We start from the raw sequence: 133,642 nt of genomic DNA, 5'->3' as shown, positions 1-133,642 counted from the left end.
AATGTTTTAAAATTCCCTTCGATGATCAGGATACAGGTGTGGCGCTACCTCGGCTCCTCTCCTCCCAGTGATGTCAAGCGGATCCCTGCTTCCTGCTCTCATCCTGGTTGGGCCACATTTTTGTTGGGCGCTGTGACCAGGATGGGACACCTCGCCCATGCAGGCTGGCTGAATGACTAAGCGGGCGGGAAAGGACACCCCCACACATCCCTGCGGCTCTGACGGCCACATGGCAGAGGCCCTTTCCACACAAAAAAGTCAAATGCTTGGGGCTCACAGAGCAGCAGGACAGTCACCCTCAGGAGGACCCCTAAGGCCAGAGGATACTGCCTGGGAATAGAGGAGGGAAGGAGCCCAGGCATGGTTCTGTTAGTTCATTACTTTGACCCTGCGTGTCCCACTGGGGCCCAGTGGTGAGCCAGCTGCAGCTGGAGGTGGGAGAGCTTCAGAGAGACAGACAGAACCTAGTGTCTTTCTGCTAAAGAACCCAGGGACCCGGACAAGTTCACAACATCCACTTAGCTCTTCTGTCTCCCCCTAATCCTTGCCTCGATCCTGCTGGAGGCAGACCACTAAAGGAAGACAGGACCAGGTGCCTGGACAAAGCTCCCTTCTTCTTTTTTTTTTTGTAAATGAAATTTGCTTTTTTTTAAATTTTTTCCCAGTGTTTTAAAATTGGAGTATAATTGGTTTACAATGCTGTGTTAGTTTCTGCTGTACAACAAAGTGAATCAGCTCTGTGTTTACATATACTCCCTCCCTCTTGAACATCCCTCCAACTCCTTAAGAGCTCCCTTCTTGCTTCTTCACTTTCTTGCCTCTAGAAGCCTAGCCAAGGAATCCTACTAGGAAACGCTGACTTTGTGTGTGTGTGTGAAAGAGAAAATACACGTATCATAAAGTTTGCCATTTTAACCATTTTTAATTATGCAGCTTGATGGCATTAAGTACATTCAGCGTGTTGTACAACTATCACACCATCCATCTTCATTTTCCCCTCCTCCAGCCCCTGACAATCATCATTTTACTATGTGTCTCTATGAATCTGACTACTCTGGGAGCCTCATATAAGTGGACTTATAGAATATTTGTCCTTTTGTGACTGGCTTCTTCACTTAGCATAATGTGTTCATTCACGTTGTAGCATATTGAAGAATGTCTTTCCTTTTTTAAGGCTGAATAATTCCTTCATACATATATACCATATTTGGTTTATCCATTCATCTGTCGACAGACCTGTGGGTTGCTCCCATCTTTTGGCTATTATAATTAGTGCTGCTATGAACACGGGTGTGCAAATATCTATTCCAGTTTCACTTTCACTTTTCTTTGAGTATATACCTAGAAATGGGATTGCTGGGTCACATGGTAATTCTATGTTTAATTTTTTGAGGAATTCCCATATCATTTTCCATAGCAGGTACATCATTTTACATTCCTACTAGCAATAACAAAATGATCCCAGCTTCTCCACAGCCATCCAACATGTGTTATTTCTCTTTTTTCTTTTCTTTTTTCACTAATGGGCTTTTTTTTTGGCTACGCCACATGGCATGTGGGATCTTAGTTCCCCAACCAGGGATCATACTCACGGCTCCTGCATTGGAAGCTTAGAGTCAACCACTGGACCACCAGGGAAGTCCCATAATAGCCATTCTAACGGATGTGAGCACTGATTTTTGCCCCTCTTCTCTCCTAGTCTTTCTCCATATGTCAGAAGTTTACTTATAATGGAAGACTGTGTTGATTTAGACTGAGCTGTCTGGAGATGCCAAGGCTGCGGTGGGAGATGCTGAGCTAGCTTGAGACTGATAGGCAGGAATAGGGGAGATGAGGTTTACCATTGCAGCCTTGTCCTGAAACAGACTTGAGTGATGGTTAATGGCACTGACATCAGAACCAGAGTTTAGTTTGAGTCCTCACTCTGCTTCTTCCCAGCCGTGTGACCCTGAGCAAAACATTAGTTTCTCTAAATCACAGCTTCTTTCTCTAAACAAATGCAACTCCGTGATTTGCACCTGTATTTGCAGGAAGATACATAGTTCCATAAGCAGATGTAACATGCTGGGGGTCTTCTTAGAGGAAGAGATGCTTGGATTGAGTTAGCCAAGAAGAGAGTGGGATGGAAAAGATTTTCAAGCAAGGGGACAATCCCATGCAAAGCCCCCAACGTGGAAAGGAATTTGGTATGTTGAAAGGAAGAGAAGGAAGACACCCAAGATGCAGGTTTGATCCCTAGGTCAGGAAGATCCCCTGGAGAAGGAAACAGCAACCCACTCCAGTATTCTTGCCTGGGAAATCCCATGGACAGAGGAGCCTGGCAGGTTACAGTCTGTGGGGTGGGTGGGACAGAAAAAGCAAAATGGGAAGTGGCACAAAATGAGGTCAGAAAGATGACCATCACAGAGTCTCATAAACCAGTTAAGGCTTTTGGTATTTATCCCAAGAGTAATAGGGAGCCACTGAAGGAGTTTTGGTGAGAGATTATGGGATTAGATTTGCTCTCCCCCGGCTGGTAGTTCTATTCACCTGGAATATAGTTCCCATCCCCTCAACCCCAGAATGGTAACCCACTCCAGTATTCTTTCCTGGAGAATTCCACAGACAGAGAGGCCTGGTGGGTTGCAATCCATAAGGTCGCAAAGAGTTGGACACAACTGAAGTGACTTTTGCTTGTTGGCTATGACCAGTGTGTTCTCTTGGCAAAACTCTATTAGCCTTTGCCCTGCTTCATGATGTGATCACTCACCTAGAGCCAGACATCCTGGAATGTGAAGTCAAGTGGGCCTAAGGAAGCACCACTACGAACAAAGCTAGTGGACCTGATGGAATTCCAGTTGCGCTATTTCAAATCCTGAAAGATGATGCTGTGAAAGTGCTGCACTCAATATGCCAGTAAATTTGGAAAACTCAGCAATGGCCACAGGACTGGAAAAGGTCAGTTTTCATTCCAATCCCAAAGAAAAGCAATTCCAAAGAATGCTCATACTACCACACAATTGCACTCATCTCACACGCTAGTAAAGTAATGCTCAAAATTCCCCAAGCCAGGCTTCAGCAATACATGAACCGTGAACTTCCAGATGTTCAAGCCGGTTTTAGAAAAGGCAGAGGAACCAGAGATCAAATTGCCAACATCCACTGGATCATCGAAAAAGCAAGAGAGTTCCAGAAAAACATCTATTTCTGCTTTATTGACTATGCCAAAGCCTTTGACTGTGTGGATCACAATAAACTGTGGAAAATTCTGAAAGAGATGGGAATACCAGAGCACCTGACCTGCCTCTTGAGAAACCTATATGCAGGTCAGGAAGCAACAGTTAGAACTGGACATGGAACAACAGACTGGTTCCAAACAGGAAAAGGAGTACATCAAGGCTGTATATTGTCACCCTGCTTATTTAACTTCTATGCAGAGTACATCATGAGAAACGCTGGGCTAGAAGAAGCACAAGCTGGAATCAAGATTGCCGGGAGAAATATCAATAACCTCAGATATGCAGATGACACCACCCTTATGGCAAAAAGTGAAGAGGAACTAAAAAGCCTCTTGATGAAAGTGAAAGAGGATAGTGAAAAAGTTGGCTTAAAGCTCAACATTCAGAAAACTAAGATCATGGCATCTGGTCCCATCACTTCATGGGAAATAGATGGGGAAACAGTGGAAACAGTGGCTGACTTTATTTTTTTGGGCTCCAAAATCACTGCAGATGGTGATTGCAGCCATGAAATTAAAAGACGCTTACTCCTTGGAAGGAAAGTTATGACCAACCTAGATAGCATATTCAGAAGCAGAGACATTACTTTGCCAACAAAGGTCTGTCTAGTTAAGGCTATGGTTTTTCCAGTGGTCATGTATGGATGTGAGAGTTGGACTGTGAAGAAAGCTGAGCGCTGAAGAATTGATGCTTTTGAACTGTGGTGTTGGAGAAGATTCTTAAGAGTCCCTTGGACTACAAGGAAATCCAACCAGTCCATTCTGAAGGAGATCAGTCCTGGGTGTTCATTGAAAGGACTGATGTTGAAGCTGCAACTCCAATACTTTGGCCACCTCATGCAAAGAGTTGACTCATTGGAAAAGACCCTGATGCTGGGAGGGATTGGGGGCAGGAGGAAAAGGGGACAGTAGAGGATGAGATGGCTGGATAGCATCACATGGATGGATATGAGTTTGGGTAAACTCCGGGAGTTGGTGATGGACAGGGAGGCCTGGCGTGCTGCTATTCATGGGGTTGCAAAGAGTCAGACACGACTGAGCGACTGAACTGAACTGAAGTGACTTAGCACAACCCCAGAATTTCCTTGAGGCCAGAACCAAATACTGTTTACTTGTAGATAAATTTAGGTTTTGTTTTTTATTATTTTACTGTTTTAGGAAAATATATAACATAAAATTTGCCATTTTAGCTATTTTTGTTGTTGTTGTTGTTAGTTCTACCAGTTTTTTGCTACCAACCCATCTCCCTCCACCCTCATGCACGTGTGCTCAGTCATGTAACCCCATGGACTGCAGCCTGCCAGGCTCCTCTGTCCATGGGATTCTCCAGGCAAGAATACTGTAGTGGGTTGCCATTTCCTTCTCCCATTTTAACTATTTTTAAGTGTGCAATTTAGTAGCTTTAGTTACATTCACAGTGTTGTGCAACCATTACCAATATATAACTCTATTTTTTTTTTGAGGTTGAACTTTTGCACTTGTTAATCATTTAACAACTGATTGTTGGATTGCACTGTGTCATTGCAGCAGTCACTGTATGTGAATTCCTAGAAAGTGGGCTGTGGGCTGCGAGGAGGAGTTGACCAAGTCTGAGACAGCTAAGGCCAGCCTGAGGAATGCCTCACCCAAGCCAACAGGTTTGCCAATCGATCAGCTGTCACCAGATGGGTCATCTGGTGTGTGCTTTACTTATGAGGAAGAGTTTTTTCCTCCAAACTGGGTAGAGACCAGAGTTAACTGGTGCTTGATCCCTTCCAGGGTTTCCGTGGTAGCTCAGTGGTAAAGAATTCCCCTGCCAATGCAGGAAGAACTCCTAGAGAAGGAAATGGCAATCCACTCCAGTATTCTTGCCTGGGAAATCCCATGGACAGAGTAGCCTGATGACTACAGTCCATGGGGTTGCAGAGGAGTCAACACGACTTAGCGACTAAACAACAACAACAACAGGATCTTAGGAAAACATTCTGCCCTTGTTGATCTACCAGGGAGTGCCAGCGACACAGAGAACTGATTTTGTCTATGTCTATCAACCTGGGGCAAGTAATTCTCCCAATATATACAGTAGTGCGTCCAGGACACTTGAAGCCCCAGGACAGACAAAGAATGTCTGCCTGGAGCATTTACTTGACTTGATGGGAAATGATTTTCATGTTTTTATTTTTAAATAAATTTCATGTCTTAGGAGACAGAAAGTAACTTCTGATGCATTTTAAGGGTAAAATGGGAAGCTTTAAAGAAATTGTATTTACTTCTTTGGGGCTTACTCTCCAATTTCTAGGAATCTCTGTCCCATTCCCTAGATGAGAGTGGTATTTTCATACCAGTGTTTTTTAATAGACTCTTAAGCCGAATGGCACAGAGTCAGACTCTTCTCTGACACTTCTTAGCTATGATATCTTGGGGAAATCATGTCTCTATTTCCTAATCTATAAAACAAGAAGAATGACTGTATCTAACTCAGAGTTATTTAGATGCTTAATGCTTGTAAAATGCTTAGCACATACCAAGGATTCATTTAAAGCATTATTACTGGTATTAGTAGTAGTATCGATTGGAAATGTTTCAGACCTGTGACTTTTTAAAAAGTTTTTAAAATAGGTGGGACTTTCCAGGCAATCTAGTGAGTAGGACTCTGTGCTACCCCTGCTGGGGGCCCAGATTTGATCCCTGGTCGGGGAACTAGGATGCCACAAGCCATTCAAACCCCCCAAAATTGTTTTAACTTAAAGTACTAGCAGCACGCTCTACTGATTGTAAAACATTCAACTAACGAAGAAACAAATATAGGAAATCATGAATTTTCTGCTCCCCCTAGATTCTGGTGACGAGATGAGAGGTAAGCACAGATAACTTTTAGGTATATATTCCTCCTTCTGAATAGTTAAAAAAAATTCAACAATCATTTATCAAGCAGAAAGTATTTATGTACTCTGTACCACTGTTACATTTTCAACCCCACTCCTCTGTAGAACTGTAGGGCATCATGGCTGTGATGTTGGTAATGCCTTCTTGCAGAAACTTCACAAGTGGCATCAGTGAGAATGAGTGGCAAAGACTGTCTCCAGACCCAAAGCTGCAAGCAGCAGCCACTCAGCCTACAAGCTTGGTCTGGGAAAGCCACCTTGACAAAGGATCTTTTATGGAGAATGTAATCTGATGAGACTTTGACAGACTGGGGAACCCCAGGAAAAACGGTCTTGCGTTTTTCTTCGGTTCTGCTTGACTTCAGACTTTCATGGTGATTTCATGATTCCATACTTATGTGCAAAAGGAAGACGATTGGAGACTGAAGTCTGGCTAAAGCTACTAGTCCCTTTTCTTAAAATCCATTTTTTATAGAAGTTTGATTTTCAATGTTATGTTAATTTTTGCTATAAAGCAGAGTGACTCAGTTATACACACACATATGCATTCTTTTTTAGATTCTTTTCCATTATGGTTTATCCCAGGATATTGAATATAGTTCCCTGTGCTATAGCATAAGGCTGCTGGTTCTTCTTTTCTTTGGCCACACCCTGTAGCACACAGGATCCTTGTTCCCTGACCAGGGGTTGAACTTGCAACCAATGCATTGGAAGTGGAGAGAACCATTGAACTGCCAGGGAAGTCTCTTTTTTTCCTTTTCTTTTCTTTTTTAGGGAGAAGGCAATGGCACCCCACTGCAGTACTCTTGCCTGGAAAATCCCATGGATGGAGGAGCCTGGTAGGCTGCAGTCCATGGGGTCCCTAGGAGTCGGACACGACTGAGCAACTTCACTTTCACTTTCATGCGTTGGAGAAGGAAATGGCAACCCACTCCATTATTCTTGCCTGGAGAATCCCAGGGATGGGGGAGCCTGATGGGCTGCCGTCTATGGGGTCACACAGAGTCGGACACGACTGAAGCGACCTAGCAGCAGCAGCAGCAGTTCTTCTTTATCTTATTCCATTCCCTCCTTCTCTACTCATTGAGAAGGCAAAGTAGAGAGAGTCTCCAGACTCTTTACACCAGTCACTTTCTCCAGGCAGCCTTCCTGTGTCCTCCACCCAGTGGGAATCGTGTGGCCTCCCATCTACTTGCATAGTATCCTCTAAACTGTGTTGCGACTCCAGCTGCACTGGAGTATGATGTTGGTTTGTCTGTTTTCTTTGTGAAATCACTTTTTTTTTTTTTTTAATAATGATTTTATTTATTTTTGGCTGTGCTGGGTCTTGTTTGCTGTGTGGGCTTTTCTCTAGTTGAGGTGAGCGGGGGCAACTCTCTAGCTGTGGTACTTGGGCTTCTTATTGCGGTGGCTTCTGTTACTGCAGAGCACCAGCTCTAGGGCACGCAGGGTTTAGTCGTTGTGGCATGTGAGCTCTGGAGTTAGAGCTCCCAGGCTCTAGAGCACAAGCTTAATAGTTGTTCCATGGCATATGGGATCTTTCCAGATTAGGGATCGAACCTGAGTCTCTTGCATTGGCAGGTGGATTCTTTAACACTGAGCCACCAGGGAAGCCCCACATTTTCTTGAGGACAGAAAATATTCCAGTTTTCTTTTTATACATAGGTCCTAGCATATGGCACATGATATTTACTGAATGAAAATATATTGAATAGCTCATAGGAGTGGCCATTTGTTTACAAAGATGGCTGCAATAATTTTTCCCATCCCTATATGCAAGTCCCTTTGCAAAATGACTTTGCACCTCCCATCAAAGAATGGGAATTAGTCCTTTACTTCTTGAGTCTGGGCTTGATCAATGAGACATTAGCAAATATGAAGCAAGCAGAGACTTGAAAAGTGCTTGTGCAAAAGGGCTTACCCACTTTAGGCTGTGGCTATTACCCTGAGACCAAGATGTGAACAAGCCTGCCCTGGCTCAATGAAGAGGCCATAGGGAGAGAACTGAGGATGCCCAGCCAGCAGCCTGCCTACTGGCCAGCTGCCAGACATGTGAATAAGACCATCTTAGACCATTCAGTGCAGTTAAGACCCCAGATGACTACAGATAGATGAATGACTCCAGGAAAGGCCAGTAGAACAACCAAGCATCAGATGTTCATCATATAAGAGTCTCCTTGAAAACATCCCTGGATGAAGCATTCCAGCAACAACTACAGAATACCTCTAGCAGCTTTGAGATACACAGGAAGTAATGTAACTTAAAACAGGTTTGATGATGATAATGTTTAACAGATATATACATATGTCAAATCTTATAAATTTTCATACTTTAAATATGTGCATCTTATTGTATGTCAATTATCTCTCAATAAATCTATCAAAAATTTGATATATATTTTTGATATTTGAATATAAATATAAGCTTGAATTTTACTGATCTAGGGACAGTGGTGTGCTGGAACTGCCTCATCCAGCTTGTGAGAGCTGAAGGTTATATTTTGAGTAAGCCAGTTGTTAAATGCAAACATCATTCAAATAAATTTATATACCCTTATTATGATGTTATGAAGAAGGCAATGGCATCCCACTCCAATACTCTTGCCTGGAAAATCCTATGGGTGGAGGAGCCTGGTAGGCTGCAGTCCATGGGGTCGTTAAGTCGGACACAACTGAGTGACTTCACTTTCACTTTTCACTTTCGTGTATTGGAGAAGGAAATGGCAACCCACTCCAGTGTTCTTGCCTGGAGGATCCCAGGGATGGGCGAGCCTGGTGGGCTGCCATCTATGGGGTCACACAGAGTCGGACATGACTGAAGTGACTTAGCAATTATGATGTTATATTATATTAAAAACAAAAGTAAAAAATATTAAAAACTCATTTTACTACATTTTACTGTTATCTATGTTTGTGAGGTTATTTACATCTATTTTAATATGCATGGTAAAAATACATAACTGTGTCCTGTTGTTCCTCTCTTCCTTTCTCCACGTCCAGTGATGTCACGTAGGAAGCTTTGAATTGGGCATGATGCCAATATTTACATCATGGAAATGGAAAAACATTACAAATAAGGGCTTCCCCCGCCCCTCAGCTGTTAAATATTTATCAGCACTAGACTATTGAGGGGTAACCAGAGGAGAATGAAAATAGATGTATCTTTTAAATCAACAATGGAGAATTTACATATCAATATATATTGAATTTATATATCCGTAAATAAATAATTGGAGGAAAATATGTGGCTTTGTAATAAGATAATAAATTTGGTTGCTTCCAGCCACGAAAGTTTTGGCAATTTGTTATAGCAGTAATAGGATACCAATACACAATGGAAAAAACAAAATTATTATTATTTACAGATGGTATAATCATCTATATATAAACCCAACAGAATCAACAAGTTCTCAGAGGCAAATAGAATTTAGCAATAATACCAAATAGAAGATCAGTGTACAAGACTCAATAATAATAGATGACTAGATAAACGAAATGTGGTAATACATCCAATGGAATATTAATTAGCTTTTAAAAAGGGTGAAATTCTTTTTTCTTAAATTTTATTTACCTATAGTTGATTTAGAACATTGTGTTAATTTCTGCTGTACGTTACAGTGACTCAGTTACACACACATATATTCTTTTTCATATTCTTTCCCATTATGGTTTATCCCAGGATACTGAATGAAGTTCCCTGTGCTATACAGTAGGACCTTGCTGTTTATACATCCTGTATGTGAGAGCTTACATCTGCTAATCCCAAGCTTCCAGTCCTTTCCTCCCTCTTGGCAACCACAAGTCTGTTCTCTATGTCTGTGAGTCTGTTTCCTTGCTGCTGCTGCTGCTGCTAAGTCACTTCAGTCGTGTCCGACTCTGTGCAACCCCAGAGACGACAGCCCACCAGGCTCCCCCATCCCTGGGATTCTCCAGGCAAGAACACTGGAGTGGGTTGCCATTTCCTTCTCCTTACAGAGTTCCTAATGACCTTGTCTCTGCCTCACTCTTAGAAATAAAGGGATAGATAAGGATCAGACATTTGGTGGAGCTCCAGTGAAATAGAGATAATTCAGAGAAGATACTTTACAAAAAACCCAACTATGATTAACATTTCCAAAGTGCTTGGAGAGATATCACATTCATGAAATAAGAACAGGATGATTTTTTAAAGGAATATTTAGCAAGTAAGAAGCATTCCTTTAAATTAAAAATATGTAAACAGAATGCATTGGAAGGAAAAGCTAAAGAAATCTCCAAAAATGGAGGTGGCAGGGGGTGGGGGGGTAAAGAGAGGAAAGAAAAAATTGCTGGTTTCAAGGGTCCAACAACTAAATAATAGAAGTTTTAGGAAATACGAGAACAGAGAATAATAATTGGGAAGAAAGTATTAAAGCATGAGGTAATTTTCAAGAATTAAAGGATGTTTTCAAACAAAAAGTGCTGACCAATTGCCCTTCATGATTATTGAGGAAGGACCCACGCTCAAGCCAATCTTCATGAAATTTCAAAACACTGAAAACAATGGAAATCTTAAGAGAAATGAGACAGGATACACACAAAGTGTCAGGTATTGGAATGATACTAAATTTATCATTATAAATGTTGGCAGATAGAAGACAGTGGCGAAAAAAAAAAAAAGAAGACAGTGGCGAAACACCTTCAAAATTCTGATGAAAAATTGATTTCCAAACTAAAAGTCTAAACAAACCGTAATTCAAATGTGAAGGGATAATAAAAACATATTTGAACATGCATGATCTCCAAAAACAAATCTCCCACGGAAGTAAATTTCTCAGTAAGCTTCAGGAGGATGATCTCCACCCTCACGATGATACCATGGGTCTGTGTAACAGGGGCTCCAACAGAGACCAAGAATGGCCTGAAAGGACATCCAGTTTTTCAGTGGATCCTTAGAATCACTTATCTATTTTGGAGCAGGAGGATGGAAAGCTTCAGAGGCAACATCGCCAAGACAGCTGTGTTTGACTAAGCCGAGAACAGTTTTAGACTCTAAACTGTTCTCTGAGAGCAGTTTTAGAGCTGCTGCAGACTTTGAGCATGTGATAAGTACGCGGAAAACCAACCAACAGAGCAAGCAAGGTCGTTTTAATGTCAGGGAAAACAGAAAGTTGTTAAAGGACACTTCAGTGTGGCATATTACTGTATGACTCAGCTGTATTACATGGATATAACAAGTTAAGCCCTAAGTACCTATTTTTTTAAATTGTAAAACTATATTGGGAGGATGAGAAACGATGTGCTTATGTGTCTACATCTACTGTAAAATAGAGCAAAATCCTATTTCTATAGTAAGAAAGCAATAGATAGTATCTAAAATAGGAACATTTTAAAATGACAGAATAAACATCTTGTTTAGAGATATGGAGAGAAATACCAGAAGAAAAAGCTAAGAGGGTGTAAGTGGTGGCGTGTGGGGGCTGTGGCTTGAGATTCGAGGATAGAGCAAGGGATTGCTGAACCTTATTATAAGCCTTGTAGTTCTAATTTATTTTAAATGTATGCACTTATATTACTTTAAAAAATCAATTCTCCCCAAAGTCTATCTATAAATTAAATGCAATTCCATGCAAAATACCATCAGGATTTTTTTTTTTTTTTGAGAAATTGGACAAACTCACTCTTCTCAGAGTAACTAAATTTATTTTGGAAACAGAACAACAAGAGAGAACTAGCTCAATCAAGTTTTATGCTATAATATAAAGCCATAGTCATAAAGTCAGGATGGTGATGCTGCGAGATTAGATACATGAACCAGAGGAACAGAACAGAGCTCAGAAATAGACCCATAGATCTATGGGAATTTGATATCAGATGACGATGACACCACAAGTCAATATGGAAAGGACACATTATTCAGTAGATGATGTCAGAGGAACTATCTCACTATTTGGAGAAAAATAAAAATAGTAGGTGATTCCTATCACCTACTATACACTAATCTACACTCCAGAAGAATTAAATATCTATATGTGAAAGACAAGAGACCATGGAGAGAGAGAGGAAGAGAAGGAAATGAACTAGAAAAATGGGCAAATACTGTCAGTGGGTAATTCCCAGAGGGGAAATGGAGGTGACTCACAGAAGTAAGAAGCGATGCTCAAATTCACTGGTAATCAATGGAAGGCAAATTAAAGCAATGAGATATCGTTTTATATCCACCAGAGGGACAAAACGAGAGTTAGAAAATAGCAGATGATTAGGAGCATCAGAGAAATGAAAATCCTTTCGTCATGCTGGGAGTGCCAACTGGTACAGACGTTCTGGAAAGAAATCTGGCAGAACTGGGGATGTCGGGGATGCAAAAATTCAACAACCAGCATCCCAACCTGGGGGATGTGCTCCAGAGAGATTTCAGGTCCATAAAGAACCATGTTCAAAGATGTTCACTGAAGCTATGCTGTGAAAATGAGGCACTGGGGCCATCACTCTTGGAATATTTGGGTGCGTCCTTTGCGGTGCTGTTCAGCAGGAGGATCTATGAGTTAGATGTACATGCAGCAGAGTGTGTTGAGTACTGAAACAAAGGAAACACAAAAAGATCCTTAGACCAATACAACCATGTAAATTTAAGACACACGACAGAGCAGCAGTATGTGCTTTATAAGAATATATACATATCCAAGGGTGCATTTCAAACACGTAACACTGGGTGTTTCTGTGGGAGGGGATGGAGGTTGTATACCAAGAATAAGGGAGAGGTTAAAATGAGCAAGGGCCTTACTTACAGGACCGTGTTCGCTCTGAACTGAGGAATCTAATGAACTCAACTCAGCATGCAAGATATCCCCCAGCCCCCAACATTTTCAGCAGAAATCTCAGTGGAAAGTCTTGAGCATTTTGCAACATAATTCTAAAGCTTTACTGGAAGGTAAAATAATGAAGAGAAGTTAAGAAAATTTTGAAAAAGAAGACCATCTAAGAATGACTTGGCCTCCCAGATAATAGAATGTATAAATAATGCAACAGTCACTAGAACAGTATGTTACCGGCACAGAAATAGACAGAACAATCAATAGAAAAGAAAGGGCAGAAACTGACCCAAGAACTTCGCAACAACTACTAGATGGTAAGAGTGGCATTTCAATCAGTGAGGGAAATGCTGGATTTAACAACAAATGACTAATGATTCTACGAGGAAATGAGAAAATATACCTAGGGTTTGAATGCCATTTTTGCCACTGATTAGCTGTGTAATTGGAGAAGGCAATGGCACCCCACTCCAGTACTCTTGCCTGGAAAATCCCATGGACGGAGGAGCCTGGTAGGCTGCAGACTATGGGGTGTCGAAGAGCCGGACACGACTGAGTGACTTCACTTTCACTTTTCCCTTTCATGCATTGGAGAAGGAAATGGCAACGAGTGTTCTTGCCCTGAGAATCCCAGGGACGGGGAGCCTGGTGGGCCGCCGTCTATGGGGTCGCACAGAGTCAGACACAACTGAAGCGACTTAGCAGCAGCAGCAGCAGCTGTGTAATTGTAGGCAAGATATTTAACTTCCTTAAGTCTCATTTCTCCCATATTTAAAAATGAGGTAATAAAAGTGACAACCTCATATGATTACGGGGATTAAAAGAGATAATGGGCGTTAAAAAATGAAAACATGGTGCCTATCACACAAAACATGCCTCTTAAATATTAGCTATTATTATATCCACCCTATCCCACATGCAAAGTAATGTACAAAATGATACCATAAACGTTCCAGGAAGAAAATAAATGAGTATTACTATAATCTTGGGGAGCAGAGGGACTCTCTAAATATGACCCTAAGGGTGGGAAACATGAAGGAAAAGATAACAGTTCTGACTCCGAAAAAACACAACAAAAACTTTTTTACGCCAAATCCCACTGCCAAGTTAAAGTACAAATGGCAAACTGGGGGAAATAGTTGCAATGCATATAATAGACTAATGGTTAATAGTCTTACTAATCAACAAGGGAAAAGTGGGAAGAGCAACAGAGAAATACACTAAGAACATTAAAATTAAACAAGTGAAAAGAGATTACAAATACAGAAACAGAGGGGGAAATGTTTGGTCTTCCTAATAAAAAAGCAAATTAAAGTGGAATCTCATTTTTCATATATCAAATTAACAGGGTAGATTTTTATGATAATATTCACTTCTACTAACTAGAAAATGTAAGGCACTAAAGCTGATAAGCCAAAGAAGGAACACCTTATCTGAAGGGAGTAAACCCACCAGCAGGTCAGCTATTTGTGGTTTATGTGGCCAGGTTGGAAAAGATGAGCTTGACCTAACAGAGTCCTGTCTCAGGAAATAACTTAGAAGGAAATTGTTAATCCAAGACAGTCAATTTCATGGAAAGGCCAGGTAGAATCAAAGATGGTGTAGCGTGTTTGTGGGCACGGGCAATCCAGAGTTGGGAAGAAATTAGACCAGGGGAAGACAGTTCCAAGGGAGCTAGAAGGCTGAGCAGATACACCTACAGAAGCAGATAAACCATCACAGAGGGGTTCAGAGGATCACAGGCCTCAAAATGACTGGCTCCTGCCCTTCCTCAAGGCTCCAGGCTCATTTGTGCTTTTCTCCGAGTTATTTTTTACACTAAACTTTCATCTGCTGCTGCTGCTAAGTCACTTCAGTCATGTCCAACTCTGTGCGACCCCACAGACGGCAGCCCACCAGGTTGCCCCGTCCCTGGGATTCTCCAGGCAAGAACACTGGAGTGGGTTGCCATTTCCTTCTCCAATGCATGAAAGGGAAAAGTGAAGTTGCTCAGTCGTGTCCGACTCTTAGCGACCCCATGGACTGCAGCCTACCAGGCTCCTCCGTCCATGGGATCCCTGGGATTCTCCAGGCAAGAACACTGGAGTGGGTTGCCATTTCCTTCTCCAATGCACGAAAGGGAAAAGTGAAGTTGCTCAGTCGTGTCCGACTCTTAGCGACCCCATGGACTGCAGCCTACCAGGCTCCTCCGTCCATGGGATTTTCCAGGCAAGAGTACTGGAATGGGCTGCCATTGCCTTCTCCTAGCTTTAGCTATTTCTTCTCCTTACAACTGAAGGAGCTTTGACTAGAACACAACACTGGTGAGACAGAGGCAAAATGGTTGCTTTTATCTGTGTGGAGTTCAATATCAGACATCTTAAAAAAAACAGATCTAGGGGACTTCCCTGGTGGTCCAGTGGTTATTAAGACTTCACCTTCCAATGCAGGGGGTGCAGGTTCGATCCCTGGTCGGGGAGCTAAGATCTCACATGCCTCATGGCCCAAAAAACCAAACCATAAAAACAAAAACAATATCGTAACAAATTCAATAAAGACTTTAAAAATGGTCCACATCAAAAGAAAAAAATCTTCAAAAACAGATCTAGTAATTCCACATCTTACTCTTGACCCTCAGTATAAAATGCTAGAACTGGATGGACTGTAACAATTTTTTTTTTAATGAAGATATAATCAATATATAAGTGTAAGTTTAAGGTGTATGACAGATTGATTTCATACATTTACATTGAAATACAATTGCCATTGTTAGTTAACACCTCTGTTGTATCACATAATTATCCTTTCTTCTAGTAACTAGTGACAGGAACAGTTAAAATCTAGTGACAGGAACAGTTAAAATCTAGTCTCTTAGAAAGTTTAAACTTATAGTATAATTTTGTTGTTTATATTCCCTATACTCTAAGTCTCCAGGACTAATTTGTTTACTAGTTACAAGTATATACCTTTAAACAACATCTCTCCCATTCTCCCACCTCCCAGCCTTTGGTAACTATCATTACATTCTCTGGTTTTTCGAGTTTGTTTTTTTAAGATTCCGCATATGAGGGATATCATACAGTATTTACCTTTCCCCATCTGACTTACCTCACTTGGCATAATGTCCTCAAGGTCCATTCTTATTTCACAAATGACAGGATTTCCCTTTTTCTCGTGGCTGCAAAAACAAAATAACACACGCACACACACATATATCTTCTTTATCCATTCATTCGTTGATGGACACTCATTTCTCTATCTTGGTTATTGTGAATAACACAGCAATAAATGTGAGAGTGCAGATCTCTTTTCTATAACTTGTTTTAATTTCCTTTGGATAGATACCCCAAAATGGGATATCTGGATCATACGGTGGTTCTATTTTTCATTTTTTTGAAACATAACATTTTATTGAGGGTTCACGATATGTACTAAGTGCTTTGCTTATATCATTTTATTCTTCACTTCAACCTGAGATTAAAAAATTCCTATGCTTATTTTACAGATGAACATACTGAGTTATGCAACATCCACCTGCTCCCCCACGTTTCCCAGTCCCTTGCAGTTGGGTGGGACACAGAGGTGCTGGTAGAATAGAGCCCGTGCATGGTTCTCCAGCTTCCCTCTCCCCTTACGTAGTGCCCAAAAGGTCAGTGTCCAGATGGGGCGGTGGATTCAGCATCAGCTGGGTGCTTTGAGCAGAGTTCCTCACCTACCCAACCTCCCGACCAACATTACATGTCAGATAAACACTAAAAATAAGAAAGAAATCTTTGTCTGTTATGCTACCAAGATTTCAGTGTTTGTTTTGTTTAGTTTTAATTGCAAAATGACCTGACCACTTTCACATATACATGAGAGTCTGAGTAACTTACCTAACAGGACACAGCTGGTACATAGCAGAGTCAGGATTCATACCCAAGTCCACCTGTGTTCTTTTTAAATGTTGTGGCAAAATATGCTAACATAGCTTCCCAGGTGATGCTGGTTGTAAAGAACCTGCCTGCCAATGCAGGAGACGTAAGAGACACGAGTGTTGGCATGTGGGCTCTGGCACACAGGCTCAATAGTTGTATCGCATGGGCTTTGTTGCTCTGTGGCAAGTGGGATCCTCATGGATCAGGGATCAAACCCTCTGTCCCCTGCAATGGCAGGTAGATTCTTATCTACTGTACCACCAGAGAAATCCAGAAGCAATTTTTGTTTTACTGTATAATTTTAAGTGGCATTAAGTACATGTACAATATTGTGCAACCATCCCCACTTATTTCCAGAGCCTCCTTTATCATTTCTAAGAGAAACTCTGTACCCAATAAATAAGAATTCTCCATTCCTCTGTCCTTTGGCCCCTGGTGACTGTATTCCATCTCCTGTCTCTATGAATTTTCCTTTTCTAGGTGCCTCATACAAGTAGAATCATACAATACTTGTCTTCTGCACTCTCACATTTATTGCTGCATTATTCACAATAACCAAGAGAGAGAGACAAGTGTCCATCAATGAATGAATGGATAAAGAAGATATGTGTGTGTGTGTATTTTTTTTTTTTTGCCATATGATCTTAGATCCCTGACCAGGGATCGAATCTGGGCCCCATGCAGTGGAAGCATGGAGTCAACCACTGAACTGCCACAGAAGTCTCTCTGGTATGTTTTGTTTTTTTTTTTTCATATAGCATAATGTTTTCAAGGTTCATCCACATTGTAGCATGAATCAGAATTTCATTCCTTTTAATAGTTGAATAATATTCCATCGTTTGTATATGCAACATACTGTTTATCTGTTCATCTCTTGATGGACATCTGGGTTGTTTCCACTTTTTGCCAATTGTAAATCATGTGGCTGTGTTTGTTTTAGTCCCAGCTTTCATTTCTTTTGGGTGTATATTTAGGAATGAAATTGCTAGATCACATGCTAACTTTGCTTTTTGAGGAACTGACAAACTGTGTTCTTTTTTTTTTTAGTCAGGTTCCATAAGGAATACTGCAGACAAAGTAAAATTCACTTTTTAGGTGTACAGTTCTACGAGCTGTGTCCAACACACACAGTCATGTGACTACCTCCACAATCAAGATAGAGCAACATGTTTTATCACCTCAAAAGCCCACATGTGCCCCTCTGCAGTCTACCCCAAACCCTAACCCTAGACCACGGCAACTGATGGGCTATAGTTTTGAGTTTTTCAGACAGTCATACAAATGGAATCACTGGAGCCTGGCTTCTTCCAGTCAGCACAATTTATTCAAAATTCAGCCATCTATGTCAATGTATCAAGCACTTGCTCCTTTTTATTACTGAATAGTATTCCATCAACAGAGTATACATGCATTTATCCATTCACCAATTGGCGGACATTTGTTTTGTTTTCAGTTTTGGGCAATGATGAGTAGGCATTTGCATATAGGTCTTTGTGCAGAGTTGTGTTTTTATTTCTCCGGGTAAGTACATAGGAGTGCAACTTCTGGGTTGCACAGTAAATGTATGTTTAACTACTTTAAATTGTTTATCCGTTTTTCACAGAAGCTGTACCATTTATGCATGTCTATCAGCATGCATGAAAGTTTAAGCTGTTTTGTATCTTCTGTAACATTGGGTATTGTCAACTTATTTTATTCCAGCTGTTCTAGTGGGTGTGTGGTATGGTATCTTATTATGGTTTTAATTTTCATAACCTTAATGGCTGATGATGTTGAACTTTTCCCCATATGCTTACTTACCATCTTTTCCTCTTCTCTGGTAAAGTGTCTGTTCAAATTACTTGACCATTTAAAAAATGGGTTGTTTTCATCTTATTGAGTGTGAGAGTTCTTTCTATGACCTGAATAAAATCTTTTTTTTCTAATACAAATCTTTTATCAGATGTTTTGCAAATATTTTCTTCCAGTCTGAGTCTTGCATTTTCATTTTCTTAACAGTGACTCTTTAAGAGCAGAAGTTTTCATTTTAATGAGCCTAATTTATCAATTTTTTTCTTTCATGGTTTGTCCTTTTTATCTATGAAAATTTTACCCAACTTTAAGTCACAAATGGGCTTCCCTGGTAGCTCAGCAATAAAGAATCTGCGTGCCAATGCAGGAGACAAGAGTTTCATCCCTGATCTGAGAAGATCCCCTGGAGATGGAAATGGCAACCCACTCCAGTATCCTTGCTTGGGAAATCCCACAGACTGAGGCCCAGAGGAGCCTGTTGGGCTACACAGTCCATGGGGTCACAAAGAGTAAGACATGACTTAGCGACTGAACAATAATAACAAAGTTACAAATATTTTCTCCTCTATTTTTATTCTCGAAGGTTTATAGCTTTGTATTTATGTTTGGGTCTATGACTCATTTCATTTTTGTGTGTAGCTCAAGGTGCAGATCAAAGTTCTTCTTTCTTGCATTGTTGCTGTTCAGTCGCTCAGTCTTTTTTGCATACTGATGTCCAGTTTTTCCAGCACCATTTGTTGAATGGTGCTGGAAATTAAGAAGCACCCTGTTCTTAACTGCTATATTATATTGTATATAAGAGCTCTTTTCCTCATTTGTACCAACATCTAGCGATACTTGGAGTTATACATGACATAGTTGCACTTAGTTTTAATAGTTTACAAAGTACTTTTGTTTATATAATCTCTTTGACCCACAGTCAACCCTGAAAGTAGAAATAAAAATGTTATTACTCCTATTTTACAGATAAAGAGACTCAGAGAAGTTAAGCATTCAGCTAAGATGGCAAAGCTTTTGGTGCTATTTTCAATACATTATTGACCTTCGGTAGACACTGAGCTGCCCTTTCCAGGATCCAGATGAGTTTCATAAATCTGCCTGGTACTCAGGAGCACAGGAAGCAAAAGTCTATACCCACTACTTCATTTTGAGCTCACTGGTCCTTGAAAAATGGAAAGACTCAGCGATTTGGTGCGGCTGAGATCCAGGAGGACTGCCATTTGGACTACCCATGAGAAGTGGTCATGTGTCTCAACCCAGCCATGTGAACTGGCCATGGTCATGCAAACTTCATTGTATGAAAATGTAATTAGAGATATTTTTTAAAGTATATTGCTGAGCTTCAACAAGAAAAAAAAATCTGTCACTAAATAATTCAATAGCAGAGCAATAGAGTGATTTGGCTTATGTTTTCAGTCATTTCTTCTACCCACTAGCCACCCCTTTGCCCCTGGGAACCACATCCACATAGCACATCATCGGAGGGGGCCCTTAGGAGCCATTTTGCTGCCACCTGGCTCCGCCTCCCCGGCCAGGGCCGTTTGTACCAGAGGGGGACAGGCCACCCTTGTTGATGGTGAGATTGTTTCTTTGGGGAATTGAGGACTGTACTGAAACAGATCATCGTTCTGTAGTTGGCTGGAATTTTAATGTGTGGACTGGGAGCTATACAGCAGCCTTACTAACCCATGTATTAAGTGGGTTAAAGGACAAAGAAAAACAGATATGTAGAGAGAAAAGGAGTAAGGTCAGGGGAGGGGAGAGGCAGGAGCTCAAGATTGCTTTACTGTTCCTGGTTCCAGACCCTTTCAGTGGCCTCGCTTCCTACCTGTCTTTTGGTGCTGTGAAAACACCCCTCTGTCCTTTAAAAATTGCCCTTTTTATCTGAAACTCAACTGGGTTTCTGTTACTTACAACCCAAGAGTCCTAAGTATTACAATGGAGGTAGGTTTAATTACCAGAGAGTAGAAAGACCTGGCCATGGACTGACTTATGGGGATTTTAAAAGAGAGCTGGGGACTTCCTTGGCAGTCCAGTGGTTGCTGCTGCTACGGCTGCTAAGTTGCTTCAGTTGTGTCCGACTCTATGCGACCCCATAGACAGCAGCCCATGAGGCTTCCCCGTCCCTGGGATTCTCCAGGCAAGAACACTGGAGTGGGCTGCCATTTCCTTCTCCAGTGCATGAAAGTGAAAAGTGAAAGTGAAGTCGCTCAGTCATGTCTGACTCTTATCGACCCCATGGATTGCAGCCCACCAGGCTCCTCCATCCATAGGATTTTCCAGGCAAGAGTACTGGAGTGGGGTGCCATTGCCTTCTTCGAGTCCAGTGTTAGGACTCCATAATTTCAATGCAGGACTCTGGGTTCAATCCCTGGCCAGGAATATAAGATCCCTATTGCCACATAGTATGGCCAAAAAATAAAAAAAAATTTTTTAATTAAAAGAGAGCTGACTTTTTGGGCAATGGGTGCTATAACTGGGAGACAAAAAATCTCTCCCCCTTTGTTATTTATAAAATAAATTTCATGAAAGGATTAGGCCAGCTGAGTGAACAACAGCTTGTATAAGAAGAACAAGAGAGAGAATTACCCAGCTTAAACTAGCATTTGTTTCCAACTGGGAAGAAACAGGAAGGAGGAGTGAAGGAGGAAACTGGAGTAGAAGGGAAGCCAGTAAGGAAAAGTCTGACATGGTGTGGTGCCCAGAACATCTTTACACATTCACATCACATCTGGAAACACCTCCACCTTTGGATGAAAAATGCTGGTCCACTGCCAAGTTATATTCTGTAAATTAGATCCTCTCTGTGAAATTAGCCTTTTGACACATTTCCAGCCATTTCTCTGAAGCAGCCCTTGTGAAATCTTGATTCTCTCTTCACAAGCAGAATTAAACACTGGGGCCTCGTGTTTTTTTCTTTGCCGAGTCTGGGTTTCTTTGCTGTGTTCCTGCTTTGGCCATTAGCTGTGCTGAACAGAATGAACGATGCACAGAGGCGGGTGGGGACAATGGGGCTGATTCATGGCTTGGGAAAACAGGGAATTGTCACAGAGCAAACACTGGCCCTCCTTTTTGCTGGGGACGTTGCAATGTGGCGCTGAGAGCATCTTGTTTGGATTCTTCCAACCAGTGGATAAGCTTCTAAATGACAGGTGCAGTGTAGGGTCCCCAGGGTCCCCAGGGGCGCTTAGAACAATCCGGAGATATGCTGGCAGAGTTTGTGTTCTTTGTAAACAAACAGAGAGAGGTTATTCGAACAGCTGTTAATTTCATTAAGATGCCTCATCTTCAGGTCCCAGAACAGGCATTTCTTTTGATGTCAGGATTATCTCTGAGTTTTATATTTGCATCCACTCTTGTTAACTTAGCTAGGATGTCAGGTGCTCAGCTTACATTTGGGTTGGTGTTTTGGCTTGGGCTTCAAAATGAATTTACCTTTAGAGCAGATTAAATTTGACCAAAATTAATCTGATTGATAATACAGCACTATATATATGTTTATCGACACCATATTGTACGTGTTGTTTGGTGGTCTTTTTTAAGCATTATAACATGAAAATATTAATTTGTCAACACATTTTAATCTACAATATCACTTCTCACAGGTGTGTTGTGTGTGACTATATCAATGAACCATCATCTCTTGTTCTTTGTTGTTGGATATTCAGGTTGTTTTCAACTTTTCATAGCTATAAACCATGCGTCAGTAAAAATTATTACAGCTAAATCTTTATACACTTCCTTATTTCCCAAGGGGAAAAATCCTGGATTTTGATTACTGGGTCAGAAGACATGCATATATTTAATATTTTTCACTCATGCAGAGAAATTGCCCTCCAGAGTACAATTCATACTTCCTCCAGGTATGAAGTACTTTCTTTCACAAACAGGATCTCTAGTCTAAACTTTATCTAGCTTATTTTCTTGCCTTTTTCTAGGAAAATGATCAAATAATATACACATAATGACTTTAGGGGGGGATTTAATTTACCAGGTGGGTAAAAGTGCCAAGAATTATAATATGTCATTGTTGGTGAAAATATGGATAAGTGGGTATGCTCAGGACTGTAAGTATTTTTGAAGAATAATTTGAGAGTATCTGTAAAAATTTTCAAATTCCATATCCTTTGGCTTAGCAATTTCGATTCTAAAAGACTATCCTTCATAAGTGAATAAAGATAGCTGCATAAAGTTATTCATTGAAGCATTTTTAATAGCAAAAAAATTTAAACAACTTAAAATTTATCAGTAAGGCATGAATTAAATTATAGCACATTTATGCTATGAAATACTGTGAAGCCATTAAAGAGAAGAAGATAAATCTCTAGCACCAACCTGGAAGTCTATGCGCTTAGTCCCTCAGTCGTGTCTGACTCTGCAACCCCATGGACTGGGGGCCTGCCAGGCTTCTCTGTCCATGGGGATTCTCCAGGCAAGAATACTGGAGTGGGCTGTGATGCCCTTCTCCAGGGGATCTTCCCGACCAGGAAGATCTTCCCGTCCACGCTATTTTGCTAACTTTAAAAAATATTTTGCAAGATAATAATATATTACCCCAATTTTATTTTTCAAAATCCAAATATAAATCTCAGAAATATACATACAAAAAGGTTTATTGAAGGTGATTACCTCTGAGTAATAGAATTGACAGAATAACGAGAAATGTTTACTTTTAATCTTGTATGTTGTTTAAATATTTTAATGAGCATTTATTCTTCTATAAAGAGGGAAAATTAATTTGTCTCCTCTTTCTTGATTTTTATACATTTTTCTTTTTATATCTTGTTGAATTAGCTTAGAATTTTAAGAATAATTGTAACTAAGAGTAGTAACAAATGACATCATTGTCTTGTTCTTGGCTTTAATAGTAATATCTTAAATATTTTCAATTAATACTGGTTGCTGTTTTCTGGACATTCTTTATGATGTCAAAGAAATACCCTACTATTCTTATTTAATTGGAGATTTTTATTGTGCTTGTTGAATTTTATTAAAAGCTTTTTTGTCACCCATCAAGATGATCATACAGTTTTTATTTTTAGTTCAATTTGTGTGATGAATTGTTTTAATACATTTTCAAATGTCAAACAAATCTAACATCCCTAGAGTAAATCATTTCTTGTCATAGTGTTATTGTTTTAATGTGCTTTCTAGATTTGATATGCTAATATTTTTATTATGGTTAAAACCATAATAAAACAAAAACATAAAACAAAAAATACAGAAATGTAGGAAAAAAAAAAAAACAAGGGGCTTCCCAGGTGGCTCAGTGGTAAAGAATTCAGCTGTCAACACATGAGATTCAGGAGACATGGGTTCAATCCCTGGGTCGGGAAGATCCCCTGGACAAGGAAATGGCAACCCACTCCAGTATTCTGGCCTGGAAAATCCTATGGACAGAGGAAGCTGGTGGTCTACAATCCATGTGTTCACAAAGAGTCAGACAAGACTAAGTGACTAAGAACACCCCTGGAAGTTCTATTTTTAATTTTTTGAGGAATCACTAGCGTATTTTCTATAGTGGCTGCACCATACAATCCCACCAACAGGCACAGTTTCCGAGTTCCAATTTCTCCACGGCCTTGCCAACACTTATTATTTCTTTCTTTCCTTTTTTTTTTTTTGATAGCAGCCATCCAAATAGCTGTGAGATGATATCTCATTGTGGTTTTGATTTGTATTTCTCTGATGATTAGTGATGTTGCCCATTTTTTTCATATGCTTCTTGGCCATTTATACATAACCTTTGGAGAATGTCTATGCAAGTCCTTTGTCCATTATTTTTAAAAGATATGGACCATCTTCTTAAAGTTTTTTATTGAATTTATAGCATTGCTTCTGTTTTATGCTTTGTTTTTTTGGCCACAAGGCACATGGGATCTTACCTCCCTACCCACAGATCCAACCCACACCCCACAACCAGTGGGCAGCCAGGGGAGTCCTCCTTTGTTCAATTTTAACTCAAATAATTTGATTTTGCATTGCTGAGTTGTAGGAGTTCTTTATATATTTTAGATATTAACCCCTTTATCAAATATATGATTTGTAAATATTTCCTCCCATTTCACAGGTTAACTTTTCACTATATAATTACTATTCACTATATATATAACTATATCTCTATATAATATTGGCTATATTTTTTCAATGTTATTTCTGACAAGCTTATTTGCTACTGTGCTTATACTAACGTCATTGATATCTTTCCTTATTCTCATTTGCAATTCTTTTAATTGCAAGTCAAATTCAAACTAATTTAAGGGGAAAAATTATAGGAGGGGGCAGTGATTTACTGGCTCACACTTCTAAATCTTAAAAAGGGAAGGGATGGATGTGACCTCAGTTATGACTGGACCTAGAATGTAGAGTTCATCAGGTTCTTTCTTCTCTTTATTTCTTATCTATGTCAGTTTTCCTGTGTGGGACTTGTTTTCTCCTACTGGCATTTGTCATAGACAGGAGCCACAGGCAGCTCTGGCCCCAGTCAGCACAGAGAACACAAGGGTACGTTCTCCTTGTAATAAAATTCAGATAACCTAGAAGCTCAGAAGTAATCAGTGTAAATTTCCTTTCCATACCAGCTGAACTGCACAAATTCAGGGAGTGCCATTTCTTCATAGTTTATGTGAAAGGCTATGCACTCCCCAGAGAAATGTGTGTATTTATATTCCAAAGGGGTCATCCCATTTTTGCTTGTTCAAAGAGCCATCTATAATGAATATAGTCTCTTGGGTTGTCAGACAAAGGATGGGTATTTTCACGACCCCAAGCTCAGCCAATCAAAAATCTCTTTCCCTATAATTCGAACGTTGATTTGGAAAATTAAAACACCTATTGACATGCGTTCATTCCAAAAGCGGTAACATGAGGAACCTACCCCATTGGTTGTTTCTCAACAGTTCCCTTGGGCAGCACGATTTCTGTTTTTCTGAGACCCAATTCTTAACATTTTCTTTAAGTCTCTGGGGGAACACTGATTACTCGATAAACTCATTCTATTGTTGTTTTCTTAACTTAGCCAATCTGTGTTGTTAGCCAGCAAAGAAGCCTGACACATAAAACTGTATATTTATATACAATGTTTTTGTTTTGCCATAAATGGGATTATACTACATATATTGTTCTGCAATTTAATTTTTTTCACTTACTTATATGTCTTGGAGATTTCTCAGTGTCAATACTTCTATTGACCTACCTCATTCTTCTAGATCTCTTTCTTGGGGTATGTGTCTGTGTGTCTGTGTATGTATTTAAAAACTAGTATTACTCTACAATCCCACTGCTGGACATACACTCTGAGGAAACCAGAAGGGAAAGAGACACGTGTACCCCAATGTTCATCGCAGCACTGTTTATAATAGCCAGGACATGGAAGCAACCTAGATGCCCATCAGCAGATGAATGGATAAGAAAGCTATGGTACATATACACAATGGAGTATTACTCAGCCATTAAAAAGAATACATTTGAATCAGTTCTAATGAGATGGATAAAACTGGAACCTATTATACAGAGAGAAGTAAGCCAGAAAGAAAAACACCAATACAGTATACTAACACATATATATGGAATTTAGAAAGATGGTAACAATAATCCTGTGTACGAGACAGCAAAAGAGACACAGATGTATAGATCAGTCTTATGGACTCTGTGGGAGAGGGAGAGGGTGGGGAGATTTGGGAGAATAGCATTGAAACATGTATAATATCATGTATGAAACGAGTCGCCAGTCCAGGTTCGATGCACGGTACTGGATGCTTGGGGCTGGTGCACTGGGACGACCCAGAGGGATGGTACAGGGAGGGAGGAGGGAGGTGGGTTCAGGATGGGGAACGCGGGTATACCTGTGGCGGATTCATTTCGATATTTGGCAAAACTAATACAATATTGTAAAGTTTAAAAAAAAAAGAATAAAAAATGAAACAAACCTGAGGGACATTAAAGATTGTCAACAAATCTGAAATATAATTTCTTAGAAAGATAGAGATTACCAAATTATGTCAGGAAAAAGGAATTAAGCAATAAACATTAAATGAACTAAAAAAAAAAAAAGGAACAACAACAAAAAAATAAAAACTAGTATTACTCTACACATATGGTTTGTTATCTGCTTTTTAAATTTAAAAAACTATCCTAATCATATTTCTATGCTCATGTATGGATGTAAGTTATGAGTTTCAATGGATGACTACTATGTCATTGCCTGGATATAAATTAATCTATTTACCACTTCCTTAATGGTGGCTGGGTTGTTTATACTTTTTTTGTTATTATAAAAAAAGCAACATTGAATATCCTGGAATAGACACATAGTTTTGCATTTATCCTATTTTTCCTTTAGGATAAATGCCCAGAATTAGCCCAGCTCATTTACAGTTGTATACATTAAATTTTTAAAAATGATTAATTTTTAATATGTATATATATGCCCATGGTAAAAAGTTCAAACAAAACAAACTATTTAGAGTATCAAAGGAATTAATACTAGGAATGCAACATTGGTTTAACATTAAAAAAAATGTAATTCATCTTATTTAAAATAAAGGAGAAAATGATATGATTATCTCAATAGATGCCCCAAAAAAGTATTAACAAAATTCAAAACTATACATTAATGATTTTTAAAAACCTCAGCAAATTAGAAATGGAAGGGAGTTTTTTAATCTGATACAGAGCATCTGAACCAAATTTCAGCTGACATGGTACTTAATAGTGGACCATTTTCCCCTAATAGTGGAAACAAGCCATAATGACTAGACAGAAGAAGTAAAACTGTTATTATTTGCAGATGACATGATTGTGCACTATGGAATCTACCCAAAAAAAGCCCTACTAGAACTAATAAATGAATTAGCAAGATTACTAAACACAAGATCAATATACACAAATCAATTGCATTTCTGTATACTTACAGAAGAACTGTTCTACAATTAAGCAATTGTAAAACAAAACAATATTTACAATAGCATTATAAAACATCATATGGGGACTTCTGTGGTGGTCTAGTGGTTAAGACTGTGCTCTCAATGCTGGGGATGTAGGTTTGATTCCTGGTCAGGGAATTAGGATCCTGCATGCAGCCTCCCAAAACAACAACAAAAAAAACACGATATGGAGAAATAAATCTAATGATTCTGATGAAAGATATGTAATTTCCTCTAACTGAAAACTACTGAGAGAAGTTGAAGAAGATACAAATAAATAGAGATATACACCATTTTTTATAGGTTGGAAGACTAATATTAAGATATCAATTCTTCCAAATTTTGTATATATATTTGATGCAATTCCAACCAAAATCTCATCAAGATTTAGTTACTTTTTAAAATATTTATTTATTTACTTATTTATTTGCTGTACTAGGTGTTAGTAGTGGCATGTAAAACCTTTAGTTGGAGCATGGAGGACCTTTTTAGTTGTAGCATGTGGGACTGAATCCAGCACTGGACCCCCAGGGAAGTCCCCAGTTATATAACGTTCTTTAAACTGACACTTAAGGGAAGTAGCTGTGACTATAAAAGAGCAACATGGAGGGTCCTCTTATTGATGGAAAGGTATCAATGTCAATATCCTAGTTGTGATATTATACTATAGTTTTGCAAGATATTACCATTGGAGTAAGGGGTAATGGTGTAAGGGATCACTCTGTTATTTCTTATAACTACGTGTCAATGCACAATCATCTCAAAATAAAAAGTTTAATAAAATATTTAAAAATGATGAAGGATTGTTCTATCCAAAATGCCAAGAGTGAGAAACACTAAATGACAGGCAGTTTAGCAACCACTGAAAGATGGTGCTTTTGTAGCACAGGGAACCCTACTCAATACTTTGTAATGACCTATATGGGAAAAGAATCTAAGAAGGAGTGGCTATATGTGTATGTGTGACAGTCACTTTGCTCTATAGCAGAATCTAACACAACATTGTGAATCAACTATGTGTATGTGCTCAGTTGCTTAGTCGTGTCCCGCTCTTTATGACACTTGGGACTGTAGCCCACCAGGCTGCTCTGTCCGTGGGATTTTTCAGGCAAAAAAACTGGAGTGGGTTGCTAATTCCTCTTCCAGGGGATCTTCCCTACCCAGGGATCAAATCTGCATCTCTTATGTTTCCTGCACTGAAGGCAGATTCTTTACTGGCTGAGTCGTCAGGGAAATCAACCATACTCCAATAAAAATTAATTTTGAAAAGATTGTGTTTTAAAGACTGCTTAATGACATGGGAAAATGTTGATTTTTTAACCTTCAATTAAAAACGATTAAGATTCAAAACTTCACTTAAACCAATTTTGTAAAAAATATGACTTACATATCTGCAAAAAAAAAATGGAAAGGTGCATATGATTTTTTCACTGTGGTTATATCTGAATTGTGGGATTACTTGTGACTTTCTCTTTACATGCTTTCTGAACTTTCCGTTTTCTTTTTGTTATGGCATAAGTCATAAAGAAATGAAATAAAGAAATAAACATATATCTAGTGACACAGAAAAAGGTAGACTCACAAATAAACATGTGGAGGTTTGTGGGACAAATGGACCTTCTGTTCTATATGAATTACCATCTCACCTGTGAGAGTGCTCCTGTTAAACTGTTTGCAGTCTTAGAATACGCACAGGTGTTTAAAACAATCTCCAATTCATAAGGAAGAAATTTGGAACAAAATTTTGCATACTTTTAAATATACATGTGTCAAAAGTGATTATAGAGAAAAGAATATTATCTTTATCTAGGGACTGTGCACTGTGGTCCAGGAAAAAATAGAAAGTTCTGGATATGTAGCTGCAATCTGTTCACTTTAAAGAAAGATGGAGTTAATGTAATACATTTTTTTTGAATGAAGAAATACAGAATTCCCTGGCAGTCCAGTGGTTAAGATTCATTGTTCTCCCTGCCATGGGCTGGGGGTCAGGGGTTAAGTTCCCTAGTCAGGGAACTAAGATCCCACAAGCCGTGCAGCACAGCCTAAAAAAAATAAAATAAAATGAAGAATGTTGTATGAGTTCTGAATGCTGTCGCGGATGCACAGTGAGATGACAGACATTGCGTCCTGTTGGTATGGTATGTCAGAGGGGGTGTCAGTTTGTGCCCCCAAACTCCTATTTCAAACAGGGAAATTCTGTTTTAGTTTACATGTATATGTGCATTCTGTACCATACTTTGTTTGAGAAAAAAAAAGCTTTGGAAAAAAAGAAAGCATAAAGATCATGATGTAGGGTCTGTCTTGATGTAACTTAGCGTTAGTGGTTTTTCCTGGACCATCATTTAGAGACCTGGAACTCAGTTCTGCCTTTCTCTGCTCCGTCAATAGGGGAAGAAGGGACAGTAGGAAGAGCAGCTGGGAGGAGGAAAGAGGACACCATTGAAGAGAGAAAAGTTCTCTTTGGAAGTTGAAGGTTATTGGTTTATGGTCTGTGCGTGCTCGTTTGCTCAGTAGTGTCAGACTCTTTGCAACCCCATAGACTGTAGCCGGCCAGGCTCCTCTGTCCATGGGAGTCTTCACACAAGAATGCTGGGGTGGGTAGCCATTCCCTTCTCCAGGATATCTTCCCTACCCAGGGATCGAACCCCGTTCTGAGTTGCAGGAGGATTCTTTACCATCTGAGCCCCCTGGGAAGGCCATTATGGACTTCACAAAGACAACTATAAGCATCCCATTAGCAAACTGGTGATCAAAATACTTGAAATCTTCCAGTCCAGACATTTCTACCTTCTTCCCTCTTCAAGCCTTCACCCTCCTCCTATCCCTCTCTCATAGGCCCATACGCTCCTTTTCATCTACTCTGGAAACACTTGTTTCCAGAACTTGCTTGCCTTCCACACTTATAACTCCACGCCTTTGCTTAAACCACTTTTTACCCTAGGATTGTCTTTCCTTCAGACCTGTACTGTCCAGTATGATAGCCACAGGCCACATGGAATACTAGGCACTTGAAATGTGGCTAGTGTGGGTTGAGATATGTTGTAAGCATAAAGTACACACTGGAGGGACTTCCCTGGTGGTCCAGTGGTTAAGACTCCGTCTTCCAATGCAGGGCCTGTGGGTTTGATCCCTGCTTGGGGAACTATGATCCCACATGCTTCACGGGCCAAAAATCCAAAACATAAAACAGAAGCAATACTGTAATAAATTCAGTAATGACTTTAAAAATGGTCCACACACACACACACAAAAATCTTTTAAAAAATACACACTGGATATCAAAGAGTCCAAAGAAAATATAGAAATTAATTTCACCTCTTTAAACTTTTAAAATGTGGCCACCACAAAATTTAAAAAATACATATATATGGACATGTTACCTCAGTGTTTGTGAGCCCTAGTATTTTAATCAGAATTATACCAACTTCAGTGAATTTTTAGGGCAAATGTGTTTATTAGGACAGACGATTTAGTCAAATTCATTATCTGATCTATTCTCTACTTTGCAGAGTTAAACCACTTTCAATTTTTCTATTTTCACTTTTATTTTAATAAAATTATCTCCACTGGGGAAAAATTCTAGTACTTTTACAAAGGAAATTTGATTTACTTATCAGGGTTTTTCTTTCAGTCTCTTATCTTTTCCTATTACTATGAGTGTCCTTTTGTGGCCATGATTTTCACCACATGCAATTCTCTTGGGTTAAATTTTACTGTGTGCAGCTTTAGCCATCCTGGGTATCTGCTATACTGTGCTTAGTTGCTCAGTTGTGTCTAACTCTTTGCGACCCCATAGATTGGGACCTGCCAGGCTTCTCCGTCCATGGGGATTCTCCAGGCAAGAATACTGGAGTGGGTTGCCATGCCCTCCTCCAGGGAATCTTCCTAACCCAGGGACGGAACCCAGGTCTCCCACATTGCAGGTGGATTCTTTACCATCTGATCCACCAGGGAAGCCCATTCTGTGTATATGTCATGCAAATTATTTCTACTAGTAATATTCATTTTAATTGGATCAAGGACCATTCATGAGAAAATAGTGGGAGATCTCAAATAATCCAGGATAGTTGTATTGTCAAAGATTGCTTGACTGCATTGCTTGACCAATTTCTCCAGAACTTTTAATTACTCCATGCCTTTGGCGAGCAAAAATCATATGGCAGGGGGACTTCACTGGTGGTCCAGTGGCTAAGACTCCACGCTCCTAATTCACAGGGTCTGGGTTTGATATCTGGTCAGGGAACTAGATCCCAAAATGCCACAACTAAGAGATCCCGCATGCTGGATTGAAGATCCCATGCAGCCAAATAAATAAAATAAATATTGAAAGGGAAATAAATATTTAAAAAAACCAAAGGGTAGGGTCAAAGTATCCTAAGAAGAGTCTTTTTTCTTTTAAAGATACAAACTAAACTGTCTATTAGTAAAATAATGTGATAAATGAGTAAAATAATGTGGTATTTAGCATGTGCTTCAAAATATGAAGGGGAAATGAGTTAGTGTATAAATGAAATAAGAACAAGATTAGCCATAGTTTATAACTGTAGAGCCTGGTGATGAGTATATGAGGGTTAATATACCGTTATACCCCACTCCAGTACTTTCGCCTGGAAAATCCCATGGATGGAGGAGCCTGGTAGGCTGCAGTCCATGGGGTTGTTAAGAGTTGGACACGACTGAGCGACTTCACTTTGACTTTTCACTTTCATGCATTGGAGAAGGAAATGGCAACCCACTCCAGTGTTCTTGCCTGGAGAATTCCAGGGACGGGGGAGCCTGGTGGGCTGCTGTCTATGGGGTCACACAGAGTTGGACACAACTGAAGCGACTTAGCAGCAGCAGCAGCAGCAGCATACCATTATGTCTTTTATATATTTGAAAATTTACATATTAAAAAGGTAAGATAATATGTAAAAAGGTAAGGACTTTTTTAAGTCTTTAAGGTCAGAAGACATAATCAAAATGTGTTCTTTTTTTGGGTCCTTACCTTTATCAACAGCTTCTAAAATGAAATCCAAACTCCTTACTACGTTCTCAAGGCCCTGAACTATCTAATTCCTACCTGTTTCTGTGATCTTCTCTCCTGCTACTTTCTTCTCTGGGCTCTTCAGGGAATAAAACATGAAGGGTGTCAACCTAAAAAGATGCACAACATGAGAGTTGCAAATTAAGTTTTATTTGGGGCAAAATGAGGACTGCAGCCCAGGAGACAGCACCTCAGATAGTTCTTAGGAACTGCTCCAAAGAGGTAGCGGGGGAAGGTCAATATAAAATTTTGGCAAAGGGGGAGATCAGTTCAATCAAGTGCTTACTTTACAAGAGGTCTAGTCATGAGGAGCTGATATCATCATGAAGGGAGTTAGTGCTTTTCTAGATATGAGGACCGTAAAGAAAGCTGCACACCGAAGAACTAATGCTTTCGAACTGTGTTGCTGGAGAAGACTCTTTTTTTTTTAATTTTTAAAAAATTTAAAAAATTTTTTAACTTTACAATATTGTATCGGTTTTTGCCATATATCAACATGAATCTGCCACAGGTATACATGTGTTCCCCATCCTGAACCCTGCTCCCTCCTCCCTCCCCGTACCATCCCTCTGGGTCGTCCCAGTGCACCAGCCCCAAGCATCCAGTATCGTGCATCGAACCTGGACTGGCGACTCGTTTCATATATGACATTATACATGTTTCAATGCCATTCTCCCAAATCATCCCACCCTCTCCCTCTCCCACAGAGTCCAAAAGTCTGTTCTATACATCAGTGTCTCTTTTGCTGTCTCGTATACAGGGTTATTGTTACCATCTTTCTAAATTCCATATATATGCGTTAGTATACTGTATTGGTGTTTTTCTTTCTGGCTTACTTCTCTCTGTATAATAGGCTCCAGTTTCATCCACCTCATTAGAACTGATTCAAATGTATTCTTTTTAATGGCTGAGTAATACTCCATTGTGTATATGTACCACAGCTTTCTTATCCATTCATCTGCTGATGGACATCTAGGTTGCTTCCATGTCCTGGCTATTATAAACAGTGCTTCGATGAACACTGGGGTACATGTGTCTCTTTCAGTTCTGGTTTCCTCAGTGTGTATGCCTAGCAGTGGGATTGCTGGGTCATAAGGCAGTTCTATTTCCAGTTTTTTAAGGAATCTCCACACTGTTCTCCATAGTGGCTGTACTAGTTTGCATTCCCACCAACAGTGTAAGAGGGTTCCCTTTGGGAGAAGACTCTTGAGTCCCTTGGACAGCAAGGAGATCAAACCAGCCAATCCTAAAGGAAATCAACCCTAAATATTCATTGCAAGGACTGATATTGAAGCTGAAGCTCCAATACTTTGGCCATCTGATACAAAGAGCCAGCTCATTGGAAAAGACCTTGATGCTGGGAAAGACTGAGGGCAGGAGAAGGGTGTGACAGAGGATGAGCTGGTTGGATGGCATCATTGACTCAGTGGACATGAGTTTGAGCAAACTCCAGGAGATAGTGAAGGATAGGGAAGCCTGACATGCTGCAATCCATGGGGTCGAAAAGAGTCAGACATGACTGAGCAACAATGACAGATATGAGGAAATGCAAGGATTGGGATCATGAAAGCAGTTCCTGAAAATATCTCACTTTCTAAAGACCTGTTCTACTAGCTCCTTTGGAGCACAAAGTGCCTCCCCTTCCACCCTTCAGGGCATGTTGAAGGTCAACAGCTGTTGCAGCACAGGGTTCAGTCTCCACAGAGGCAGATGGCAAATGCCCCTGGCAAGCGCCAGTTTGTAATTGACAACGGCATCCCCTGGACCATTGCAGTCGAGGACTCTTTTCTCACTATCATTTCATTCCACCTGCCTGGACTTTCTTTAATTTCCCGGGACACAGCAATCATTTTCCTGTCTCAGGGTCTTTGTCTTTGTTCCTTAATCTAGAATGTTTTACCTACATAAGTTTCTCACTCATTCCTCTGACATGCCTTCTCTTACCACTCTCATTCCTGTGATCCTTTATATTTTTCTCCATCCCAAAGTTGTTTATTGCCTACATAGCTTTGTCATCCTTTTTTTTTTACTTTAGGGTTCACTTAAAATTTTTTTTAATTGGAGGATAATTGCCTTATAATGTCGTATTGGTTTCTGTCATACAACATGAATCAGTCATACATATATACCTATGTCCCCTCCCTCTTGAATGTCCCTCCCATCCCCCACCTCATCCTACCCCTCTAGGCTGTAAGAGGTCACCAGGTTGAGTTCCCTGTGTCGTACAGCAAATCTCCCCTGGCTACCTATTTTACATATGACAATGTATATATTTTAATGCTGCTCTCTCAATTCATCCCACCCTCTCCTTCCCACCGTGTCAAGTCTGTTCTCTACGTCTGCGTCTCTATCGCTGTCCTACAAATAGGTTCATCAGTACCATTTTTCTCCATATTGTCACCTTTTTCTGTCTTCTACCAGAATAGAAACTCTGTGAATTCAGGGATTCTGTTTGTTCTATCTATTGTGTATTTTCAGCATCCAGCACAGGGTCTGGTACATAGAAGATACTTAAATATTCGTTGCATGAATGAATAAAAATTGTAGTCATTTTTAAAAGTTTGCTTTACATCACCTCCTTCATAAAGCTTTGAGTCCTCTAGGTGAAAATTAATTTTTTACTTTACAAGGTATACAAACAAGCATAAAGGGTAAGAAAGTTTGCCTGGTCTACTGTGGTGACATCTAGATTGATGCATTTTTTGTATTATGTTAGCACTTTAACCGGAGAAGGCAATGGCACCCCACTCCAGTACTCTTGCCTGGAAAATCCCATGGATGGAGGGGCCTGGTGGGCTGCAGTCCATGAGGTCGCTAAGAGTCGGACACGACTGAGTGACTTCACTTTGACTTTTCACTTTCATGCATTGGAGAAGGAAATGGCAACCCACTCCAGTATTCTTGCCTGGAGAATCCCAGAGATGGGGGAGCCTGGTGGGCTGCCATCTATGGGGTCGCACAGAGTCGGACATGACTGAAGCAACTTGGCAGCAGCAGCAGCAGCAGCACTTTAACAATTATTATATATGTGTGTATGTATTATATGTATACATATTTCAGGTTATGAAGTACTGTTTCTAAATATTTCTTCCATGTCCAGGCTGTGAGTTTCACCTCCTTTAATAGTCTGTAATTTGTTTCTGTGGCCTCCCAATGTTCATGACACATGAGGGTGTCATGATGCCGAGATGAAGAATGATTGGTTTAGCTGGACTTGCCCTCACTGACATGTTCATGCTTTGGGGAAATGCAGGTATACCATTTTTTAGCCAAAATGAGCCTTGCCCAGTTGGGTCATGGTTTTCTTTCAAATGGGACACATATGCCTGCCAGATACTGATACACGTAACCTGTATGCCTGAAAGCTACCCTCTCACAAATTGCTAATTGCTTTCTATCAAGTACACACACACAACAATGTACACTTGCCCATAAACAGAGGACAGTTTGATTCTCAACATAATGTTTTAACATTTGTGCCCATTGTAGACAGATTCTTGCTCTGGAGCTACTTTTACAAGACATTTTGTCCTCTCTCCAACAGTAATATTTTTAGAGTGTTTCTTCCAGTCCGCTTATTTGCAGTATTGTTTAAACTAACACTAATTTTACTGCAGCAACCGAAACAAATGTTTCCATTTTGAAAATGTCTGCTGGAAAATTAAGATTTGCAATTCAAATGAATGGGGAGATAGTTAGATTGTGGTAGTAAAATGGATGTTTACACTTACTTTTTTTCAAGAAACATTATCCAAATTATTCATTATTAAATGTTTCCTGAATGGATGTAGTAGGTTCTGTAGAAGTCCTTCTTATGAATTATGATTAATAGCATAGATGGCCTAATTCTCCATTCTCAACAGACAAGTGTTTATAAAGATGAATCTATCACTTTAGAAACTGAGAAGAAAGTGCACAGAACCAGAACACATCGCTCCGTATTAAGTTAAGCACACAACACAATTTTCTTTTCAGAAAAATTATAATCCAGGGACAGTTTTTACGTGTTTCTCCCAAGTGAGTCTATTGTGTTTTGAAGGACTGCTATAGAACTAAAACCTGATGTTAATTTAATTCATAATTATATAATATACATTTTAAAGTATTCTGATTACTTGAGTCTATGAGCTCAAAGTATTGGGGTTAGTCCTACCTATTTGTATTAAATCAGTGTTTATAAATGTGATTCTGATTTCTGGGCAATTTTGTTGGCTTTTAGATCATTCATTTAAGAAATAAAGAACTGATATCCTCAGGTGATTAAATTTTAATACTGTGATGTCAGGCAATAATATACACTTTAAAAGGTAAAAGTGGACTTAAGATGGATTCTTAGAACAAGGGATGTTAATTTATTTCAACTTTATTGACTGTTACTGGATGTGGCACAGACCAAACTTTTGTGCCTCATTTTGTTGTCCTTGCCCAACCAGAGAATCCCAGAACCGTAAACCTGGAAAAGACATTCCAGAGACCATTTGATTTCCTTCCCTGATCTCAGGAAGGGGAGAACCCAAATCTTCCAGGCAATTCATTCATATTTTTCTTGAACATCTGCAGAGTTAGAGACTTAAAACCTTAAAAGGAAACTTACTTTGCTACCAAGTAAAAGTAATTGTTACATGAGTTGCCTGTGACTCCCTACTAAAGCCATATACTGTACACATGCAGAATTTCCTAATTCTCACAAAAGCCTTACAATTTATATGTCTATTTTACAGAGAAACGGGGCTAGAGACAGTAATTTAACCAAGGCCACACTTCCTTTATGTTGCTGATCCAGGATACACATTCAGGTTCTGTCATTAACCCAGTAATTTCTTAAAGGTAATGTATTTACCTCCAAAAGGAAAACAATAAAATCAATAAACACAAGCCTAAACCTATGTTCCAGGAAAAGAGTTTCCTTGGACAATATAAATTAGTGATGAGATGATCACACTAGGTAATTCTAAATAAAAGAATATTCCACATAGGATAATCTAGAACCTCAAATCTGGCCTCTTTTAAATCAAATGTTTGTGTGGAACACATTTGACTACAAATCTCCAAGATTTCATCTGCCATCTGTTTCAACCCCCCAAACAGCAAACACACACACGAGAGCGCGCGGGCTCAAGCCTTGTAGGGATAAAGTTCCAGGTCTTTCTTTGGGCATCAGTTTCGAGACTTCCAGAATCGCAGATGTGTGTATGCCTGCGTGTGACTAAGGAAAAGAATAGCTGAATCACATCTGAAAGCGAATTTTCTCAAATTAAAAAATCTCTAACAACCAGGCATCCCAGCAGGTCTTCTCCCCAGACTAACCCAATCTACTCCCCCTCCCTCTCCCCGGTCCGTGAGAAATAAACCCGAAGGCCGAAGGTAGAAGGGGCGACATCCTGGCCCGGGCTCCGCTTTCTGAAGCCCATCGGGGCCCGGAATCCACGGTGCCAGATGGTCCCTGCTGTTGGCCGGGGGAAACGGAGAGCTCTCCGTTCGCGAGCAAGAGCAGGGCGTGGAGGTGAAGACAGCCGGAGTTCACCAGGGGCCGCAGCAATCAGACGAGGGTCTAGGAAAATGTTACTGAGAGCCTTTGCACAGATTGCAGAGGCGTGCTGAGCGAAAATGAGCACCTCTCGCGCACACTTGTCCCCCACCCCACCTCTCTACACCGCCGAGCCGCATCAGCCCGCCAGCCTGCTAAGCGGAAGGCAGCGCGGCTCAGGGCCGGGCCCTGGCCCGCGCATGCGCCGCAGTCCCTCCTCCGCTCCCGGCCCCCCTCCCCTCCCTCTTCCCCGCGGGTCTGGGGCGGCGGCGGCAGCGGCGGCGGCGGCGGCGGCGCGGTGACGTCAGGGCGTTGGGGCAGCTCCTGTGACAGACGGAGCTGGAGCGGCGGGGCGGCGGCGGAGTCCAGCGGCCGAGATAGCGAGTGAGCGAGCGGACGAGCAGCGACCCCGGGGTCCAGGGAACGAGAAGAAGAAGGAGGGGAGCGCTCGGGCGCGAGCTTAGAGCCACCGCGAGCGCCGGGCTTGGGCTCGAGCCCCGGAACGGCTGAGGAGCCCGCCCGCTCCCCTCCCCTCCCCCTCCCCGGGACCGGGCCCAGCGCGCCATCCTCCCCCTCCCTCCTCCCCTCCCTCCCTCCTTCCTCCCTTCCCTCTCCCTCTCCCCCTCCCCCGCCGGTGGATGGGAGTGAAGGACGGAAGAGGCCCTGCGGAGGCGGCGGTGCAGCGCTCCGGTAAGACGGGCGAGGGTCTGCGCCCTCCCTTATGTCTCCTCCACCGCGCTCGGGCGGCTGCGGGCCGGGCCCGGCGGCCTGACGATGTGGCTGCGCCGGTCCCCTCCCTCCCATTCTCCCCTCCCCCTGCCGCCGCCTCCTCCTCCTTCTTCTTCTCTCCTCGCTCTCAAAATGGCGGCCGCGACGGCCGTTGAGTGAGAGACACGGGAGGAGGGGGGGACAGGCCGGGTAGGGCGCTGCCCTCGCTCCCCTCCTCCCTGGCCCGGGTTCTGGGGGTGCCAGGGCCGCCGCGGCTCCACCCGCGGCCTTCCCCGGGAAGGGATCGCCTTCCTCCCTTGGTGACTTAGCAAGAAAAGTATTCTTGGGTAGGAAGGGCGTGGGGAGCAGGTCGCTCTCAGATCTTGGGGAGAGGGTTCGGCTCTCCTCTCCCTGTCCGCGGGAGAGAAGCTCCGCAGTCCCCACCCCGCCCCGCGGCTGGCGCTCAGGGACCGGGCTCAAGCCTTCTCGGCACTGTCCACCGGCCTGCAGGCGTTCCGTCCCCCACCTGTCCTTAGGATGGAGTTGACCTGAGAAGGATGGTCCAGCCTTTCCCTGGCCCCCCTATGCGGTGGTTCAGCCCCTGCACCCACTGAGGAGGAGCGGCCTGACCCCACCGAACCATCCGCAGCATCCACCCACCAAATCCGGCAGGATTTTCTTTTCTGCCGTCGGCTCCTTCAACGGGAGCTGCCTTTTGACGTTGTAACACTGAGCTTCGAGGCCCTCAGCCATTCTCCTTCGAATCTCCCCACTCGTATAGGAAACGCAGTGCCTGCCTTAACCTCCCAGGTGAGAAAATGCCTTTGAGATGGTGGGCAAATTTTAACAGTACGTCTCTAAACAGAAGAGTGGAGAGGAGGAGGAGGTTTTTCAGTATCTGAGACAAGAGCGGAAGGTGGCTTGGCTTTATTTGTTGTTCTGCCTTTCTTCCGTGACTTAGCAAGAAACTCCTTGGAAGGAAGACGGGAGATTTTCTTTTTGGGTTGCCTTTTGGGTCCAATCTATATCAGTCTTTTGGTTAAGAAATTTTGCTTTGGAAGCGAAGAACCAGATTTGTGGTCTCCGTTCTCAATGGGCGATGTCATGCCAAGGTCCCCCCCTCCCCCTTTCCTTAAGAGGCAATCGGGAGAGAAGAAAGATGTTACTGTTATTCCGACCTCTACTTTAACACACAATCCTTGAGATTTATAAGGTTTTAAAGGCTAAACAAAACAATTGTGCCGTTTTTGGTAATTCTATTTTTGTTGGGGGGTGGGTTGTTTTGTGTGAATTTCATTCTGAGCCTAGGGCGGAGGAAACCGTGCTTGGGCCTTTCATACCAGTAATGTCATCTCTCCCCTTTTGCCACGGTAGTATTTGCTCGAATTTTTTTTTTTTTTAATTCCTTTTTTGCTGCAGCAGAGTTTGATTGCTGCGGGGTTCAGTCTTTTAATCAGGAAAAATGTCCTGGTTGGGTAGGTCGTTAGTGATATAATGTTGAATATATTAAAAGCTTTTACTTAAAGAATTCTGATTTGGGTCTGAGGCATTAGCTACCTTTTAATCTCTCGTGGGTATCTTTCAGGACACAGTTTTGCAAAATAATTGGCAGTTGCAAATTGCAGTTTTTATTAAAGCATAAGCGTGGTCTCTGTTTAGGGTGATTTATTCTTTCATGTTCTATTATAAATGATCATTGTTTGGATTGTTCACAAGGGGAGGATCTATCTCCTAAAACAAAGCTGTTATTTTTATAAATCAGAATGGAACCTAATTTTTCACAAAATATTTCTGTTTATCTTGATTTTGATGGAGCTAGCTCTATTTCAGTGCCTCTCCCACCTCTTTTTTTTAAAAAATGGGCTAATATTTGTGGATGCTGTGAACAGCCATTGAGCTGAGGAGACTGGGTGGAGTAAGAGAGCAGAAGCTGTGAAATGCTAGATTGCCCTTTCATAGCATTTTTCTCTTGCTTATGTTTTGTAAGGTTATTTGATGCTAATTGGTGCTACAACAAAGGCATTTCTATGTAGTAAATCTTAAAATCTCATGTTTTTAGTTTCTACCTTTTTTTTTGCAAGGTGGAGTAAAAAGCAGTGTCCCTGCTCTAAAGCAAATACTTATTGTCTGTATATTACCTGTATGTATATATACACATACATATACATATATACACACTTCTTAATATTTTTTATTGTTTTAGTTAAGTAAATGTAAATTAACAAATGCCAGAAATATTTGGCAAAAAATAGTAGAAATATTGCAAAAATCTAATGAAGACATTATAGATGTTTTCTTTAACTTTAGTTTGCATTAAAACAGTAAAATCTGTGATTTTTAAATAATGAACATCAAAGTGAGTAAGAGAGAATAAGGTAATTTGTGTTAAATGCTCTTTATATAGACCCTTTCTCTTGTGTTGTCCTTTGGAAGAGATCTTGTAGTAAGGTACTGCCTTAAGAGAGGGTAGGTCATTATAATGTCATGTATCAAGCATTCATGTGAATATATGTTCTCAGAAGGATGTCAAATTGATGTTGTAAATGTGGTTTTGATGGGCCTTAGGACTGTTTGTCAGTGTATGATACATTTTTATATTTTTGTTATTTTTAACGTGATTAAAAAGTAGAAGGGTTCATGTGGCAAGGAATGAGGTTAGTGTTATGTGTCTAACATATCCTAACCCTTAGTGTTTGTAGCTATAAGAGTGTACTAAGAGCCAAGATTTTTCAGTAGATTACTAGTTGATTAGGAGTTTAAAATAATTTGATTTAAGTATGAGAGCTTTTACTTCCAAATGTGTATCTGGATATGTTTCTAATACATGTGGCAGAATCTTTTGCTTAATTTGGAGATCAATTTTTAAAATTCTTAATAATCCTATACTTATGAAACTTTTAATGAGATTGGGATGGATTAATTTTTTAGTAGAATTACTTGGTATCTTTTTTTCCAAATACAGTTACTCTGGTATATAAAAAATTTAGAGATGTTTCTAGAAGGGAGAAATCAGTATAATAATTTTTGGTTTTCCAGCTAGAACATCCATGTTTCATTGTTTATATATATATTTTCAGTGTAAATGTTTCTCCCTCTTAGGCAATAAATGATACTGTATATGTGACTTTATCTTACAGCTCATATTTTCAGTGTCCAAGAAAAAAGAGGATCTTTTTGTTTACCTGTGATTCGTATTATTCACAATTTGTCCTCTTAATTAGTAAGCCATAGAAACTATGGGAGTTATCATCATTAGGATGCAGATACCTTAAAAGACAAACACAAAGTAAAACCTTAGGACAATCGAAATGAATTTTCCAATTCTTCCCATTGAGTTCTAAAGCAGTGAGTCATGCACTCTTCTGCCAAAGGGACTTGAGGCTCTGTTGGTTTAACCACGCCTGTCATGTCTGCTGTGGTCCTAAAAGAGATTTCTTTATTTGCCTGTAACTTTCTGTTGTGAAAATATTTCTTTATGACTGGTAATCAGTTTTCATACACTTTGGAAAAAGAGATAGTTTAAAGTAGAAATTCTTTGCCACTTTTACTGTACAACTTTTTTTTTATATAACTTAAAAAGTTGCTCTATTAAAAATAAAACTATACAAAAACAAGAAACTGATGATATATGACTTCTGAAAAGAAAAAGCAAACCTGTTCTCCTAGTGCTTAGCTGTAGAGTGACTCTTAGTTGCTGAAGGCCAATTGTTTTGAGAAATGTGTATTTCATGAAGAAAGATGCTGTATTATATAAGCCTATTACTAGGTTAGTGCAGTGAAGGCTTTTTGAGTTGTTTCAGCTTTGTTGCTGGTTTGACACGGCACTTTGGCTAGTCATTTAAGTGGAACCTTAGTTTAATTTCTGCTGTGTGTATAATTTTTAATCTTGTCATGGCAGTTAAACATTTTAATTGTTACTTGTGAAATGCTTTATAGTCTTTGGATGCAGATACTATAAGGACTTGCTATTTTGATCTGTTGTTTTCTCTTTAAAAGATGGTGGCTTTTAGTTGAAACTTACCTAGTTAGATTGATCTGTGCTTTTGTGTAAGCTGGAAAACTATCCTTTGAAGGTACTGTCATCTAACATTTTGAACATTTTCCTAGAAGTTTGTAAACGTATTGAACGTGGCATTTTGTCTACGGCCATACCACCCTGAACGCGCCCCATCTCGTCTGAACGTGGCATTTCATTTGTTCTGTCAGGTACTTTTTGTGAAAGACTGGTATTTTTATGGATAAGAGAACTAAAATGTAGAGAATTTCTTTTCTCAAGGTCACGTGTTGGGTTAGTAGCTAGAATGAGGTAAATACTGTAGTCAGTGGACTACTTGGGTATTGCCTTGCATAATCAACATTCTTTTTTCTTTTGACAAAGTGGACTCTTTTCATAACTTTTTATGTTTGCTAATTTCTTTTCTAAAATGGTGAGAACTGGTAGCATTTATTGCCTGTATCATTTAAATTGGCATTTATTCACATGATCGTATATTGCTGTTTTGCTTGTATAAGGCATTTGAATGGGAACTTCCAGAAAATGCCTAATACAGCTTTATCATAGTATATTTATAGTAATGCTGCATACATACAAGTAATATTAATAAGTTAATATTAAATCAATATTTAAGTACATTTAAATATTTAAGTATATTTATTTAAGGGGTTCAGTTCAGTTCAGTCGCTCAGTCGTGTCCGACTCTTTGCAACCCCATGAATCGCAGCACATCAGGCCTCCCTGTCCATCATCAACTCCCGGAGTTCACTCAATCTCACGTCCATCGAGTTGGTGATGCCATCCAGCCATCTCATCCTCTGTCATACCCTTTTCCTCCTGCCCCCAATCCCTCCCAGCATCAGGGTCTTTTCCAGTGAGTCAACTCTTCACATGAGGTGGCCAAAGTACTGGCGTTTCAGCTTTAGCATCATTCCTTCCAAAGAACACCCAGGGCTGATCTCCTTTAGAATGGACTAGTTGGATCTCCTTGCAGTCCAAGGGACTCTTAAGAGTCTTCTCCAACACCACAGTTCAAAAGCATCAATTCTTCGGCGCTCAGCTTTCTTCACAGTCCAACTCTGATATCCATACATGACCACTGGAAAAACCAAAGCCTTGACTAGACGGACCTTTGTTGGCAAAGTAATGTCTCTGCTTTTGAATATGCTATCTAGGTTGGTCATAACTTTCCTCCCAAGGAATAAGCGTCTTTTAGTTTCATGGCTGCAGTCACCATCTGCAGTGATTTTGGAGCCCCCCAAAAATGAAGTCTGACACTGTTTCCACTGTTTCCCCGTCTATTTGCCATGAAGTGATGGGACCAGATGCCATGATCTTACTTTTCTGAATGTTGAGCTTTAAGCCAACTTTTTCACTCTCCTCTTTCACTTTCATCAAGAGGCTTTTTAGTTCCTCTAGGGGTATTAATAAGTAAATAAACACTTTTTAAGTTTGATTGAGTATGGGGTTCTGTGTAAGGAAATGTGCTATCCTGTAGTTCTTTGTAGTGGCTAACTTCCAGGGATCTCTCTGGAATTAAGGTGAATAAAGGAAAAGTGTTCATATTTCCTGTACAGAGATTTTATGTTGTCCCAGGAACAAGGTAGCACTTCCGAAATAGTTGTTTCAGGGCCACAGAACACTCACCTGTAAGAAGTGAACTTACCCAACTAGACAAATTTCATTTGCATTTCTGCTCATTGCATTTCAATTATCTGTTCGTTGAGCTCTTATGTGCTCACCAGAATTACTGACAGTTAACTGAGGCAGATACGAATTTTCTGAGAGACTCTTTTGATAACTGTGAAATTAAGAATCTGGGAAATTTTTAAGGAATTTAGTTGAAAGCTTATGTTTTTAAGGATTTGCATGTTGTAGATTTAATTCATTTTTAATCTGTGACAAAGATACAAGGATATGTTTTATGATACTAGTATTTTGTGTGTGTAAGGCATCTATTTTATCTCTTCATCTTTCCTTCCATGTTTGTTTATTTTATGAAAAATATACTGACTGCAGAAGAAAGGAAGGTGAAGATTAAGAGTCAGTTGTATTGGGAACTTCCTGATGGTCCAGTGGTTAGGCTTCTGGGCTTTCACTACTGAGGGCCTGGGTTGGGGAGCCCACAAGCTGTGCGTTGTGGCCAAAGGAAAAAAAAGTTAATTATATTGATTATTATTTACTATTATTTTTGTTATTTTATTTTTAAAGGGTAAAAGCACTAGCAGAAAAAATGAGACAAAGCTGTTGACTAAAACCGAAATGAGTATTTTAGATTCTGATCCTGCTGCATCATTTTTGTCAGCTATGGAAGTGTGTTAGTCGCTTAGTCATGTCTGACTCTTTGTGACCCCCGTGGACTGTAGCCTGCCAGGCTCCTCTGTTCATTGGGATTTCCCAGGCAAGAATGCTGGAGTGGGTTGCCATTCCCTTTTCCAGGGGATCTTCCTGACCCAGGGATTGAACCCAGGTCTCCTGCAGTACAGGCTTTACTGTCTGAACCACTAGGGAAGTCTCTGTGAGCCTTGAGCAATAAGCCTATTTTTTACCAGTAAGTGGATAATGTTGACAGTATCTAATTCATAGGGTGGTTGCTATTATTGGATAAAAGGCCTCTAAATCCTTTAGTAGATATTTTTTATTGTTAGAGACTTTAAGAGAATTAGCATACTGTTTACTCATAAAAGTAAGCAATAATATAGCTCTTATAGTTTTAAGTATATTTCTTAAGAATTTTCAAAATTTCTTAATAGGCAAGAAGTGCTGTGTAAATCAATGCCAAATGGACTAACTCTGTTTTTTAATATAAAATTATATTGCTTGCAAGCATTTTATTTAAACTGCAGAGTGTATTTGTATCTTTATTTTAACAAAGCTTTTATTGGTACTTCTTTTTTTTTAAAGTAATGTGCTTATTGTATTTGGCCTGTACTGGGGCTTTGTTGGCTTAGTTGCCTGACGCATGTGCAATCGTAGCTCCCCAACCAGGGATTGAACTCGTGTCTCCTGCATTGGAAGGTGAATTTTTTAGCACTGGACCATCAGGGAAGTCCCTTATTTGTACTGTTAAATATTAAATAACTCCACATTTTTCCTTCTTTTTTAGAATACCTTTTTATTTTGGGATAATTTTAGATGTGTAGACAGGTTGTAAAGATAGTGCAGAGAGTTCTTATATATACCCTGCCCCTAATTTCCTCCACTGTTAACATCTTATATTTCTGTGGTACATTTGTCAGTCTTGGTATTTCCTATTAGCTAAACTCCAGACTTGATTTGAATTTCGCTGGTTTTCCTTTAATGGCCTCGTTCTGTTCTAGGTTTAATCCAGGGTACCACCTTGCAATTGGTTGTCTTGTATCCCCAGTCTCCTCTGGTCTGTGACAGTTTCTCAGTCTTCCCTTGTTTTCCATGACCTTTGCAGTCTTGAGGTCCTGGTCAGGTATTCTGTAAAATGTCTCCCAAACTGGGTTTGTCTGATGCTTTTTCATTATTACAAGGGTTGTGGATTTTCAGAAAAAAATACCGCAGAGGTGAAGTACACTTCTCATCACATCATGTCAGAGGCTGCGTGATGCCCACAAAACATCACTGGTGATGCTAACCTTCATCACTTGGTTAATGTAGTGTTTGTCAGTTGTCTTTTAAAGTTATTATTTTTCCTTTACCTTTTGGAAATGTGTCCAGTTACATGCCCTGGTGAGGGGAGTATCAGTTTACACGTGTCATTTGGAATTCTTCAGTAAGGCAGATTTACCTCCTCTTCCCCTTTTATTAAAACAATTTACATCCATCAAGAAAATTTTGTTTAGGATTTTAAATATTAATTTAAGTAATCCTCGTTTTATTCACGTATTGTTTAAAACATTTTAACAGTGGTTTGAAGAATAAAGATCAGAGAAAGTCTTTGAAGGAGCTACATTTAAGTGAATTATATATCCCTGTAGAAATTATTCTGAGAGTAAAGTTCAGTGTTGGGATTTTAGAGAAGAGCTCCACATTTTGGGACTTGTTTGGAGGGAGACTGCTGTGATCTGAGAAGCAAAGCAAATAAGGCATCTTATTCATCTGTGCTGTGCTACTATTTGAATCCACCTTGTTCTTCCCTTTCCCTCAGAAAACTTGTAAATACTGAAGCGGGAAACAAAATATTTTTGACTGACTGGACTCTTTAAAAACAGAACTAAGATCTATGTCCTGAAGGAGATTTACTTTATATTAAGGAGAATTTATAATTTGAGTGCAAGATAAGTCTTGAGCATCGCAGTTATTACAGTTCTTGGCAGTTTTTTTAAAATTTATTTTTACTTTATTTTTTAAATATTTATTTATTTGGCTGTGCCAGGTCCTTGTGGCATGCGAACTCTTGGTTGCAGCATGTGGGATCTAGTTCCCTGACCAGGGGTCGAACTCAGACCCCCTGCATTGGGAGCTCAGAATCTTAATCATTGGGCCACCAGGGAAGTCCCTAAAATTTATTTATTTATTTTTTAAAATGAATTAAAAAGTTTATTAGCCATAGAAAAAAAATCGATTCTTTAATTCTTATTAAGTTCCCTGTAAAACAGTAAACTTGCAGAAAATTTGTTCCTCATGAACAGAAAATCACTATGGTTTTGGTCCAAAATATGTTGGGATTTTTTCCTTTCTTCAGATGACAGACAGATGGATGTAGCCGAATCTATGAACGAGTGTACTTGCCCCAAATGTGCAACATAAATACAGAAGCGATGAACAGAAGACTCATAACCACTACTGGAACAGGGCCCACTTTGAGCCCTGGTGAATCCTCTGTGTTGAATCGTCACATCCCCCAAGTGCCCGCTGAGGTCGTAAGGCCTGCGCTCCTTGTTCCACAGCTGGCATTCTTCCTCTGCTGGATGGTGGATCCCGCTGACCGGGCCGCCACTGCTTTGCTGGGAGAGCGCCCTGAGGAGCCCATGTTAGTGCCACTGGGGGCCGGGCCAGGCATGTTGAAGACAGGAGGGTGGCAGGGAGCCGAAGTGAACTGCAGAGGAGCGATAGAGCCTCGAAGCCAGAGCTAAAATTTATTTTTAATTGAAGGATAATAACAATATTGTGTTGGTTTCTGTCACATGTCAACATGGGTCAGTCATAGGTACACATATGTCCCTTCCCTCTTCTGCCTCCCTCCCACCCCATCCCACTTGGCAGTTGTTTTTTTTGGCAGTTGTTTTTAAATCTTGCCCTTCTACTGTATTACTTGTACAAGGAATATCATTAGGTTTCAACTTTTAAAACCCTTGTCCAATACCATTACTTATTTTTGTTTCTCTTCTAAATTTTCATCAATTTTTCTGTCCAGCAAACATTTATTTAGATATATTCTAAGCATTGGTGATGCAAACATGATTGTCAGCACTTGCCCTCAATGATCTTAGAACTTATAAACACATATTTAACGTGCAAAGGTAGAACAATAATGCTAAAATCACAATATATACTTGGCAAGATGTTTTCAAGGAGATCTTCACAAAGATGTTGGTTAAACATTTTTGAAGAAATCGTGTCATGTTGTTTGGAGAATTAATTTGTACCTAGTCTCAGAAGTACCCCTTAGTTGGTGAGGAAGTTACATGTAGTTGTAGTTCAGTATGGCTGGAGTGATGATGAGTATAGAGAACACTGCCCTGATCTGACCTCTAAAGCTGGGTGGCACGTGGACCATTTTCATTTGTAGGCTCGTCTTAGACTCACGCAATGCAAATTCCATGGTTGAGGGGGCATCAGGGGCTATCTGCATTTTCAGTAAGCTTCCAAGTTGATTGTTTTTGAGAAGAACTCTTTTTGTCCTTGAGGTGGCAGAGGGTGATTTTAATTTGTGATAAGTGACATCATTAGATTTCCCTTTTAAAAAGACAGCTGTCAGCATTGTGGGAAATGCAGCTATGGAGTGGATGGAGGCAGATAGGCCTGTGATAACTATTTAAGAGACAGTGAAGGTTTAAAGAATGGATTCGAGAGAGATTGAGTATGTATAAATTATTAACCGATTTGATATGGGAAGTGAGACAAACAAGGAATGAAGAAGGTGAAGAATTGAGATTTGTTTGTTTTGGTTTGCGCTGTTGAGCAAATATGAGTGTTTGGAAGCAATGAGAAAGAGTTGAAGGAGAACCAAGGTTGGGGGAAGTTTTTTTGGTTGTTGTTGTTTGTGTATGTTTTAACAGGATAACCATTAGGTGTATTGGAGACTTAAATTCTAAAATATTTTTTTGTTGTTGTTTTATATCTATCAGTATAATTAATAGTAGATTTTTTTAAATTTTTGCTTACTAACCTTATGAGGTATTAATTCATTCTTTTATTTTATAATTAATTCATTTCATTTCATAAAATTCATTCTTTCATCAGAATGTATTCAGTGCACTCTTATGAGAACTGTGCTGAGGTGCTGGAAAGTACTCCAGACAGGGGACAAGCAGTAGTAAAATAATAAAGGTGTCAAAGTGAGGAGAGGGAAGGCGTGCATTACAAGGTACTCAGTGTTAACTAGAGTTTGAGCAATGTGGGGCTTGATTAGAAGTAAGACTTGAAATGTGGAAAGGGACCAGATACTAATCAAAGACCTTATACACTGTTAAGCATGTGGACTTTGGGAAATAGGTGCAGCATAATGCAGTGATTAGAGGCCCTGACTTTGGAGATCAGATGCATGTGTTCAGCTCTGCTACTTACATAGCTCTGTTGCACTACACACACACATACACACAGTATAAAATCTCCTTATTTAAATCTTCATAGGTAGTTATGAGGAGTAAATGAACACTTCTGAAACACTTAAATCAGTGACTAGCATACAGTAAGTGGTATTTAAATAAATGTTAATTAAAAACTAGTGTGCCAATGAACAATTGTTTTTAAGTTAAGTGATATGGTCAGATTGTATTTTAAATAGATAATTCTAGGGCTGAGTATAAGATAAATGTTAATAGGTCAAGACTAGATTTAGAAAGACCTGTTGGAATTAAATTAGGCCAGTCCAAGGACTTCCCTGGTGATCCAGTGGCTAAGACTCTGCACTCCCAGTGCAGGGGGTCTGGGTTTGATCCCTGATAAGGGAACTAGATCCCACATCCCACAAGTAAGAGTTGTGCAACTATTAATCAAAGATCCTGTATGCTGCAACTAAGACCCAGTGCAGCCAAACAAGCAAATATTCTAAAATAAATAAGTAAATTAGTCCAGTCCAGGTGAGAGCTGATGGTGTGAACTGTGGTGGTACTATTTAGGACAGACAGAAAAATTGAACAAACATTGAAGTGTTAAACTTGGCAGATACAGGTAATTGAATATAGAAAAAATCAAGGCTGACCCCCCCCCCATTATTCATTAAAGTACTTTGGGTCTTAGATATCCTCTACGCTAGTGATATTTGAAGCTTTGGTGTATATTATGATGCTTCCATAAAAACGAGAACTAATGACCTGGTACAGTTTTTAATTTCTCTAAAGGTATAGGCCTTTGCTGTTTTTCTCAGTAGATGGAGGGAAATTTCTCTTTAAAGATCCACTACTATGTGTAAAACTCTCATTTAACCCAAGTCCAAAGAGCCAGAAAGCTTAAATAATGATTTATTATGTTGTTTTTATGTTATAACTTTATATTAAAATTTGTGATTATAAAAAGATAGCACCATAGTAATGCTGTAAAAATTTAAAGTGGCTGCTGAATCATTAAAGAAGTTAAAATTTGTTAATTCTATTATAGCTATAATTTTTCATTGCTTATTCATATATGGTAAATAAACTTGGATCGATACAATATTTCATCACGTATTCATTCCTTTGATAAATTTTACTTCTCTCTTCCCTACTTTTAGATTTGTCAAATTCTAAGAATATTTTTTTGTGCCATTCAGTTTTACAAAAATAGGAAAACTTGATTGAAATTAGAGTGTTCTCCAGAGTCTTAATGAAATAATTAAATGGGTAGGAAATTCAGTATCCTTCTGTAGTCTTTTAAATCTGGGTCCTGGGTTAAAGTCATGAATATCATGATATGTGTCACGCTGTTTCAGGGCTCATTAAATCTCCCTACTAAAGATGGTTGAGAACGATATTTAAACCAGATCTTGAATGAGTAATTGGAGTGGACATGGAAGAAGGTCATTTTAGGTAAAGGAAAGAGCAACACATACAGGTACAGAAGCATGAAAAACTATTATGTGAATGCTGGTAAGTAATTTGCAGAGGGAATTGTAGAGTACATGTGAGTATGAGACTGAAAAGGTACATATGAGCCAGATAGATAGAATTTATAAATTCTGGGTTGTTCTGAATTCTAGGCAATTTGGAAGGCATCGTTTCAAGCAAGGTGAACATTATAATCAGATGTAGAGTTAGGTAGTTTAGGTGGCAGTGAACAATATAGATTGGAGTTGGAGGGGCTCTTAAGAGGTTTTTTCAGGAAAGAATGATTAGTGCTTGAAATAGTGACAATGAAGGTTGTTGACTGGAGAAAGGTTTAGGAGGTAGAATTGTGAATGGGGAGTGTGTAATGTGCCGCAGTGGGAAAGAAATCACCTGCCAGCGCAGGAGACGCCAGAGACGCGGGCTGGAGAAGGAAATGGCAGCCCACTCCAGTATTCTTGCCTGGAAAAGTCCATGGACAGAGGAGCCCGGCGGGCTGCAGTCCATGGGCTTATATGACTGAGCATGTAGCAATAAACTGGTAGAACTTTAAAAAAAAAGAGAGAGATGCGGGCTTAGTCCCTGGGTGGGGCAGGTCACCTGGAGGAGGAAATGGCAGCCCACTCTGGTTTCTTGCTCGGAGAATTCTGTGGACGGAGGAGCCTGGAGGGCTGCAGTCCATGGGGTTTAGAGTTGGACACAACTGAGCATCTGAGAACACACACAGTGTGCGATGAGGAGTGGCAGGTATCAGAAGACAGCTGAGATTTGTGGCTTGGGTGTTTGGGTGAAATTGAGAAGCTGAGTGTCATTAGCCATCCATAGCAGAGAAAAAAAGGAGGAATTATGTGAAATAGTACATAAAGCGCCAGATTAATTTTCCTGAACCATAGTTCTCAAATTGCTTTCTTGCGAAAAACCCATTGCCAGCTTTTTACTGTATTTATTTAGTCAGCTTTGTATATGAAAATGCAAAGGGTACCTTGCTAAAAATGTATTTTTTTAATCCTAAATGGACACTCAGGGACTTTTCTTTTGTGTTCTATCTCACATTTCAGCAGCTTCACTTGTTTCTTATTGCCTGCCTTGTATCTGGTGATTCAGCCTTAAGATACTTTGTTATCTTAAGGATAACAATATCTTAAGGATATGGCATTTTCACTCTTTACCACTCCACCATTCTCTTTTTTTCTGTGTATCTTCTGACATATATATCCTTCAAATCTGCATACCAGGTTCTTCTTTTCAGGTAACCTTCTCTAATTTTTTTTTTTCACCTGAAAGAAATTTTCTTTGAATTCATAATTCTAAGGTATCTACAAGTATTTTTTCTTGTTATTGTTGTGCAGTCACTAAGTTGTATCTCTTTGTGACCCCATGATCTGCAGCATGTCAGGCTTCCCTGTCCCTCACTAACTCCCACAGTTTGCTCACTCATGTCCATTGAGTCAGTGATGCTCTCCAACCATCTCATCCTTTGTCACCCCTTTCTGTTTTTACCTTCAGTTTTCCCCAGCATCAGGATCTTTTCCAAAGAGTTGGCTTTTTGTATCCAATGCCAAAGTATTGAAGCTTCAGCTTCAGCATCAGTCCTTCCAATGAATATTCAAGGTTGATTTCCTTGAGGATTGACTGGTTTGATCTCGGTGTCAAAGGGACTCTCAAGAGTCTTCTCCGACATCATAGTTTGAAAGCATGAATTCTTTGACACTCAGCCTTCTTTATGGTTCAACAGCAGTACATGACTACTGGAAAAACCATAGCTTTGACTATACAGACCTTTGTTGGCAAAGTGACGTCTCTGCTTTTTAATATGCTGTCTAGGTTGGTCATAGCTTTTCTTCCAAGGAGCAAGTGTCTTTTAATTTCATGGCTGCAAGTCACCGTCCACAGTGGTTCTGGAGCCCAAGAAAATAAAACTCTGTCACTGTTTCCACGTTTCCCCCATTTACCTTGAGGTGATGGGACTGGATGCCGTGATCCAAGTTTTTTGAATGCTGAGTTTTAAAGGCAACTTTTTCACTCTCCTCTTTCACTTTCACCGAGAAGCTCTTTAGTTCCTCTTCGCTTTCTGCCATTAAAGTGGTATCATCTGCATATCTGAGGTTGTTGATATTTCTCTGCAGTCTTGATTCCAGCTTGTGAGTCGTCCAGCCTGGCATCTCACATGGTGTAGTCTGTGTATGAGTTAAATAAGCAGGGTGACAATATACAGCCTTGACATACTCCTTTCCTAGTTTTGTTGTAGCTTATATAAATTTTTACCTGACATACCAAGTGAATACTTAACTAAAGAGCCTAGAACAGTACCTTGCACATAGTTCTCAGTAAGTGGTGCTTGATATTTGGTGATGTGAAGATGATTAAGACCAGTTGACATAATAGCAATAGGGCTGTCTACTTTCTGCCTTCTTGTGGTGGCAAAACTGATTTGTGTTCTGTCCTTGACACTAGAAAAGCAGTATCTCTTGTTACATTGATGATGTATGTAAGAATGTAAAAGGTACTACGCCATGTCATCTTCAAAGTGAAATTATAATTTCCTCTTTGTATGTCTTCACTATTCTAGAACTCTATGGAGAGAAGCCCTTAACACTGATTAACTCCTTAAGCTTCACCACAGTTGTTTGATTTATGTGGACAAACAGGCTTAGGAATTTTGAAAATTTGCCTAAGGTCAGTTTGTAGTTGATATTTGAACCTCTACTATTTGACTTCAAAATTGTACACAGTAGGACCTCAAAAGTGTAGGATTGATTCCTTCAGGGCTTTCATACCATTTATATATTCAGCTTGTTTTAAGAGGGCCCATCATGGGATCTAGACGTCATTTCTTTTGAGTTTTATTTTACATATTTACAGTTTATTTTTATTATGGAATATGTCAAATATGCAGGAGAAATACCTGTGATGATATAACAAAATTTCCGCATAACTACTACCTGAATTAACAGAGGTTAACATTTTGCTTTAAAGTTTATTTTTAAGAAATACGGCTTTATTACAGTTAAGAGTTGACACCCACTTTCCAGTCCTACTCACCCTCCCTCTTTCTAATGATAAAGTTCTTCCTAAAGTTTGTATATATTCTTTTATTCTGTTTTTATACTTTTTCTGTACATAAATGTATCCATGTGAAAGTGAAGTCGCTCAGTCGTGTCGACTCTTTGCGACCCGACTGTAGCCTATCAGGCTCCTCCGTCCCTGGGATTTTCTAGGCAGGAGTGCTGGAGTGGATTGCCATTTCCTTCTCCAGGGGATCTTCTTACCCAGGAATCAAACCTGGGTCCCCCACATTGCAGGCAGACGCTTTACCATCTGAGCCACCAGGGAAGCCACCAAGTGTATCCATAAACAATGTATAATCATCTTTAGAGTTTACATGAATGTTACACTGTATATTCTGCAACTTGGTTTTTTCACCTAAAAAAAAAAAGATGTATTGATATATGTAGATCTAGTTTATTGTGCTAAATAATTTCTTAATATATAATCATCTCTAGTTTGTTATACCTATAGTACAGAAATAGGCCTTTAAATTGTTTTCAGATTTTCACTGTTACATACGGTGTTGCAGTGAACATGAAAAAGGTGTCTGCAGATGATAAATTTTGTTTTTGTTCCACAAAGTTTTATCTTAAGGTTGATTAAGTATTTGTTCTTTAGTAAATTTTATGCTTTGAATTGAATAAATAGAATGAATAATATTGTTGACATTGATTTTAGACCATAAATTCCTAAATTTTGTTGCATTTTCCTCAGTCTGTTCAGAAAACCTATATTTAATTCAATATTGGGCCAGGGGTTGCACACTGGTGGCCTTTATGATGAACTAAGTGTAAATGCATTTCTCTTGTCTTTGGATAGTTAATGTTTATTTTTTTGAGTCATTATCTTAGAATTCGGTTTTTTGGATTATCCTGAAAAATTAGAAGCTTTGACAACAGCGGGGCCCACATTTTCCTGTGGCAGCAGTTGGCCTAAGCTGAGTCACAGCTGCTCTCCTTTAGATGGGCATAAACTTTCCATTGAAACAAGTTCCTACCACTCCATTATTGTTTATTATTGCCCTTGTACTGTTTATAGTGAAGAAATACTTTCCTATTGATGTCTTTATAAACAATGGGGGAAAGGTATAACTAGAGAACTGCAGTCGTCAAGAAAAAGTGCCTTACTCAGAGGCTGCAAATGGATAATCCAGGATTCAGATTAGAAATATGTTTTGTCTGCTCAGATTTTTGTTTTTAATTAGATTTACTTAAAAACAAACAAACAGTTCTACCACTGTTGCTTTATTTCTAGCTGATTCACACTTTTACCTGCCTAGTTAGTCTCTGTATTTGATTTGTAATCTATTTAAAGCAGTTTATAAAGATGAAACCACAAAATACCACAAATTAAAAACAAAGAGAAAAAAGAAACAAAGGGTAAGGATAAAACAGAATCAGAATCTAGGCCAAAAAGGTCTATCACAGTGGTCTTCCTGCAGGCAGAGAGCACAGATTTGACTGAACTTTCTATGTGGTGGCAGGAGGAAAAAAATACCAGTTAGGTTATTTTTCACAATGTCCTTAGGATAAAAGTGAACCAATTAGTTCAGAAAGGTCACTAACATTTGGTACTCTCAGACTGTAATTTCTCATAGGGGTCCTCATAAAGAAGATTATGTGTAATCATCATTTCCATCATCAACATCTCTAAGGTAGATACATGTCTAGTATTTAACAACACTCAATATGGGAATACCACGTCATATGAGAGTCAAGTCTGAATGAGTGGGTAGATTGTTTGACCCATGGATATAGTTTTCCTCAATCCAGTTTTGATACATATTGAGATTAAGCTTCTTGGCAAGTGCGGGTGTTCCATACATCAGGTGCAAACCATTTATATGTAGGATTTAAGTAGTTTTGTGAAAACTTAGTTTTACCCAAATAAACTTTGTGGGAGTGCTTGTAGATTCCTATCTGCTACATTCCTGCCTTGTTTGAAGGTGTAAGGAGCAGCATTCTTCCATAATATCCCAAACTGGTAAAGTCATTAAGAAATAGAGTTAAAGAAAAAGGGGGGTCAGTACACAGCTCTACTTTATGCTGCTGAAAACCATTTGCTTCAGCAGACCGTTCCTATAACAGTGGACTCCTGGTAAATACGAGGAGGAGGTGTTTTTATTTATGTCAGGTAATAGATATGGCCTCAGCTTTTTAACAGTACTGTATATTTCAATTGCTTAAAATAATTTTACACTTGGTTATTTTTTTCATATTATAGTCAACATATTATTTTCCTTTCTTCTAAAACCTGCCTCAGAAAACTGCCAGTCATTTCCATCTTTAGCCTTTCAGTTCACAAAGCTGACTTGGTCAGTCCTTGGCTCACGTTGTACTCTATCATCTCCTTCCCTGTCCCCAGTCTCCCATCTTACTCTAACTAGATTGTACATTCTCCTAGGGATGGATTACATTTTATTCACCTTTATTTATAGTAAAACTTCATATAACAGAGTTCAGCAGAATAGTTAATGAATGATTGAAAGGCTATGTATATGTAGCTCACATCTTCAACTATATTGTAAGTTTCTTAAGACAGGGACTATCTAAGTCACATGCAGCTTTTCATAGATGAGACATGGGTTACATGGGACATAGATATGTTGTTTGATTTGTATGCTTGGTACCTGGTAGATCCTCAGTAAAAAAAAAACCTGAATAATTGACACTGAATATAGTTACTTCTCAGTGTTGCAGTGGAGGAGAGCATTGAATGTGGATAGTAGTACACTAGAAATCAGTTCAGTTGAGATATAATGAAAGTTTTCCCGTTGGATTGTGGGCAGTTGTCTTTGGTGGTAAAGACCCTCTAAAGGGGATCCACCTTTAGGACCAAGACCATATCCTTGAGAAATCCATCTTTAAAACCAGGAGCAAGTAGTAGACCAGGTCAAAAAGAAAAATCGCACTTTTGCATAATTCCCTATTGACTATAAAGCTCTTTTTTCCCCCAAGTCATTGTTAACTGCTTCCATCCTAGTCCAGGCCTTTCTTAGCTTCTACTTATAGCCTGCCCTTTCTCTTTTATCTCCTGTACGTTATCTCCAAAACAGTCATCATGGAACATCAATTTTAGAACATTGCTCTGTTCTTAAGAATTGCAGTGATTCCTGTATTCTTATAATTTCTTTGGGCTGTCTGCATCAGTATTCACTGTAACTTGTACTTTTTTTAAAAAAAGCAACAGAACAATGTTTTCTGTTATTGTTTGTATGCTTAGAAGTATTAGTAAACTTTTTCCTCTGAGTTTTAAGGTGATGGATTTGTGTGTGTGACTTTGGTTTATCTAATTGTCACTTGTCCTTTGCATTTTTAAACAAAAACCAGAAGAGTAATTAATGTGCACATTAGAAGATTAAATGGTCTTTAATTTTTAAAGTTTTATTATAAAGTTGAGACAGGCCATTGATTTTCTACAGGATTTTTAAATTGGTTTACTTTTATGACATTAGTGTTAAATCTTTTAAAAGAAAAAAATTACATCAAATCCAGTCTAAGCAGCTGGATTTAAATGTATTTTATTGCCCATATTTCAGAATTTGAAAAAGAATGATGGGAATAAAGTGGTAGAGTACATCTTTTATTTCTGAGGACATGGTAAATTTTTAATCTCAATTTTACTGTGATTCCTGTAGCAGACACAGAAATGCTTACTCGATCCCTACTGTGTGTGGATTACCATAATATTTGGTGGAGACAAAATGAGAAATATGTCAGATTTGCAGCTTTGGAGGAGTGTTGTTGAGACAACATCAAGGCAGATAATTACTGTGTGCTGTGAGAAATGTTAAATATGTGTATGTACAAAGAACTATGAAATCTCAGAGGAGGGAGTTACTCTGGTTAATTTTTTTTTTTTGTCGAAACTAAGTCATTCAGCTAGTTGCTGAGAGCTTTGCTAGTGGTGTTTAAATACCATTGATAAGCGTTAGATTGAATTTGTGGAATTGCCGTTATCGACAGTTTTATATGGTTTAATTCTAATATGTATGGCAATTAAAAAAACATAGTTAATACCTTTTGCTAATACTACTTGACAGTGGCTATATAATTGATATTTTATTAAAATAAAGCTTTTGAATGTTGAAGAATACTGAAGAAATGTGCTATTTTTGGAAAACATTTTAAAGCTCACTTGGTTTCTTTTTTTAAAATCATATATGAAAGAATTTTATTGGCTAAATTGCTTTGGACTTATAAATTATTGTATAATTGCTTATAACTGTGGAAATGTACTTACTTGATTTGGAAAATTTTGCTTTCAAGGCTTGACTCGGTTCAAACACTAGAGAGGCAGATTCAGTTCAGTGTTTGCTCCTGAGGAGATCAGTCTGGTACTAGAGACTGCTTGTATATAGTTATAAAGAATGTGGGAGGCAGCCCAGGGTAAAATCAGTGATTTTTCAAATTTATCTTAACAGTGGAAACTTCTCCAAAAAAACTTGTGTGCAGAAATCCAATACGTGAAGAGATTAAAAAACAGAATCCTGCCCTCTAGGCCTCCGCTCTGTCCTCATTCGTACTGTTTGAAACCTTTTGTGTGGAAGTAAAAAAAGCAAACTGGATTTGAATTCTGGCCGGGCCACTGTTTAACATTTTGACCTTGAATACATGCGCTAACCTTAGTGAACTTGTTTCCTCGTCTGTTAAATAAAGTGTATAAGTTTGTTTTTTTTTTTTTTTTGCTGAGAGTTGTAAGAATTAAATATTTCAGGAAAAGAGCCTAGCCTATAAAGTCATTCTGTAAATGGTAGCTGTTAGGATTATATGTATATGGCACAGGGAGGTTAAAGACTAGTCAGTAGGCTGCTCCAATGAGAACAGTCTAGCCAAAGGAGTCACAGAGGTGGTGATAGGTTGCCTTTGGGGTGAATCTTAAAGGGAAATGGAAAATTGCAAGACATATGGGTGAAGGGGCAGATACCCAAAATGAAATATTTCTATAATGAAGACCTGGGCATGAGGAATGCTGCCTCTTTATACCTTTCTGGAGATAAATGGCCTCACCTGAATTCTGCCTGACTTTTCCTTACATTCTTTGATTCACACTTAGGCAGGCTTAAGCCAGGGTGAGAGTCGCTGACTTTCCTTGGTTAATTAAATTGGCTGCTTAAGTAAAGGAAAAAGTATGCTAAACCTGAATTTGAAAGCCATGTCTTGGTTATAATGTAATCATGCATTTATAGACAAGTTCTTCCTAACTGCAATTGCATTGTGTGCTGTGCTTAGGTCATCAGTCATGTCTGACTCTTTGTGACCCCATGGACTGTAGCCCACCAGGGTCCTCTGTCCACAGGGATTCTCCAGGCAAGAATACTGAAGTGGGTTGCCATGCCCTCCTCCAGGGGATTTTCCCAACCCAGAGATCGAATCCAGGTCTCCTGCATTACAGGCAGATTCTTTACTGTCTGGCCTACCAGGGAAACCCACCAGGGAAGCAATTGCATTAGTGTATTGAAAATTAGAATCCTGTGTCCTCCTTTGAGGTCTTAATGTAGATCTTTGTAAATATTTACTTCAGTAGGTAGGTGAGGGTTTTTGTTTTTGTTTTTTTGCTTGAGATTCATATTAATGAGATTACTGCTGTGAATAAATTCAGGTGGATGTATTTGGACTTTTGAGGGAAAAAAAAACTTAGAAAATTAGTTTCTAGGAAAAGCTGATAAACTCATAATTGGATACTTTTTCTGCCTCAACAGTGATTTTTCTTATTTTTATAACAGTCAAATTTTAGGTAAAACATTTCAGTGTGATAGCAAATGAAAGGGTATTAAAGTAGAGGAGATATGGAAATATTTATTTTAGTTTCTTTATCTCTTCCTGTGTATGTGTGTGTAAAATCATATAGCACTTACTGTGTACCAGGCACTGTTCTAAGCACTTTCTTTACATATGTCAAATCATTTAATCTACCTGACAACCCTATGAAAGAGATTCTACTGTTACTAACATTTAAAGTAGCTTGTACCAGGTAACTTCATTTGTCTAGATAAGGGGGCTTGCAAACTATGTCTGACAAGCTGGATCCTCCCTGCAGGTTGGAAAGACGCAAAGTAATCTTTTGTAAAAATTTGTTTTGTAAACATTTTTATACAATTCCGCTTCTAAAATAATTTCTGATTTTAATTTTATAAATTAATAATTTAAGTTACATGAAAGTGAAATTTCAGTGTCTATAAAGTTTTATTGATACGGAGACACAGATATTCCACATATTGTTTATTGTTGCTTTCTTGCTGCAGAAACCATAAGGTCAGCAAAACTTAAAATATTTATCAATACTGTCTATCCATTTATAAAAAGTTTGCCTACCCCTGGTCTAGATACAGAGGAGAAGAGATAGGATGAGACAAAAGCAACAAAGTAATATAATTACAAAAGAATGTATCTTTATTAGAACATTCCAGGAAGACTAGGACTAGATAGAGTTGTGTAATGAAAAAGCCAGCAGTATTTTCTTCTTGAAGGATTAATAACAGCTTAACTATAATGAAAAATGCTTAGTTACTTCAAAGTGTATTGACCCTTTTTTCCTGTTAGTATAAGATGTCTCCTCAAGATATATCTGAAGGGGTTTGTAAATATTTATTTGAATTTGGGTGACAGTTGTTGCAGTTACCTTTGAGACCTGAGTACCTTGGCCTCCTGATTTGATTTTCTCCCCTGGAACTCCTCTGAGTTCTGACACTGAAGATTCCTTGATTTCCCCTTCTTAATTTTGCCTTTGACCCTTTAGGACTGGTTACAGTCTGTAATGTTGCATATATGGTTCTCTACTGAGGATGTGTATCAGAATCATCTGGAGAAAATTTTAAGATCTCGATGGCACCTCAGAATTGCTAGGATAAGGCCTAGCATGATTATTTTCAGGAATTTTCTCAGGTGGTTCAAATGTAGACTCATGGTAAAAATCCATAGTTAACCCCACTTCTCCTTCAACTACTTTTAGTAAATCTAATTTGAAAAAAATACAAATGTGGCATTCATTGTTTTGTGTCCCAGAGGTGTTTCTCAGCCTAAAGAGTCATTGCCTAAATTTATGTAAACTCATCAGCATCAGTTTGGTGAATTCGTTTTTTATTTTGATGTCATTCAGTATAATAATAGAATGCAAGTTGAAATTTTTGTTAGAGAGCGGTAGTATAATTCAGTATTGTTTGTTTTTATGAGAGACATATTTGGCATCATAAAATCCCAGTGAACCTAGAAATAATGGATTCAGTGAAGTAGAACACAATTTATAGGAGACTTAATCTTTTTAGGAGGAATAGTTTATATTCCAGGACTGTTTTGTCAGTGGTTCTGTCAGGCTATATATCTGTAAAACAACCTTTTAAATAGATCTTTTCCTCATTTTCATTTAAGTATATTTTGACATTAGAGTGAATTTAAAAGGAAAAAAGTGACCTGCAATTTCTAAAAGCATATTAAAACAGCAGATAGTTGTCTTTTTTCATGTTTGTTTCACTGTTTATAGACACAAACAGTTGTGTCACACAGAAAACTACTTTGAGATAAAAAGCAGTAGGAAGGGATATACATACAGTCAAATCTAACCGGGTCAGAATTCCACTTGGAACCCTCAGGTGTTCAAAATAGCTTCATGCCTTAAGTCAAAGAAGAGAAAGATTTTAGTCAACAAAGAAGCAGTCTTTGAGCATTGGTCAACAGATGATCACTGTGGGGACAAAGATTATATCTTGCATGTATTTGGTGGGTGTGTTGTAAGAATGAGAAGGCATCCTGATTAATGTCCATAAAGGGAAAGCCAAGAATGATGAAGTAGACAGGTCAAGAAAAAAGAAACAAGGATAGGAAAGAGAAGAGCTGAAAAGTCAGCAGTAATGAGATGGTGCTTATAAGTTGCAGTGGCAGTGAATATCAGAGACTCCACTTGCAGTGGAGAGAGTGACAATGAAACAGAGGAGAGGAGAGTTCTCAGTTATCCGTTTTGCGCCTCAGTAGCCTTTTGTTTGATGCTGAAGCTGAAGCTCCAGTACTTTGGCCACCTGATGCGAAGAGCCAACTCATTGGAAAAGACCCTGATGCTGCGAAAGATTGAGGGCAGGAGGAGAAGGGGGCAACAGGATGAGATGGTTGGATGGATGGCATCATCGACTCAATGGACCTAAGTTTGAGCAAATTCTGGGAGATAGTGAGACAGGAAAGCCTGGTACGCTACAGTCCATGAGGTTGCAAAGATTCAGACATGCTGAGTGACTGAACAACAAGCCTTTTGTTCAGGACGTTTCTCTTGTCTGTTTTAAGTAGGACTTAGTTTTTTACATTTGATAATCCTTAAGGGCATTGATTTACCTGGTGAGTATCCAGGGAGTAGACTTTAAGCAGTATGAGGGGTGAAGAGTATTCATTCCAGTAGAGTTTAGTGATAGGCTAAGGCTATAATGTTAATGTCTGCTATATTATTATAACAGAACCGAGGGCTTGGGGGCATATTATTAGGGTTCTCCAGCCAGACACCCAGTAGGATTTATGTATATATCAAAAAGAAAAAGTGAGTACAGTCGATCTCTCGGAGAGGGAGAGAACGGAGGGAGAGAGTTTAAGGAATCGGCTTGTGTGGTTGTGAAGGTTGGCAGGTCCAAAATGTAACTGGCTGGTGACCTAGGGAAGGGTTGATGTTGCAGCTCCCAAGTCCAGAGGCAGTCTGCTGGCCTTGTACATCTTTCTTTTCAGGCCTTCAACAGACTGGATGAGGCCCAGCCACATTATGGAGGGTAATCTGCTCTACTCAGAGTCCAATGATTTAAATGTTGATTTCCCTGGTGGTCCACTGGCTAAGGGTCTGCGCTCCCAATGCAGGGGGCCCAGGTTTGATCCTTGGTCAGGGAACTGGATCCCATAGGCTACAGCTAGATTAGATCAGATCAGATCAGTCGCTCAGTCGTGTCCGACTCTTTGCGACCCCATGAATCGCAGCACACCAGGCCTCCCTGTCCATCACCAACTCCCGGAGTTCACTCAGACTCACGTCCATCGAGTCCGTGATGCCATCCAGCCATCTCATCCTCTGTCGTCCCCTTCTCCTCCTGCCCCCAATTCCTCCCAGCATCAGAGTCTTTTCCAATGAGTCAGCTCTTCCCATGAGGTGGCCAAAGTACTGGAGTTTCAGCTTTAGCATCATTCCTTCCAAAGAAATCCCAGGGCTGATCTCCTTCAGAATGGACTGGTTGGATCTCCTTGCAGTCCAAGGGACTCTCAAGAGTCTTCTCCAACACCACAGTTCAGAAGCATCAATTCTTTGGTGCTCAGCCTTCTTCACAGTCCAACTCTCACATCCATACATGAGAGTTTTTAAAAGAGAGAGAGAAAACAAAAGTACTATTTCTACTTTCTTCAGATTTATAATCTAAAGCAGTGGAGCATCTATTTACAACACTTGCCTTTAATACTAAGAGTTACTAGACTTGATATTGGTACGAGTAATTCTCAGTGGAAAAGGTGGTATCTTAATCATTGGCCCAAAGCTAATTGAAAAAATACAAAATATTTTGAATATAAATTTTGGATGAGTGACTTAAATCTTGCAAAATGAGATATAGTAGTCAGCTGTAACTAATAGGAAGTGAGAAAATGGTGTAGCTATTGGAAGAATTTTACTTTTACAGAAAGTGAACTGTGCCTTCACTTAGTCCATCCCTCATTGATGACCCAACCTGGTCCTTTTTTGCTTTAGCTTTTGTTATTGCTTGCCAGCAGCTGGTCCAGGTGAATTGTGGGCCTCCAAGCTTAAGGAGAATAAGAACAGGCGGACACTAAAGCCTAGGTGTTTGATGAAGAACTTTCAGTGATCTAGTGTTTTCAAATTGTGGGGGTCGGGAAAATCTAACTTCTTCATATTAATTAATCATGCAGCACAGGATACTGCAGGGACCATTAATGTTTTAATTACTTTTGACATCTTTGTTTTATTTGAAAACAACCTCAAAACTGTAGAAGCTTATCTCTGTAAGTGGAGAAGTGAGGAAATCACAAATATTGATGTAAGGAAATGAAGTTGCTCTTGAGGGTACTTTGTTGTCTGATGCAGTCTTACAGAATTAAACTGTAAATTTAAAAATTTAAATTTGACTGCGGTGTTTTTCAGAATAGGCAATGCATTAATTTCTTAGGTAAGTATACTTTTTTTTTTTATTTGACTGCATTGCAGTATAGCATTAGTGATAATAGTTTAAAACTTTTTACGTAGAATAATAGTCAAAGTCAAATATTGAGAACTTAGAGAAACCAGTAACCTCATGTTTGGTGCCATGATACCGAGCATTACTTGGTGAAGTGATGAAGAATTTGCTGGCACACCCAATATGTCCACCACTATTTAAATGGATGAGTGATGGTCCTCCTTTTTACTTCTGTTCAGTGAGGACTGTGCAAGTCAGAACATATATGTGTATGTTCTGTTGGGTTTATTATACAGAGATCAGGATGATTTTGATGCTGCACACAATTTGGGGATGGTGAGGGGAGGAGAAGACAGAACAAGTGAAACAAAATTTTTATCCAAGGAGCCAGGACCTTGTTTTGGTTGATGCAGTTTTCATTTCTCATGAAGCACATAGTTTATTGGCAAACAGAAGATTTTTGTTTAACTCTAGAAAGCTAATATGAAAAGGTACTCAGTAATCCTTGACAGTAGCTTCTGCCTTTCCTCGTTGCTGTATCTGGACTGTATCATTTGTATTAGGGTTAGGAACTGTAACCTGCTGTTCAAAGAAGGTAAATAATCTGCATTGTTGAGTGACAGTTTCATGAGACCAGGAACCATTGGTAATCCGTTAGTGTAAGAGTCTTAGGTGAGTTTCTTAAACTCTTCTACATCTAATATTAATAATAAGTAAACCTGACAATTAGCATTCTTTATGTCAGTACACCCCTACTGTTAACATATAATTGCCAGTTTATGTTTTCCCTCATGTACATCCTTTATATATTCTATATTGTTTTCCCCTGTTTCATAAACTCCTAGTTAGCAAGAAACAGTGTACAAAATAGATTATTGATATTTTATAAAAGTTTTGATAAGTGTGAACCCTATGTTATTAACACACTGAAACAAAATGAGAGGAACTTAAATTAGTAATTCACTCACTAAGATTATTTTTTTTTAATACTCTATTAAAGTTTCCTGTTTTCTATTTTTACTTTTCCCCTTTCTCTTTCTGTGGTGAGGTACTTACCTAAGCCATAATAAACGATGTTGTCTAGGAGAGTTGCTTTGGTGTAGCAGAAAACTGTATATTGTGTTAGAATGTAGAGTGCTTAAGAATTCTGCGTTCCAAAAAACATACTGAAGACACCTCTGTGTCTAGTGCTCAGGCAACACAGATCTGATCTCTAAGAATGTCTGGATATTGACATGCATGCTAATGGATAAACCAAACTCTTCTTTGAAATATGTTTGTGATATATACAAGTAGCTTAGAGGGGATTGTTGGAGTACTGCCAAAATATATTTCAAAAATGATAAGTCTTTTCACTCATGTTGACTTTGGAAGGATTTGTGAACCCCCTTAAAATGCATGTGTGTATTAATAATATTTTATCTTATGTGCTTTTTTGAGGGAAGAGGTCTTGCCTCTTCATCACATTGTCAAACGAATTTAGTGACTCCCCAAAAGATTTAGGACTCCTCCCCAGGTGGTATGAAAATGCTGCCTAGTTTATTTGTACTGTTGGTTATAAATATAGATTGATCATAAATTGTTGTAATGAAAACATTATTAACCTATAGTAGTAAATAACAACATATTATTAGCAAATCGAGAGGTTTCAAATTTAATCATCCTACTCTCTGGCATACCAACTTTCAAGTGGTCTCCTGGAAAGTAGAAAACTCAGCTTTCTTGCTCCATCTACTCTCTGTTTGCCTTTTCAGTTTTCACTTTCTGCACAATGGTGCTTGGGCTCTTTGATCCGTTGTTTCCAATCTCCTCATTATGCATTCATCACACATACCCTGTAAACCTTCAACCCAATCCTAGATCTCTAAATGTGTGACTTTTCTGTTGCTGTAGCCAGACAACTGCCAAAGGAAAGTCACATGTTTGTAAGATTGTCATCACCAAAAGTTCATGGTCTCCAATCTTAAAAATGTCCATCCTGTACTTCCTGTTATGTTTTTTTGCCCTCTTTCTTCATAGCAGCTATTTCAAGCCTCTTAATGCCTTCTTCCTTACTCCCCCTACCCAGCAAGTGACCTCATTTCCTATTTTCCTGAAATAAAAAGATTTCACGTCTTTCTCCTTCATAATACAGTAGAAGAGGTAAGTTATCTTTGTATCTAGATCTCTCATTCCGTTTTCTTCCTCCTCCTCCCATTGAGTATTTCTCTATTCTGATTTTTTTTTTACATATGGAAAACTTCAGACCCATAAATGAAAGTAGAGAAAATTAACCATTCATGTACCCATTACCCAGCTTCAACAGTTATCAACTCAAAGCTAATATTTTTTCACATATATCCACTTTTCCAAAAATTTTAGAAGCAAATCCCAGACATCATTCTACTGATAAAATTTTCATTGTATATTTTTAAATGACTTAAAAATAATCACAATACTGTTATCCCTTGAAACACTCAAAGTTATTCTTCAATGACATTCAGTCAGTGTTCACATATCCCCAAATGTTTAATTGGTTTTACAAAAAATATTTATACTTAAAAAAAAATTTAGATCTAAGTAAGGTCAGTGTATTCCAGTGGTTATATCAATTATCTCCTTATCTATAGGTTTCCCTTTCCAGTTCTCTCTCTGTCTCTCTCTCAGTTTCCTTGGAATTTATTTGAAGAAACTGGGTCATTTATTTTATAGGGTTTTTCACAATCTGGATTTTACTGGTTATATCCCCGTGGTGTTTTTCACATATTCTTCTGCCCTTTATGCTTCTTGGTAATTGATAGTTGGAGCTGGAGACTTGAACAGATTCAGATTTGATTTTGTGACAATACCTTATAGGTGTGTGGTGTTATTCTGTCAGGGGATACATCATGTCTGGTTGTTTCTTTGTTTGCCTTTGGTTAATTAGGTGGTGAAAATGGTGATACTAAAATTATTCATTCCTTTATTTCTCCTGTGTCTTTTTTTCCTTCCACCATTAACATTTAAGCATCTTGCTAGGTTGAGAAAAACAACAATCCATAAAAACTGCTTTTCAATATTTCCATCTGTTTCTAAGATATTTATGGTAACCATCTTTACTTCATCTTTGTGCACTCATTAGCCCATCGTGGGGTCGCAAAGAGTCGGACACAACTGAGGGACTGAACTGAACTAAACTGAATGCTGAACCATGGTCTTATACCATTTTATTGAAATCATTCTCATCAGGGTTATCAGTGAACTCTATAATGAATGAAACAGACCCATTTCATACCTTATTTTGCTTGACAGTTGGGTAACTTTGGGTACTGTTGATTGTCTCTCCTTGAAATATTCCCATATTGACTTGTGACATATTCCCTCTCCTTTTTACTTCTATTTCTTTAATTGCTTCCTCTCAGCCTCTGTTGTAGACTCTTTAAGTATTGGTGTCGCTCTGCCTGGCTCTAGTCTAATTATACCATCTCTAAGCAGGTAACAAATCTTTTTTCGCCCTTAGGTTGGTTCTTTTTAGAGCTGACATATCTAAAGATGGAATGAGTCACACTTTCATCCCTTCATGTATGGTTCTACTTAGTTGAGCTTGTTTCTAATCTAGAAGTTTTTTGAGTTGGCTCCTTGACTGACCTTTTACTCTCACCCTCCTAGTTCTCTTTACAGCCGCTATTCTAGTGTAGCTCTCCGTCTTCATTGCTGCAAACATCTTACCTGGTTTCTTCCTTTCCCGTCTTTATGATCCTTTTTTCACTATAAAAATGAAGGTGATTTTTCTTTAAAAAAAGGGGGGGCTCCCCATTATTCCTAGGATAAATTGTAAAGACCAGAGCTTGTTTTCTGGCCTAGCCTGTCCTTATTATCTCTTCAGCTTTATGTTGAATCATCATCATTTGCTATTTGGAAATACTTGTCACACATTTCACACAGTTTTAACTGCTCGACTGACTCTTCCAGAAGACTGTAACTTCTTCTGTGTAAAGACCAAGAAGTCTTTTCTTTTCCCTCATTAAACATGATGCCTGGTTCATTGTGTTTAGTGTATGTTGAATGGATAAATTGGCGCAGTACACTGTTATAGTCAATGATTTCTTTATATCTTAGTTTTATCCTGATTAGGTCATGCTAGTATTCTGTTGTAATTCTTGTACATTAATTTGCTTTTTTTGTCTAGAGGTAGTCTCTCCACAGTTAAACTGAACCTTGTAGTGTACATAATATTGTGGAGTTTTTCATTTTTGCTGCTTCTTTTTTACTCTGATTTATATGATTAATGCTCTGTCAGTGGGTTACTATTGTCCTAATAATAGAAATCTGTAGACAGTTCACATAGTCACCAACATAAGATAATCCTGTTGAACCTTCTTGTTAGAGTATATGAGTTCCTACGTGGTTTGGCTTGGTGTGACAATTAAGACTTAGAAAAGTGAGGCTAAAATTTTAAGTGTTCAAACCTGTGTTGACCCATGCAGTTCAAATCAGTCTTGTTCAAGTGTCAACTGTATTTCCCAATTACAGTGGAAATTCTGTCTAGCTATTTTTTTTTCAGGATATCACATACTTTTGTTTTCATATGCTTGTTCTAATGTTTTATTATAGTAAGACTGATAGTAAATAGTTGGTGTGATACTGAGATCTTTCCATGTTTAATTTTTTTCCAGACTTACGTATTTTTAATTGAAGGAAAATTGTTTTGTCTAGCTATATTTATAAAGTGTGATAAGACAAACGGTACTTAAACTTTTACAAAATAGAGGAAATTTGAAGAATAATTCTTTAAGAAATAATTCTTGATTTTTCTTTTACCTACATTTATTCTCTTTGAACCGATCATGTGTTGCAGGTACAAAGGGCTCTGAAATATTAAGAAGATTAGAGAATTGGGTTGTTTGAGTACAAAGAAGTATGTACTGCATTCAGTTTAAATACATACTTCTTAAGCATTGAACAGTGCTAAATTATTTCTTGATTAAATGTATTGGTTAAGAGGGCATTAGATTAGCTAAATAGTTTATTTACATTATAAATGATATCAGCTGTTGTAAGATTACTAGTTGCTACCATTCAATCTTGAATTTATTTATGATTAGAACCTTTGACTTGTGGACAGTTTGTGAAATACTTATATTTGTTACTTTTTTCAGGTAATACTTTTTGTAAATTAGAAAATTTGTTTTTGTCATTAAGGAAAAACTTTTCTTCTCTAGAAGTTATATGTTAATATTTGAAATTCAATAAAATTGAGTAGTGTTGTTTTGGCTCAGGTAACTGTTAAAGATTATTTAAAATACATAAAATGACTGTTTTGGCATTGATTTTCAGGTATTCATATTACCATCATAGTAAACCTCACCTTTGAAAGTGTATACTGCAAAAAAAGAAAAAAGAAAGTGTATACTACAAGTAATAATTTAAAAATAATTTAAATTCTAAGTGAAAGAAATAATCTTTCTTTTTCTCTCCTTAGGTGGAATGAACCTTACTTGTTGAATATCTCCTGGTTACACGTTGGATTCACTTGTGAAAGAATCATTTTCCCCTGCGTGAAAGCCACTTAGTGGCTTATTAATTATAAATCCAGGGGTTGCAAAGCTTTTTGATTTTCCAGAGGAGGGACATAACCACTATATCGAATAAGCTTGATATTACAGCCAAAATGGTGCTGTCCCAGAGACAACGAGATGAACTGTAAGTTTCTCTGTTTTGTGTTTTTTTTTTAATCCTCTCATAAAAGACAAAGTAGTAGATTAAAATACAGCTTTGAGAGATGTATTCTAAATTAATACTGTTATGAGAGTTCAAATATTGGTTTGGGCTATTTGGTCTGAATATTAGAACTGGGTCTTATTTTGCCATAGCGTTATTTACCCTTTTGACATTATCATGTGTACTTTTGAAGTAGAAAAAACAAGTAAGTTATTTGGGATAAGTTTTATTCTAAGCTTGTCTTAACTATCTTATGTTCAATAGGAAGGTAGGTGCTTCAAAGCACTTCATTTTTTTTTTTTGTCTGGAATCCATGTATTAGAAAAATGAAATCTTTTATGTTATTGTCACTGCTAATGCCTTTCCTTTTTGTTTTACTATGTTTTTCATCTTTTATCATCCAATGGCTATTGTATATGAACTTTATGAAGTGGCTAATACAGTTAATGCAAGAGCATTAGTGAAAACAGCATGAAGTTATGTGACTACTACTATTTTATATTGTCTTAAAGCATCCCATATTTTATAGTATTCTGTTTTTATAGATGAGTATTGGGGGAACATTTTAACTTCATATTCTGGGTTTTCTTAGGATTTTCCTGTGGGTTTTAAAAAACTTCATTTGGAAATAATTTCAGATTTATAGAAAAATTGTAGCATTAGTACAAAGAATACTTCAGTTCAGTTCAGTCACTCAGTTGTGTCCAGCTCTTTGCGACCCTGTGAATCGCAGCATGCCAGGCCTCCCTGTCCATCACCAACTCCTGGAGTTCACTCAGACTCACGTCCATCGAGTCAGTGATGCCATCCGGCCATCTCATCCTCTGTCGTCCCCTTCTTCTCCTGCCCCCAATCCCTCCTAGCATCAGAGTCTTTTCCAATGAGTCAACTTTTCTCATGAGGTGGCCCAAAGTACTGGAGTTTCAGCTTTAGCATCATTCCTTCCAAAGAACATCCAGGGCTGATCTCCTTCAGAATGGACTGGTTGGATCTCCTTGCAGTCCAAGGGACTCTCAAGAGTCTTCTCCAACACCACAGTTCAAAAGCATCAATTCTTCGGCGCTCAGCTTTCTTCACAGTCCAACTCTCACATCCATACATGACCACAGGAAAAACCATAGCCTTGACTAGACAGACCTTTGTTGGCAAAGTAATGTCTCTGCTTTTCAATATGCTGTCTACGTACTTACTATATGTTTCATCCAAATTCACCTGTTGTGTTTTTTTTTTACCATTTGCTCTATCATTTGCACCCTAGCCATGTGTAGTTTTTTAAAAACCATTTGAGAGTTATTTGCATGCATGAAGGACCTTTGCCCCCAGATACTTCATTGTGCAGTTCCTAAGAATAACTATTCTTCTATAAAACAGCAACTTCAGTAAAATTTAACACTGTTACTTTTTATTTAACGTACTTCAGTTTTGTTGCTTGGGCCAATAATATCCTTCGTAGCATTTTCCCCCCTCTCTGATACACCGTGAAGTCCAGGATTGGGTTTATTTAGTTGTCATGTCTCTTTAATCTCATTTAATCTGGAACATTTCTTCAACCTTTCTTTGTCTTTTATGGCATTAATATTTTTGAGTAGTCTTTAAAATTTTTTCTTGTTGAATGAGAGATTCTTTAAATTCTGTAGTGCTTTACAGTTTTGAGATGTTTCACGCATACTATTTCATATACTTCCATGATAACCCCTTTTGCCTCTCCCCACTGATGACCAGCCACTGGCTTATTCTCTGTGTGAGTCTGCTTCCTTTATTTTTGTTTGTTTCATTCACTAGTTATATTTTTTCAGATTCCATATATAAGTGATATCATACAGTATTTGTCTTGACTGCGTAGTGCCCTCCAAGTCTGGCCATGTTGCTGCAAATGGCAAGGTTTCCCTTTTTTGGACTGAGTATTATTCCACTGTATATACACCACATCATCTTTACCCATTCATCTGTTGGTGGACAGGTTGCTTCCATACCTTGGCAGTTGTCAGTAATGCTACTGTGAACATTGGAGTGCATATATCTTTTTGAGGTAGTGTTTTTGGAGTGGAATTGCTGGGTCATGTGATAGTTCTATTTTTAGTTTTTTGAGAAACCTCCATACTATTTTCCACATTGGCTGTACCAATTTACATTCCCGTCAACAGTGTTTGAGGGTTCCCTTTTCTCCATAACCTTGCCAGCATTTATTATTTGTGAGTCTTTTATTTATTTATTTTTTTTTGGTTGCATCCTGTGGCCATGTGGCATCTTAGTTCCCTGACTACGGATCGACCCATGCCCCCTGTGTCGGGAGCATGGAGTCTTAACCATTGGACCAACAGGGAAGTCTGTTTTTTTTTTCAAAATAGAGTGTTTCTCATTTTATGTTTTTTTCCTCATAATTAGAGCCAGTCAATGCATTCTTGGACAGAATACTACATAAATAATATTGAATTCTTGTCAGAATATCATAGCTAGGCGCATCCTTCAATGACGATTTTAATTTTGACCCCTCAGTCTCAGTGCCTATTGTCTCCATTATATAGTTACTGTTATTTCCTCTTCAGCAGATAAGTGGGGAGACACTTTAAGATGATGCAGACATTCTTTTTCCTATTGATATTTCTCCCCTAGATTTAACATCCATTGATGATTCTTGCCTGAATGATTCTTTACTACAGTGATTGTAAAGTGATGATTTTCTAACACCGCTACTCATTCTGTACTTATTAGTCAGCACTCAGCATTTTACTGTGATCAGTGCACCTTCTTTCTCTTTCTTTTATGTATGTGTCTTTTCATTATTGGTATTAATTCACACGTTCTTAAATTTCCAGTTGTTTATCATTCATTACTATTGTACTGTTTGGGTGCTTGAATTATCATAGATTTCCCATAGGAGCCTCTTCAGTTTGCTCTTTTATGTACCCCTATCATTTTTTGTAAGCAATTCCTTACTTTCTAGGATAATAGGATGTCCCAAGCTTATTGTTTACTTTAACAATTTGTTTACCTCAACAATTTGTTTACCTTAACAAGGATTTGCCTTAACCCTAGAATCAGCCATTTCTCCAAGAAGCCCTGGTTCTTCTTAGTGAAAGTGAAAGTAATTCAGTTGTGTCCAACTCTTTGCATCCCCATGTACTATACAGTCCATGGAATTCTGCAGGCCAGAATATTGGAGTGGGTAGCCTTTTCCTTCTCCAGGGGATCTTCCCAATCCAGGGATCGAACCCAGGTCTCCTGCATTGCAGGCAGATTCTTTACCAGCTGAGTGGTATTTGAGACCAAGATATGGGCATTAAGTGTACTCATTACTAGGGATGTCTTTGCTTCAGAGCCCTTTAAGTAGACAGAACTAGGAAATACATATATGTATTAACACATATACAGACTCCCTAGCTCATATTTGTGCTAAGGTTTCTCAGTCTTTGCACACTTGACATTTGGGGCTGAGTAATTCTTTGCTGTGGGGGCTGTCCTGTACATGCTTGGTTATTTAGCAACATCCCTAGCTTTTGCCCACTATATGCCACAACCAAAAATATTTCCAGACGTTGCTACTGTCCTCTGGGAGGACTGGAATACTTCTAAAATAGTTTCAGAATTATTATTATGTTCATACCAGTGAAAAATCTCTTGGAAAGGGTCCAGAGTTTGAATGCAGTTCTTTCCCCATCCGTTCTACTGAAGACTGAGAGTGTATACTGATATACTGAGTGTGTAAGTTACGTAGATGCATTTTGTTTTCTCTCCCTCTTCGTGTAGTTACATCACTCATTTGAAATACAGATGGGCACATCCGTTCTGCTAATGGTTTTTCCAGTTTCTGTGTTTTACGTTGCACCTACTCCCCGTCTTTATTATGTATGTTTCCTTATTTCTCCCTTCTTTCACAGTTAAAAGGCAGTGTACTCTATGTTCTCTTTTGCATTTTACTTTTTTTCACTTAACAGTGTCTCCTGGAACTCACTCATGTCAATTCACAGAAATCCTCTTCTTTCCCCACCCCTCCGATAGCTGGATAGTACTCCACTGTTTATACACCAGTTTTTCAGCCATTCTTCTGTGTTTGAACATACAGATAGTTTCCACTATTTTGTAATTGTGAAGAATATTGTAATGAGTGACCTTGCATATGTACTTTTATCTTATAGAGGGCATATCTGGTTTTTAATCATTCTTGTTTCTCTTTTCTTTAGATAGATTTTTTTTCTTTAGGTGGAAGATTCTTTTCCTCTAAATAACTTGTGAGAGCTGACTCCAAGTCTTGTTCATCACCCTCATAATCAGGATGAATATTTAAATTATGGCCAAGAATAGAGGTTTTAATTTGTCTAAAAATCAGTTGAGAAGGGAAGAACCTAATTTCAGGTGGCTAAGTTTTTATAGAATTTGAGATAAGAATTGACTTAAAAGTGTTCATCAAGCAAAGTAGATTTGTCCCACAGATCTAAATATACATTTAGGATATGGATTTAGTGTCCTCCAGTTTTTAGGAAGGAAATAAAATGAAGGGTTTTGCTTTTTTTCCTGTTTTTGAAAACGATCTGAACACATATTTACTATGATAGCAAGAAATAAATGTTTATGTGCCTCTTACAAGTAAGATAAATTTTGGCACCTCGGTTGGCCTTTGTAACATTTTAGCATTTCTAAAGGTTGGCTAGCAGTTTAAACTATAAAACTATTTTAGATTTTTTTGGAATAGAAATGAAATTAATTTTTTTACAAACTTGAAACATAATTTGTGATTCAACCTAGCAAATGTGTATTGCCTGCCTTCTGTGTTCTTACTACTCTGGGGCATATAAACATGAGTAATAACATGAAACCCTTTATGTGGATATGACAACCATCTTTTAGATAAATCAAGGGTGGGAGAAATTAAAATGATCCAATTTTACAGCTAGTAACAGAGGTAGTTTTCTGATTTTAAGTTCACTATTCATTAAACAAAATTCCATTACCAAAAGAAATGTATGTCAAAATGTAAACCTAACCCCCCACTTTCTCAGTCCCACTTTCGAGAAGTGGCCACCATTACCCCTATATAATTTTTTTTAAGATATTTTCATATGTTACAAAAATTCCATGAACATCTTTTTTCTCCTTAAGATTTATAAGATAGAATTATACTTTACAACCTGTTTTTAATATTTTCTGTCACCCTTCCTATGAGTTTGGAAATGTTTGCTATCTGTTGCTGGTTCATCTAATAGCAACTTTTGTACTTCTTATACCTCTATTTCTTTATCAAATTTTATGCATTGATTCTCCCCAATGGAAGATGAAGGGAGTCTGTTATTTTTATGTTGTCCTGGTTGATGATATTTGTACTGTTTGATCTGATGTTCACTCCCTAATTCTTTCGTGCAACAACTTTCCTATTGTATTTTTTTAACACTTATATTGAAGTATAGTTGATATATAAATAACTATACACATTTAATATGTACAATTTGATGAGTTTGGACCATTCTTATATTCTTATTTTGATTACTGTATTGTTGGGTTGAGTTCAGTTCAGTTGCTCAGTCGTGGCCAACTCTTTGCGACCCTGTGAACTGCAGTACGCCAGGCCTCCCTATCCATCACCAACTCCCAGAGTCCACCCAAACCCATGTCCATTGAGTCGGTGATGCCATCCAACCATCTCATCCTCTGTCGTCCCCTTCTCCTCCTGCCCTCGATCTGCCCTCGATCTGCCCTCGATCTTTCCCAGCATCAGAGTCTTTTCAGATGAGTCAGCTCTTCGCATCAGATGGCCAAAGTATTGGAGTTTCAGCTTCAACATCAGTCCTTCCAATGAACACCCAGGACTGATCTCCTTTAGGATGGACTGGTTGGATCTCCTTGCAGTCCAGGGGACTCTCAAGAGTCTCCTCCAACACCACAGTTCAAAAGCATCAATTCTTCTGCGCTCAGCTTTCTTTATAGTCCAACTCTCACATCCATACATGACCACTGAAAAAACCATAGCCTTGACTAGACAGACCTTTGTTGACAAAGTAATGTCTCTGTTTTTCAATATGCTGTCTAGGTTGGTCATAACTTTCCTTTCAAGGAGTAAAGTGTCTTTTAATTTCATGGCTGCAGTCACCATCTACAGTGATTTTGGAGCCCAGAAAGATAAAGTCAGCCACTGTTTCCACTGGTTCCCCATCTATTTGCCATGAAGTGATGGGACCAGATGCCATGATCTTACTTTTCTGAATGTTGAGCTTTAAGCCAACTTTTTCACTCTCCTCTTTAACTTTCATGAAGAGTTGTTGGGTAGATTTTGTCATTATGTACCTTTTCAAGATGGACTTACAGATGGACCTCTGTGGGTCATTGCATGCCAGAGAATACTTTTTTTTGCTCTCAAAGTGAATAAGTAAAAAGTGAAGAATTTTTAGATTATACATTTTTCCCACTCAATTATAAGTATTAATTTTGCCATGTTTTAGATGGCAAAAAAAATCTCAAATTCCAAAAAAGCACAAATCACATAGGCCTCATTTGCTGATCATAATGCTATAAAAATGCAATCTGTCCATCTGAGCATTTAAAATATATACTTCTAAATAGCTGGAATAAAGAGAACAAAATGAACCTTAGGAAGTGAAGAAATCAATAATACGGTACTCACATCAAAAACCCCTAGGATATATAGCCCACTACAGAAAATTAGATAGTCTTTAATGAATCTTTAAAAAAGAAATGAACTTTCAGGAAAAAGAAAAATAAGCCTAAAGGAAGCAGAGAGAAGGAATTCATAAATAAAAGCAGAAATTAATGAAATAGAAGATATAGCTTGGTAATTTGACAGGTAAAATTAAAAACTAGCTTTAAAAATAGACTAAAATGAAAGTGAAAAGACACAAATGAACAGTAATGGAAAAGGCAACATAAAATGAAGTCAGGTGATTTTCAAAATTATGAGAATGTTCTCTTAAGTTTGAAAATCTGAATGACCTGAGTGATTCTCTAGGAAAATATACGTGATCAGATTTGTTTAGGAGAAGTTAGAAAACTTGAATAGAACCTTGACTATAGAGGAAATGGTAAAAATAGGTACAGACCAAGTTCAGGTGATTTTCAAGCCTAGACTTCCTGTCAAGTCTTTAAGGACCAGTAACTTCCCAGATTATGAAGTCTCTTCCAGAACATAGGAAAAGGTGGAAAACTTAGGAATTCATTTTAGTAGGGTGGAGTAACCCTGACAGCAACAGCAGGCCAAGAGGAAAATAATAAAGAACACTACATGCTAATTCTTATATGAACTCAGATATAAAGAAATATAACAACTGAAGCCGGTAGTATATGAAAAAAATTAATTATGGCCAAGTATGATTTATTGCAAGAATGTAAAGGTTTTTCAGTGTTTAGAAACCTGTTAGTATAATTACTGTATTAATAAACAGAAGAAAAAAATGTGGTTAGTCCAGAGAATATAAAAGTTGTATTCTTAATACCCAATCCTTATTGTTAGAAATTCCTTAGAAAATAAGAAATCGAATATTTACTTAATTTGATTAAGGCTTGTTGCCAGAATACAGCAGACATTAGAAATATCAAGTGCATTTCCATTAAAGTCTAGAACAAGTTCAGAGTTCCTATGCTCCTGCTACCATTTAAATTTGTATTTGAGATTCTAGCCAGTGCAGGGAGGCAACAAAAAGTATTAGAACTATAGGAAAGGAAGGAGACCAAGTGTATTTGTAGGTGATAGCATCTGCATAGGAGATCCAACAGAGTCAACAGTAGCTTAAAAATATGATATATTTATGTGTGTCTCTACACATAAAGATGTCTGTAAGATCTCTTGATAAGTCAAATAATCTGGTTGCTAAATAAGATGGTATAATACATTTCTGTTAAATACCCCCCCACACAGCTGTGCATTTCTTTTGTGCCTGTATCTGTGTAGATGCACAGATAAAGGCCTGAAGTGTTAAGCATGGTTACTTCTGAAGAGAAGAATGAAATTGGATAAATGTAGAATGAAGATGTGTGCCAGTATTGTTTCAGTATTTTAGAAGACAAAATATATTTATTTATTGTGTAAATAAAAAGTAAAAATTTAATATGTTTTCTTCTAAACAAAATAACTATAGATGATGATTATTCTCCGACATTATAGGTTGCAATGAAGAAGTGTTAGGTCAGCCTATTTCTTTTTGCTTTTCTGCCTAGGTACCCATAGTATCTATACACTTGTTCATGTTCCCCAAGCTAGGTTTTGTTTTGTTTTGTGTTTTTTTGGCTGTGTGGCATGAAGGATCCTAGTTCCCCTGATTATGGATTGAATTCCTATCCCCTTGCAGTGGAAGCATGGGAGTCCTAACTGCTGGACTGCTAGTGAAGTCCCTGGATGTTCTTTATGTTTTTCTCTTGGTATATTTGGTTATATTGTATTGTGTCTTTTGGATTCCTTTTATTTTTAGTTTTATGTTACCTTAGGTTTTTTTTTGAAAGTATAGAGTGTTCATCTATAATTTTCTGCTGCTTCCAGAGGTTATTTTTTCTCTCTATAGCATGCTTTCCTCTAGTTTACTTGCTTTGCTACTTTTCCTCTTCTCTTAAGAAAATTTGCATGGGTCCTATGTGGCATTTTTGAGTATAGTTCTGTTTTGTGGAAAGAGTGATGAAGCTGAAATAGCTTGAAATTGAGTGTGCTGTCTTAGTACACCTTTCTACCTAATTAGTATAGTCCTTTGCTCTTGGGGCATTTTACCTCTTAGTTTTCCAGGTCCTTCTTGGGTGAGCTAAATCTTCCTCAAGTCATCTCAGGCCTTTTTCGGATAATTTTTTGTTTGTCTTCGTTGGCTAATTCTGGCTGGCACGTGTAAAGCTAATTCCCTTAACCCTTCTCTTAAATCCCCCTTTACCTGTAGACAGTGTCACTGCCCTAAGACTCCCCCGTGATTGCTTGTCTGTTGCTCTCTCCAAAGCTCCTGAAAACCACTGATCTTTTTACTCTAGTTTTGCCATTTCTGGAAAGTTGAAATCACATGGTATGAGGCTTTTCAGAATTACTTTTTTTGGTATTTATTTTGAGGTTCCTTCATGTCTTTTTGTTACTATATTTTTAAGCTGTGTTTTGCTTTGGAAAAGACTTCCCTTGTGGCTCAGATGGTAAAGCGTCTGCCTATAATGCAGGAGACCAGGGTTCAATCCCTGGGTCGGGAAGATCTCCTGGAAAAGGAAATGGCAACCCACTCCAATATTCTTGCCTGGAAAATCTCATGGACAGTGGAACCTGGTAGGCTACAGTCCATGTGGTCACAAAGAGTTGGACATAACTGAGCGACTGAATGACTTCACTTTCACTTTTGCTTTAGAAAACTAAACCTCTTCAGTTATTTGAGGGATTCAAGTTTTTCCTGTGTATGTATTTTAACATTGTATATATTTAGTGTCTATTAGAAAGTGACTCTGTCCTGGCCTTTAAAAAAAGAAAGTAAACATCTGTACTTTGCTACAAACTAAAATTAGATCTGTGCATAGGAGTACACTGCTGCTGCTGCTGCTGCTAAGTTGCTTCAGTCGTGTCTGACTCTGTGCAGCCCCAGAGATGGCAGCCCACCAGGCTCCCCCGTCCCTGGGATTCTCCAGGCAAGAATAGTGGAGTGGGTTGCCATTTCCTTCTCCAATGCATGAAAGGGAAAAGTGAAAGTGAAATCGCCCAGTCGTGTCCGACTGGCAGCGACCCCATGGACTGCAGCCTACCAGGCTCCTCCGTCCATGGGATTTTCTAGGCAAGAGTACTGGAGTGGGGTGCCATTGCCTTCTCCAGTACACTGCTACCTGTGTGAATTAGAATCTCTTAATACTTGGCAACAAAGGCAAAATACATGAATTGAGTGCTGGGACTGAAATGAGACTCTAACTGTAGTTCATACCCTTTCAATTTCAAATTTTTTATGTTAAACTATATTTTCATTGACTATAAATATAAGTATATATTTAGACATACACTTCTTAATATGTTGCTTTCATCTAGCTTGTTTTGAGGTTCTGCTGGCTTTATATTTCCTTGGGGTGATAGAGTATGAGCCCTTCTGAGTCGTCAAAGGAAGATTAAAGTCATTCTCAGTTTGTGTTATATTTAATCTTTTTATTCTTTGAAAGCTTTTAATTGAAATATTTCATTCAATAGAACGCATCATATTCTGATCATTCCAAAATAACAGATAATGATGTACAGCCCATGGGGTCGCAGAGAGTCAGACACGACCTAGAGACTAAGCACACATACTGTAGGAGGTGCTGGTATTTTCTGTTGTTAATGTTAGACTTGTCAAAACAGTAATAGTAAATAAAGCATATTTCATTTGTGAAATTGAACCAAGATTATAAAATTGCTTAATGTTTCAAGATATACATTTCAGCATTTATTGAGTGAGATGTAGGCATCTCTAAAGGTAATAAAGATGTGGTCATCAATGTCAAAATTGTTGGTTTTCTGTCGAACTCATACAGAGCTGCAGAACTTTTATTGTGTCATGACATTTTAAGTTTCACTGAACTATTTGATTGTATTTTAGAAGATTGTATTAAAAGAGAAGTCATACTGAAAAGAGAGGAGGGCAGTGCCCCAAATACAATTAAGGAAGTTGAGAAAGTTGTATGCTGAGTGGCTCCTGTTTTTTGTGTGTGTGTGTGTGTGAAGCTGACGGTCAGCTGAAAGGTGGGATACAGTTAGATGTTTGAGAGTACAGAAAAGAGACTAGGGACAAGTGAATGATTCATCAGGCAGCACTGGAATAACAACCATGTATTATGACTTGACCCTTACAAGTTTTTTTAGCCAGGTAATTCTAGGGATGTCTGTTGTAAATATCTGATTTTAAATGATCTTTACTTTTATGCTTTAGGGCTTATTTATGATGCTCTTTGTTTATTTAGTTGGTATCCCATCTAATCTTCCTATATGCTTCTGATAAGTAAGTCTTTTTAAAATGTCACTTAAACTGCTTTTTCTTGCCTTGCATGTCCTTCATAATGTTTCTGTCCTATCTTTCAGCCATTTCTGTCATAACTTAATCTCATTTCCAGTATTTATATCTATTATTTATGTGGATCACTTTTGGAACAATTTTAAGTAATGGTGATTATAGGTATTCTTTTCTTGTTCTTGGCATTAATGCAGATATTTCTAGTGTTTTACCGTTAACAGTTATTTATTGGTTGAAGGTTTGATGGATTTCTTTTTAAAATATTAATAAGATATCTTTTTTAATATTAATGAAGACCTTTCTGTTGTTAAAGAATGTTCTAAAATCAAGAATGTTGAAGCATTTGATCATACAGATATTGAGATCTTCATCATATTCTCATTCCCAGTTCCCCTCAGTATACCAGGTACCTGTTCTTTTACTTAATGATGAAGATAAGAGTCCACTTACCGTGATTTACCTAAATTTTATTTTCCATTACTTCACCACTGCCAGAATTAGGTCTCATTGTAACCTCTTGCTGTGCTTTACTTGTCCCAGGACTGGTAGTAGTTGAATCCTGGCCTACCCTTTTGAAATATATTCAAGTGTGATGATGAAGGATGATTATTACAATCCTTTGTCAAGGCACAGGAGGTTGGAGAGGTATAAGACCTATGGCCAAGAACTTACCTTATCAGTACTGCCCTTTCCCCAAAGTCTCAGTGGGTGCTGGTAGCATACTTAAGAAACCATGTTACCTGCCTGTCTGAGAGTTGGCTAATGTACGGCAGCAGTTTGTGGAATGACCCGCAGTAGTGTCTCTGCACGTGCACTGAACTTTATTCACATCTTCACCAGGACTGTGTAATTCATCTTGGCGTTTGTCTCAAATGGCATTGCCTGGGTCATTGTGAGGGTTGTCTTCTGTAGCAGGGCACTAAAGACGATGATGTGCTCCTGGTGGCATGAACTTGCATGCTTGATCCTGCTGGGTCTTGTCTTCCTATTATCCTGGTGGTGTGCCCTCCTAACCCGGTAGGGATCCCACATTCATAGGGCCACGGCAGCCTATTAGAGCAGTGCACATTAACCCCACTGCTTTCCTCATTCCTGAATAGGTGAGATCAGTGTGTCCTTTGTAATGGACCTGGTGAGAAGACATCTATTTGTCAGTTTCTAACTCAACCTTGTTTTTCCTCATATAAACAATAAAGTTTGACTATTTATAGAATTCCTAAAACATTTTTATTCAGCCTTAGAGTACTGGAGTACAGAGTTTGAAGAAACACTGTTATTGTCATTTTGGTTTCAGAAGACCTGAATTTTGATTCTCAGCTTCACCATTTATTAGCCAAAAAAAAAAAAAAATCTATTTAAGCTCTATGAGCCTTGGTGTCTTTACCTTTGAAAAACAACATCCACTTCGGTCCCCTGTAGTGCATGCTCTGTAATTGTCTCTGCTTCAGTTTTGTTGGTAAGAAGTGCTGGGGACCCTGAAGTATTCTGCTTTTATTATGGTGTTATCCAATCTTTTTAGAGTCGTTTTTGTTTAACTAGCAGTTCATAGCATTTTGATACTCTTATCTCTATAAGAATGTGAGGTTGTATATGGGTTGGTAGTGGTGGGATGTTTTGTATGACTGATACTACTGATACTACTGCTACAAAAATTATCTTGGGGCTATAAGAATGAAGAGCATGTAGGAAGTCAACTAAAGTGCCTAAAATACAATCCTTGCATTTTTAATAAACTTAAGAATAGTTGAGAAAAACAAAATCTCATTTGCTGTTGTAGCAGTTTCACCGGAGAGCAGCAGACTGTGTCCAGTGTAGTGCTGTTCCATATATCAGCGTAAATTCAGAAAGTCCATCATCTCAGTTTGTTCTTTTGATTTTAGCCATTTTCTGTGATTCTACACGGCTTTATTGATTTTGGTTCTACTCAGAGTGACCTGTTGCACTTCTGTGTGAATTTTTCCTTGATTCTAGTGATTCTTATTTTTCTTCATCTCCGAAGGCTTAGTAGATTTACTTAACTCGTATATGAAGTTTCTTTGAGAGATTATTATAAACTTGTGCTTTGATGCCCTCCTGTTTTCAAGGGTATGCATCTTCCATCATTAATAAAGTGATGAAGATCAACTCTTGAGTCAACAACTGAAATTAGTAGCAAACTTCAGAAGCACCCTTTAGGCTTTTGTAAGAAGTAGCAGATTCTTCAGTCTTATTTATTCTTTCTTTATGTGATGGTGGTATGCCTTGCCTGCGTTAGAGGTTCCGTGTTCTCAGTATCAGTTTAGTTGGCTTAGATGTTGAGTGGCGAGGTGACAGGGGCGGCGGTGCTAGAGTTACTTGGCCATGGGAACCTGGTACTTGATGTGGAAATAGAATTGACTAGACTGTTCTGGGGCGGGGTTGTAGACTTTGTACATCATCAGTATGTTGTACTTCCCCCAATGATATCATACACATTTAAACTTCAGCTTTATTTACTGTAGTTTTGTTTATATTCCCTTTTTCTTTGATAATTCAGTATTATGATATTTTGGACCACCCCCAAGAAAAAGAAGTGCAAAAAAGCAAAATGGCTGTCTGAGGAGGTCTTACAAATAGCTGTGAAAAGAAGAGAATTGAAAAGCAAAGGAGAAAAGGAAAGATATACCTATTTGAATGCAGAGTTCCAAAGAATAGCAAGGAGAGATAAGAACGCCTTCCTCAGTGATCAGGGCAAAGAAGTAGAGGAAAACAATGGAATGAGAAAGACTAGAGATCTCTTTAAGAAAGTTAGAGATACCAAGGGAACATTTCATGCAAAGATGGGCACAATAAAGAACAGAAATGGTATGGACCTAACAGAAGCAGAAAATATTAAGAAGAGATTGCAAGAATACATAGAACTGTACAAAAAAAATCTTCACGACCCAGATAATCACGATGGTGAGATCACTCACCTATAGCCAGACATCCTGGAATGTGAAGTCAAGTGGGCTTTAGGAAGCATCACTATGAACAAAGCTAGTGGAGGTGATGGAATTCCAGTGGAGCTATTTCAAATCCTAAAAGATGATGCTGTGAAAGTGCTGCACTCAATATGCCAGCAAATTTGGAAAACTCAGCAGTGGCCACAGGACTGGAAAAGGTCAGTTTTCATTCCAATCCCTAAGAAAGGCAATGCCTAAGAATGCTCAAACTACCGCACAGTTGGACTCATCTCACACGCTAGTAAAGTAATGCTCAAAATTCTCCAAGCCAGGCTTCAGCAATACGTGAACCATGAACTTCCAGATGTTCAAGCTGGTTTTAGAAAAGGCAGAGGAACCAGAAATCAAATTGCCAACATCCTCTGGATCATCGAAAAAGCAAGAGAGTTGCAGGAAAACATCTACTTCTGCTTTATTGACTATACCAAAGCCTTTGACTGTGTCAATCACCACAAACTGGAAAATTCTGGAAAAGATGGGAGTAACCAGACCACCTAACCTGCCTCTTGAGAAATCTGTATGCAGGTCAGGAAGCAACGGTTAGAACGGGATATTGAACAACAGACTGGTTGCAAATAGGAAAAGGAATACCTCAGGGCTGTATATTGTCACCCTGCTTATTTAACTTATATACAGAGCACATCATGAGAAATGCTGGGCTGGAAGAAGCACAAGCTGGAATCAAGATTGCTGGGAGACATATCAGTAACCTCAGATGTGCAGATGTCACCAAACTTAAGGCAGAAAGTGAAGAGGAACTGAAGAGCCTCTTGATGAAAGTGAGAGAGGAGAGTGAAAAAGTTGGCTTAAAGCTCAACATTCAGAAAAGTAAGATCATGGCATCCGGTCCCATCACTTCATGGCAAATAGATGGGGAACCAGTGGAAACAGTGGCTGACTTTATCTTTCTGGGCTCCAAAATCACTGCAGATGGTGACTGCAAGCCATGAAATTAAAAGACACTTACTCCTTGGAAGGAAAGTTATGACCAACCTAGACAGCATATTAAAAGGCAGAGACATTACTTTGCCAACAAAGGTGCATCTAGTCAAGGCTGTGGTTTTTCCAGTGGTCATGTTTGGATGTGAGAGTTGGACTATAAGGAAAGCTGAGCATCAAAGAATTGATGCTTTTGAACTGTGGTGGAGAAGACTCTTGAGAATCCCTTGGACTGCAAGGAGATCCAACCAGTCCATCCTAAAGGAGATCAATCCTGAATATTCATTGGAAGGACTGATGCTGAAGCTGAAACTCCAATACTTTGACCACGAAGAGCTGACTCATTTGAAAAGACCCTGGTGCTGGGAAAGATTGAAGGCAAGAGGAGAAGGGGACGACAGAGGATGAGATGGCTGGATGGCATCACCAACTCAATGGAGATGAGTTTGTGTAAACTCTGGGAGTCTGTGATGGACAGGGAGGCCTGGTGTGCTGCTATCTGTGGGGTTGTAAAGCGTCGAACACGACTGAGCGACTGAACTGAACTGCTGCTGCTGCTGCTAAGTCTTTTCAGTCGTGTCCGACTCTGTGCGACCCCATAGACAGCAGCCACCAGACTGCCTCATCCCTGGGATTCTCCTGAATGCCGTGTAATAGCTCTCTTTTTCTAAACTGTTAAGTGTAAATATGGTTACTATTTAACTTTGATTGGATAGAGAACACATGCCTGATATTCTCAAGTCTCACTGCTCCTCCACAACTCCAGTATTTTACAGTCTTCATTTTAAGCCTAACTGTAGAGTGGGATACTTAGGCTACCTTAAGTTCTGAAGCTGTACTTGCTAAAGTCAACAGGGACCTCTGAATAGCCGGATTGCTTGAACACTTTTTAAACTATGTTTTACCTCTCTCAGATCTTTGTCACTGGTAGTGATTTCCATTTCTTTGAAACGTCCTTCTCCATTGGCTTGCTGACATCTCTTAATTCTTGTACTATAACAGGATTCTTCACTTTCTGATGGCTTCTGAAAAAGTTTGATATCTGTCAAGGTTCTGTCATTTACTTTCTACATTCCTTTGATCTTCCCATTATATACCTTCTTCTGAAGTGCCTTTCACCACTTACGGTTTGAAACACTGCTACCTATTTACCAGTTTTCCCAAATTCTTTCCTTACATCAAATCCAGCTCTTAAGCTTCTGATCTTTGCATTCAATTACCTTCTTTATCATATATCTTTACTTAAATGTCTTATAGCCACTTCAGGTCAAAAGATTTAAAACTGAACTAATTATATTCCTGCCTCCCCCTTTTTTTGCCCCCCTCTTCTTCTCCTCTTCTGTCCAAGTAAATGTTATTACCATGTACCAAAAACTTGTGAATCAACTGTTTTCTCCCATGTCCCACTTTGTGTAGGCTGGTCAGAATACCCATCATTAAAAAGTCTACAAATAACAAATGCTGGAAAGAGTGTGGAGAAATTGAACCCTCCTACACTGTTGGTGGGAATGTAAGTTGGTGCAGCCACTATGGAAAACAGTATGGAGTTTCCCTTAACAGTAATTAAAAATAGAATTACTGTATAATCCAGCAGTCCTACTTCTGGTCATACACCTGGACAAAGCCATAATTCAAAAAGAGAGTACCCCTTTGTTCGTAGCAGCACTATTCACAAAAGCCAAAACATGGAAATACCCTGTCCATTCATCAGTAGATGAGTGAATAAAGAAGATGTGATACATATATACAATGTATTACTACTCCGTGATAAAAGAGAACAAAATAATGCCATTTGCAGAAACATGGATGCAACTAGAGATTATAATACTAAGTGAAATAAGTCAAAAAGAGAAAAACATTATATCACTTATATATGGAATCTAAAATTATGGTACAGATGAACCTATACACAAAACAGAAGCAGACTCACAGATCAGATTCGTGGTTGCCAAGAGCGAGAAGGGGAGGCAAAGAGATGAACTGCAACTTGGAGGTTGGTAAATGTAGACTGTTTCATTTAGAATGGATATATGACAAGGTCTAGTGTATAGCACTGGGAACTGTATCCAGTCTCCTGGGATAAAACATAGTGGGAAAGAATATTTTAAAAAAGAGGTGTGTGTGTGTATGTATTACTCAGTCAGTATGCCGTACAGCAGAGATTGGTACAACATTATAAATCAGCTGTATTTGAATTTTTAAAAGTTTGTGTGTTGGACTTTTTAAATTGCAGTATAGATTCACTTTAAAAGCATTTATGAAGAAATTTAGTAAATGGAAGTATATGAAAATGGAACAGCTCCAGTTAAAGGAGGGAAGTGTAGTGTCCTACCCACTTGGCCAGGTTCTTCCCCACCTGCTCAGTAAAGATTGATTGGGATTATTATCCTAAATTGCTTCACTACCCGTTTTATGACCTTGAATGTATCAATCTCTCAATTATGTAATATAGGGGTTATACACTTTTCTACCTAACTTAACAGCATGGTTTTAGGATCAAAAGAGGCAGTGAATGCTGTTTTTTAGATTTAAAACTTTATAAAAAGTTTTTATACAAGTTATACGTTCTCACATAGGCCTGTCTTCCAAACACCATTACTTGGGGGGTTAGGTTTCAACATAAGAATTTGTGGGGTATACAGGTAATCAGTCTGTAGCATCTTTTGACTTAAAGGTAAAGATGTTTGAAAAGCTTTGGCTATATGAATACTTACTGTAACATTATTTTAAATGTTGAAACACTGACAGGTTTTCAGTGTATTGAATGAAATGAACAGCTATGTGACTTGATTAAAGCATACATGGTGATGTGAATATATAGGCAAAGAGCATGATATGAGTGACCTGTGCTGACCTATGTTAGTATTAATCTCAAAATATTGGGATTTTTTTTTAGTAAGGAAAAGGATATAGTTTCTTCTCCTTTTAATATTCTTACCTAGAGAAGTATCATCATTTATCTCTCTTTCCTTTACCATTAAGATAATAATTGCTATAATTTGCACATGTTACGTGTACATATTGTCTGTTATATGAGCTTCAGAATTGTAAGCTGTGTGTAGTGTGTTCAGGCAAAGTTCCAGCACTCAGGCTTGACTCTGAGGAAGGAGTAGAGCTGCGTAGGAACAGTGAATATTTACAAATACTACCTAAGATTTTGTAAACCCTTGACGTTTTTCCCTTTGTTGCCTGGAGAAGGAAATAAAGCTAAGTGATAGATAGATGTCTTTTAGTGTCTTTGTTTTCCTTACCATTTGGGATATTCTTACAAAGGGTCATTTATTTGTTGAAGGTTAGTTTGTTTGTAATATAGGCTTTGACAGCAGAGTATTTGATGAAATTATTTTGGAGAGCCATTGCCTTCCTATTTGTATTACTTCAGAAGGCCCAAGTAGAACTGCTTGGAAATTACAAAGTAGTACTATTTACAGTTTCAGGTAAAGAATTTATTTCTGAATGAATCAAATTATCCATTAATAAAACAGGCCAGAAGGTACAGGCTTGTAAGAAGCACATACAGACTCACAATAATAATACTATACTTTCTTCAATCCCACGGCCCACAAATGTGATGTTCTAACCTTGTAATTCTAAATTAATTTCTCATTCTATGATACTGTACTGTTTGTAGCTTGTGCCTTTTTTCCACCCACTCTCATGGTTTAAAGTTGTCTCTAATATTAAAATGCTAATTATAATTTTACCAGAACAATTCTCCTTACAAAACTAAATTTCATTTGCTAGTCCTTGAGTTTCTGTAAGAATGACAAGTATTAAATAGTAAGGGAGGGCTAAGTGTAAACATGAACAAAATTGATTGTCACAGAGTGATAACTAGTTATATAAGCCAGGTCTTGATACAACTTGTAAGGTAAACAACGCATTAGAAATATAACTAAAAGTTCAAGAATAGTATTAACAATCTTACGGATATGCTATGAAGGGTTAACTATTTTAGAGGCTTTTGTGGGGTTGGTGGTTCATTTTCTTATGAAATGCTTGTATAATTGGAAGGGTAATCCTCTTTAAAAAAAAAAAAAGAGTGTCTTAAGGTTTATGAGATTTAAAAAAAAATACTTTCTTCAACATAGAAATGAGAATTTATTAAAAGTCATTTGAATTTATTGTCTTTCAGAAATCGAGCTATAGCAGATTATCTTCGTTCAAATGGCTACGAAGAAGCATATTCAGTTTTTAAAAAGGAAGCTGAATTAGATATGGTATGTTTGACTTTTTACAGTTACTCATGTAGTTGATGAGTAGATTTTATTGAAGTATTAGTAGTTAGCAGTCACCTCAGTTATTTAAAATCTTGTCATTTATTATGGTTTTACTTGGCACTAAACCTGAAATTCACCCACCAACACACACCTTCTTTGTATAATCAGATCATTTTAGTAATGTTTGGGCTTAGAGAGTGAATGGTGTGTATGGCTTGAGCTTTTGTATTTGAGCCCTTTTTTCTTTCTTTTTTTTTAAATCTACTTTTTTTTTCTCTCTAGAATGAAGAATTAGATAAGAAATATGCTGGTCTTTTGGAAAAAAAATGGACATCTGTTATTAGATTACAAAAGAAGGTAACGAAATCTTTTTCTTTTAGTTGTATTCAGAGTATTAAATATAAACTTTGAAAGTATCAACATAATAAATTTTTTTCTGCATTAGCAGTTATGTTTAACCTTAAAAGGGTAAATAAAAATACATTTCTATGCATTATGACATATACAGACCATTGCTGATACATTGCTAACTTAGGCAAACAGGAGTACTGGCTGGGTTGAATGTAACATAGCCCTGACTTCAAGGAATTGGTACTGAAGAACCTATAGATGGGAAGAACACATGGAACCAATATGATGCTAGGAAAAGAGCACTAAAAAGTGCTCTTAGACATTTCAATTTCTTCTCTGAGCTTTGATCTATTAAGTGAGGGCAATAAGTAATATTCTGGTCCTAAAATTTGTACTTTGAGTAGGCAAAGTTAGAATTAATAATGTTGTTATAACATGATTTAATCCATAAAAAGCCCTTAGTAGGAAAGTGCCTGGCACATAGATGTCAGTAGTGTTAGCTTTTATTATGAATATTCTGATTAACAGGTACAATGTAAACGAAGTTTGGAAAGAATTAACTAAGGGTGGCAGAGTTGGAAGGGATCAAGATAGGTTTCCTACTCTTCCTCGAGTTGTATGGAGCACCTTCCAGATTCTTCAGGTTAAGGGGTTCAGACACAATTGTATTGAGTTTTTCTCAATGTGCAGTTTTGTCACCCCACTAAGATTTTAGTGTTATGTAATATAGATAATTTTCAGTTAAATCTAACAAATGCTTTGTAAATTGCTAAAATTTTATTCTGCTTATATGGATGCAAAATAAAGGCAGTTTTAAAAAATACCCAATATACAATTTTTATCAGAATCTATCTGTGTATAACTGCTGTGTGTTCCTTCTTAAGGTTATGGAATTAGAATCAAAATTAAATGAAGCAAAAGAAGAATTTACGTCGGGTGGACCTCTTGGTCAGAAAAGAGACCCAAAAGAATGGATTCCCCGTCCACCAGAAAAATATGCATTGAGTGGTCATAGGAGTCCAGTCACTCGAGTCATTTTCCATCCTGTGTTCAGTGTTATGGTCTCTGCTTCAGAGGATGCTACAATTAAGGTAGTTTTTCTTTCAAAATTGAAAGATGTACAATAGGATAATTGTTAAAAGCAACTTTAATGTTAATTTGAGAAAATTGGATGTCATCAATTTAACATTGGACAATAATATGTCACCTAGTGCTTGGATAACTTGTCTTCTTGAAGACTGGAAGTGTAAGTATTTGCCTTATTTATAAGCAGGAGGAGAAGGGGATGACAGAGGACGAGATGGTTGGATGGCATCACCGACTCAATGGACATGGGTTTTGGTGGATTCCAGGAGTTCGTGATGGACAGGGAGGCCTGGTGTGCTGTGGTTCATGGGGTCACAAAGAGTTGGACACGACTGAGCGACTGAACTGAACTGATAAGCAGAAGTGATAGATGCAAATATAGGATTATAAAACTAGTAATTCAGGGGATAATATATTATGCAAAAGAATTCAATAGAGGACTTTTTTATCAGGAAAAAAGTTGTTTCTATAGTTTCCTTTGATTCAGACACGATACAGTGACAGTTGTATAACCACATACAGAAAGATAAGTAAAACATGGTTTTAAAATTTTAAGTAGGTTTCTCTATCTAAAGATTATTTCAGATTAAGTTCTAGATTTTAACTTTGATTTGTAGAGGTATAGCTAAGAAAATGTGAGTAGGTTGCCAAGATTGTTTTCATCGTATAGCAACAGTCAGCATTGTTTATATGTTTATTATATGTTTATGTTTATGTTAAACATATGTTTAAACATATGTTATATGTTTAACATAACATATATGTTAAATATATGTACTTAACCTGTTCTTCAAATTAAACAGGTTGTATGTTTTCCTTTTGTGGTTTCTTTAGTCTCTAAAAATCAGTGGCTTCCTTCTTCCTGTGGGCTGGTGATCGATGGGGCATGCTGCCAAGTGATTTGAAGAGAGTCTTATATACATATTTGCATTACATGTTTCTGTAGGCTGAAATGACTACCTCTCCAATGCACTAATATGTTGCTATCTTTCAGATTATGTTGACATGTATTTAATTTATTAACTTCATGATAGTCTTGTCTACTAAAAACCGCACTCCTGTCATGAAGCATGGGGTTAAGATCGACTTGTCAAATAGATGGAAAGCTCAGTCTTAACCTTTCATTTTGCAGCAGTGGTATAAGAACATAAACAAAACTGCTAAGGTGCCATCTATTGGGTTAACTTTAAAACATTACAAATGGAAGTTTTAGAAGATTGATATATAACCATAACACATATCTCAACAACTACTAAAATTCTCTCTTCCATTTAGTCTTTATTTAATGTGTACACATGGCTGTTTTGTTAATGACAAGCATTTGTATTTATTACCTTTTTTGATTAAACTTATTTTAGAAATACTTTTCTTTTTTTCTGATGAAATCATCATTTTTTGTCATTTTTAATGACAGTATTTTAATTGCGTCGTTTAAATATCTGAAACTATTTCTGGTTGTCACTTAGAATTAGTTCTTAAATATTAAGAAAAATAAACAGCAAACAAAACTGAAAAAATACCTTCAATTAGTAAAGCAGAGGATGGATTGATTTAGAGTTCAAACACGTATGATAAACAGTTTACATCTCAATAGAAAAAATGGACAATAGGACACAAACAGGTAATTCATAGAGTAAGGAAAAATAACCAACAGTAGAGCTTTGGCCTCATTACCAATAGTAGAAAATATTAGTCACTCAGTGATGTCCAACTCTTTGCGACCTCATGGATTGTAGCCCTCCAGGCGCCTCTGTCCGTGGATTTCTCAGCAGAACCAACAATAGAGCTTTGGCCTCATTACTAAGAGTAGAAGAAATGTAAATTAAAATAGATGTCAAATCTAGCAAGCTGTTTTACTTTTTATTTTTTACTTATTTTTTATTTTGTCTGTGCTGGGTGGTCATTGCTGTGCTGGCTTTTCTTCAGTGGTGGCAGACAGGAGGTGCTTGCCAGTTGCAGGCGTGGTGCGGGCTCCTCACTGCCGGCTTCTCTTGCCGTGGGGTGCAGGCTGCAGCAGTTGCGGCATGTGTGCTCAGTGGTCGCAGCTCCCAGGCTCTAGAGCACAGGCTAGTCGTGGCGCATGGACTTAGTTGGCGCCACAGGCTGTGGAATCTTCCTGGATCAGGGATCAAACCTGTGTCTCTTGAATTGGCAGGTGGATTCTTGACAACTGAGCCACCAGGGAGGCCCCCAATATTTTACTTTTTAAATGAGAATTCCCAGTTGTGGTAAGAATTTGATGAAGCAGGCGTTGTCATTACATTTGATACAGTCTTACAGGAGAACAGTTTTAGCAGAATATATGAAGGGCTAAAAAACGTAGTTTTTGACTCAAAATTCTTTTTCAACCATCACTGTCTTACCTAAGTATTGCAGAATGAGGATGGATATTTTTCAACATTCAAAGGTTTTCACTATAACGTTTTCTATAGTAATGAAAAAAATTGCCTTTTGTTTAGAAAATAATAGGAATTACTTCTAAAAGAACGTTTGCTATTAAGTTTTTAATGGCATGGAAAAATTCTTATGATAAGACACAAAGGGAAAAACAGTTTAATGACGTATACACAGGCACTGTACTTTTTTAAAAAAGAGCATAGAAAAAATGGAAAAATCATGCCATTGGTAGGATAGTGGATATTTTTATTGCCTTTATATCAGTACATTATAGATTTTTTTATCATGAGCATTTATTTTATAATCGTACAAAAGGTAAATATCCAGTAGAGAAAAAATTGATTATCTTTAATTCCTGACATTTATAAACATTATATTACCATGTTTGCTTACCATTTATGAAGAGACATGGTTCTGGGTATATTTATTAATATTTTAGAGGAAGATGCTTCAGTGTTCTTTAATGAATGCAGGAAACAAAGTTAACTGAAATGGAAGTGAACTTCAAGGTCACACCTATCGTCAGAATGTATTCACCTGAACTCTTGGTGTTGAAACAATTAGATATCAAAATGGGTAAAGATAATATTAAAAAAAAAAACACCTGTCGACTGATACAGTAACATTCATGAACATAAATGCAAAATCCTTAACAAATTATAAGCAAATTGAATCCAGCAGTTCATAAAAGGGGTAATTAGTATGTCATAACCAGGTAGGTTTTATCCCAAAATGCAAGATTGGTTCGATATTTAAAAATTAATTGGTGTGATATATCATATCAGTTAAAAAAGCATAATAGGTTCAGGAAAAGCATGATAAAAACTCAACAAGCTAGGGAGGGAGCTTCCATACACTGATAAAAGGTAAAGGTATTTGGTAAACCCACAGTGGACAAAATATTAATACTTAATGGTGGAAAGCAGTTCTTCCCCCTTGAGTTCAGGGATCAATGACTACTTAAATCCATGTTTGTATTAGAGTGGCTAGCCAATGCAGTAGAGAAGAAATAAAAGGAATACAGATTGGAAAGGAAGAAATATTACCTGCAAATGTTACTTGCAGATAACATGATTTTCTGTGTAGAAAATCCCAAGGATTCTTCAGAAATTTGCTAGAACTATGACTGAATTTAAACAGAATGCCAAGATATAAGGTCAATATATAAAAAGTATTTCTATAAACTAGAATAATTGAAAATTGAAATTCTAAAATACCATGATAACATCAAAAACCCCTCCAGTATAGTTAAGAATACATTAAAGAAAAAAGAAGAGAAGGAAATGGCAACCCACTCCAGTGTTCTTGCCTGGAGAATCCCAGGGACAGGGGAGCCTGGTGGGCTGCCGTCTATGGGGTCACACAGAGTCGGACACGACTGAAGCGACTTAGCAATAGCAGCAAAGAAAAAAAAATACATTAACAAACTGTGAAAAAAGCTAAACATACAGTAATCACTTCAGTGTGGAAGTAGTTGAACATGTAAATGGTAAGATTTTTATGTGTTTATTTTGGGGGGCATACATAAATTTTCTATAAAAGAAATGTTTTTAGAGGATTTTTTGTGTGCATTTTTTTGCATAGTTGTATAATTTTGTGGGGTTTTTTTAATGTAACATTATTGTATACATGCCATAGATTCCTTATATCTGTGTGGCAGTCTCCCTAATATTGGATGTTTAAATTGTTTCTAGATTTCAAAATGCATTTTCTAAGTTTCTTTAAATTGGTTGAAATACACCCTATCGCAGATATATTTTATTATGGTAAGAATGGAATCAGCTGTTTGATTTTAGAGCACGTACGTAATTAGTGTTAATTACAGACTTAAGACTAGCATTTGACCACCAGAATAGAGGTTCAGTGTGTTCTTGAGATGTGTTTATAATAATAATTATTCTTGATCATTATTTTTATCATCTTAGAAAAATTCTTTAAAAATGTGACTGTGGCTCAGTGCTTTTACGTGAAAATGACCATATGCTTCTGTTAATCTGCTGTTTAAAGACAGTTACATCTTGGGAAGTCTTTCCTTGGCTGCTTAGATGTCTGAGCTCTGCTTGTCGAGTAGAATTGGGTATTCCTTCATCATTCCCTTAATACTCTACATATAAATTCATGTCAGGCTCCTGAATTTTTTTTTCTATTTTTGGTACTTATATTTACTTTTTAACTTGTCTGTTGCCTGCTCTCAGGCTGAGACGGGACTCTGATCTGTGGCAGTCACTACCACGATTAGATATATGGTGGATACTTAATAAATGTGGTTTTAGAGGTTTATTTAATAATCGTTTTTCTCTATAGAGAAAAGATCAATTTATGCTTGAAGATGTGATGATTCTAAGACAGTTATCCTTTGTTACTTGCTCGGTTAGTCAGTATAGCGCCAGACTGACCTGCCAAGTGCAAATGTGAACTGAGAAAGGAATGATGTGATGCTAACCAATTTTCTGTTCACTTGACAGGTGTGGGATTATGAGACTGGAGATTTTGAACGAACTCTTAAGGGGCATACAGACTCTGTACAGGATATTTCATTCGACCACAGTGGCAAGCTTCTGGCTTCATGTTCTGCAGATATGACCATTAAGCTATGGGATTTTCAGGGCTTTGAATGCATCAGAACCATGCATGGTAAGCGGTAGAGGATAGCATTTGATATTGGTTTCTAACAGTATTGCAGAGGGGAGAAGGATAATGTTTTCTAACAGTGTGCAGGTTCCCTTCATTCAGTCCTTACTGTGTCAGTGGAGGAGCATATGATATAGATAATCCATGGATAGTCATGGTCATTGAGAGTTGTCTCTGTTTCGAGGTTTTAAGTATCTCTTTGTGCTTGCGTGCTCAGTCGCTTTAGTTGTATCCGAGTCTTTGCAACCCTGTGGACTGGAACCCACCAGGCTTCTCTGTCCATGGGATTCTCCAGGCAAAAATACTGGAATAGGTTGCCATTTCCTTCTCTAGGGGCTCTTCCCGACCCAGGGTTTGAATCTGCGTCTCTTGTGTCTTCTGCATGGCAGGTGGATTCTTTACCACTGAGCCACTTGGGAAGTGTCTCTTAGTGGTTATAAAATACTTATTTTCACAAATATTTTTGGATGAGAAAAACTGCTAGGGCATCTATCCGTTCTTCAGAAAAAGAGAAAATGAAGTTACTGAGGTTTTTTTCTTTCTGTTTTTCATTTTTCTCATTTGGGAAACTGAAGTTAGAGAGTAGATACAGTAAAAGCTGGAACCCAGGTTCCCTTGCTCACTTTTTAATATCCCACATACACTGTAGTCTCATTGTTATCTTTTCCTTGTCCTAGAGACTTTTTTCTGAAGCAGTTTGGCTTTCTGGAAAGAGCATGGGCTTTGAAATCAGATACCTGGATTCCGAGTCCTACTTGTTTACTTACGGCATTAGGAAATTTTAACCTCTTTAATCTGTAAGGTTAATAAAACTTAAGTATTAAAAATTGAAGCCATAAGGCTTGTGAGGATAAAATGAGGTTGTATGCTTGAATCATCTGGTTTGGTACCTGGTACATAGGAGGTGGTCACTAAATAAGGATTTTTGTTTTTTAAAACATGATGAAATATGGATGTTTGGATTTTATATAAGGATTTTATATTAACTGTGTTAATAATAAACTATTTTTAAATACATTATCCAGTGATGTTAGCACATGAGAAAGCTATGCAATCACCTAGATGGTGTAATTTGAATAGTATGCCCCCCCTCCCCAATTTAAGTGCATTAGGGAAGTTTACCAGTTAAAGGAGTTTTATTGAATCCTTTTGTAAAATCTATTTGTTTTGTGAGGTAGCCTGTGTCTTATTGCTCTGACTTAAAGAGTTCTTTCCAATCGTTGTATATTCCTTTAAATGATGTGATACTTAAGAGAATATTCTGGGGCTTTTTTTTTGCCATAGGATAGCTGACTAGCATTTTGAATGATGTATTTTATTTTATTTTTTGCTCCTGTGCACATCAACACAAAAAGCTTTCAACAGCTAGTTTCTACATAGAGCCTAATGCCCATTTTTCTTATCCATTCTGTTCATCTCTGTAAATCTTATTTCTATTTTATATCTTAGAATAGCAACCATGGAAATTTTTTTTTTGTTTTGCTTTTTAGTGCTCAAAAACATCCGGTGTATTAATATATTCAAATGCTGATGGTACCGATTACCTATGATTTTAACACATTATTGGCTGGGGGGTATTTGCAGAAATGAACACCGTATGGTGTTAATAGGTCTCCAGTTAATAATATGTTAAAACAAACAAACAAAAAAAGGTTAAAACAGTTGTGCAGGTTGAAATGTAAATTGAGCTGGCTACTTATTTCATTGTGAATTGTTTTATTAGTTACTAATTCCTTAACAGTCCATTACATTTTTGTGTAAATCCAAGTTTCTTATCAAATTTATATGAACTCCATTGTATTTAAAGTAGCTGTGATACTTGAAATCCCGTGATGAAATCTCATGGTAAATTAAGGTTTAATTGCTCTTGGTGATATATTGTTTAATATATTAACTGTGTTTTGTGTTTTAGGCCATGACCACAATGTTTCTTCAGTAGCCATCATGCCCAATGGAGATCATATAGTGTCTGCCTCAAGGGATAAAACTATAAAAATGTGGGAAGTGCAAACTGGGTAAGTAGATTCAGTTGAAAAGGCATCAGTTTAAAGAAATAATATTCAACAAAAAATCCAAAACTATGTTCTGACTGTTCTCCTAAATTTGGCTGTAACCCAGAATGATTACCATGACAGTTACATTTTAAAACTTAAGTTTTAATCTTTAAATGTCTACCCAAAAGGAACAGAGAAATTACAGAAGAAACTCTATATCCTTGAGAGCCATTTTCTATGTAATGGCTTATTTTCTCTGTGGTCTTCTTTTAGGTGATCTCTCTGAGTTGAATTAAAATGTAAATAACATTTGTGCAGGTATGCCCCATTAGGCTTAATTTGGTTGTGCTTAGAATTACATGACTGTTATAATAAAACCTTAACCTACTGGTTTTGTCCAGATTAGTAAAGAGCATGCCTTTTCCCCAACATGGCTAGAAATATTTTTGTTAGGTTTACTGTGTGTGCTTAGTTAAAAGATTATATTTCTCTCTATTTTTTTCCTTCTAGATTTTGATAGCTCTTTAATGATATTTCCATCAGCTTATTTTAACTGATGTTTGACTTTCCAGCCTGTCTCCCTCTTTTATTAACCAGGAATGTATGTGTATTCTGTTGACTTGCATATGATGCCAGTTCTCTTCGTTCCAGTGCATAGCTAGTTTTGTATTGCTTCTGGGAAGGGCCCCAATGATTGCCCTTCACAGTGTAAATTATTATGTATTTTTACAGCTACTGTGTGAAGACATTCACAGGACACAGAGAATGGGTACGTATGGTGCGGCCAAATCAAGACGGCACTCTGATAGCCAGCTGTTCCAATGACCAGACTGTGCGTGTATGGGTCGTAGCAACAAAGGAATGCAAGGCTGAGCTTCGAGAACATGAGCATGTGGTAGAATGCATTTCCTGGGCTCCTGAAAGCTCATATTCTTCCATCTCTGAAGCAACAGGATCTGAGGTACTATATGATTTGTGTTATTTCATGATTTTGTGGCTGTTATTATTTGAGAACCTTAAATGACCTTCCCCGAAATCTGTTTCATGCCATTAATGCGTTATAAAATCTGCATCCAGAATTCTGAGTCTTGAAATTCTTTCCAACTTGCAGATAGATGTGTTTATATTTTTTAACCAGTGGTTATTGTTGCTGTCAGTTGACCTGTGATGTGTGCTAGGGTTAGGGTAAGTGAAGTGGTCATTTAAATTAATCAGAAATTAATTATAATTGTCCCTGTTTTAAGAGTATACCAATACAAAACAAAACTTATGGGAGAAGTCATCTTCTAGGAGAATAGCTTTTCTCAGGACTTCGGTGGTGGTCCAGTGGTTAAAAGACGCAGTTTCCTCATCAGGGAACTGAGATCCCACATGCCATGTGGCATGGCCAAAAAATAAAAAGAATAGCATTTGTTTTAAATGAAGAATATTTCATATGGAGGTCTCTGATACTCTTGATCATTTGTGCTCCTCATGATTTCATTCTTTGTAATTAATACTTTTAAAATTACAGAATAATTATTTCTGTAATATACTGTTCTATGAGCCAAAATTCTTTTTCATAGCAATGTTCCTATTGTGGGGTGTTTTTTTTTTTTTTAAATAAATGAAAACTCTCTCACCCTCACCTACCCACACCAGTTATTTTTCAAAATGAAGCTTTTTTGGTAATCTCTTCCTAGTTGGCTGGCTAGTTAAGTTTTCAGGTTTGTTGTTGTTTTTTTTTACTGCCACCTGGTGGTGGTTACTTACCACGTCATAGATTCATCGCGGCTGGGGTAGGAACAGTCGTATCCAACTCTTTGTGACCTTGGATGAGTAAGTCCTGGATATCTAATGTACAGCATGGTGACTGTAGTTAACAGTACCTTATTGTATACTTGAAATTTGCTGAGAGGGAGGGTACATAACACACACAAATGTGGTAATGTGAGGTGATGATTGTGTTAATTAGCTTAATTGTAGTAATCATTTGTATCATAGCTCAGAACATAAGTGGTATGCCTAAAATACATATCGTTTTTATTTGTCAAAAAATGAGCGTTTTTACAAAATTAGAAATACAGATCATTGTTGTGTAGTTGTCATTTAAGTCACTAACTTCTTGCCCAGGAAATTTCATTTTTGTATGTTTTCTGTAGACTAAAAAAAGTGGCAAACCTGGGCCATTCTTACTGTCCGGATCCAGGGACAAGACTATCAAGATGTGGGATGTCAGTACTGGCATGTGCCTTATGACCCTGGTGAGTTGGCATAATTTCACTGTTGCTTTCGCATTTTTACTCTGAATATCTTTTAGGGTCAGATGCCTTGTGATTTCCTAGTAAATCTGAATTATTTGAAGTTCTAAAATAACTTCTTTATAAAGATACTTTTTGGTTAAGAGCATGGTTACAGTGATATGGAGGTTATTTCTATAGACTATTACATTATACAGTGGATCTACAAAGCCAGTCAGTGCTAGGAGGGAGATTCTAGCCATTGTATCTCTAAAATTATGTACTATCTCCTATGAAATACGTGGAAAACAAATTTACAGACTCATTTTATATTTTTTGAAACTGTGCTTCTTGATCTCATTATATTTACTTTTAATGAATCCTTTTAACTTACTATCTATCCTCATGTTCCAGTTTTATTTGGTTATTTTAAGCATTCAGAAATAAACAGTATTAGCTCTATGACTTGGAAATCTGTATTTCATTTAGGAGCCTATTTCATCTAGATTTTAATATGAAGATATATAAATTATAAGAAGATACTATGGACTTTCTTGTTTGCCTTCAGGAGTTCTAAGGGGGCCCATGGACATTAATCCAGTGGCAGCTTTTATAATTTGGCATGCATGTTTGTTTAGAGGTTCTTCAAGTGTTAATCATATCTTGAAGCGACTGTCTGTCTGTGGGATATGGTAGACACGTATGGAAGTATTATCAGGAACTGACTGGCATTCTTAGAATGCTAGATTTCTAATAAAAAAAATAGATACGTAGTATATTTTAAAAAGAAGAAGAAGAACTGATTTAAAAATTAAACTTTCCTCTTAGTATTCTGAGCTGAGTTCAAATATACTATCTTGCTGTTTGAAAACATGATCTACATTTAAAAATCAGAAAGCATGTGCTCTCTTCTTCTGGAACAACACAGGTCACCATTAATTTCCCTGGAGGTTTCTGCCTCCTGTTTTTCAACTGAAAGAGGATTCTTTTTTTCTGCTTTATTTTGGTGTGGCTCCAAGAAACGTGGTTTGACTTGTATTGAATCTTCTGCAACTCTAGTGATTGGTGGGTGGCTATTAGAGATCACTCTAATATAACAAAGTGTTTTAAATAAGAGCAAAGAAGGAAAAGTAAACCAAGGCCAAAGATGTATCACCTTGGTCATCTTTTTTTTTTTTAACTTAGCTCTTTTGGGGGGTTCTTTTACAAAAGCAGTATAGTTTATTTACATTGTAGAAAATTTGAGAAATAAACAGAAAAAGGAAAGAAAAAAGAAGAAAATCACCCTCAGATCACTTTACCATACCTGCTAATAACTACCAACTATATTAGAGTAGAGCTGTCCATTAGAGCTGTGTGTGTTGGTGTTCTGCGTCTCCACTGTCCAGCATGGTAGCAACTAGCTGCTAACAGTTATTGAGCATTTGAAATGTGGCTAGTGAGACTGAAAAACTGAATTGTTTAATTTAATGCTAGTTTATGTTGAAATAGCCATACACGGTTAATGGCTATCCTGTTGGACTGGACTATTCTAAACTCTTTTCTTAAATTACTATGAGGATGCATGTGGTAGTTTTTTAAAAACATGTGAACATGGTATACTATACATACTGCTTTGCAGTAGACTTTTAACTTAGAAGGTATGTGGCATTTGCTCATGTCGTTAGATATACTCAGTGCATACAGTGCTTTGTTGAACATTTTTGTTAACTAATTAGTCACCTTACACATTCTTAATTATTTCTTAGGATAAATTGTAAGAAATGGAACTGCTTGCTGGACAGGGGATATAGGTAGATGAATGGATGAATAAAGATATGCAGTAAATACCTACATATTCTTCATCTAGAGTTGCCCGTTGTCAACATTTTCTTTTCTCCACGTGTGTATTGTAGATTTTGCTGTATAGTTTGAAAGTTACCATGTAGATTTTGCTGTATAGTTTGAAAGACACCATGACACTTGACCCCAAATATTTTAATGTGCATTTCCTAAAGGGTATTTTATAAAACCTTAATAAAGTTGTCACACTAAAGAAATTTAATACATTATATATTTAAATTTTCTCTAGTTACCCTAGTAGTGTCCTTTATAACTATTTCAGCCACTCTCCAGGAGCTAGTTAAGTATTATATGTGTTGCATTTACTGGTCATATCTTGTTAGTTTCCAGGTTACTTTAATCTAGAAGGATTCTCTAGACTTTTTTCTCCTTTTGCCTTTTGGCATTGACGTTGCTAGTGCATGTAGTTTCAATCCACTTTGAGTAATGCCTTAACCTATTTTCATAGATGCTGTTTAAACTATTTATCTCTTTATTAAGTCGTACACCTTTTTGTTTTTAAGGTGGGTCATGATAACTGGGTACGTGGAGTTCTGTTCCATTCTGGGGGGAAGTTTATTTTGAGTTGCGCTGATGACAAGACCCTGCGCGTGTGGGATTACAAGAACAAGCGATGCATGAAGACCCTCAATGCGCATGAACACTTTGTTACCTCCTTGGGTATGTACGAGTTACGTGGTTTCTGAGCAGTTAGGTTTTGGAGTGGCAGACCTAACAGTTGAATCTGACCCTATGGATGTTTCCAGGTAAGAAACGAAGATGGGCTTTCAGGGCAGAGTAGAGAAGACAGGTTAAAAAACCATATGGAGTTCTACTGTTTGTTTGAAATGCTCCTTTCCTTAACTCTCTCCATCATCAGCCTTATAATAAAACAGTTACTTTCTCCATTGCACAACACTGGTTTTGGAAACTAGAATTATGAAGAGGATGCTTATTGACCACTCTGATGGGTAATTTTTCTTCCCTACTAGTTTGTAAGTTTCTCAAAGGAAACGTTAACCTTTTTCCTCTGGCACGTATGTACTACCATGTACCGGGAACTCAGAGAATTGTATTTACACTTAATAAACATCCTCAATATCATCTGGACCTGAATTTAGAATTTAAGATAGTAAATATAATATATTAGAGTATTATGGATCTAATAATGACGATGGAGCAGTAGAATAGGGCTAATGTTTAAACCTTACAGAATTGTTGGGAGGATTAAACATGAATATAAAGCATTAGTACTAAGCCTTGAGCATAGTAAGCGTTCAGTAAATGGCTGCGTTGAGGCTGTCCCTGCTGTTAGAATTCAGTGTTTTTTCAACCTCAGTTGGAAAGAGGATAGTGGAGGGGGGGTATATTTTTTTTTAGAGATTTAATATAAGATTTCATTGTTTCAGTTTCCCTTACCTAGTTGGTAAGCTTGTGATACATCTGCTTGGGGTGGATGTGTGGCTGAATAGAGGAAAAAATGGGTATTCCTCTCATTTGAACGTGTTATTTTGTGCCTTATTAAACATTGTTTGTGGCTCAGTCTGATTTTAAAGTGAGCCTTTTCTTTTTTTTTTTTCAGATTTCCATAAGACGGCCCCATATGTGGTTACTGGCAGTGTAGATCAAACAGTAAAGGTGTGGGAGTGTCGTTGATTGAGTCTCATTTGGCCCCTCCTCCCTTTTTTCCTCTGGATGCACTCTGATGATACCATGGTTACCCCATCGAGCTCTGTTTAAATAAATATTGTCCTTTCATGTAAATTATTCTGGATGTAGATTGAGCTTATTAAATGTTACACACAAAGTATTCATGCATGGTGAATCCAAATTGTATACTGTAAATTTACATACGTTGTCTAGAAGTACCATAGGGTTTAAAAACCTGGGCTGGCATTGGTCACACCAGGCCTAAGAAGGCAGAAGTTGAATAAATTGAACTAGGGCACTAAACTGAATAGTTGACAGTGTCATTTTATGTTGGATTATTGATTCCTGTTTTTCTTTCTGCTGTCTGTTGGTGCCTGACTTGATGGCCTCATTTGGGGGAAAGTGGTGGTTATTAGGGCTTTTTCTGAAATGTGTATCTATGTAACATCACTTAAGTGTGCTTAATAAATCTTCTTTAAGGATGTTAGATAATAAGGCTACAATTCAAAATCTTCTGAACCATCTATGTAATTAATGGGGATTACATATTGGAATTTTTGTCATGACACATTTGCCAAATCAATGGGATACATTTGTTTTGGCAGCCTATCAAGCAAAGGCTAGTGGTATCTTTATGTAAGAAAATGACTGTAAATCTGAAATAAGAAAAATCTCAGCAACTAATAACAAATCATTTATTTCATTTGGGTCTTACTGCTTTGTAAACAGGTTAAAAAACACTGTAATACTCTAAGCTTCTCTTTTCCACACTAGACACACTTCTAGTTGTATTCTCCATACTATTAGACTGTATAGTGATGTGATTCCCAAGTAGATTTTAATCTTCCCATTGAGTGTGTCATGGTACAAATCACTATTTGTTTTTGATGTTTTTTAGGGATGTGCAATGTGCATAACATAATGACAAAGAAATTTTGAAAAGGTTATGTTTGCCCATTTTAAGGGAGTGGGAGAAATAACAGCAGTTTGTTCTTCAACATGAATCTGATATCGATTTGAACTGTGTTTTACAAGTTTATTAAAAAAGACAGGGTTTAATGGAGCGTGCATAAAAATGTACTGTGTTTTCACCTTTTGTTTATATATAAATGTTTATGAGTATACAGGCCTATCTATAAGTGGATAAGTCTGTATATGTATATATATCACACACACATACAACCTCCATGTCCTTGGGTCCTGGGTTTTTGAAGAAGTGCTAAAACATAAATAGAATAAATCTTGCTGTGGAAATACCATGCTTTAGAACAAATCCTTTTTGATCCTAACGCTTCTGAAAACTAGGTCTGACTCTGGGAATTTTTCCCAGCTAAAGAAAATCACTTCCGTTATCACCCCCACCCCCAATTTGGCTGTTGAGCATTTTACACATCCCTGATATGTTGTATATTGTGATCCAAAGTTACTACAAGTAGGTTTAAGAGAATTTTTATCTGTGACTTTGGAAACAATATTCCATTGCAAATTAATAAATAATCCCACTGCTTAGCTAACCAACATTTTTTTTTAAGAAGGTCATTTGAAAAATTAATAGAACAATGAAATAACAAAGTTTAACAAAGAAATTTATCTTGGATTGCATTTATCCATTTGTGTAATACATGATTTTTTTTTATATTCTTTTTAGTATTCAGTGGAAATTTTGTTCCTGAAAAAGACAAAGGGTTAGAGTTAATGTGCTGTAGATACACACACAGAGAATAGGCCATATATTTACTAGAAGCAGCTTTATGTCTAGCTTGTGTCTTTTTGTTTGTTGGCTTGTTTGTTTTTAATAATTCCTGAGAGATGTCTCTGGAAGGAAAAGTGTTTTGAAAACTAATGACTATTTTTGAGGACAAAAATGACAACTTAAGCTAATTTCTTAAATACAGTAGGATAACTTTCAGGACAATATTGCCTCACAACCCTGCTCACATTGAGAAGTCTTTTTTTCGTTTCCCCTTAGCTGTTCTGACTGGATTTTTCTACAGAAGCTATGGAAGATTATCTTTGTTCTCGTTTGCTGCTATTTCCTGTCCTACTTTAAGAAATATAAATACATAGAAATGGTGCATCTTTAACATTTGTTTGTACATGTATAAATGTCTTGTATTTTAATTCGTTTTTAGCATGTAGCAACACGAATTGTTCAAGGGTAAGCCACAACATCTAAAAATCACTCCTAGATACAAACAATAAAGGAAAAAAAAATGGTACCGATTTAGGAGGAAACAAAGCCGCTGTCGCTGGGTTTTCTGTGCAGCCTGCAGTGACTTCTGACACACGAGGAGAAGCTGTCACTGTAAACCAAGTCATCCTTGTTGGGAGAGCGCCACAGCCTGCTGCTTAGTTGAGTTACCAGACATCCTCCACTTCCGAAGCAGCGAACGTCGAATCTCAGGGATGGTCCTCAACTGGATCCAAGTGTAACGAGCCCTGTTTGAATAATGAGGGAGGGGGAGAGTGATCCATCCACAATCCGGAAGCAGATTTGCAGAGGTTTCCTGCACTGTTGTTTGACACTGCCCTGTTGATGCCCTTTCTTCCTGTTTCCTGTGTTTTCTCTGTCTGCTGTCTAACCCTGTGCCTTGCCTGGGATAAGTACAATGATGAGGTTACTGGTTTGGATTGTAAGTAGAGGAATTTATTAATTGGTTTAGAGGTTCACTGCTGCTTTGTCACTTTCTCAATCAAATTGGCCACTTATTTAAGAAATAAAAAGCTGGTAGAACTGCATCCTCCAATGATGATTGACCTTTTGTGTGTGTGAAAAACAGACATTCCAGTGCCACCCTGACATAACGTGCCCAAGATGTGCTGGCCGCACCCCTGACCGTGCGAGCCACAGAAGCTGGTTTTAGACATGGCTTGGGGAATAGTTGCTTTTTGACATGGCATCTTGCACTTTAGTAGGAGACTGAGACTGTCCTGTTTTGTCCATTGTGGTGTGACCTGTTGTGTGCCCAGAGCACTGCCGTAGAACTCACTAGTGTTAGCACGTCGTCCGGGCGGTGGGCACTCGCTGTAGTCTCCGGAAGCTTCAGCTCTAGGTCACCAAGCCCAGTCTCCTTACTGTCAGTGCCCTGCTCTCCTGTTTGCCTCTTTCTGTTTCTATGTGAACTTCCAGATAATATCACTCGTTAAATAGTTTTTTTTTTTAATTTATTTAAAGAAAAACTATTTAGAAGAATATTTCGTTTTGTTGACAGTGGTGGCTTGATAATCCTTAAGCAACTGAAAATAAAATTGTCGAAGGAAACGGCACTGAAAAGATAGTTTATTCTCTGTCCAGCTGTATATAAGTCCAGTGTGTTAACTAATCTAGATGATGCAAAGAAGAATCACCTGGTAAGAGAAGCAACATGTACAAAATCGGTGAAAAAGGTTTCAGTTTTTTCCAGTGGGGTGGGGGGAGGGCAAGCTGGATTTACAAGTCACTACTGGACTGAACTGGCCTTTTAATCTTTCCACTCTATCATGTAAGTAGCTGCTTTCTTGTCCTGCCTATCCTCCAGGCGTCCCTAAAGCTCACTCTGAAGATGGTAGAAACAAACACACAATCTTCGAGTTTAGAAGTTGATCCTGACACTGACATGAAGGCGAACGTTGATTTCATGCGAACGAACAGTTACAGAGGTGGTGATTGGAGAAAACCGTTCCCCAGATTGTAAGAGTTAACTGAAGATATTGACACAATTAAAAAAAAAAAATCAGTAAAGGAATGTATATAATATTGCTCTTGTGTTTTACAGTAAGATTTGTTGCTCTCAGACTGTGTAAAACAGGATTTATTCATGTTTTCTGCATATTAAAAAAATCTTATTGTACCAATTGGTAAACTATTAAATGCCTATAAAACTAGATGTGATTTTTATTTTTCCGGTCTTTTTGTGCACAGATTAAAAACCTTTTAAATTGAGTCCTAATAGGAAGCAGGGTTGTGTTCAGCACCAGTCATAGGGAGAGTAAGAAGCAAGTTGCTGGCAGGGCAGCAGGGCCTTACTTTAAGGACAGAGCCAGCACTGCCTTTGCTGTCTGCTTCCTTCACCTGATTTGTGGGAGGGAGCTAGGAGTACAGCTGCAGCGGCTCGCACAACCCACTGGGTCGAGCAGTTTTCTGAGGTTCTGCCCTTCCCTCCAGCAGCTATCTCTGATAGTGGCTACAGCTGAGGCCAGGAAGGACACTTTAAAACCCCCTTGCAAGGATTTGGTCCTGGAGTGGCGGTCAGGGCCCCCGGGGAGAAGTGACTCTACTGCCTTTTGTCTTGCTAATGAGTGAGCCTTTTTATTCTGCCCAGTGGTCTTGGATTCTTGGAGATAGTTAAATGCTCTTTGTGACCCCGTGGACTGAAGCACACCAGGCTTCCCTGTCCTTCACCATCTCCTGGAGTTTGTTCAAACTCCTGTCCGTTGAGTGGGTGATGCCATCCAGCCATTTCATCCTCTGTCACCCCCTTCTGCCCTCAATCTTTCCCAGCATGAGGGTCTATTCTAATACTGTTTTAAGTTTGGTCAAAATGTACCAAGAATCCCAACCCTTTTCCCCAGATGCCCCATGGCTTTCTTTGTGCTGTCTTTTCATCCCTGTGCTGCTGCCCAGCTAGCATCCATAGCGTCTTTCAGGCCCCTGTGAGGTCTCAGCAAAGGACAAGTTGGTGACAGCTTACAGCCCAGCTGTCATCCTGCCTGTTAGGAAAGTGGCCTCTCTACCCCTGCCCCTCCAAATGAGAGGCTGGGCCAAGAGCACCAAGAACTTTGCTTGAAGATAAGAGTTTGCTGGGTTTTGCAGCTTTTCCATTTCCTCACAGGGCTCTTTTCCCCTAGTCTGAGATTCAGATGATGAGCCTCACCACATTCCCTCAGGCTGGAGTTCCAGCTTGAGTGTCACTATGCTGAAGCACACTTAGCTGTTCAAAACCCACACCCCCCAAGCTTAACAAGACTGATGGTGGCGTGTGTTCCTGAGGTAGGATGAGGTCAGGAAGACTTGCTGGAGAGCTGGTGCTGTATCCCGGGTGTGGCAGCTCTGTCCCTCTTAGTCTGGTGAACCTTGTCTCGCTAGTAGACGGGCAGTTCTCCACTGCTGAGGAAAGTGACTCTGCGCTCCCCATTCCAGTGTCACCTGGGGCCTCATCAAAAATGCAAGTTCTCAGGCACCAGCTTAGACCTACTATATCCGACACAGTGCATGGGTACATGCTTCATCGCTTCAGTCGTGTGACTGTGACCCTCTAGACAGGTGTGGTGGGGGGGTGTGTGTGTGCTCAGTTGTGTCCAACTCTTTGCAACCCCATGGACTGTATAGCCTGCCAGGGTCCTCTGTCCATGGGATTTTCCAAGCAAGAATAATGGAGTGGGCTGCCATATCCTTCTCCAGGGGATCTTCCCAATCCAGGGATTGAACTCGTGTCTCTTGCATCTCCTGCATTGGCAGGCAGATTCTTTACACTGTGCCACCTGGGAAGCCGATGGACAGGTGAGATCCAGCAAATCTATTGTAACAAACCATCCAGATGATTCTGATTCTGCTAAGTTTGAGAACCACTGATCTAAATGGCTGAACTAAGTTTTCATTGAAGAAAACATTTAGACAAAGTCACTGGTCCATGGGCCCTCCAGCTGGGGTTTGAACTCAGACCTCTTTTTCACTGACAGTTTGACACATGGGTTTGTTCCTTTGTATTTTTTTTCTTCCCATTCCCGTCTCCAGTTTATTATTTCTTATGTAAACACATGGGATAGTTAACATTCAAGGAAAAAGGGCAAGGATTTTCTCTTACACCAAAGTAAAGAACTGCCTTTCCAAGATCTTTTATACATAAATCCAGTAAATGAAGGGGCTGAATGGAAACACTTCATTTTTTCCTCACCATATCAGAAACATAACTAAAAGTGAATTTTTGACTGAATAAGTTCAACACTTAGCCATACTCACATTTAAAGACTGCATTTTCCTGAAACTGTTTAGACACATCATGCAGACAACTCATAGGAATGTTTTGAGATCACTCTTAACTAAAAATAAAAACCGTCACTTTCTCAAAACACTTTGTCATCATCCCCACTTGGTCACCAGTCCTCTGAAGTGACGATACCCAAAATTTGAATGCCTGTCAGGTGTCAACATGTCTCAACACACCCTCTTCCTCACATAGACCCCCCTGCTGGTGGATATTAGCACATTTTTACCTACAAGAAAACAGGATGACTTACGGTGAGGCCATACACGTGCCAAGGGTATGGAGCTAATTAGAGAGTGAACTAGGACTTGAACCCAAATGCACTAGCTCTTTTCCCTTAACCGGTTCTGCTTATATTAAGCATAAGCATCTAATTAAGTGTAAGGAGGGCCTTCTGACATCTTTCAAACAAACATTCTTTAACCTTTTAGTAATATAGGAAAGACCCTCATCCCACCCACCCCTGAGGCCCTCTGTCACCATACAGCCAACCCCACTGTGGAGTGACCATTAGGAATGGGGTAGGTAGAGGCTGGGAATGGGTAAGAACTCGCCCACGCTGGCAACACAGAAAGGCTCGCTCCTCAGTCATTCTATCCAAAAGGACTATTATTGGGGTAATTGCGCCCTGAATGGCCTGCATCTTAGTGAGTTCTTTAATCAATGGATTTGCCTGTTTAATGCAGTTGTTTCCATTTGAGGAGGCCCCTGGTCCTCTATAAGGTATCCTGGTCATGCATGCCTTGATTGCTAGTGTTGACACTGGAAGTAGGGACCAGAAAATACTCAGGCCACATCAGGATACCTTATTCTCACCTTTAGGATATGTAGGAATTACTCAACTAAGTCTACCAGTTCTCACAATATTCATATTTAAAATGAATATGATGCCACTGACGGGCTTAGTTTCCAAAATTTACAAACAGTTCATACAACTCACATAAAAACCAAACAACCCAATCAAAACAGGGGCATAAGAACTAAACAGACATCTTCCCACATACAGATAGCCAACAAGCATATGAAAAGATACTCAACAAAGCTACTAGAAATGCAAATCAAAACTATAATCACTTCACACCCGTCAAAAGGCTATCATTAAAAAGATTACCGGGACTTAGTGGTGGTACAATGGTTAAGAATCCGCCTTGCAACACAGGGGAGGCTGGTTCGATCCCTAGAAGGGGAACTAATATCCCACATACCGTGGGGCTACTAAGCCACAACTAGAAGGTCTGTGTGCCACAATGAAAGATCCCATGTGACACAGTGAAGATCCTGTGCACTGCAACTAAGACCTGATGCAGCCAAGTAAATTTAAAAAATTAAAATAATAAATGTTGGAGAGGGTGTGGAGAAAAGGAAAAACCCCCATACTATTGGTGGGAATGTAAATTGGTGCAGCTAGCATGGAAAACAGCAGGGTGGTTCCTTAAAAAGGTAAAACAGTTGCCACATAATCCAGCAAATACCATGTATCTCTTTCGTGTGGAATCTAAAATACAACACAAATGAACTTATCTACAAAACAGAAACTGACTCAGACACAGAAAACAAAGGTTGCCAAAGGGAAAGGGGGGTGGGAGAGGAATAAACCAAGAGCTTGGGATCAGCAGATACAAACTACCATAAATAAAATACATAAACAACAAGGTCCTATTGGCATCTTCTCGACCCAGCAATGGAACCCAGGTATCCTGCATTGCCAGCATATTCAGAGCCACCAGGGAAGCCCCCATTGTGTAGCACAGGGAACTATATATTTGATATCCTTAATAAACCATAAGGGAAAAGAATATGAAAAATAATACATAGATTTATTTATGCATAAGTCACTTTGTTGTACACCAGATAGACAACATTGTATTAATAAGTCAACTACTTCAATTGAAAAAAAACAAACAGGACTTCCTGGTGATCTAGTGGTTAAGACTCCACACGTCCTCTGTAGGAAGCACGGGTTTGATCCCTGCGGGAGTTCTTCATGTAGCCTGGGTGTGGCCAAAAATAACTGAGTTTGGAGGGCAGGAGTGAGTAGAGGCAGATGATAGAACTTAATAACAATTCTTTTAAAACTATTTTTTAAGTTGCAAAAGTTAACACCATGTTAAAAGAAATGCAACCAGGGAAGGAAAGGAGAGCAGAAAGTGCAAGGCCAGCCTGGGGGCCACGAGGAGGCGCAGGTGGGCGTGGCTCACACACCTTCAACCTCACCTCCATGAACGGACCTGCATGCCAGTTCTAACCCTTCCTGGATGCCACTGTTCACCCTTGTGTAAAACATCGAACTCTATCGACCAATAGGAGAAAGCGTAGATTTCACACCTCTCTGTCTTTTATAAAACAGCCCCTTGTCATTCAGGTTGTCAAAAGGCACTGGCCATCGCTAATAAGCTTAAGGGATCAACCATGAAAAACGGGTCTCAGGTGACTGGACAACGGTAATTAAACCTGATCCTTTCTCAGCTTTTACAAGGTGATGCCCCCACGTTCACCTGCTGTGAGACATGTGACTAGTGTTCACAGGATAAAGGCTACAAGAATGGGTGCATGTTCAGAACACAACCCGGAGACTGTAAAGGGGTGGGAAGCGGGCGGGAGGGAGCATCGCTACGCAGTGCTTAGGAGGAAATCAGATGGATGTCAGGGACGTTTCTTCTAGTTGGCTCAAGAAAACTAACAGACATCAGGACTGGAATTTTTGTTTCCATAATGTCACACACAAAGCACTCTCCAAGTATTCAAAGAGGCATTCAAGTTCCGCACGAGGCTGCGCGCCTGTCTGCTCAGAACTACGGCTGTAGACACTTCTCAGGTCTCCCCACAACCCTTCCCACCTCTTCACAGGTCCTGCCCCTCAAGCCCACCTAGGTGGGCTCTGCTTCCCCCAGGACATTAGAGCTCAAGGGCCTACATAGGATGGCAAACTTTAGACATCCCTCTACTCCATCCTCTGGGGCAGGGGGGTGGGGTTGGCACCCAGTCCTCCTGACAAGCACAGGGACAAGGGTGATGCCCAGTTACATGTGCAACAGCCTATCCGGGCCTGGGTCCTCACCTGGAAACACCCCTCACCCCAGCCAGCACCACACAGAGTTCTTTAGAGGAGACAGTCTCTGTTTCCTTTCTGATGTTCATCCGTGTGCCCTTGCCATAGGTCTAGTCACCAGCAGACTGGTAAACCCCAGCTGGGCACCTGCGGCTCTGTCCACCCCCTTCCTCCCACTGAAGTGACGTTATAAGGATAACCCTGAATTTGACCTAAAGAGCTTTCAACTCTTTTTACTAGGTACTGCTTCTGGCAACAATCCTCACCATCGAATAAGACTGTACAGAACACACAGGAGAGGCTGGGACAGCAGGTTTCAAAAACTCACTTTATTCCAATGTGAAATGAAGACGTGATGGTTTAAAAACAAGAAAAAGTTCTTGATCAGCCGTGGGGATGCCTCGCTTGCTAGCTCCCACCCACTCCCTTTGAAACAAGGTGTTCGGACAGACCATACCCATAAGCAGCTCCCCGCCAAGCCACCAGGCAGAGGCCCCAACACGGGGACAGCTCCCTTCAGTTCAGAAGGACGGCCGTCTCTCCCCACCCACCGAGAAGCAGCAGAGGCCAGCAGCAGAGGGGGAGCTGGGACCTGTGGGGGCCACAGCCTTCTGCAGGCCCCTCCCTGCCACCCCCAGGGCTCCTCTCTGTCGAAGGTGCCAGTGTGGCCGAGGTCAGGTAGGGAGCTAGGCTCCACCACCAAGTAATCACTCCTGTATTTGTATCTCTTCCCCCAGGATCCATGATTCAGCCCTAGTTCCCCTAGCCCCCCACCCCACCCCCCCCTGTGCGTTAGGCAGCTGAGGTTCAACAAGGAGGATACATTCAGACTAGACCCCAAGGTTAGCCCCAGCTGGGGTGCAGGGAGCGGGAGGCAGCATCTCCTGCTGGGCCCGAGGGCCGACAAGCGGGGCTGGGCACACGGGTGTCTGGGGAACTGCCCCTGGCCACCCCTTTCCCCACCCCCAGCACAGCCAGGCCAGGCTCCAACCATGATCAGTAAAGCTGCTGCGGCCCTCACCCTGCCACGAAGCGAAAGTGCTCCCCAGTCCTCCAGCCCTGCCGCAGAGCTCAGGCCGCCCGCTCAATCCCAGGACACAGGAAAGTGCCACTCTTTTTGGCTTCAGAACTGGACTTTCAGCCACGTCGGACCCAGGGGCAGTGGCAGCAGAAGCAGCAGCCGTAATGTCACACATACAAATGACCTGAGAAATCCCATCCGCGCGTCACTCACTGGGGACCGGCTCGGGGCTATGTACAAGTCAGGAAGGACGGATCAGGGCACTCGCAGGCACGGACGTACTCGCACACACCTGCTCGAGGATGGGGACCCACAGAGGCACCTGTCCCCCAGCCGGGAACTGGGGGATGCCCACACACTCCATTCGCATGTCTTCCATGAGGCCTCTGCAGCGTGTATTCATTGAACCAGTGCAAGAACATCTCGGGGTTCAGGCAGGCCCGGGTCCCAGGAGGATGCTGGGGGTGGGGATGGGGTTGGAAACGTGGAGGAAGAGGGACTTGATTCCTCTCCTGATGTGCAGGGCGTGCCACCTTCTCCTGGAGTCTGGATCACCGGGGGCAGCTGACCGACTGTCCGTCTGTCTCTCCCCTTCTACCCCTGCAAGCTCGGGGAGGAAGGGTCCTTGGCAGCCGGGGGCTGGGTGGCCGCATCCTCTGAGGCCCCCACGGGCTCCGGCTCAGTGGCCATGGGCTCCTCAGCCTTATCCCTGTTCCTGCTGGCCTCCTGGAGCTGCTGCCGCCGTGCCACCTCAGCTTTCAGATTCTCCAAGTCTTTTTGGCTGAGTAGAAGGATGGGGCGGAGAGTGGGCATCAGGGTGGGCCTGGGCCCTCCGTCACCTTCCTGGCTTTGCTTCAACTTGGGACAAGATCAGGCTCTGCACTTTCTGCAGTGCAAGTAAGAACTCCACATACCTGCCAGCCTCCAGTGAAGGCCTGGTTCCCATCCAGCCTTCACACCCAGCCTAAACCCTGTGCACTCTGGCCGCTCCTATCGCCAATCGCACCCAGAACGCAGGTGCAATGTGGAGCAGGTCCGCTGTAAATGCCCTAAGGCTGACCAGACCAAACCCGGGCCCCACACAGGCGAGAGGGACACGGGATAAGGGGCTTTCGAGGGCAGGGTTGTTGTTGCTCGTCTAAGAGCTCAGAGAGACCCCCAGGGCCCAGCGCTAAGGCACGTCCCTACACTGACAGAGCAGGAGCTCAGAGAAAGAATGAAGCTGCTCTTTACATGCCTGCTAGGTAGCTTCAGTTGTGGCCAACTCTGCAAACCTATGGACTGTAGCCACCCAGGTTCCTCTGTCCATGGGATTCTCCAGGTAAGAATACTGGAGTGGGTTTCCATGCCCTTCTCCAGGAGATCTTCCCAACCCAGGGATTGAACCAGCATTTCTTTAAAGTCTCCTGCATTGGCAGGTGGGTTCTTTACCATTAGCTCTTTACATACTGACATGAAATGATCGCCAAGATCGATTAAACGCAGGAGAAAAATACGTGCCTGGTTTGGTACAATTTTGTGCCTTAAGGGGGAAAAAAGATGACAGATCTGTGTTTGTGCCATAATGCAAAGTATTTCTGGAAGGAGTCACTAAGGGCTGTACTTCTCAGTCCGAGCCACCTCAATCCCGTAGTTAATAAACCAAGAAAGTAAAGGCCAACGTCCAAGTGGGGCCTCACCTGAGAGGAATGAAGAGGATGCCATTGATGACGTTCAGCTGCTCCAAGACGCTGGCCATGCTGGGAGCTGTGAACTGAGGGGCGCGGGGAGCATGAGCGGCCGAGGCCGGGGAGGGGGGGATGCCCACCCAGCTCCGCTCGGAGACCCACCTTGAGGGGCGGGATGTTGGCGCTGGAGCCGTTGCGGTAGATCTCGTTCATGGTGCGCTGCAGGGCCACGGCTTGCTGGGTCAGGCACTTGAGGTACTCGGAGCTCTCCTTGGTCTTCTCGTGGTCCTCGCCGAGCTGCAGGGGGCAGGCGGGGAGAGATGAGGGCCGCCCTCAGCCCCGCCCTTGACCCCGCCCTGCGCCCTGCCCTGGCCCACCTGCGTCTTGTAGATGGTGTAGCCTTCCTTCTCGTGCTGCAGGGCGGAGCGGAACTCGGCTTTGCTCTCATAGACCCGGGCGACCAGGTGGTGGCTGTAGGGAGGCAGGGCGCGGGGTGGGGGGCGAGGGAGGGCGTGAACGGGCCGGTGGGCACTAATGGGGGTGTGTGCGGGCTACTCTAGATCCCACTCCGGGATCTCTCCAGGGGTAAGACGCCAAATCCAGGACTCAGAGAAGACATGGAAGGTGAGAGAAATTTCCTCAGGAGTCAGATGGAGGGCAGAGTGCTGGATCCCGCGCCCGCCCTCGATTCAAGTGCTTCCTGGGACCCTGTGGCCCGGGGTCTCCCTGCCCCCTGACCCAGCACAGCCTCACCTGAGGGCCACCTTGAGGGACTTGGGCCCGTGGTACTTGGTGCTGACGGCCAGCGCATTCTCCAGGAAGCGCAGCGATAGGTCATACTCCATCACTCCGTGCAGCACCAGCCCGATGTTGTTCTGGGGGCAGTCGGGAGGGCCCTGGTCAGCTCCCACTCCCCTGGGATGGAGGCTAGTCCCACTGCCCCTCCCCAGCACTCACGTCCAGCAGCGCCATCTCAGGGTGGTCCTCCCCGAACACGAGCAATGTGAGGTAGCGGGCGCGGTACAGCAGGCTCAGGGCGGTGGACAGCTGGCTACTGGCAAAGCAGTACAGCGCCAGGTGCATCTGCAGGGGCAGGGCAGGGCAGGTCAGGTCGGCCGCCGGCTCCGCCCCCGCGCCAGCCCCGCCCCGGCGGCTACTCACGTATTCCTGGATGGTGTTGGGGTGCTCGATGCCCATCACTCGCTCGCTCATTAGCACGGCCTTCTGCTGGTTACTGAGGGCCTGGGAGAGGTGGGGGCTGTCATCCCCAGGTGGCACCGCCCCACACCCCGTCTGTCTGTCTGTCTCGCCCATGAGCCTCCAGGCAGCTCAGGCCTCTTCATCTCTGGCTGCAATTTCTATTTTTACTTTGCACCAAGGAGGAAAGAAGTGGTCAAAATCCAGCTGCTGTGACCAGGGAAGTCTACACCCCACCCCGAGGCTACTTCACATTTTAAAAGACTGTCTTAGTCTATGCAAACATATGCACAAATCTAAAGTTGTACTAAAAATAAAATATTCATACTACGACAAGGAGGCATATACAGGTGAAAAAAAAAGGAGTCCTATGGCTGGAGCCAAGTGGAGCACCTGCAGTGTGCCCGCATCGGAGGCAGCCTCAAACCCGGGGGCTAACGCGGCAGGTGAACACCACTAGGCCCCAGGACAGTACAGCCAACAGCACAGTCCCTGAGCAGCTTCCAGAGCGCTTACAAGGTACTGACTGAGAACGTGCCCCTCGCTTGTCCCTGTGAAGGGAAGGAAGGCCCTGGCATCACTCCCACTGTGTCCACGGGCACCGCAGCTCTCCCCAGGACACAGCTGTTGGGGCAGAGGGAAACGGGGGGCGGGGGAGGGATGTATAGGCAGAGCAAGCACATCCCAGGGTTTCCACCTGCTCCTCCTGGGGAGGCCTGGAGGTAAGCAATCTCTCTGGGATGACAGGGCTCCAGTTCTGCCTGCCTGGACCCCCCCATCCTGCTGGGCCAGTGGGGTGAGAACACAACCCAGGGCCCCACTGACCACCCCCAGAAGGTGCACAAGCCCACCTCGGCGTAGTCGCCCATGATGTAGTGGAGGCGGGCAAGCAGGCGCAGGCAGGCACAGATCTCCACGTGCATGGCCCCGTACACGTTGTTAAACAGGTTCAGGGCCTCGTTGATGAGCTCACAGCCCTCCTTTAGGAAGCCTGCAGGGCACCGGTGGGCAGAAGGTCAGGGCTGGCCTGGGTTTGGGCTGGGGGTCCCTCTCCACCGCCCCCACCCCCCCGCCGGCCGCACCTGGCACGCACCCTGCTGTACTTTGGCCTGCCCGCTCTGAAAGAAGTGGAAGGCGTCCGAGGCCTTGGGGTTGACGTGCTTGACCACGGGGAAGATGTTGAGCACGTCCTCCTCCGTGAAGGCAGGTTTGTGGCGGCTGTCAAAGCTGTACTCCTTCAGCAGGATCTGGGGGCCCCGCCCGACACCCACAGGGAGCCTCAGCCCAGGCTCACGTGGCCAGCACCACCCCACCAGCTTCACCCGAGGCCCCGGGGACCCTTCAGGACGCTCCGAACCCGGCCCACCTGGATGCCGGTTTTCAAGGAGATCTCCCGCAGCAGCGTGATCTTCTGCAGCCCATAGGTCTCCACGGCCTGGTCCACCGTCTCACTGGGGAGGAGCGGAGGGTGGGCCCGAGCAGCCCAGCACCCATCCGCCCCCCTCCACCCAAGCCCCTAGGCATGGGGGCCCCCACTCCCACTTCCCCAAGCAAGTGGTCTCCCACAGCCGCTCACGCACCACTCGAGGCTGAAGTCAAAGTAGTTCTTGGCCTCCTGGCAGATGTTCTTCCAAAGTTCCTGGGGGGTCATGACGGCCCAGGCTGTGTTATCTGCTGCCCCTGGGGGCCGGTTTCGCCTCCTCCTGTTCCTCTTCTTGGAGATGAGCTCGTCAGCGGGCAGGTGGGCCACGGGGTTGGGGTAGGAGCTCAGGAAGCAGTTCAGGAAGTGGCTGATGGCAGCCGAGAGCCCGGAGAGCTCGACCCCCTGCAAGGGAGGTGCGACCGGTCACCACTCGGGCTCCCCCAACACCTCCCTGAGCCAGGCTGAAGGGAGCGGCAGTACCTGTAGGTACGTCTTGAAGATGTGCTTGGCAGAGCGGGTGATGAGCTCTCCAATGCCAATTTTCTGCATGGGTTCAGAGAAAAAGGGGGGTGTCTGGGTTGGGCTCCAGGCCTCCAGCCCAGCCCCTCACCCCCCCTCCATCTCTCAGCCACCCCGGGCACCACTCACGTAGATGTGGTCCAGCTGGTCACGGGCCGGGCTCCGCATCACCAGGTCCAGCACCTTGCCCAGGTAGCGCATGTTGATGCCACGCTGGCGCATCACCTCGGCCAGTGTAGCCCCGTCCATGGGCAGCACCGCATGGTCTGTGAAGTCCTTCACCTGCGGGCTGCAGAAGGTCAGGCCCCCCCCAGCCCAGGCCCTCTGCCTCCTCCTGCCCCAGGTCTTGCCAATGGGGGCTCCCACTATTCTGGGGCCCTGAGGAAGGAAGGGACTAAGACCCCTTGCTCCCAGTCAGGAAGAGGAAAGGAGAGAAAGGATGTGAGCAGTAAGGATGTGAGCTCTCATCCCCGGCCTTCTGCACAGCCCACCGTCACCCTGGGACTGCTGGGCCCACTGGCAGGGAAACAGCAATGGAGGGCAGCAAGGCTCCCCTGTGATGGCACAGGAAGGAGCAGAGCCACGGCTTCACTCTGAGACTGAGCCTTGCCTCGCGGGCCCTGGAGCAGCGGGCATGGCAGGCTCACCTCAAAGATTGGGGAACAAGCACAACACCGGAGCTCAGGGCCGCCTCAGCAGGGAGCAGGCCCTCTGTACACACACGGGGACTCCATACAAAGCTTCTTGGACGGTGGGGGTGGGTAAAGATGCCCCCACGCCCTCTGTCTGCCATCCCCTCATACAGGGGCTTTGGAGGACCATAACCCCGCTGCCAGCCCCCAAGGGAGGGCACCCAGGGCACAACTGATGCCTGCCTTGGCCCCTTTGTGTCAGTGGCACTATTCTGGGAACGAGAACTCCCCATCTGCCTCGCAGGTCAGGAGGCTTAGGTCACTCCTGCAAAGGCTCCACGAGTTCCCAGAGGCGAATGAGGCCACAGAGCCTGTAACCCCTGCTGCCCCTCCTTCGTGCCACCCCCTGCCCCATCCCGCCCTCACCAAGCCAGGTATCTGGCAGGAGAGCAGGAAGGCAGCGGCATCTTTCAGCAGCTGCTTCTGGTCCCGAACCTCCTCCTGGCAGGACTCGGGGAAGCGCACTCCTGCGGGCAGGAGGGAGAGCAAGGAGGTGTGAGCTGGCAAAAGAGGCAGGCACCAGACAGACACACAGACAGACAGACAGCAGCACTTAGGTAGGCAAGCAGGCCCCCAGCACTGGGGCCCCCGAGGACCACTCACCTGGCGAGAAGATGTCAGGGTTGAAGCGGACGTCGAAGGCTGTGCTGCTGATGGAACCCACTGCCTTGCACGCGTTACGGATCACCTCCCGACCCCGAGGGTCTGCTGTGAATACACGGCCTGTCAGGAGCTGCCCCACCTCCCCACGGGTTGGGTGCCAGCCCGAGCCTCCCCTGGCGGGGGCTCCCCCAGCAGCCCCACCTGTCCCGTCGTCCGAGGCAACGGTCTCTGCCAGCTCCTTCACCGTGGCCAGGCCGCTAGCACTGCTGCCCTCCTCCTCGCCTCCCGCCTCGGGCGCTGGGGGAGCGTCAGGCTTGGACTCCAAGGACAGGCCGTCGCCGTTCTCCAGGGACGTGGGGCTCTCCATCTTGCTGGCCTTCTGCTGCATCAGCTGTAGGGCAGCCAGCTTCATGAAGAGCAGGTACCTGGGGCACAGTGGGTGGGGTGGAGCAGGGGATGGGAGAGGAGCGTCTAGGAGGTCACCGGTCCGGCAGCTTCCTGCTGGCCGTGGGGGGACCTGAGCCAGGCCCCAGCTCCTGCCCTGCTGGGCTTAAGGATGTTGGGGCCCAGGATGTCCTGTCCTGTCCAGGGAGCAATGTCCATGCGTGTGTACATGTGCCAGCCCAGCCATTCTACCAGGTGGTGGCAGGTCACAGCAAAAATGGGGATCTTCCTAGACAGGAAGACAGCTGGGTGTCAGGGCTCCTGAGAGCACCAGGGACCCCTCTGGCGTTTTGAGAGGGAGAATTATTCCTGGCACGGGACATTTGATGGGCTGACTCCTAAGCACTGACCGCCAGCAGCAGGGACCCCACCTGTATCCCCCCACCCAAGGGCCATGGCACTGGGAGGTTCAAAAATGCCTAAGCAGATGTCCACACGCTTCTTGAGGAAACAGCATCACTTCAGTAGAAAGCCACCGGTCTCGCTTTTTCTCATCTACATGAAGCTCTTGGGCGTCTGCCTGTGTGGGGGAGCTGGATGCCACAGTGATGGGCCCAGAGCTCGTTCCTCTTCACTTCCCAAAGCATCCCCCGTCTGGGGTCAGACGCCAGCACCGCCCTCCCTGCCCGAGGCTGCAGCCGCAGGCCTGAGCCCCACCTGTGCTCCACGAAGGCGTCCACCAGCTCCTGGCGCAGACAGCACAGCTTGTGGCGGTGTGCGCGGGGGAAGCCAGCACGGGTGCACTCCTCGGGCAGCGTCTCGCCGGGCACGGGCAGGAAGTTGAGGTCAGGGGGGAAGGTGCGCAGCAGGTCCAGGATGTAGTGGCGCCCATCATTGCCGATGATGCCCTTGCACTCCACGGAGGAGCAGAGCTCCACCTCCTCGTCCCGGTCATTGAGCACCCGGTGCCTCAGGATCTTGAGGGGCCGGCTCGTGCGCTCCAGCAGCTCCAGGTACCGCGGGTGCGACACCACCGTCTTGCCGAAGTCAATGGAGCCGTAGATGACGCTCTGCTCCTGGTCCCGCTCCAGGATGCCGGGGATGATGGACTGGGCCGTGACACGGTAGCCTCGGTAATCCACCACCACCGTGCCCAACGTGTACAGCCCCTCCACGTCCACCGCATTGTACGTGCGCACGCCGTTCAGGTCGTTGGTGGGTGCCACATAGGCTGCCACGTCCCCGCCGAAGTCCTTGTAGTGGTCGCGAACGTCGAAGCCCAGGCTGAAGAAGATGTTGTTCCAGATGAACATCTGCATCTTGGTCTCCTCGCTGGGGTTGATGGCCATCACGTTGCCGTCGATGACCGCCATGGCGCCCCGCGTGGCTGCTGCAGTGAAGTCACTGTGCACCTGGGGGCCGGAGGTCAGAGGGTGAGGGAGCTACATCTCACCTGGCCAAGCTCACCTGCGGCTGGCGGAGGTGAGCAGGACGAAGGTTTCACACACTTGGAAAAGCACGAGAAACCCCAGTTCAGAAAAAATGTAACACTTATGGGCTTCCCTGGTGGCTCAGCTGGTAAAGAATCCACCTGCAATGCAGGAGACCTGGGTTCGATCCCTCGGTTGGGAAGATCCCCTGGAGAAGGAAACAGCTACCCACTCCAGTATCCTGGCCTGGAGAATTTCATGGGCTGTATAGTCCATGGGGTCACAAAGAGCTGGGCATGACTGAGCGACTTTCACTTTTATCAAATACTCAGATAGACAGCAGAACTCAGTGATTACAGGGGGCAGGAGGACTTGGGTGGGTCTGGGATCCACCAACTATATGCCAGGTGATCTCTGCTGGATCACCTCTCAGATCTGTCTTCATGTCTATAGATGACATAAAAGTATCGACCTTCAGGGGCCTTCCCTGAAGAGTCCACGCTTCCACTGCAGGGGGCATGGGTTCCATTCCTGCTCGGAGAACTCAGATCCCATATGCCTAGCAGTGCAGCCAAAAAAAACGCCATCGCCCTTTATAAGGTGCCCGGGAGATTACAAGCCTACACGGCACCTGGTCCAGCTCCTGGCAAAGTGAGCACCCAGGACATTTATATTTCTTTACCATTATCATCTCTAGTAAAATTATGGGAGATTTTAAAGCTTTTTTTCCACTGAAAGCACTGCTTTTTCCTCATCTCTGTCAGCAAAAGCACTGAGGACATCACAGGAGGACACGTGTGCCCAGGTCCCCATATGGCTGCGTTGGGAGGGAAATGGGCGTGGGCATCACTCAGCCCATCCTGGAGGTGGCTCCCTGCCCCCAACCCCCACCCCCAGACTCTAAATCTCAGAAAGGCCAGAAAAAGGGGCTGGGGTTGTCTGCTGGGAGGCAGAAAGTGGCAGAATGGCCTGGAAGGTCCCCAAAGGCCCTTATCCACAGAAGCCCTTGTCCAGCTTCCCTCTTATCCACAGAAAACCAGTAGGGAAGTGGCTGGCAGGCCTGAGGCTGCTGGTCAGGCCTAAGGGGCCACGGGCACCTTGAATATGGCTCTTTCTCGAAGCAGTCGCTCAGGCAGGTTCTTCCGAGGCAGCTCCCGTGTAGTCTGCAGCTCCTCATTCCAGTCCCGGGTCTACACAGAGACCAGGAGGGATAGGCCAGCTCAGCCTGAGCCCCCACCACCTGCTCGGGGCAGTCCCACCCCCCTGCCACCCTGTGCAGCCCTACAGGCACCGAGAACGCAGCCTGGGCCCCGCAGGGGAAGGGAGAGAGGAGCCGGGGATGGCCACAGGCACCTGTCCAGGAATGTGCTCCTCGTAGCCCAGCCGGGAGGTATAGGCATCCTCCGCCCGCACGCAGTCCATGGCGTGCTCCGCCTGGGGGGCTGTCCAGCTGTACACCTGGAATGGGGTGGCGATCCTCTCGAAGGGGTGGCGCTGGACCCTGCATCGAGCAGAGGGGAGATGGGATGGCCCAATGAGCTCAGAGCTCTGCCCTGGGCCCCTTCTTCAAGGCCCCACTGTCTCCCCACTAAGGCTCTGTCCCTGGAGAGTCCAGCAAGGGCCCACAGCCACCTGTCCCAGGTCTGCTGCCTCGGGCGGGAGGCTCTGGGTGCTGCGTGTCCAGCTTCTTAGGGCAGAAGTGCTAGATTCCAGGCCGTCCAGGTCACCCACCCCGGGAGATGAGGGGCCAACAGGCTGAGGCGCTACCTTTTCTTCTGCAGGGCGGCAAAGTTTTTTTTGAAGGTTGGGCTGATCTGGTTGAGCAGCTCCACCAGGGAATGGCTGAGGAAGCGGGGGCTGGCAGGCTTGGGGTTGAAGTGGTACGCTGTGGACCTGCAGAGAGAGGGTGATCACTGTGCCGGGTGCCCCCCAGGCGGCTGCGCGAGGGCTCCCCACAGGCTTGTACAGGGACTCACTGGTTCAGGTAAAATCCGCGGGTGGAGGCCGTGATGCTGACTTGCCGGTCCTCAGCTGTGATCACGAACAGGTACATGAGGTCCCCGTGCATCCTGCGGTTCCCGGGTGGCGGGTTCCAGCCGCTCATGGTGAGCACCTTCAGGCACTGCAGGGGCTGTGGCAAGGGCTGAGCGTGAGCATGCCATGCTTCCTGGTGGGTGGTCCCCTGCCCCCATCCCCAGAGACCAGCTCCCACCTTCCAGTCCCGGTTCTGGGGCTGCAGAGGACACAACGGCCGCTCCCGGCTCCCAGGAAGAATATACTCGGGCGGTGTGCAGTCGATGGGGTCCATCTCCAAGCCCTTCTTCCGCTTCCCGCTGTCTGAGGGACCCGAGGCTGGTGGTCAGCACACGACGCCCCAGGGGGTCCAACGCACTCCCCAGCTCAAGTGGCCCTGGCCTGGGTGCCTCCGGCCCCGCTTCCCTCCAGTGGGAAGGCTGAGGGAAGGCCCAGCCCCCTTCACCAGCCCCAGTTCAACTTGCTCCCAGCCCCTCTGCCCAACCGCCAGCCCCAGCGCCTCCCGCACCTCCCAGGTCGCCATCGGTAAAGACGCTCAGGAAGGACAAGGAGTTGCAGTCAACCCCATTGAAGGCATCGGAGGGGTCTAGGCTCTTGAGCAGGTCTCGAACGTGGCGCACGTGGATGCGGGCCTCTCGCACTGTGTATGGTTCTGTCGGAAGGGGGAGGGGCAGGACGTTACCAGGGCAACAGCCTCCCCAGGAGAGAGTCAGCCTGAGCACAAGCAGGGGTAGCATTGATTTTCAATTTTAGGCTTTTACTTGCAGATTCCCTTATGAACACCTAGGCTGGAAATCTGCTTTCCACACACATATCTGCCTATCAGCAGGGATCCCTGTTTGCAAAGAACCTTCTGCCAAAGGGCACAAGAAGTACCTCAGGAAATGCACACAGGCTGTGGCAGCCCACAGAAGCCCCCTAATTCTCTGTCCACAAGTGTCACAGTGGCTAGGTTGTCCCCACATGCTCAGTCCAGTTCTCCCGGGTCAGCCCTCCCCCAGGGCAGCCAGAGGATTTACAGGACTCAACCTTGCTCCCCAACTCACGTTTCAGGAAATCCTAATGAGGGCTCTTCAGAGGCAGGTGGGAGGACCCGTAATTGGATAAGTCTGGGCACAGCCGAGTTACTTTTCCCCCACATTCGTTCTTTGGGTGACATGCCTGGAACCTCTGTGCCACTCTCCCCAGGTGACCCAAGTTTACAGGATCTTTTCTTTTTTAACAAATAGACCAGCCTCATCATGCCAGCTGATTGCTTCACAAGGGGCCTGACTTTCACGAGCCATGAAACTTCAGTTTTCTTAAGAGGCTGAACTTTTATCGCTATAAAATTTGTATAGGCTGATTTCAAGCACTTGCTTGCTACTGTTTTTTTAAAATCATGACTCTGATATTTAACCCTGAAGTTGGAGGGTGTGCCAGAGAGGACCAGAGAAGCAGACCTGTGCTGCTGTCCTGTTGCCACAAGTCCAACACCGCCCCAAGCCTCTACATGCTCATCCGTGACACAGACGTACCAAGATGCCAGCGGGAGGGGCGGGGTGGGGAGAGTGCCACCTGGCCCCGCCTCCTCGTGTCCCGCCCCCACCTTGGGGAGCTGCTCGACTTCCAGACAAACCTTCCACCACGCGTAGCACTGAGCCTTCCTGCAGCCCCTCCACACTGCGCAGCTCTGAGAAGTGGTCCAGCATGTTGCCATCCAGGTGCAACGAGAAGCAGGTGCGGTGACAGGTGTCTTCACGGTCCATGAGCACCTGGTGGATCTCCTGCACCATCTCCTGGGGGGAGACCTGCCAGGGAGAAGGCCACCGCCACCCTGGTGAAAACATACCGGTTTCCCCAGCCCCAAACACCTGGGTCCCTAAAATCAATGCTTCAAATACCGTTTCCCCCTTTGTGGCTTGTATTTTAAAGTCCAGGCCCTGCCCATAAGTACTGTGCCCACCTGCACCTGTGTGTGTGTGCGTGCGTGCATGTGTGTGCAGGGTGTGTATACATGTGCAAGACAGAGCCTGGCCTCCTAACCCACAGGCTTCAACTATTCCTGCAGACTCTGAACAGAGCAGAGGTGTAAGAACAAGGAAAAGAAAACGGCCATCTTGCCTCCTCCCTATGACTTCCCCTTTCAGGAAGGTGTGGCCTGGGGCTCAAGCCTGTGGGTCCAGAAGATGCAAGAAGCCTCATCTGGTTCCCCAATGAGTCCGTTCCCAAGACCTCTGGGGAGGCTCTGCTCTTGGAGACAACCAATACCTCTCTCCTCCCAAAATAAAAGTGTTCGTTGCTCAGTTGTGTCTGACTCTTTGCAACCCCATGGACTGCAGCCCACCAGGCTCCTCCGTCCATGGAATTCTCCAGGCAAGAATACTGGAGTGGATAGCCATTCTCTTCTCCAGGGGATCAAACCAGGGTCTCTTGGATTTCAGGCAGACTTAACCCTGAACCACCAGGGAAACCCCTCTTCTCTCAAGCAGACAGTCAAACTCCAGCCAGAGAGTTGACATAGCCGAGGCTGGGGAGCCTGGGACCCCAGTACTAGCCAGCCACTACTGTACTCCTCCTCCCTAGACAGGGCTGGCAGTCCCAGCTGGGATCTGGCCCCTAGCAATGTGGCAACAGTTTGAACCTGGACTCCCACGTCCACTACGTGAGTGACCTTGGAAGGCAGAGGACCCTGTTTCCTGCCTGCGACCCCATCCTCATCCCGCCTCACAGGCCCTGGCCCCCAGCACCCCTCCGCTATCTTACCTGGAGGGAGAAGGGCTCAATCCCAGGAGCCAGGATCTTCACTGAAAAGCCTGTGTCCTGAATGACGATGACTTCCTGTCCGGTGGTCTCCTCTCCCGGCTCGGTCTCGTCGAGCCCGTTTTCCCGGGGTGGTTCAGCAGGCCCTTCTTCCTTCTTCAGGCTCTCTGGGCAGTCCCCATTCAACAGCATGACTGAAGGCAGCTCTGCAGGGGACAAGGGGGCTGAGTCAGATGGGCCTTACTGGTGAGGTCTGCCTCCAGCCAGGGTGGGCAGCGCCCTACAGAATGGTGTCTGCCTGTCCTCCCCAGACCTGGCCCTGTGCCAGGCCCACCTACCCCAAGCACACAACTCCTTCGGCACCCCCACTCTGGCCACCTGCAGGCTCCTGCCTGCACCCTCCATACCCCAGGAACTTGTTTCCCATCTCTCCTCAGGACCCCCGTCTGGCATCCATGTGATTAGGCCCCCCAGACAACTCTCCCAGAGTCGCCAATGCAAGTGGCTTCAACAACACTCCCCACATTCACTTCCCCCTCTTCCCTGATGGACACTCTGGTCCCTTCCTTTCCAGCTCGACTTCTCCCGCAGTCCAGCTGTGGGTGTTCCGGGTCCCAGCCACTCCTCATTTCCATCTTACCCTTATCTGTGATTCTAAATGCCCTTCCACCTCACAGCTCATGTGACCCATCCAGGCTTCGATCCAGGTTTTCAACATGTGGCCATCCCCAAGGCCTTGCCAGACTCATCTTGTCAGAGTGGAATTTACCATCTTCCACAAACCAGCCCCTGCTCTTCAAATGCCCCTCACCACACCCCGACCTAATTGCAGGACGACTGCAGGCCATTTTCCCTATTTCAAGAATACCACTTGCTGTACACCTGAAATTAATATAACATTGCAGGGACTTCCCTGGTCGTGCAGTGGATAAGAATCCGCCTGCCAATGCAGGGAACACGGGTTCGGTCCCTGGTCTGGGAAGATTCCACATGCTGCGGAACAGCTAAGCCTGTGTGCCACAACACTGAGCCCATGAGCTGCTACTACTCAAACAAACAACTGAAGCCTGCGTCTAGAGCCTGCGCCTAGAGCCTGCGCTCCGATAACAAGAGAAGCGAACACAGTGAGCAGCCCGTGTTACACAGTGGAGAGCAACACAATGACCAGTAGCCCCTGCCCCTAAGATAACGTCTGCTACATATTACGCCAGATAAAGCCTGCGAGCAGCAATGAAGACCCAGTGCAATTAAAAAAAAAAAAAAAACCCTCAACACTGTAAGTCAACTGTATTTAAAACAAAAACAAAAACACCTTGTATATGTACTAGTCCTAACTAAGTGTGTATATGCACATTTACATCTTTGCCAGTAGAAAGACTAAAAGACCAGAATTCAGTGGCTTTCCTTGAATAGGATTAAGAGTGATTAAACCTTTTCCTTATAAGTCTGTACTTTCCTTACTGTAGGACACAATTGTTTAACTAGCGTTTATTTTAGGGTATGATTTAGAAAAAACAATGTATGAGTGTTTTTTGAGAAAACTAGGACCCTGAAACTATAGGGAGCAAATTCTCTGAGCAACTTTGTGAACTGTTCATATTTTATATTTGAAATTGACAAGTAATCTTCATTTTCACAGTATGACCATATCCTTAAGATGAGTAGCTTAAATGTGATCCAAAGACAACACTTGTGCTTCCACGAATGAAATTCTGGTCACTAGAGATAATCGCTTTTTGAAATAAAGTGCTTCTTAAGTTGATGTTAAATGTGACCATAGTAAAAACATAAAATGCTTCAATTAATGGTAAACCTGCATAATTAACGGTTAATATGAGTAAATGAAAACCCAAATCAAATCAAATAAACACAGCCATTTTGCCTCTTCCAAAAACAATAAAAAGGTACCACTTAGAATGTTCTAACACTCTCCACTGTTTACAGGATCCAAACGTCTTGGGCCTAACGTCCCTCTCAGCTCCCGCGTTCTCTCCATCAAGGTGCAGCTGCTCCAGACTACTCAGGAATCTCAGAACAGGCCACACACCTTGCCTCCTACCTGTGCTTTGGTGTGCTGCCCCTTATACACCACTCCATCTGGCAGGCTCCTACTCATCCGTCAAGGCCTAGGTGAAATAAACCTTCCTGGAAGCCTGACCAATGACTCCTGACAGCACTTGGGGTGGCTGTTCACACTAGCAGCTGTCTCCCTCCTTCTGTCCTGCCCACTCAACAGAAAGGCTCTGAACGAATGAATTAATTACTGTAAAAGCCTAACATCTGTGAATAGCAATGGACTCACATGTGGGGAGAGGAGGAGCAGGTGACAACACCTTCCATTTCTCCCCCAGGAACTAGGGGGAACAGAGGAGACCCCCCACCCCAACCCTGGGGCGCAGAGGAGGAACTCACAGAAGCCCTGCAGCACAACAGAGGCCTGCCTGGAAGCCCGCCGGCCCTTCCCTTCTGGGTCCACCTCGCAGCCAGACTGGCCCCGTGCTTATCTGTGAGCTCCAGATAGACCAGCTCTCCAGGTCTGCTCCGGACCCCAGCGATCCCCTCTGGACTCCACCTCCTCGTCCCTACCCTGCTGTGAGGAGCGGGGATGGGGCACACCTCCACAGAGCTGTGTGGGCTCTACCCACACAGAAAAGTCCAGATAAGCCTGGCACATAAGGGCACACGGCGAGGTGGGGGGGGGGGCGGTGTTTGACGTGGAGAAAAGCCACTCCCTCTTACCACGTCCCCTCAACTTAGTGATAAACAGAACTGCCAGGCACTCAGATACAGTCCCATCCTCCTCCCCCAAAGAACCACAGGGACCTCTCCTTTGAGTGAACCCCCAGCCCCTGGAAAGTGAGCAGCCAGACCGAAGGGAGAACCTGGCCGCCTCTGTGACAATGAAGACAGAACAGGGCGGTGGGAGGTGGGTGGTAGTTGGTCAGTTTTCAAAATGCAGCAGGAGACGTGATAGACGTGACGGCCTCCCCAACTGAGTCCTTGAGAAAGGCTGTGCTGTGACAAGTCTTTGGGACTAGGGGGCCCCCGCCCAGTACGGCACAGCCGCTTTGAGGTCTGAGACCCCAAAAGCAGGAAGGCAGAGACCTGGACCTAGACAGGTGTCCTGTGCTCCCTGAGTCCGGGTTGAGAGGACAGAGGAGGGCCAGGGCGGTCATAGCTTCCGTTCCCCCTCCCTGGCCAGGGACCCTGCCCAAGAGGCAGGTACTATACACCAGGTTCCCCCCCAGGGGGCACGCAGTGCCCTACCAGATTTCAAAGGGATGTGGCTGGTTTCCAGGGGCCTCCACTCCCCTAAGGACAGCCTGCCCTGCCCTTCCTCTTTCCTCCAAAGGACCCTAAGGGTCTCCCTACCGCCGGATCAAGGCCCAGTGACCTCCCCACAAGAGGCTAGCTCACTGCCCCCACAGCCCACCTGGTGTGGTCGGCCGTCGCCCCTTCCTGGGTTCTGGACTCACGGGACCTCCGTGGCAGCGAAGCCCCCCGCTCTGCGGCTCAGGCCCGGCACTGCCCATGTCCCTTGTTCTGGGCTGCGCCTCCACCTTGGCCCCCATGCAGCTGGTCGGCCCCGGGCTGGAGCTCTGGTTGGCTTCGGGTTTCAGTGGGGCCAGGCCTGCCATGGCAGCCCTGGGAAGGGCACACTCCCCCTGCCTTGCATCCTGCTCAAGGTCGGCCAGGACGGCTGTGGGCCAGGAAGCCCTGGTGGCTTCGGGACCCCGGGTAAAGCTGCCACCAGGGCTCAGGCCCGCCTCCCCAGATCCCCCCCAAAGGGGGTCACTGCTGATGAAGCAGTTAGTGGGGCAGGAGAACCCGGCGTCTGGGCTACCTGGGACCCTCCAGATCGAGGGCCCCGGTGACTGGCTGGCAGGGGTAGGGCCCAGCAAGGGGGTCCTCTCCTCTGCCCCAACTCCAGTGGGGGTGGGCAGGACCGCTTCCGCCAGCTGCCGGCAACAGCTGGCGCAGACCCGGGCCCAGGCCATGAGGTGGCCGCTCCCTGTCCACTGGCGGCCGCTGAGTGCCCTGCCTGCCTCCTCCTGGATCAAGTGGCCGGCGGGGGCCTCTGGCTTATGCTGCCCCCTGCAGGTGACCTGGCAGCTCTCCCCTTCCTGGGAGACACCCGTTCTGGTGGGAGGGGGGAGGGGCCCCCAGACTCCCAGAGGACAACTGCACCCAGTGCCCCGGCCTCCAGCTCCACCAAGGAGCTGGCAGGCTCCGACTTCCCTTCCCAGCAGCCCCTGCGCTGCCGGGAGAAAACCAAGTCTCTCCCCTGGGGAAAACAGAGCTGGCAGCAAGAGACCCAAGGCCGTGCGGTGGTAGAGAAGGAACATGCCCAGCCTCGCCAGGGCGCCTTCCTAGGGCCTCTGACTTGTTGCCAGGGCCCAGGCAGGGCTGCTCCGGCATCCATACTAACCAGGGTGGGGGCGGGGTTCTCTTTGGCCCCCTTCCCTCAGCTCCAGTCCTGTCCAGACAGCCCTGAAGGGCTGGCATGCAGCAGGCCCTTGGTTCCCTGCAGCCCCCACCAAGGGTTTCTGGCTCGCACACCCTGAGTGGAAGGTACAGAGGACCAGGCAGGGCCCCTCTGCTCCCACTACCCTCCCCAAACAAGCCCTAACCCTCTGGAGAGGAGGGCGGGGCGGGGCAGCCTGGCAATGACCCCCGAGGAGCTGCTTCCACCATCCCCATCCTGGTTACCACAGAGCCAAGACTCACTCTAGGCCCGATTCACGGCAGGTCCCTCCATCAGCTTGACTAGCCCATCTCACTTGAGGAAACTAAGACTCCAAAATGTTAAGAGCAAGCAGGCTGCCCAAGGTTGCAGAGGCAACAGGCAGCCAAGCCAGGTCAAGAAAAGACCAGGTCTGTCAGAGGTCCAAGCCCAGGCCTGAGTACCACCCCCTAGGCTGTAGCCCCCACCGGGTAAACAGGAACCCTTTCCTCTATCCATACCCAAGCCTCCACACCATGCCTTCTTACCCCAGGGGGAAACCCCTCAGGATCTAGGCTGTAGGGAAGGAGATGAGTGATCCTCTGCAGAAGGGGAAGGGGTTGCCCAAACAGCATGGCACACCCCCCACCCCAAGTCTTCACCGGCCAGACCAGAATGAAGAGATAAAGCACAGCCCTGCCCTGGCCTGGAAGAAAACGAATCCAATGGGCAGCAGAGAGGAGTTAGAAAAGAAATGTAAGCCATCCCAAGTGGCTCCTGTGTGCATTCTCTAGCCTGGCATGGCCTCACTCAGTAGACTGTGCCAGGGCCAGGCCCCGCCCCAGCCAAAACCTCTGCAGGTGAGGCTCCGGGTAGGAAGTAAGGCCTCATAAAGGATCATCCCATCCCAGGAACCTGGGGCTTCAAGAGAAAAGGGTCGGGGCAGGCAGCCTAAGGAGGGCCCCAAGGAAGTAGGCATCTGCTTGCCTCCTTCCCATCCCCACCCAGGTCAGAATCAGGTCTGTGGGGCCTGGGAAGGATCTAGTGTTCCCTGAGTTGCTCTGCTCAGGCCCACCCAAAAGAAGAGCTCTGGGGGGGTACCATCCAGTAGCTCCCACAAGCCCCCAAGCTCCTCTCCAGTCTGCCAGCCCCCTGTCCCTCCGCTCCCGGCATAGACTCCAAGCAATCCTCCCCTAGGAAGAAGGAACTCGACACACCACCATGAACTTGAAAAACCTGCCTGTTCTCTTAACCCCTAAAAGCAGCTTTATTCCTAAGAAGGCAACTGACCCTTGGTCCCCCCACCTCCCTCCACAAAAGGCCTTGATCACTTCCTCAAGGGGGCTAAGAGTCTTCCAGAGCTGGGTTCTGAGGTCAGAAACCTGGGTGAGGGTCTGTTGGGAAGAGTCTCCATAAAAGCCCCATCCTCCTTTGAATAAATTCAGGCTGGCTGAAATTCAAGTCCTGGCTCTATACAAGCTTCCCAGAGGGTTCGAGAGCCCATGTTCCACCTGCTAGTAGGCTTCCAGTTTCCCCTAAATGAACAGCTGGCTGGATGCGCCCCTGACCCAGGTTGCGCCAGAGTTCCCTCAGAGAAATTCTCCAACTCTCCTCTCTCCTGAGCCCTGAGTTCTCAGCATCCCAGCCCAGCCCACATGCCTCTCCCAGCCTCCTCTGGCACAGGCTAAGGTAGCCTTGGCAATCTGGCCAGGAGCTGGAAATCCAAATACTAAATGGCTGTGTGACCTTGGGCAAGTCGCTTCATCTCTTGAAGTCTCTCTGCTGGAGAGGAAATCAGCCTGCTCTTATCTAGCCTGCTCCACTGATTCAGACAGAGCCTCAGTGGGGTGAAGCCTGGCAGGTTGGAGTCATCAGCATTTGTCACTCTGCCCAAACCTTGGCCTTCTTCAGGCAATCAGCAAGGCTGCCACAGTACCTATGCCCCACCACCAGGAAACCTGGCTGTGGCCCGTTACAGGGCCAGAGAGCCCATCTAGCCCTGCTCTGATACTGACTCACTGAAGCTGGACAGGGAGATGAAGATGACAAGTGTCTTTTGAGGAGAGTTGTGGGAGTGGAAGGCAGGGTTAGTTCCGCACTCCCACGGCCACCCAGGACAGAGAGGAACATATCCCAGCTCTGAGGCTCTGAGAAAGATTTGGAGCAGACAGCCCAGGGGCTGGGAAGGGGCTTCCGGGCCTCACGGCTGGAGTCAAAGATGTGATGGAAGGAACAGAGGAAGCCCGGGACAGAGGCAGTCCCCACCGGAGAAAAACTGCAGCCACTCCCAAAGTCAATGCCACACAGTCTCCACAGGGAAGAGCTGGGAGATCAACTCCATGCTGACGACCTTTGCCTTAAAAACAGCAACTCTGGGCTGACCCACTTTTCGCAATAAGGCGGGTTAATGATCAAGTTCTGGCACAAACACTACCTCCTGCCAAGGAGTTTGGCTTTGTCCCCATACATAGGTAGACACCCTCCACTCCAAATCTGCCCACTAGGCCAACATCTAACAGGGCGGAGATCAGAGTCTGCATAACAGGGGTTAAAGCCTTGCCTCTGGGAATGAACCACAGAAACCCCCTCTCAAAATACAAACCCTCAACTTGCGGTCTTCTCATAGACTAAGCCTGAGAAGTCCCAAGCTGAGCCGAACTCGCAAGGCTGCAGCCGGGTGCACAGGGAACGCTAGGGATCCTGACGGCAAGGGGGTGCTAGACGGAGCAAGTGTCAAGTGACCCCAGTTGGGGGAGTTCCCCAAGCCCGGGCGCGTAGGGGGTGGGGCCGCCGAGTCCACCGATCTGCGCAGCCGGCGCACCCCGAAACCGCGTGTGCGCGCACGTGTCCCCACGATCTGGCACGCGTGTGTTCGCCGCCGCTGCCCTCCCCGGGATCCCACGTGTGTCAAGTCCGGGCCGCAGCCGGGGGCGACAGTGAAGGTGACCTTCAGGGCGGGGGCGCCCGGTGGAGGGCTCGGCGAGATGCGACCCGGTCAGGCGCGGAGAAAAGGCAGCGGTCCCCGCACCACCCCAACCCCCCCCCCGCGCACTCGGCCCAGTCTAGCCTCCCGCCCGGCTGCCCCCTGGCCCCGGCCCCACTCACCCGCCGCGCCTGGCCGCCCCTTGCCACCGGCCTGCGGGCTGGGCTCCCGAGCGCTGTCCGCCGGGGCTGCTGCCGGCAACTCGTCCGTTTTGATGACCATGGCGGCGGAAGCCGGCGTCCGCCTCGGCTATCCGCGCCGCCCGCCGCGCCACTAACCCAAGTGCCCTGCGCGCCGCTGCCGCTGCGGGAAGGACGGAGTCACCGGCCCACGTGGTGCGCGCTGTAGCCTTTGACCCCACCGGCGCTTCTCTGCCCCGCCCTCGCGCCCGGCCCGGCCCACGAAGGCCCGCGAGGGACAAAATATGCCACGCCTCGTTCTCTGGGTACCAACGCGGTGACTTTCTGGAACGCCTTAAAGGGAACGCGCCCTGTCTTTGGAGAGAAGTAGGCTTCGGGCTCCCTCGAGGGGCGGGGCTACGGAGAGGCGTCCTT

The 133,642-nt window shown here is 41.9% G+C and overlaps 2 protein-coding genes and 1 pseudogene across 8 annotated transcripts; 1 reads left to right on the top strand and 2 right to left on the bottom strand.

The window, feature by feature from the left end:
• Positions 1–38,341: 38,341 nt before the first annotated feature.
• Positions 38,342–103,054, top strand: PAFAH1B1 (platelet activating factor acetylhydrolase 1b regulatory subunit 1). 3 transcript variants are annotated; one of them, XM_086359683.1, is made up of 12 exons: positions 38,342–38,705; positions 39,260–39,533; positions 69,503–69,723; positions 88,704–88,788; positions 89,071–89,145; positions 90,024–90,230; positions 95,088–95,256; positions 97,166–97,268; positions 97,980–98,208; positions 99,389–99,490; positions 101,812–101,968; positions 102,870–103,054. In XM_086359683.1, the coding sequence occupies exons 3-12, from the start codon at positions 69,692–69,694 to the stop codon at positions 102,941–102,943; spliced, it is 1,233 nt and encodes a 410-aa protein (XP_086215809.1). In that variant the 5' UTR covers positions 38,342–38,705; positions 39,260–39,533; positions 69,503–69,691; the 3' UTR covers positions 102,944–103,054. The 3 variants fall into 3 exon arrangements, with proteins under 3 accessions (XP_086215809.1, XP_086215810.1, XP_086215808.1); XM_086359684.1 differs by having other exon boundaries at positions 39,234–39,533; XM_086359682.1 differs by lacking the exon at positions 39,260–39,533.
• LOC147352325 (protein transport protein Sec61 subunit beta pseudogene) lies at positions 47,226–49,195 on the bottom strand (annotated as a pseudogene). Its single transcript, XR_015148075.1, has one exon. The product of XR_015148075.1 is annotated as a protein transport protein Sec61 subunit beta pseudogene (transcript).
• A 9,204-nt stretch (positions 103,055–112,258) lies between the features above and the next one.
• Positions 112,259–133,434, bottom strand: CLUH (CLUH binding protein of NUMT mRNA). 4 transcript variants are annotated; one of them, XM_086359680.1, is made up of 26 exons: positions 133,211–133,434; positions 125,665–125,867; positions 124,538–124,709; positions 123,428–123,571; positions 123,098–123,222; positions 122,862–123,016; positions 122,653–122,778; positions 122,239–122,386; positions 121,983–122,075; positions 120,173–120,867; positions 119,273–119,496; positions 119,072–119,176; positions 118,835–118,935; positions 117,906–118,058; positions 117,738–117,800; positions 117,415–117,659; positions 117,201–117,285; positions 116,928–117,081; positions 116,686–116,825; positions 115,799–115,879; positions 115,595–115,720; positions 115,391–115,512; positions 115,015–115,108; positions 114,800–114,934; positions 114,650–114,723; positions 112,259–113,751 (listed from the first exon to the last, which is right to left on the bottom strand). In XM_086359680.1, the coding sequence occupies exons 1-26, from the start codon at positions 133,308–133,310 to the stop codon at positions 113,565–113,567; spliced, it is 4,050 nt and encodes a 1,349-aa protein (XP_086215806.1). In that variant the 5' UTR covers positions 133,311–133,434; the 3' UTR covers positions 112,259–113,564. The 4 variants fall into 4 exon arrangements, with proteins under 4 accessions (XP_086215806.1, XP_086215807.1, XP_086215804.1 ...); XM_086359681.1 differs by having other exon boundaries at positions 119,072–119,173; positions 133,211–133,428; XM_086359678.1 differs by lacking the exon at positions 133,211–133,434 and adding an exon at positions 129,095–129,888.
• Positions 133,435–133,642: the final 208 nt, after the last annotated feature.

Source organism: Bos grunniens, chromosome 19, assembly GCF_055505025.1.
Source record: "Bos grunniens cultivar Pamir isolate PY7600 chromosome 19, Bosgru_T2T1.0, whole genome shotgun sequence".
Taxonomy (NCBI): Eukaryota; Metazoa; Chordata; class Mammalia; order Artiodactyla; family Bovidae; genus Bos; species Bos grunniens.
This window is presented reverse-complemented; position numbering and strand designations above follow the sequence as displayed.

Excerpts from the sequence above, each read along its gene's own strand:
- CLUH (XM_086359678.1), bottom strand. The coding sequence starts at position 129,659 with ATGGCCTGGGCCCGGGTCTGCGCCAGCTGTTGCCGGCAGCTGGCGGAA. Across the intron at positions 115,880-116,685 it reads TCATGGGCGACTACGCCGAG|GCCCTCAGTAACCAGCAGAA; the intron begins GTGGGCTTGTGC and ends CACCTCTCCCAG. Across the intron at positions 115,109-115,390 it reads TCCCTCAAGGTGGCCCTCAG|CCACCACCTGGTCGCCCGGG; the intron begins GTGAGGCTGTGC and ends GCCTCCCTACAG.
- PAFAH1B1 (XM_086359682.1), top strand. The coding sequence starts at position 69,692 with ATGGTGCTGTCCCAGAGACAACGAGATGAACT. Across the intron at positions 90,231-95,087 it reads CAGAGGATGCTACAATTAAG|GTGTGGGATTATGAGACTGG; the intron begins GTAGTTTTTCTT and ends TTCACTTGACAG. Across the intron at positions 99,491-101,811 it reads GCATGTGCCTTATGACCCTG|GTGGGTCATGATAACTGGGT; the intron begins GTGAGTTGGCAT and ends TTTGTTTTTAAG.